Source organism: Arvicanthis niloticus, chromosome 3 (genome assembly GCF_011762505.2).
Source record: "Arvicanthis niloticus isolate mArvNil1 chromosome 3, mArvNil1.pat.X, whole genome shotgun sequence".
Taxonomy (NCBI): Eukaryota; Metazoa; Chordata; class Mammalia; order Rodentia; family Muridae; genus Arvicanthis; species Arvicanthis niloticus.
The window spans coordinates 58,423,170-58,541,311 of record NC_047660.1 but is presented as its reverse complement, the minus strand read 5'-3'; the positions used below and the strand labels follow the sequence as shown (position 1 = coordinate 58,541,311).

General features: G+C 43.6%; 1 protein-coding gene across 1 annotated transcript; it reads left to right on the top strand.

Moving 5' to 3' along the window:
* The first annotated feature begins 596 nt into the window (after positions 1 to 596).
* On the top strand, positions 597 to 100,879 carry Mipep (mitochondrial intermediate peptidase). The gene is made up of 19 exons (XM_034499146.2): positions 597 to 876; positions 3,416 to 3,589; positions 4,108 to 4,196; positions 6,486 to 6,572; positions 8,889 to 8,952; positions 14,267 to 14,449; positions 14,977 to 15,133; positions 21,101 to 21,149; positions 23,801 to 23,861; positions 27,687 to 27,739; positions 31,455 to 31,608; positions 33,099 to 33,176; positions 34,931 to 35,135; positions 37,115 to 37,224; positions 47,674 to 47,748; positions 50,629 to 50,748; positions 76,093 to 76,214; positions 79,421 to 79,494; positions 100,637 to 100,879. The coding sequence occupies exons 1-19, from the start codon at positions 694 to 696 to the stop codon at positions 100,732 to 100,734; spliced, it is 2,136 nt and encodes a 711-aa protein (XP_034355037.1). The 5' UTR covers positions 597 to 693; the 3' UTR covers positions 100,735 to 100,879.
* Positions 100,880 to 118,142: the final 17,263 nt, after the last annotated feature.

Below are 118,142 nucleotides of genomic sequence, written 5' to 3'. Positions count from 1 at the left end.
TTTAAAGCTTTCTGAGTCTCCCTTTGCAGAGAGTCTTTTTTGTGTGTGCCTGTTGCAGGAAACGCACACCTCACCAACCTTCCTTCTACTCCTAATTCTGTCCAAGATGCTTAAGATTCTCTTCTGCTACACGTTGGTCTTCTAATTTTCCTGCCTTTCAATTCTTTGACTGGCAGAAACAACGATCCCAGCCAAGAACCCTAGACCCTTAGACGGTATCAGTAATTTCCAAAGTCAAAATAGATAACGATTCTCTAATAGTTAATTCATATGGTCACACACAACCATAGCTGGTGTGCGTGCAAACATGGGGGTGACTTTTGGACCTCTTTTGGATCAGACAAGTGCCTTGGATTTCGACTGCTTGTGGTTTCTTGGTTTCTTTTGGGTCCTTCCATGTGCCGCCACTGAGTTTTCTCTGAGAAAGCATCAAGAACTCATCTTGAGTTCTCACATTCATTCCTGGCATCTGTAAAAAGTTCCAATGCCTGACCAGACTTCTCCCTGTGCCCCAGTAACACAAACATTTCTTCCTCCAGACACAAGAGGGCGCTACGGAACTTGAGCTGCTCAGCAGGCGTGGAGGGCGACGCTCTTGCTAACGAGAGTCAGCGTGCTCAAGTCCGGGTGAGCTGCTGCCTTGGAAACGCGGGGCGCGCGCTTCCTGAGCCTGACAGAGCCGGCGTCCTGAGGATGCTGCTGGCGGCCGGGACACGGTACGCCGGCCGGCTGTGCGGCCGGGCAGCCGCAGCGGCTCTGCAGGGACACCCAGGCCGGAGCTGTGCCCGGGGCGTCAGCACCAGCTGGTCCCCGGTGGGCGCCGCCTTCAATGTCAAGCCCCAGAGCCACCTATGGGACCTATTGGGAGAGCGCCGGGTGAGCGTGTGTCTGGGCAGCGCGGGTTCCGCGTCTTGCTGAAAGGGGACTGTGCCAGGATAAGCGTGCCCCGGGGATAAGCTTCCCACTCAGCCGTTCCCCTACTCAAGTTAGATTCGCCCCCACCCCTTTGGCTTCAGAGTTCACATTTGCCCTCGGCTTTGTAAAGACACTTCCGTTGAAAACTTCATCACACCTTAATTGCTCTGAAACAACCTGTTAAACCAGGCATGGTGGCTCTTGCTTGTAAGACAGTCTTGATGGGTAGAGGCAAGAGGGTACAAAGGACAGTCCTTTGGGCTCCAGACTGACTTTGAGACTAACCTGAGTTGCATAAGAACCGGCATTAAAACAGAAAGCAACGACAGAACCCTACTGAGAAAAATCAGATTTTCTGTGGTGCTTGAGTTGATTGCATAGCCTACGAAGTCACCAGACAGAATTGCTTGGCTATTTCTACTCTGCCTGTGGTGGTGTTGGACACGTGATAATGAATGAGGAAAAGGAAGGGAAGACTGAGAAGGATGGATCTCTTTACTTGCATTTTCAGAATTTGTCCTAAAACAATGGTTCTCAACCTTTCTAATGCTCTGACCCTTTAATACAGTTCCTCATGATGTGGTGACCCTTAACCATAAGGTTATTTCATTGCTATTTCATAATTAATTTTGCTACAGCTGTGAATCATAGTGTAAATATCTGACATATGAACCTCCGATGGGTCGTGACCCACAGGTTGAGAACCACTGTTCTAAAAGTTAAGGGTTATTTTTACCTTTTAGCTTTTCACTGTTGGGCAGCTTTCTAAAGATGAGTCTGGGATATAGTTTCATTGTACTTCATGGTGTATCTCATTGTTTAACTTTGTCTATTTGAAAATTCTTTCTATATAAAATTTCCTTCAAAACCCATGAGGGTGGATGATGCTGGTATTGATGGAGTTGGTGTTGAAAGTGCCTGTTAGTATTGAGCAGAAAGATAAGCTTGGTTTTGAGTGGATGAAATGGAACTGATTTCAGCCATATTTTAAACAATTGTTTAGTGTGTGTGTGTGCGTGTGCGTGTGTGTGTGTGTGTGTGTGTGTGTGTGTGTGTGTGTGTGTGAGAGAGAGAGAGAGAGAGAGAGAGAGAGAGAGAGAGAGAGAGAGAATGAATGAGTGCAGGTCTGGTAGGTGCAGGCCAGAGGACAGCCTTTCGGGATCTGTTGTCTTTCACCTTATGGAGGTGGGGTCTCTCTTGGTTTTGCTATTGGACTGAACACTCAGGTTATCTTACCTGCTCCTATTTGGTTCTTGCGCTTCTAGGCTATTTTCTTGTTTCTATCTTGAAGTGCTGGGATTACAGTTACATGCCACAAAAAAATTTGGCTTTAAAGTCTTTTTATTTTATGTGTTTTGCCCAAATGTATGTAAATTCACCACATGTATAGTGTCCATGGAAGCAAAAAGAGGGTGTTGGATCCCCTGCAACTGAACTTATAAACAGATAGTAAACTGCCATGTAAGACGCTGGGAATAGAACCCATGTCCTTTGCAAGAGCAGTAACCACTGAGCCATCTCTTTAGCCCTTCTTTCCAGATTGTTTTAAATGATGTTTTTGTTTGTTTGTATATATAGGTGCCTGTATGTTCATATGCCTGGCTTTTAGCACTTGGGGTGCATAGACGGGGGAACTGAAGTTCTAGGCTAAGTTGCAGGAAACAAAAATAATTTTAAAGCATATTTCCATATCTGTAAAAGGAGAATGTACTCCCTGTTCTAGAACTGTGTGATTTAGCCGAGAGAACATGTATAAAGTACATGGCACACTTTGGCATATATTATATTAAACATTGGCTTTCTCAGGGTGCTAGGATTCACACTTCAACTGCTTTTTAAAGATGATCATTCTCATTAGTGATTTTATTTTTCTTTATTAAAATACTGAAATGCCTTAGTTTCAGCCAGTGACTGGGTTTGGACTGTTAAGTCTCCTTGTGAGTTAGCGTCCTCTGTTTTATAGTGATGGATGGGTTGGTATGTGTGGAGACTGCGCTGCATGAGAGGTGCAGTCCTTGGCACTTCACACATGCATTCTGCTTTAGTATGTTTCCATGCTGTTAGGTACCGCCAGCCTCAGTATACCTGGTGAGAAAACTGAAGCCCAGGAGGAGTGATCAGGTGACCAAGGTTGTGACCTAATGATGGTTATTGTTAACATCTGTCTGCTGGGCACTGTTCTACATTGTGTTAAACCTTTGACTCTTCATTTAATCCCCTCAGCCATTTTCTCATGGAGCCACAGTGCTGACAACTGAACCCATACCATTTATTTATTTTTGAAAAGTAGGGAAGGCTTGAAGAAGACATAAGATTTTGAAATGTTTTTAGGTTGTTTTGTGTAGTGTGACAGAAAAACAGTAACCCATGAGTATAGGCGTGGGCTGTTGCTAGACCAAGCAAAATCAAGGCTTTGTGCAAACGTAGTTCTAGGGAGTAAAACAGACAGACGGAACTGTGCTTCTGGCTGTAAATTAGAAATGCCATTTTGTACTTTCAGGGTCTTTTTGGAGTTCCCGAGCTCAGCACCCCTGAAGGATTCCAAGTTGCCCAGGAGGAAGCCTTGAGGAGGACGGAGTGGCTGGTAGAGCGAGCATGTTCCACACCCCCAGGGCCACAGACAGTCCTCATTTTTGACGAGCTCTCGGATTGCCTGTGCAGAGTGGCCGACTTGGTGAGACTTAAAATGGAGAACAAGGATGTGCAAGGGTGCAGGAGCATGCATGCCATGAGTGTGTGTGTGTGTGTGTGTATGTGTGTGTGTATGTATGCAGGAACATGCATGCCATAGGTATGTGTGTGTGCAGGAACATGTATGTCATGGGTGTGCATGTGTGTGTGTGTAGTAGGAACATGCATGCCATGGGTGTGTGTGTGTATGCACAGAAACATGTATGCCATATGTGTGTGTGTTTGTGTGTGTGCAGGATCATGCATGCCCTGGGGGTGTGTGTGTGAGTGCAGGCATGGGGTCACGGGAGAACTCTCAGGAGCCTCTCCTTGTAGGATCCATGGGTGAAATTTAGGTCACTAGGCCTGCAAACCAGACCTCCTACCTGCTGAGCCATCTTGCCAGAAACTGGCCCAAATTTGATTGCTTGATTAATGGCATATAGAATCCAGAATAGTGATTGGTCTTAGAATCCATTATTCCATCCCAGTCCCTTGGTTTTTGTCTTTCCCCTTTATTAGGCGGACTTTGTGAAAATCGGACACCCAGAGCCTGCGTTCAGAGAGGCTGCACAAGAGGCCTGCAGAAGTATTGGCACCATGGTGGAGAAGTATGTCCCCTCCACTCCAGGTGGATTTGCGCGTCTATAGTGGGTGGGAGGAGGTGCTATGATCTAGCAGCCCAGGATGGTGGCGGGAGTGCTGGGGCAAGTCATGGCAGCTGGAGCTGCTCTCCTGGCTTCCCTCTTTTTAAAAAATTGGATAATAGAGTTGACCTTCCAGGTTGCTGTGTGTAAAATGAAACAAGGCAAACATGAGCTGCTTAGAAGGCCTTGGACACACGGGGACACACAGCAATAATTGTCCTCATTACTGTCGACACTCAATGTGCTGGTTGATTTTTGTAGGGAACCTCAACTGAGGAGTGGCCTCCATCAGATTGGCCTATAACAAGTCTGTGAGGCATTTTCTTGATTAATGATGGCTGTCAGAGGGTCCAGCTCACTGTGAACAGTGCCACCCCAGGCAGCTGGTCCTAGGGTGTAGAAGAGAACAGTCTGTGTTAGTCATGGAGTGTGAGCAGCCCTCCTCCTCGGCGTCTGCCTTTCAGTCTTTGCCTTGCCAATCCCTCGATGGCTTATGACATGGGATGTGTAAACCAAACAATCCCATGCCTCCCCAAGTTGTTCTTGGTTATGGTCTTTTCACAGCAATGGAAAGCAAACTAGGGCCCTGAGGAAAGCCTTTGGGGTATTTTTGTGGATATTTGGAGTTCCTAGATTTTGGCGTGAGTCAGTTGCATACGTGGCTGTGGGATAGAAGGCCCAAATATGTATGTATACGAAGTTCCCTGTTAGACTTCGTTGGCTTGTGATGAGGAGTATCTTAATGCTCTCTGAGGAAGCCGAGGACGGCAGTAGGTGGAGGCTCTGAGGAAACATATCATCCTAAAGTGGCGCAGGAGAGATCTGAAGTGGTTTAAAGCCATTTATGAATGCCCCGAAGAGATAGTTTAAGTCACTGTGGACAGCACTAGGTGTGAAGCACAGGTATGTGACACCAAGCCAGATAATGTTTGAGACTAAGGAGAGTGTCAGGGCGTGCCTAGCCTGGGCTTATGAGAGGAAAACAGACGCCAGGCAACACCATGAGACTTTCAGAAGTTGGAGAGGAGGTGGCTTCACTAGTTGGACAGACTTCATATCTTAGGAGTGTGGCTGTCCCCTCTCTCACATTGAGCGACATTGTCCCACTCAGGCACAGTAAATGTGACTTTTATCTTCTTTAATGTGTACTACATGGATAAAGCCAGTCCCTGCCACATTTGGACCCTTGGCCCTGTGCTGCAACAAAGACAGCAACAGGGGATTCCATGGGACAATGAGCACCTTCCATCAGGAGTAGCTCAGCAAAGGAGTCAGCGTGGCCAGGCCACCTGTCTGGGATGCTGTGAAGGTTGTGTCCTGCTGACTTTAGGGACAGCCTGTTCTAAGCCCAAGCACTCTTAGTTTTGTGGAAGCGCAGTAGAGAACCGTGATTGGTAGTGAAGCGGATAGTGCTTGACTGAAAGCTTCCCCTCTCCATGAAGAATGCTTCAGTCTGCTGAAAGTCACTCACAATGAGCTGGGCCCTCTGGCATCAGCCATTAATGGAGAAAATGGAAACCACGAAGCATTCCTTGAGACTTCAGCTTTGTACCTTAGAACTCAAGCTAGCTGTGCTTGTGTGAGTGAGAGCAAAAAGCCATGATCCAGGCACCAATATCAGCCCGACCTGCAGCATCACTGTCCTCTCTCTAGGTCTCAAGGTCCTGGCTGGCATCCTGACGGCATGGCTTGGGACCAGTCCTAGACTAGAAGCCACTGCCACCTAGTGGTTCTTGATGGAAAGACAGTATCTTTCACACCACCCCCAGTCTACTATCCTTACCCAGGGACTCAAGGATGGGCTAGTTCCCCAGGCCATTTGCATTAAAGGTCTGAAGTGGCTGGTGAACTGGAGGGTTTCTTTTGCTACCATTCTCATGGGTCCTCCCAAATGTTAAGGGGACCAAGGCAGTTACCGTCAATCAAAAGATATTCAGCAGGAACACTCCGTAGCCCCTGCTCCCTGACACAGTCCTGGGTGTTAGGGAGCTGGCCTCTGGCCATTTGAAGGACATCTGCATCATGGACCTTGCTGAAGTGAATGCACATCTCTTACAGTTTAATGCTGGAAGACCCTGTTTGAACAGTTTCCAAGTATGAATATTATAGCTAGTTCAAAAGAATATACAGAAAACTGCTTCCCAGTTTTGGGCTCTGGTATTTGTATGCAACCATCTAATTCCATTCTCTTGATGTAGAGTAAATGTTTAAAAATGGATTAGAAAATAACATTTCTGTTCATGGTCTTTCTAGGTTGAATACGAATGTGGAATTGTATCAGAGTCTGCAAAAATTACTGGATGATAAGAAGCTTATGGATTCCCTTGATGCAGAAACCAGGTACTCATCCATTCATTCCTGTTCCTATGACTGACTGTGCGGGCCAGGCTGGAGAGCCCTCTTGGCCCTCTGGGTTGGAGTGTGCCTCTCTCAGTGTCCTGTGGCTCCTGCACTTTCTTGGAGACTCTACCACACTACATCTTCTCTCTACACCATGTCCATCTGGATCCATCCTCTTACCCATGGTCACCACCAGTATCTTCTGATTTGTTGCCTTGGTGACTTGTTTCCATCTCTGTCTTATGGGTGAGTTCTACAAGGCTGCTCTCATGTTCGTTGCTGCAAGATGAATGCCCAGTGATAGCCTCTAGTTAAATTGCTGATAATCACGATGTCTTTATGCTGATAGGTCCACCGTAGCACCACTGGGAGAGAGACACCAGCAAATTGATTTGTTTGCTGGGTGGTTCTTTAGAGCTTTAGTGATTAGCTCTGGTTCATTAGATTGCAGTTATTCTCTGAGGTAAGAAGCCTGGTGCTAACTCAGTACACAGGAGTACTTGATACATGACTTGAGAAGGAACTGGATTCCTTTTCTTGCAATTTTTTATAAGGTAAATGTAAGGTAAATGTAGGATTGTATAAGATAAATGTACTAAAATGGTTCAGTACATAAAAGTATCTGCTGGTTGGTCAGTCCGATGATCTGAGTTCAGTCCCTGGGACCCATGTGGTGGAAGGAAAAAACTGAGTCCTGCAAGTCATTCTCTGACCTCCCTACGCATGCCATGGCAGGTGTGTGCTTGTGCATGTGTGTACACACACATACACACATACACGCACATGCACATGCACACACATGCACACACAGATACAGATACACATGAACATGTGCAAAATAAATAAATGAAATGCAATAATAAGGAAAGCATGGTAGGGCTTATCATTTATTTGCTCATGTATTTGTGTCATAACATAGAAAATGATTGATTTTTTTTTTTTTACCTATTTATCCTCTTTTTGTTTATGGAAGACTTATTTCCTTTGACTACTTAGTTTCTCTCTTGCTACTTCCATCTTCTTGTCTGTCTCTGTAGGTGGCTTGTCACCCCAGTTAAAGCCTTATTCCATGGGGGCCAGCTGGGAATGGAACCTTGCTTTCAGTTCAAATATGAGTTCCAGGTGGGAGCCCTGTAGGCTCGGGTGTTGGGGAGGTACCTCACCCACCAGCACGTGTACAGGAACCTGGCTTTTCTCCTTCATTGCTCCTGAAGCTCAGGGTCTGAGTGGAGCGAGCCATGTCATCTGGGTAGTTGTTTATTGTAATTTTAGGCTTGACATTATATTGTATTCCTTTGCAAAGCTAATTAAGCTTGAATGTGTGTTCACCATCCCAGATGAGTGGTCACTTGACATTAGTTTAATGTAAAAATATATAAAGTATTATCTATAGGTTATTTAGGACCTAGCTTTAATAACTAGCACTATTATGTTGTCTGTCTACAAATTTTAGTTGGCCATCATTAATAACTAGCATTATTATGTTGTCTGTGTACAAATTTTAGTTGGCTATCAGCTTATTATACACAAAGAACTTGTGGATACATTCCATGTTTATATAGATACATTCCATATTGATAGGTATTTCTAAAATGCCAATAAGAGCTTTTGAAGGACCAAATGAAACATACAATGGGAAAAATAAGCTGGGTGACAGAACAGTGGTCCAGAAAGGAGAGCTTTGCATATGGGAGAAAACTAGGGTTTGACATACTAGCAAATGAAACATTGTGATACTTGAACATCATTGGGAGTGTTGTCAGGCATCCAGAGGGTCCTGCATCTTAGACCATGCCTGTGTAAAGTATTAACCATGGCAGAAGAGAATTGTGGAGTTAATGTGTATGCTCATGTAGTTAATGTGTAAAGGAAGGAATTGGACTGCTTGCCATATATATATATATATATATATATATATATATATATATATATATATATGTAAAATTTACTGTTACAGTTACACTCCTAGCCTGGAAGAAACACACTCCACACAGGTCCTTGAGAAGCTGTCTGAGTGTGAACCAATCCTGGCTTTAGTTACTGGGTTTGGATGCAGTTGAAATAACTAGATGTTAGGTTCTCAGCTTCACCAGGTTTAAATGCTGACATGACAGGCCAGTGGAACTCTCAGTCAGCTGGGCGCTGTACCTGCTTCTGAGATACTAAATTTTGTGTTTCAGACAAAGAAACAAATTGTGGCCATGTTGAAGTAATTCTCTTTAATATGAAGTTTCAGAAATCCTGATTTGAACATAAAGACTGATTTTCGTTTGTAATTTTAATAAACTCTTGTAACTTTTGCTCACTTTATTTTAGGCGAGTAGCTGAACTATTTATGTTTGATTTTGAAATCAGTGGAATACATCTAGATGAAGAAAAGGTAAATCTTTTTTTTTTTTTTTTCCTTTTTAAAGTACGCTCTTAACTTTATTTCTCTTATGTATGTGTTGGCTTGAATGTATGTATGTATACCTCATCATGGCCTTGGAGGTGAGAGGGTAAGAGCCCTAGGTCTGCAGGTACAGATGGTTTTGAACCATCATGTAGGTGCTGGGAACCAATTCTTACTCCTCTGCCATCTCTGTCTTTTAACCATCTCTCCACCCAAATATTTTCGTTCTTCAGATAGGGTCTGTATGTCCCCAGCCGGCCTGGAACTTGCTATGTAGACTATGCTGGCCTCAAACTCACACTGCTTTCTGAGTACTGGGGTTAATGGTGTGTGACAGCACATGGGGGCACATTTATTTATCTGCCTGCCTGCCTGCCTGTCTGTCTGTCTGTCTCTTTACGTACTTATCTATCTACCTATTTGTTTAGAGAGAGGGTCTTCTGTAGCTCAGTTAGCTTTGATCTTGCTATGTAGTTGAGGATGCACTTGCCTTTCTGATCTTTGACTAGGCTCAGTGCTGGGGACTGAGCCCAGGGCATTGAACACTACAGGGCAAGCATCAGTGCTGGGGACTGAGCCCTGGGCATTGAACACTCCAGGGCAAGCATCAGTGCTGGGGACTGAGCCCAGGGCATTGAACACTCCAGGGCAAGCATTCCACCAGCTGAGCTCCGCCTTCAGCTCTTTTTATTTTTTTTGAAGACAAGGTTATATGTTAACCAAATTGGCTTTGAACTTGCTATGTAGCAGAGGCTGGCCTTGAACTCCTGACCTTGCCTTTACTTCTTACTAGTATTACAGGCATGTGCCTTGTGTATCACTTGATGGGGTATTAGTAAACTCTTAGGACTTTTTTCACTTGTCATAAAATTCTTCTGTAGGTGGTGACTAAATGTGGTGCTCCCTGGAAGCTGGGCCGTCACTCCTGATAATCCAGAAGGAAGTGACAGCTCAGCTGGAGTGTTGTAGGTGTCATGGAATGAGGCTAAGATGGAGAATAGGTGGACTGTTGACACAGGTATCTGCTCACACTCAACGTGCCTGGTGGGTCCACACACTTGCTATGGCAGCAGGAAATGTTGGTGTGACCTGGGGTGTGCTCTCCGGATGGAGGGCCTGGCACATCCTCCACACCTCTTGTTTTATAGAGGTAGAAACAAAGTAACTTGCTCAGGCTCTCAGCCTTAGTGCTCACACTGGCTGCTGTTGTGGGAGTATGATGCTCTGATGCTCTGCCAAACCAGTCCCTTGTGTAGCAGCTCAGTGTTGGGCTCAAGGAGTGACTGGATGCCATCTGGAGTGGCTCCCCATGGCCTCCTCTGCTTGCCCACAGGCCAATTATTATTATCATTTTTAAAGATGGCTCTTTCCATCCTAATAAACGTAGGGAATCCAAAGCCATTTATCTAGGAACAGAAGTTAGTTTATCGTAATCTTCTTGGGACCTCTGTGCCTTAGACTTCTCTATCTGGATCAACCAATGGCAGATCAAAAACATTCAGAAAATAATGTGTCTGCACTGAGCTGAGAGCAGACTTTTCTAATAGCTTTAGTGCTCTTACCTGGCCTTTACATTGCATTATATTTCCTGCGTGATTGAGAGATGTTCTGGAGTTGATAGGAGGAGGTGCATAGGTTCCATGCAGATGCAGAAGGACTATTCTGCTGTCCAAGGTTGGGGAGTCTTGGCACCAGTCAATACCACGGAACGTTTGTATGCCCTGTCTGATAAGTAGAAGGTCTCTATCTTTCTGTCTCTCCATTCTTGTTGTTGTTTTCTTTATTTCAACACAGTATCCACTTTGTAGCCCAGGCTGGCCTAGAACTTGTGGTAATCTTCCTGCCTTTTGCCTCCTGAGTGCTGGGATTACTTGTGTGAGCTGCTGCTCCTGGCTAATCAACCATAGTCGTTTCATTCACTCACATGTGGGCCCATCTGTCAGGACTCAGCAAGTCAAGTAACTTGGTTTGCCTCTACGTCTGGGATGTCTTCCAGTCAGACCCCTTAGGCAGGGTCTTTCTGTGTTCAGTTGCCTGAGGCATACAACTTTTCCTCTGCAGCCCATTTCTTTGATGACACATACTGCTCTTTGAGTCACCCCAGAAGGTGTGGAGTAACTACAATGCTTCTTCTCTGAAGTTCATCTCACATAACTATATGACCTGGCTGTCAGTGAGGACAGGGAACATCACCAAGCATTTGCTGGAGTAAAGCATGCTTCTCCCCACACTCGCATAGTGCCTTTGAGAGTCTGTTTCTTGATGAAAACCTGGTGACCCCAGAGGCGTGAGAAGCAGTCTGTAATCTACAGACTTGTTAGGTTTTGGTTTTCTTTGAGACATGATCTTGCTCTGTGGCCTAAGCTGATCTAGAACTCTCAGATGCTAGGATTGCATGCTTGAGCCAGCACGCCTGGCTTTTTATTCTTGATAGAAGGTCTCTCTGTATAGCTTGTGCTGACCTCAAACTCACGTTTGTTCTACTTCAGCCTCCCAAATGCTTAGGATTTTGGTACATGGAGATCACATGTCACCTTCAGTGCCAGGGGTTGAATTTAGAACCTCATGCATGCTTACTAAAGTGCTCTGCCACTGACCTGTATCGCCAGCAGATCATGTTTTTAAATGTTTGCCAGTTTGGGATTCAGTGAAATACCTCATGAGTTTGATGTCTTCTGTTTGTAAGCGATGGGGTCTCATGTGTCACAGGTTAGCGTTGAGCTTTCTGTGCAGCCAAGAATATCTTTCTGCTTTCACCTCTCAAGTGCTAGTGATGCAGACCTTCTCCGTTATGTCTGCTTGAAGAGATGCTGGAATCAAATCCTAGGCTTCCTGCATGCTAGGCTAGCACTCAACCAACTGAATGTAGTCCCACCCAAATCCTGCTTTGTTAGCTTTTGAGGTAACATTGCAGTGCATAGCTTTCGTATTGTATAGAATGTTTGTTAAAGCTGTATTTGAAACTGTGCTGACCAATGTTTATGTAGTTTTACCAGCTCAGACACAGCCGTTCTTATCCAGCGAGCACGTCCTTATAGCATACCTGCTCTTTCCCACCAAGTGACTCCCAGGGGCCATCAGCATTAAAGATGCAGGAGATAAATCAGGTGTTTTCTCTGCAGCTCCTGTGTCTGCTCTTACAGGTGCCCCCGGGACAGGGATGACATCACCTGCTTTAGAAGGGAGGTTCTGGAGGCAGCCCACCAACATAACATAATTTGTACACAGTAAAGGCTTACATTCTTTCAGGTTTGCTTTGGTTAATGTTGAGATGAGGTAGTACTGTGTCCTTAGGCTTGCTTTGACCTGATCAAGTCTGTCTGCCTTCTTTTTCCCTGAATAACTGTAGCTACAGGTGTGGGCCTCTGTGTTTGCCAGTTTTCAGTTTATTTTAAGGTCTTGTGAATATAACTTAGGAGTTTAAAATTAAGTTTATTTTCAGAGTCTCTAGTAGTTTCACAGGGTGTTTAGGGCTCTAAGGCCTGTGTGTTAGATTGTTCTGGAAAGATGGAATATCGTTATGTTTAGAAGATAGCCACAGTCAGAAAGTTAACTAGATTTTATTTTTCCAGAAGTTTTGACACTTGATAAATTTTGGGGATGATAAATTTTATTATGCTGTGTTTTACTTTTTTTTTTTTTTTTTATAAAAAAAACCTTTGGGAAGAATTTTAGATCTATAATTTTTAGATGCCATTCATCATTTTTGTTATTTCACTGATAAACCACGAGGTGGCAATACACAGCTGCAAGAGAAGTCTGGTTTAAGAAGACATTGGAGGCACTGGAAACCAGTTTTTTTTTTTTTTTTTTTTTTTCCCCAGTAGAGTTTGCATTTTCCATCTTGAAAGCTTTAGGTCATTATTCTACACTGACTTTTTTGGATACTGAAGTCTTGCTATATACCCTGGCTGGCATTTAACTTGCAGTGATTCCAGACTGCCTTTGAACGTTGAAATGCCTGGCTCCGTATTCCCCAGTATAACTGGGATTATATGTGTACCACCGTACCTGATTTATTCTAACTCATTTTATTTTTTGAGACAGGGTCTCATGTAGGACGCACTACGCTGCTGAGGTAGAGATTGATCTTCTCATTCTTCTGCTCCCGTTTCCTAGGTGCTGGATTGCACACTTCCAGTTTGTACAGTGCTGAGGACCAAGTTCAGGTCGTTGTGTATGCTAGGCAGGCGCTCAGCTGAGCTACACCACCTCAGTCCTTCTCAGCTTCTTGTCAAGTATATTTACATTTTATATGTTTGAAAAAAAAATAGTGTTGCTTAATAATTTTTTAAAGGCAGGTCACATGGCTCACCTGAAGCCCATCCTGAACCCAGTCTGAAGCCTGATTTGTTTCTTCCTGATGAATAACTGAAAGATCTGATAGAACCTGAGCACTTTTTGATTGGCCTCAGAGATTACATGGATACAGTTTATATTTCATGTTAAAATATTTGTAGTGTATGCTGGGATTAAGGCTCGGTGGGCAGAGTGCTTGCCTAGCATGCATGGGGCCCTGGGTTCAAGCCTCAACACTGCATAAACAGGGATGGTGGTGCAAGCTTATAATCCCATCATTCAGTGGAGCTGTGGTTAGAGAGAGGCGGAGGCAGGTGGAGCAGAAGTCTAAAGTCATCCTTAGCTACGGAGCCAGCCTGGGTTGCATGAGACTGTGACTCCTTTGACCATGGACCTCAGGAACTCCTTTTTCACAGAGATTGTGTTCTAGAGTGTGACTGCAAGCTAAAACTTACATGACTGTGCCAGTACCAGCCTGGCCCTTTGACTGAGGAACTGGTTCCATGCACCACACACCTGGGTCATAGTGTAGAAGATCCAGCTCTGCACCTCCAGCCTCTGCCTACCCTCTGTCTCTTCCATTTTTAAGCCAGTAATCTTCCTGCCGTAGTGAGTGCATGCCTTGTGCCCTGTGTCTATCTTGTATCTGCTTTTAAGGGCTTTATTGCTGGTGAACCAGAGCCTCTCAACTGAACCTGTTAGGCGTTCACTATTGTTCTGTGCAGATCTGTGTTTCTCATTTCCCTTCCCTCTTTGCCTGTTAGTCTAGTCTTTTAAATTTGACATCTTTCTAATCTCCTCTTCAAATACTCAATTTTTAAAAGTGCCACTGAACAGGTGTAACCAGCCCAGGTGTTGACTTACTTAAGGTTTTTGGGGACAGAGGATTACATGCAAGTGTTCTGTGTCAACAGTTCAGGTGTTCTTTTCCTGCTGCTGTAGCTTGTCTGTTTGTGAACTGCTAGTTTACGTTGCTTTTAAATGCCTTCTCTCCCACATGTAGCGCAGAAGAGCAGTGGACCTCAATGTTAAGATCTTGGATTTGAGCAATGCTTTCCTCATGGGAACCAACTTTCCCAACAAGATCCAGAAGCATCTCTTGCCACAGCACATTCAGCACCACTTTGCTCGTGACGGAAGTCATTTAGTCATTGATGGTCTACATGCAGAAGCCTCCGATGACTTGGTAGGAGCCTTCCATTGCTTTGCTCTGCTCCCATCTGAGTACCAATGGATGTGTATTACTGTGCTATCATATATACTAATGTACTATCATGGTACATTGATATCATGACCTTAAAGGTCTTGTTGCATCAATAAGATCTGAAAATTTAATTTGTAACATAGTTAATTCCACAAATGCTTTGAATAAGGACAATAGTTAAAACTCATGTCTCTCAAGGAGTTAACTTTTGGAGTACAGTCAGTAACTAGTGCGGTCAGTTTTAGTTCTTGAAGTCATTGTGTCCCCAGGAACAGCTGCTCTCTGGCACAGAGACAGATCATTGGCAAATTGTCTTCTCACAACATGTGCCACTGTGTCCTATAAAAGCACAGTAGACCTGGGGTGGCCTGTTCTTTTGCTTTGGAAGCCCTGGCCAGCGTGGTTAACGTGGGTATCGTGGGGAGCATTGGCCCTGGTGGTTGTGTAGGCTTTTAAACCATGGTGTTTAGATCTTTGACTTTCTCTTCTTTCCCCCCTTTTAACTACAGGTTCGGGAAGCTGCTTATAAAATTTTCCTTTATCCCAATGCTAATCAGTTGAAGTGTTTAGAGGAATTGCTAAGCAGCAGAGATCTTCTGGCAAACTTAGTAGGTTATTCTACATTTTCCCACAGGGCCCTCCAGGGGACCATAGCTCAGACTCCAGGTGAGCCTATTTATCCAGCTTCTAAGAACCAACAAGACTTGGAGGAAACAGAATTTCTAGTTTCTAGTTTTTCTGGAGGTTGGATAGATTGACAGAGCTTGAGAGCCACCCCAGGGAACTCTGTTTCCAGCCCAGAACTTGTGATTTAAATATCTGTAAATGAATTAGAAAACAAAAGACCAGGTAGCCCAGCCTGTCTTTGAACTCACAATCTTCTTGCCTGAGCTTCCTGAGCTATCATGTCTGACAGTGATTGTTTTTGTTTGTTGGTTTTTTTTAAATCTATTCAGAGAACTATTTATTGGTATGTTTGACCTTTATAGAACTCATCTTTAATTAGAGCAAATAATTTGATGTATGCTGTATGCATGTGCCGAGTAAGTCAACTCTAGGTTTCACTTGTTATTAATTTTAAGTGAATTTCATTCTAGCCCAGCCCAGTGTCATCAGGCTGGAATTAGAGCAAGAGGATGAGAAGCTGTGTGCTTGCTAAGCCCATGGTTGGTGAAGTCAGCCCTGAGAGGGCAGGTTCATGCTAGGTGGATGCGGGGAGTGCGATTGGGTAAACTGGCCTTGTATTGAGCTCAGGTCCTGATGGTTCAGGATGCCTGAGCTGCCCTAGTAATGAGGAATGGGAATGGATGCATGTGAGCTTCTCAGAGGCTTTCAGCATTCGACCCATGAGGCAGTGAATCAGCAGCAGGATGTTGTGGATGGTAGAGCCGCTTAGACTCTTAGCTGTACTGTGGAGATGCTGATGAGAGGGAGGAGTGGACAGAACAGTTTCAGCAGAGCACTCATGTGTGCTGTTGTGGAGGGAGGGAGCACTGGAAAGGAGCCGTTCCCAGCCTCCCTTCTCTGTCTTTGTTGCTTCCTTGTGTATTCCCTCTTTTCCCAGGATGCTCCTTTGTTCCTCAGAGTTCTGTGCATCTTTCTCACTCTTCCTTACACAACCTTCCCATGACCTGCTGCATCATGTCTTACCTAGGGTTGTGTTGTTGCTGTGAAGAGTCACCATTTCCTGGGCAACTCTTTTAAAAGAAAACATTTCATTGGAGCTGGCTTACAGTTCAGAGATTGAGTCCATTATCATCATAATGGGAAGTTCGGCAGCCTGTAGTCAGAAGGTGCTGGAGAGGTAGCTGAGAGTTCCACTTGTTGATCCGCTGGCAGCAGGAAGAGACAGTGAGTCACTAGGCCTTGCTCAAGCTTCTGAGACTTGAGATAGCACTCGCAGTGACACACTTTCTCCAACAAGGCCACACCTCCTAATAGTGCCACTCCCTATGAGCCTGTGGGGCCATTTTCATTCTTCCTGGGTTCCCTTGCTCAGATTCGCTGAGCTACAAACCCACTTCTAAAAATACTGCAATCTTTCTGCTCTCCTTCAGCTTTGTCCTTGGGCCTTTAAAGCACTTACTTTATGTTTTGTTTTTATTTATGTTTTTATGCCCAGTATGGAATCCAGGGCCTCACATATGCTAGGCATCTTCTCTGTCACCAAGCTCCGTCTCAGGCCAGCTCTTGTATAACTTAATTCCTAAATGATATTACATGAATTCTATATAATATATTATATAGTAGATGCTATTAATATATTATATAATATATATATATATATATAATTTTTGTTTTCTGCTTTTGAGACGTGTGTATTTCAGGTTGTTGAGGATGGCCTTGATCTTCCTGCCTCCCCCCCACCCCCGTACCAGATTGCAGAAGTGCGCTACAAACATCACTCAAATTACTGTTAATATCAGTAATGTTAAAATACAGTATTTTTACTTTTGTACTATATAAAATATTATTATTAGAATATTACTGAGTGTTGCTTTTAACCCCTTACCAACCCTGTAAGATAGGGATTGGTCATGAATCTAATTGTTGGGGTGTTGCTAAAACATGACACAGCAGGAATCACACACATCTCTGAAGCTCCTTGATTTTCGTAGCTGGAGCCAGAAAGTCTGAGCTGCTACTCCATCAGGTACTCACCTGGGCTCTAGAAACCAGTCAGTGTGGCCGGGGAAGACAATGGCTCCTTTGTGCAGTTGGTGTTGTTGTGGAGAGATGGCTCAGGGACAGGACATAGCGTTCAGTGTGCGGTGGTGCTACCTTTGCCAAGGAGGCTTGTGTGGAAATGGGATGGTGCACGCAGGATGCGGCAGCTTGTCAGAATGAATCTGCAGACCCTTGAGGAAAACGTGCAACCATGTGCCCAGATCTCAAGGCTGAAGTGTGCCAGATACATCAGAGGAAAAGCCAAAGCAGGTGCTTAATGAAGAGAGAGATGTTGAGGGGCTGCTAGACCTGTCCTGGGGAGAGAAGGACTTTGCAGGGTCTGGACAGAGAGGGAAAGTGTCTGACTTGGACTGTGATGACAGGTGGTGCTGGCAGGAAGACTAGATTGCCACAGCACAAGGTGAGGAAGGAAGCTGTTGTGTGGCATCTTGACCAGGATGCCAGTGCAATTGGTCTTCAGGCACTGGCTTCTAGACACATGGTGTTTTGAAGGGAGGACTTTACTCTTAGCAGCTAGAAAGACAGTAAGTCACTATAGTGGGAACCAGGAGCCTGGTTTGCTTCAAGATAAGTTAAAGATGCTGTTGTCTTGAAAGAGATCACTGTAGACACACGGCTGTGGGCTGAGGGCTCTGAGATGGAAATATGAGTTGAAATATTTACTCAAAGCATGAACTGCATGAAGTCAATACAGGGGTATACACACTGGAAGGAACAGAAGGAACCTGCTCTGGGCTGCTCTGAGGTCAGGCTGCAAGAAAGAACCACTGGTTCTCTGAGGAGTGGTGGGACAGTGATTTAGAAGAAAAGGAAGCAGAATGTGTCCTCCTAAGGGAGCACTGACTTCAATACTGTGGCAGGGCAGTGTGGAGAGGACTGGGGACTGGCTTTGGCCCCGCTGGGCTTATTAGAGTTCATGGGACTCACAGCAGCTAAAATCAGAGCCTATTATTGGTGGCAAGCAAGTTGCCCCCCTGCCAAGTGGTTGGTATGGTGACATTTTGGGAGAAACTTCTGTACAGTCACATGAGCTGTGACCTGTGTCCTCGAGGATCTAAAGTTTACAGCCAAGCAATTAGTATAGACAACAGTGCCATACCATTTTAGCAGGTGGCTGTTCGTTAGCTGATAGATGACTTGTGAGTTTCAGGACAATGGTGACACTGAAGAAATGGTGAGTTTTCACAGAGAGCAGGGCAGGATGAGAGGGACTGAGCTTACAGTGGCCATCCATTTGGTGGTAAGTCAGGGACAGCCACATAGTGAGTGAGCATCGGGTCTATTTTTAGGGAGTCTCACATTCAGTGGTGTCTATGTGTACACACACACACACACACACACACACACACACGTATATGGAGGCCTGCAGTAGATGATGGGTGTCTTCCTCAGTTGCTCTGCACCTTATTTTTTGAGACATGGTCTTTCCTTGAAGCTAGACCTCACCAGCTAGGCTGGACTCTCTGGCCAGTAAGCCCCAAGGAGCCTCATGTGTTCACCTTCCCAGTGTTGAGGTTGCAGGTGAGTGCTGCCGTGTGTGTGTGTGTGTGTGTGTGTGTGTGTGTGTGTGTGTGTGTTTCTCAGGTCCTCATGCCCACATGGCAAGCACTTTACTGACTACGTCATCTCTGTCAGTCTTTTTAATATACTGTTTCCAGACTCTTCACATATCACCAGGAAAAACCATGGGTGACTGAATAAAACATGGCTGTGTGGAAATCAAATGCATATGGGGAGGTTTATTTGGAACTGTTGTCTGTGGTAGCTGAGATGCGGGATTGCTTCGAATTCAGGCTTTTGTCTCCTTTTCAGTTTCTGACGCAGTTAACTTGGCACCCGAGAGTGAGTGTGAGACTTTCTGAAGATGACAGGGGCAAGGAACTGGCCGCGGTTTCGGTTAACCCCACTCTCTGCTTAGCCTTTCATTTGACTCAGAAAGGAGATAGCTTAAAGAGAGGGCAAGAAATTAAACCCATAGAAAAGATCATCTGGAAAATATAAAGGCTGTGTCTGTGGCTGACTGAAACACACATAAAAGCATTGTGCGGAGTTTGAGGGCAGAGGCAGCATGGGATACTTCCATGGGAGCAAAGAGGTTGTGCTGCTTGTCCTCATGGGTCCTCACTGGTGTGACTGTGGCTGAAGAGCTGCGATGGGAAGACCTTGTTTAGTTACGCTTGGTGTAGATCCTGAGTCGGTTACTTACAGTTGTCTATAAATGAAGAACAGTGACCCAGGGAAACTTGGCTTTTTAACGTTGAGTTTTTGGTGAACCATTTTTCCAAACTGTGATGATATCATTTATGTCTTTATTGGTGTATATTATGTAAGGTGATAGTTTCAGAGGCTTATTTTGTTTAAATGTCATGAACTTTGACCCTGTTCACTCCCCATTACCCTCTCCTGAGTCCCACTCTTCCTGTAAGTTCCCTTACTCTTCCCAGACATCCTCCTTTCTGTGCTCATGTGTGTCTACAGTTACTTTGCTTAATAACATGATCTGAGGACATGATGTTTTGGGGTTGGGGGGCCACGTGGGAGGAGTTGGACTGAGGGAGGTTGGCTCTGATCAAAATGCATTCTATATGTGTGTTAAATTTTCAAAGAAGAAGTTAAAAATTTTAAGTGACTGTCTTCAGTTCCATCCAGTTTCCTGAAGATGACATAAGTTAATTCTTTATGCCCGAGTAAAGTTCTCTGTCTCTCTGTTTCTCTCTCTCTCTCTCTTAGTCTCTGTTTCTGTCTTTCTCTCAGTTTCTGTCTCTGTCCCCCCTCCCCTTTATTATTTCATCTGTTGATGGGCATCTAGACTGTTCCTGTAGTTTGGCTGTTGTGAGTAGATGTACAGCATTGCTGTGGTACACTCACCGAGTTCTTTGGATAGCACACAAGACAAGTGTGCTGGACCTACTGGTGGTTCTCTTAGGTTTTGAGGAACTTCCACTGCTGATTTTTAGAGTCACACAGTTTACAGCATCTGCAGTGGTCAATAAGGGCTCCTCTCTGCCCATTCTTGCCTTGCGGTTTTGTTTTTCTGATTAGAGGAGAAGGAATTTCAGGTAGGTTTGCATTTCCCCAATGGCTAGGGGTGTTGAACTGTTTTGAGATGTGGTTTCTCTTTGGAGCTGGATTGGGCTGGCCTTGACTCCTGCATGCACTGATTTTTAGAATCAAGCCAGCATCTAGCCATCTTGAAACTTAGGAATAATTAGACATATCTGTGACACTTCTTGTTCATATATCTGGACAGGAATTTGGGGTTTGTAAGGGTCTGAAATCAATGGGGAAGCCCCCCAACTCACATAGTATGAAAAAACAAAGAGATTTTATTCTGAGAAACAAGGAGCGTGTGGGGGTCACCATTCTTTGAAATGGCAACCACAGACAAAGGCATGCAGGCCTTCTTATAGTGAACTGGGGTAACTCCCTAGAAGGATTAGGTAATCTAAAATTTCATTGGTGGGTGCTGGAGGGCCACAGGTGATCAGTGGTCTACATTCCTATGTCACGAGCATTTAATCATGTGATGAGATAAAGGGCTGTCCAGTGTAGATGGCCCCTTCTGAGATAAGATATTTCCCCTGAAATCAGGCCTGGTCCTCAAAATGGAGACAAATGGGAAACTTAAGTGGGGACAAATGGGGTTTACGTTGTCCTTTCAGGTTGTTTTCCTCTTGCCTTCTGTCAGTGCTCTTAATATTGAGTACAGTCTAAGGCTTTGGACTAGTATAGTACTCTGTGAGTTTAATTTGTTTTTCCCAGGAGATAATCAGTGTCTAGAAATAATGATCATTTTCCAATCATATGAAGACAACTCTGCCTCCCTTGAAAATGATCACTTTAGGGGACACTACATGTGTGAAAACTCTCACACTACAGTTCTAACATGTATGTTCATGTGATTTCACATAATTGAAGGCATTTTCTTTTGGATTTCATCTCTAGAGACTGTCATGCAGTTCCTTGAGAAGCTATCTGACAAACTCTCCGAAAGGTTAGTCTGCATTCTACTTAATATTTCAGTTGTTCAGTCAGCTCATGTGTGTGGTATATGTTTGTATGTTTGTGTGTATGTTTGCATGTATCTACATCCAACTATGTATGCAGGTGGAAGCTTGCAGTCGATGGTGAGTGCCCTCTATCACGCTCCACCTATACACTGAGACAGATGTTTTCACTTGAACCCAGGGCTTGTCAATTCAGGAAGTCCAGCTAGGCAGCTGACTCCAGAGGTCCCTTTTCTCCTCTTCTTAAATGACTGCCCGGCATGGTGTGCGCCTGGGTCCTCTTTACATGTATGCCCTTCTAAGATGTCTCCCCAATTTCTACAGTAAAAAATTTTAAAGAGATTTGTTTTAAAAATTAAGGAGTAATTTACTAAGAATGTAAGTTTAAGTAAGATCTGTTACAGGAGATGATCCCCCAAGGAGATGCTGAGAGCAGCCTCCCTGAGGTGCTTGGCTCAGAGCTTAGCCAGTTCTCTTCATCGACCCACTTTCTTCAACAACACCTTTCTAAAATGTTCTTTTGTTTGGTTGTTTTGGGGTTTGGTCTTTTCAAGATAGGGTTTCTCTGTAGCTCTGGCTGTCCTGGGACTCTCGATCTGTAAACCAGGCTGACCTTAAACTCACAGAGATCCCCCTGCCTCTGCCTCCTGAGTACTGGAATTAAAGGTGTGTGCCACCACCTCCCTGTCCAACTGTGGGAGCTGACAGAAGGCGGCTATCATCCTTGCAGCCATCTTGAGCCATATACCCTGACAAGAGACTTGATTACAATAGCCTACAACAGCTGAGCACACTCTAATAACATCTTGTTTTAGATACCCAGGATTTTCCCTTGGGTGTGTGAGACTTAAAGGTGTGTGACTTAAGGGCATGACTTAGAGATCAGATTTAGAGACAAGGCCTAAGGACATGACTTAAAGGCATGACCTAAAGGCGTGGCTTAGAAGTGAGACATATAAAAGGTGAGAGGCAGACAGAAGAAATTATTATTATTAGGTAGTAGGCACTTGGCAGTTGGAGAAAAAACTTGGAACTTGGAGGCACTAGGGACTAGGAACTAGGGACTAGGAACTCAAGACTTGGGACTTGGAGAGAAGAAAAGAGACTGAAGAATAAACGGGATTGAATCACACTCTGTCTGGTCTCCATTCTTTGCGTCCATTCTCGCTCTCTCTCTTGCTGAACCCTGACCCTCGGACTCGAGCAGCTTTGGGCAGTGCAAGCTCTAACAGTTTAGCCCCCAAAGCTTTTGGCAGTGCGGGTTCCAACATTGATAGAGCAGTCCCCGACATTTTGGCCCCCAAACATTGGGCAGAGTGGTTCTCAACACCCAACATGTTGAAACCATTTGTTTTTAAACTGTGCTACTAATTATAACAAACTCGTAATGCAGCATGTCTCTTGGGGATAAATACAGGAGAAGTTGGATGTAGTGGGTCTCTGGATTTGAAATTTTTGTTTTAAGGATTGTCTGCCTCAATGTTTGTAATGGCACATGGCATTCCCCTTCCTGCCCCACTGTCCTTCCCTCAGATCCTTGCCCTTAGTGGTCTCTCTTCCAGCACTTGGAGGAGGTATGGCCACCTTACCCTCTTATAGCCAGGGTTCCAAGAAGAAGTGTGCTGTGGTTTGGAAGAGGTGTGCTGTGGTTTGGAAATTCAGGCCTGTGGCCTCTTGTCTGCCTCACAAAGCTATCTTGTCTCCTTTGTCATTTTTTGACCATAGGAGCACATTGGGTATTTGCTCAGATTTTGGTTTTGAAATTTTTTAAAGGTTTATTGTATGTGTTGACTGTTTTGTCTGCATGTATGTGTTTATACTGTGTACATATCTGGTGTTTGTAGAGGTCTAAAGCGGGCATCAGATCTCCTGGGACTGGAGTTGCCGAAAGTTGTGACCCGCTGTTTGGTGCTGAACTGAACCCAGGTCCTCTGGAAGCCATAAGAGCTAACCACTGGACCATCTCTCCAGTCATATCTGTTTTGGATTTTAAACTTGTGCTTTTGAGTCCTTCCCAATTTGGTTCATATTTGTCACTTTGAAAATCTTTTAATGCCAATGAACCCCTGTCTCTATTCTAATGAAGAGGCACTGTGATTACGAAGTTTCATAGTTTTCTCACTTTTGCCTCAAGAGTTCTCTGTTTCTGTATAGCTATAGATTGCATTTTCAGCAAATGTACCTTCTAGTTTTATGTATATATGCATGTATGTGTGCATGCATGTATGTAAATTCTAAAGGATACTTCATATTGCTCAGAATTTTTCCATAGGGGAAAGTGGTGAGTATCAGCTGTAAATGTGCTCCCTGTGATGTCCTATAGAGAGGAGTATGTTAGTTCCCTGCCTTTGGGTGCTGACTAACAGTTGCTGGTGAGTCTCTATTTGTTTCTGTTTTCCCAGGCTTTAGTACTTTCAAGGCATTCACCTACATTGTGCACACAGTAGAATTTGTAATGGCCCAGTGATCTATGTCGTTTCATACAACACTTGAGTAAAAGTTGGTTTAGTCACAGTTTGCTTTTATAGTACAAGACATACCTAATTTTATTGTGACTGTCGGAAAGTTTATAAAGTTTATTCTTATTGTAAAATACTAAATTTTTTTTTTAATAAGTAATGATAGACTTGTTTTGCAGAGCTAGAAAAGATTTCGAGATGATGCAAGGAATGAAAACAAAACTAAGTCCTCAAAATTCTGTGAGTAAATACGTTGGAAATTTTCAAATAATATAAGCATGATTTCAACTGAAAGCTGTATCTCTTGATTCTAGAACTTTCTTTGCATGACTTTAAGTTTGTTCTTTACAGTTTCATACATGTGAATAGAATAATTTGATCCTATTTCCCTCCCCCATTGTTCTTTTATTCCTTCCCACCAAACCCCTTCCTTTTCCCATTTGGTCCCCATCATGTGTTTTGTGAATGTGTCTTTCACTCCATTTGACTAGGGTGCCTATATAACCAGGGGTGGTGGGTTGTTTAAGGGCAACTTACCAGTAGAATATGATCCCCCCCACCCCCAGCAACCATTAGGGAGAGGTGGGACCTTATTAGCCTCAGTTATCCCTTATCAATATGAAGGAATATTGATAGACAGGTCTTGTGTAGGAAACCACTGTTGCCGTGAGTTTATCGGTGCAGCAACCACTCATGTGCAGAAGATAGAGTTCAACCACATGCCTCCCACTACTCCAGCTTTTACCTTTTTTCTAACCAGCCCTCTTCCACAAGGTCGCAGGCCTCACAGGAGGGGTGATGTAGATGTCCTGTTTGGGGCTGAGCATTAAACAGTCCCTTATGCTCAGCACTTTGACCAGGTATGAGTTTCTGCCATACTAGTCAGCTGCTGAAAGTAGGAACTTCCAACAGAAGCGGAGAGCAGAACTAGTCTGTGGGTACAGACATAGTGTGTGGAAGGCAGTTTGATATTGTTTCTACTTAGCAAGGTAGCCATAGTAGGTTCTGCCATAGGGCCCTTGACTTTTGGAGCCATGACTTCTAATCAGGTTTACAATATATCATGCATAAGTTCCTGTGGCATGGCCTCAAATCCAATCAGAAAGCATTTCATTACTCCATAATAGTCATGCACTATTACACACGTGGGTTCATATTGTTGATTCTAGGACTTCCTTTTGATTTCCTGGAATCCTGTGTAGTCCTTTTAATGGGTGGTCTTAGTGAGTTTGGTATTGGAGTGTTTGATACATAGATCTAAATTTGAGGCTGCCTGGAAACCCAGAATTTTTATCAATTAGTTGGTGTGTGTACGTTTATAGATGTTTATTAACAGAAAATGTATTTATGAAGCACTAATTCTATTCTACAGAAAGTCAACTTCCCATTTCATGGTAGCTTTTGATGAAGCATAGTGGAGACTTGATCTAGCAAGTGACAGTTTGAACTTCAGTGTTAACCTTATGTTTATGACTCCGGTATCTGCTGGATCATATGGTCCAAGTGGTGGAGCAGCCTGCACAGTGGCGTGGATCTGTCTTAAGAGCCTTCTCCAGGCCCCACTCAAAGCTAGCAGGTTTTTGAGTCACTTGGTATATGAGCCAGAGTAACATACCCAAGTAAGGAATGCCTTATCTTCAGAATCTAAATAGGCCCGCTAAGCTTTGTGCTTCTTTCTTGGTGGTAATAGGGGCCAAGTACAATAATTTATCTTTTACTTTAAAAGGAGTATCTCTGCATGCCCCATACCCCTGGGCTCCTAAAAATTTCACTAGGTGGGAGGCCCTTGAGTTTTGTAGGATTTATTTCCCATCTTCTGATGTGCATATGCATTGGAGAGAAGTCCAAAGTGGCTGCCATATCTTGTTCAATTGTTCCTGTCAGCATAGTGTTATCAATATAGTATAGATCAATGGGACATTTTGTGAAAGAGACAGCTGACCAAGAGCAGTTTGAACCAAGTTATGACACAGGGTTGGAGAGTTAATATACCATTACTTATATGTGCTGTTTTCAATCATAAGGTCATATGATCTGACAGGATAGACCAAGTGTCATTTTGGCTAGAATGCTGCCCAGGCACTTGAGATGTTCTGAAGTGATGGGATTGCAGACATTGGGAGCTTTGTTTCCATGGGGCTCTAAGGTACCACAGGCTTTCTGGGGTTGTGTACACCATGCTTTCATAGGTGTTACTGTTAATGATTCTTGATTTGATAGCACCTTTCAGAGCTATAGGAATGGGGGAATATACAGAAAGGAGCCTTGAAGATTTGGAAACTATGCCAGTTTCCCAGACTACCCACTAAGAAGTAAATAAGATTATATATTGCTGGACTGCATAGGACTAAAGCAGCATGCCAGTCTGGGGCCTTGCTGTATCTGGCCTGGTAGCTAATGTTTGGGTGGGTACATCCATACAGGATACTAGGTAATAGATCAGAATTTAGTTGGATGGACCAAACAATTAAAAATATGTTGCAGAAAGCTAATTCAGTCAAAACTGATGTACATTGTACCTTTCCTCCCAATATGTTGTATGACTGGATACAGGCAGTCCTGCAAATGTTGGTGAAGTCCTGATCTTCCCACATAGTCTCTGTTCTGGTCAAGTTGATGCTTGTGCCTTAGGCATATAATAAATTTTGTGTGTTCTTTTGTTGTTGCTGTTGCTTAAAAAATACCCTTCCCATGGGTTGTGGTTTTGGGTGAGTTGTGGAAGGGTACATGTGCATATGTATGGAAGCCAGAGGTCACAAGTCATTTCTTATCAGCTGTTCATCTTATCTTTTGAGATAGAATCTCTTAGTAGAACCCAGAGCTCAATGGTTCAGCCTAATTGGCCATCCAGCCAGTGAGCCTTGGGCATTTTTCTGTCTTTTCTTTCCTGGTACTGGGATTACACTATAGTCTGCCACACTCAGCTTCTTACATGTGTTTGGGGATTAAATCCGGGTCCTCATTATTTCACAGCAAGAGCTTTATTGACTGAGCTGTCCTCTCACCCCCCATCATGAGCTAAGTTAATTGCTCCCTTGTTAATTCACTTGCCCTCCTAGACCATGTACTAAGGCTGCTGTCTGCTCATGTTTATGGTAGGAGCCCTACTCCACCATCACAGATGGTGCATAGTCGACAGCTAGAGGAGCTGGAAACTGGGTCCTGAGCTCCTGGAGGTGGAGGTTCCGGGATATATACCATCCCTGCCTTTCAGGTGCTTACGCCGAGAAAGACCATGAGTCTGCACTCTTACATTGCCACACGTGCTGTGCCCAGAGTGCCATGGTGCCATGTGGGAAGGGGCACCTGCTTCCTTGGGTGCTAAGCTGAAACTTGGGAGAGTAAGGGACACAGGGCAGCTGGCATGCTGAGCCCTTACTCTGAGCCAGGGATTGTGCCTGAGTGAGAGGTGCTGTTGACTTATCAGCAGGTACTCAGGGAGTGACCATCATGTATATAGTAATTTGACCTCTGGTAGGTAAACCATCAATTCAGGTGCTCAGACTTGCTTTCAGCATTCTTCACTGGCTGTCACACAACTGCTATTGCTATAATAATAATAATAATAATAATAATAATAATAATAATAATAATAATAATAATAATGATAATAATAATAATGATGATGTATATTATATAATATATGACATGATGTACTATTGCTATTATTATTATTATTATTATTATTATTATTTTGAGATAGGCTTTGGCCTTTTAGCACAGGGCCTTGAACTTGAGGTCCTGCCCCAGCCTCCAGAGTTTGTATAGTTTGTGGACTTATTATGCTCTGAGAAAACTCTTATTCTGGCTGATTTAACCCATTAATGTTAACTTTTGTTGATTACACTGTAGAATGTCATTTACCTTGGCCCCAGATTCTAGGGTTATGCCTTATTTGTACCTCTATGCACTGGCTACAGAGAAGTCAAATTGAGCCTTGCCATGGTTTAAAACATTTTTTAGATAGATATGTTTTTAAAAATTGGCTTGTACTTTATAATCTGGCCAAGTTTGTGATTAAAAAATAGTCAATATCTTTGTTGACAGTGAACCATTTCCTTTCAGAAACTAATGCCTTGGGACCCTCCGTACTACAGCGGTGTGATTCGTGCAGAGAGGTAAGCTTCTCCAGAAAGGCCCGTGAGAGGAGGACGGGAGTTGTGTGGACTGAGCATGTTGCACGTTAGTTATACAGCTGCTCAGGGGCCCACATCACACATCTCCCTTCCCTGAGACATGTCTCTCCCGGATGACAGAGCTGTGTCCTTGCATGCGCTTGTTTTAGCAGAACATCCTTTCACCTATGTCTGCTTCAGTGAAACGTTCTTCACGAGTCTGCCTTAGTCTTTCACCTGTGTCCACTTCAGGACAACACCCCTTCACATGTTTGCCCCAGCAAAACACCATGCAGCACAAATGACTCTCCAAAGAACCCTTACGTTTCCACCTTACATGGGGCTGTTTTGCTTTATGTTAAGTACTTCAGATGCTCCTAAAGAGGAAAAACAACCTGTTCAGAAGTAGTGGAGACTCAGCACGTGTTAGGCCTGCCCGGGAGTGATGTGGGGAAGACTATGGTGGGATGAAACACTGTGGCTGAATCTCAAGGAGCAGCTGCTGTTTGATTTTTCTGTTAGGTTCTTCAGAGAATGAAGTCTTTCAAGTATGTAAAATATATATGAACTACATGAAGAGATGAGAAAAATATCTGAAATAGTTTTGTTTAAAATGAGAATTTATTTTTGAATAGGCAGTACATTTGCATGGTTTAAACATTACAACAAAGGTGTTCATTAAGAAATGTTGGCCTATCCCTGCCCTGACCCTCAGGGGTCATTTTTTAGAGTTGTTTAATCTGCCCTGTCAGAGTTGGGTTTTGCTCTTCAAGCTTGGGTAGGCATCCTGTCCTTTCCTGCCAGCAGCAAGCCTCAGTGCCCTGGGTATGTGCTGGTTGTTGCTTGGTATCAAGATGTCTTCAGAAAGGACAGTTTCCGATTATTTACTCCTTGCTAAGCCTCCAAAATCTCAAAAGCTGTCACATAGTAAAATAAATGTGGTTTACACTTATTTCTGTAAATTACTATAAAATAATTCAGAAAACATGAGACTGTCACAGAAGGACTTTTATTTACTGTGTAAAATCTTATGTCTGTTGGTGGAGATGTAGTGACCTTGGTGGCTTAAAATTTTTAAAAATGAAACTTTATTATGAAATTACATTTCAAAATTCAAAATAAACACAAAAGAACACTGTAAGTATCTGTCCAACACTCAGCTCTTAAGTACAGTGAGTGTAAGTTGTGTTGGGTTTGTTTCCTGTGTTCTCATTTGATTTCTGTTTGCTGTTTTGTCCTTCCTCCCTTTCCCCACAGCATTAGCTTCACACTTGTAAATCAGACCTGGCTTGTTTCTCTTCTTACATGCTTACATCTCTGAAGACATGAACATCTTATGAACCTCAACATCATTCCCTAATGTCAGTTTGTCATCTGATACCTAGTCTACAGTAGTGTTTCCTGATAGTGTACATGTTCAGCTTTCTGTCATTTTAACAACTTATCTGAGACAGTGGACGTCTAAGGAAGAAAGGTTTGGTTTTGATCCCAGTTTTGGAGGCTTCAGTGTGTGGTCCATAGGCCTCCTTGATTTTGGAGCCTGTAGGTAAGCAGTGCAGCATGGTGCGGGGCACATGGTGAAAGGTCTGCTCACTTTACAGCAGTTGGGAGGCAGATGGAGTCAGGAGATTGCCCATCTTGATCAGTTAGGACAAAATGCCGCATTTGATGAATAATTTGGGGTTTCAGACCACCCCTTTTCTGATGGGGACTCAGTCACATGGTGGACTGCCTGTAACTCTTCTGCTCTCAGATCTGAGACAAGCAGGCATCAAGGCCCCTCAGCCCTGAGGTGCCCCCTGCTTACCTGCAACTCTGATAACTCTAAGCATGCCTCATGCTGCAAATGGGTCATAGCATTCTGTCTCTGTACAACACAAACTATCAGCAGCATTAGTCAATAGAGAGAAAGACAGTATTCAGCCGCATCTCAGCAAGTTCCAGCCCTAGAGTGGGCACTCTGTTGCTTTGGGCCCTGGTGAGGGCATTGAGTAACAGCAGCTGAACTTGATGGCTTGTGCCCTTGGGGTGACCCTCACAGTGTTCTCACACTCCCCCCCACCCCCCCTTTGCTGGGGTGGCTCTGGAGGCTGAATGATGCTCGGGTTGGGTATTTCTACATCAGTTCCAACCCTCAACTCCCTGGACTTTCCCTTAGGTTTTGGTTAAGTAGTTTCTTTTGAGGGCAGGCCATACTAAGAACAGAATGTTCTGACAATATTTCAAAATGGTTCCTTTTCTTCTACTAACTATTGGCAGGAGAGATTTTTCTCTACCTTAAGTTTGAGGATTATAGAGATCCTGGAGGTAAACTCATGCAAGTGTGGGGTACTTACTGTACATGCTGAGGGACTTGTGGCTTTCTGCCTGTCATTCCAGTTTGTGGGGAAATGTTTTGCTGTGTGACCTGGATGCTTCTGGGTCCTGCTGCTGTCCCATTTGGTCCCATTGTTCTTGCTGTTAGAGGGAGTGGTGGCTTCTGGGTCCCTTGAGTGTCTGACAGAAGCCTAGAGTTTCCTTCCTTCTTTTTCACCATGTATTCCTCCGAGTCGTGTGTTCACTCTAGGTGGTGGTAGCTCTATTTGTGCTGTCTCCCTCCACCCCTTCCTCTGAAGGTCCTGGGACCTGTCCTTGATCAGATGGTGACACCTGGTCATGTCCTCTGCAGGGACTTTCCCCCACAGCTGCAGCAACCCCCCTAGTTGGTCCTGAAGGCCTACGATCTCAAGGCTGCTCTGAAGCCACGTCTTTAAATTGTGCGTCGCTGCCCTCCCACGGCCACAGCCTTCTCTCTTCTCCAGCATCCAGGGCAAACTCTCCTGTCAGCACAGTTCTGTATACCTTAGACAGGCTGGGTCTCACTCCTTCCCCACTTCCTGTCTTTTCTAGTACCTAATTCACTGGTCATTATCCTCCATTGTTTATGAGATGAGGAGAAAAGGAAGACAACAAGAACAAAAAATTGTCCTTACATGTAGGAAATGAGTGGAATTCTGAGGGAGTGTGCACTGTTTGGCATGGGCATGGCCGTGTCACAGACCTGTGCCTCAGCCCAGTGAGCGTGGCAACGCCTTCCCCAGGTGCCGCTCAAAAGGATGACCACAGTGTGTGCAGAAAATCCCACCATAGCTTTCTCCCCTAGGATATTTATGGCCTGAACACTGCTTCCCTACAGATACTGCTCCTACTGAGATTAGCTAAACCTATCTCCTTGTTCAACTGTGTACCATAATCCTGCCTCCTTGTTTGTCTGGATGTCATAACCCCAACTCCTCAGTCAACTATATGCAATAACCCCGCCCCCGTTCACCTGTACATAGTAAACACACTGGGCTTTCAGAGTGCTATGACCTCTCCATCAGGGAGCGCATAGCCCCCAATCCCAGCTTTCCTATGTCTGTGTGTCTGTCCCTTCTTCATTCCTTCACTGCCCCAGTCAGAGTTCCAGGATCCAAGCCATGCAACGATGGGACTCAAGTTTAAAAAAATCAGTCCATACAGCAGACAGACACATCTCTACTGCCACCTACTCACATGTTTTCTGCTGCTGTTGATTGAATTGCTGGGTGTAGAACCAGAGACTACAGGCTGCCAACTGTACCCCTGCTGTGAATCCCTTTTTGTTACTCTGGTCCTAAGTATAGATGAACAGTTAACTGAATTTACTTTCTGAAAGTAACTAGAAGTCACACTGTTGACCTCTTCTTCCTTCTCTTAGGTATAATATTGAGCCCAGTTTATATTGCCCGTTTTTATCCCTTGGAGCTTGCATGGAAGGCCTGAATGTCTTATTTAACAAACTGTTGGGCATCACCTTATATGCAGAACAGCCCTTCAAAGGAGAGGTGTGGTGTAATGATGTCCGGAAGCTGGTAAGCCTCTCCCTGCTGTGGCAGCACCTAGGGCCCTGTGTCAGAGGGTCAGTGGGTCCCAGCCATTTCTCCTTTGTGCTAATTGTACTCTGACAGGGCACCCCAGCTCATTTCTCCTTCATAAAAAGTTCAAGCACCACTTCTGGTCTAGGACCTTGCACAAAGGACCTGAATATGGGGACAACATAGTTCTCCAACGCAAGTGTTGTCAGGAAACCTGATAAAATGCCGGTTTCCATTTACATTCTTCGAATGGTCATGAGTTTTAGTTGTTAGAAAGTCTGTGGTTGCTCAAACAGTGGCAATGACCTTTGTAGTTCCCACGGGTATTTCTCCCTTATCTTTCAGACTTTTTCATGTGTTTGCAGTGGTCTTTGCATCAGACATTAATTTTATTCTGTGTCTGATTTATTTGGCTTTGATGACAACTTCATACCTGAAGTTTTGCCTTTCTCCCATTAAGACCCACTTTTACTTGGGGTGTGAATATTTGAAATTTTTCCTCAGAAGGCTGTGGCTTTCTTGGCCCTATATTAATTTATCTCCAAGGTTTCTTGGGGCAATGTCATTTGTCTCTTCCTTGCATGCTTGCTGGGTTTGCTTCACCATGTACCCGGTCATGTCAGCTGCCTTGCTGCCCTTTGCCCATGCTTTGAGCATGGGATAGGTATGAAGCAGGTCAAGCTAGGAGAACACTCTCTCTGCTGCTGTTCACAAAATATCCTGTCATGTTACTAACTTCCTAAATGGTACAGGTTAAGGAAAAATCAGGATGTAGTTAAAAAAAAAAAAAAAAAAAAGACAGTTGACAGATGCAGGTGGCAGCCTCAGCCTTCTGGGACAGCACCAGGTCCATGGTGTTCATTGCCATCTCTTTGGTGCCTTGAAAAAAAAATGGCACCCAGGAGTTGCTCTGTAGGTGCTTGCTGAGGGAGGGAGATGGGTAGGAAGGGAGGGAATAAATATACTTGCTTGAAAATTGAGAATAGCAAATTGTTATCACCGAGTTCCAAAAAACAAGGCAAGATGGAGCCTAATGACTGAGTAGGGAACAGAGCTGTGCTTTATCAGTTCTGGATTCAAGGGCGTGTTTTGGTTGCATAAGACAGGGAAGGAAAATAATTTTCCACTAAAATCATCAAGCCAGCCTTTCTTCCCTGGGTTGTTTTGAGAGGAGCCTTCTGTGAAGAGCTGTGGTTGGTGTAGTTAATACAGAGGAAGGGCAGGTATGACACAGGGCCCAAGGAGAATGTCTTCTCCTGAACACAGGACTCTCAAGTCATAGGCTCCACAAGTGGAGCAAATAGGTGACTATATTGAGAAATTTAGGATTAAAAAAAGTAATTTAACTGGCTATAGCTATGGCCGTGGGTATTTATTATACAGGGTCTCATGGGGTTTTGTTTTGTTTCGGTTTAGTTTGTTTGTTTGTTTGGAGTTTTTGATGGGGTCACAGGTCACTGAGCATTAAATTTGAACTTGTATTCTAGGCTGTTGTTCATGAATCTGAAGGGCTGCTGGGGTACATTTACTGTGACTTTTTCCAGCGAGCTAACAAGCCACAGCAGGTAAGCCTTCCTTTACAAGCTGGCTTGTCTAGAAGTGGCCAGTAGTTTATCAGTATGAATGGGAACCTTACATGTCATTTTTACAGTTCCATAATATTTAAAGGCACCAAAGATTGTCTAAATATGTAAATGTGAAGATAGGAGAGAATTTGAAAATAATAAAGATTGTGAGAGGAACTTCATGGATCAATATTAACTATTCAGATTTGGAATGTGATATTAACTAAACTAATGACTGTAACATTTAACAAGCTCTTATTTTTGAAAACCAGTACATAGGTGCTTTATATATTCACACCTTTCAGCGTTTACCCCGGCCTTTTGAATTAGGCTTTAACACAGTGAGGCCAGTGAGGTTATGCACTTGCTCAGGACGCAGATAGAGGTTCTTAGCCCTTGACCCTAAACATTCTGTCTAGAGCCCTAGCTCTCAACTTCTTTCCATGATAGACAGTTGTCCTACTTAGCACTGTCAACTAGACACAGGCTAGAAGAATCTCAATTGAGTAATTGTCTTCTTTACCTGGTTCATCTGTGGACATGTCTGTGAGGGATTGTCTTGATTGCTAATTGAGCCCACTTGCAGTTGGTACTGTCCCTAGCCAGGTGGTCCTGAGGTGTATCATAAAGCATGAAAGAGTAAGTTAGCAAGCACTGTTAACTCCATAGTTTTTTTGCTTCAGTTCCTGCTTGAATTGCTGTCCTAATTTCTTTCAGTGATAGACTATGACCTGGAGGTGTACCAAAGAAACCCTTTCTCCCACAGTTGCTGGGTCCATAGACACTGTTCTGCTACCAGTTAAGCTCATGGCATGGAAAACACACAGACTGGCTTCTTCTCTTTGCTGCACACTAGATTTGCACACAGATCACCTTTAGCATTTTCATGTAGTTCAGGGTGAAGTGCCATGACTTCAAGTTAACAATTATAACAGGATAAAAATGGTGCCTGGCATTTAACAGTGATCCACAATTTCCAAAGTGAACGGAAGTGAGCATAGGACATATGCTCAGTTTGGGATTTGACAGGTAGCATTCTGTATTCTGCAGATCAGGCTTGTGGAGGTAAATTATGTTTCTTGGTGATTTGGCTAACAGGAATCAAACAGAGGACCCAAGGACAGGTCAACAAAGAGAAGCTCTGGGTCCCAGCTTCTCCCTCTTTCCTTAGTGGATGGCAGTTTAAGGATTCTCAGCCCTGGACTCTGACGCTCATCTGCGTTTGGATCTGAGAGGCAACACATCCAGCTTGGGTACAGCACTTGACATCTTCAAGGCTTAGTTTCAGTTGTCTTTTCTGAACTGAGAGACATCTGTCTCATGTCTCCTTCACTTGTGAAGGAGTGACAGTCTGTCTGTTCCAGACTCTGCTTACATAATTCAGGCCTTGTCTACTCAGGAATAAGGATGGCAGACTGGAAGACTTTTCTGCTGGTTGCCTGGCACCAGGGCCATCAGTACCTTTTCCCACTCACTGTTAAGACTTAGAGTGTGGGTTTCAGCTCTTCTTTCAGTACCTTTGTTCCCAGCCCTGTATGCATCAGGTCAATGCAAGTTTTTGGAGTAGCTGAATAAAATTCATCAATACATTTTAGTGGCTTAAAAATTAAAATTTTAGGAAAAAAGGGGAAGTAGATATAGAGGATAAAAATAGAGCTTGTTAGATGTCTGAACTCACTATATGGAGTTTTATATCTACGCTTGTTCTTTAGAGTGTCTAACACCTTTGTCTCTATATATTTCCCTCCTCAAAGGATTGCCACTTCACCATCCGAGGGGGCAGATTAAAGGAAGATGGCAGCTATCAGCTCCCAGTGGTCGTTCTCATGCTGAATCTTCCTCATGCTTCCAGGGATTTCCCTACCTTATTAACTCCTGGGATGATGGAAAATCTCTTCCATGAAATGGGCCATGCCATGCATTCAATGCTTGGACGAACTCGGTACCAACATGTCACTGGTAAGGAAGGCTTGCTTTAGGAATCTATGGATACTAGGTCCTTTCATGTTGTTCTTTGTTAAAAGGAGGAAATCTCAGGTGTCATTCTTGAATTTGTGCCCATTTATATTTTATGATGGCACAGAGAACTTACACTTGTGTGTGTGAAGAGAGTAAGTAAGTATGTGTCTCCTTAGTCCCTGGCACAACTGAGTGAAGTGTTTCTTTTTTCATTTAAAATAAAACTCCATGTATTTTGTTGCCAAACAAAATTATTTCTTAAAAGTATGATAAAGTATTTTTTATATGTACTACTTCTGCACAGTATTGTTATTATGCTTTATGAATTTTTAATGATGCCTAATTACATTCAGGATTTTATTTTTACCTTTCTTGTCTCTTAAGGTTTTTTTGTTTGGTTGGTTGTTTTTTGTTTTTTAATTTTTTTTTTTTTTTTTTTTTTTTTTGAGAGTAGACCACACTGGCTTTAAACACACTCTTATAAGTCAGGCTGACCTTGAACTCACTGTATAATGTAAAAGTAACCTTTATTTGCTAGATGTAATTATTGTCTCAGAGGCTTACTAATGAATAAACTCACTGTTTCTAGCTCTTTCTGAACACTGGCTGGCTGGTTCAACTCAGCTGTTCTGGCCCAAATGCCTGTCCAAGATGACTGATTCAATTGGGCTTCTCTTGGCTTCTGACTGAATTGCTCTGCTTGGCCTCAAACTAACTCTGGCAGTCTGTTCTAATCTTCTGATACCTCATTCTCTGGCTCATTCTGTTTTCACTTGCAACCTATTTCTGTCAAACTGTACTGATAAAACTCTCTCTCTCTCTCTCTCTCTCTCTCTCTCTCTCTCTCTCTCTCTCTTTCTCTCTCTCTCTCTCTCTCTTCCCTGTGCTGTTTTTATGAGAGTTAGTTGTATCCTATTTCTGACTCATTCAGTCAAACTTTTCTCTGATTCATTACATTGTCTGCCCCTCAATTAGATGTCACTTTCAAATATGGCTGCTTCCTTCTACAAACTAACTTTACCTTCATTGTTTGGGATTAAAGGCGTGTACTAAGGGTGTGATTATATTCCAGCCAGAGGGATTAAAGGTGTATCATTACAGCTGGATCATACAGACCTAAAATGTCTTTGGATGTGAACCTTTGCTAGAACAGCCATGTTGCTGGATTAAAATTCCTCTACAGTATTGTTCAGGCTGGACTTGAACTCACTGTATACATAAAACTGGTCTTGAACACCTGATCATCCTGCCACCACCTCCCAGGTACTGGGATCATAGGTGTGCACCACCACACCTGGCTGTACTTCATCTGAAGTCCTCAATTCACTACCATTAGTGGTTAGCATTTGGTCACTTCCTGATAATGTGTTAGCATCCATTGCTCATTAACTAATTCTGAATACACAGAACTTGGGCAAGAAAATGTTTGAAAAGAGTGTGGGCAGGCTGACTGGAACAAAAGAGCATCACCAGGAGGTTCTTAGAGATTTGTTGCCTTAAGGAACTTTGAATTTAAAATATTGATTTTTCTTACCAAAGATTGACTTTGTTACAAAGAGCAGTGTGTAGCTTAAATAAAGTCCTTTGAAAACAAATGAAGGCTAAAAGCATTTGGAAATGGAATTCAGTAAATTAAATACAAATGCCTTATTGGTTGTAAGAGGGTTTTAATTTATATTTCATGTCAAGCCAGCATAGCAGAAGACAAGCTATGTGGAGAGGGTGTGAGCTGTTGCTTGTAAGGTGTTTCAGCAGCTGTGCAAATATTTTGTTTTACTTTTAATATAAAGAAAAATATATAGGATTATAATAAACTTTTCTGCAAATATGTACAATAATTTTATAGAGTAAAATATTGGTTCAGTGAATTAAAGCTTATCATAGTTCATCAGAAGTACAAACAAGTTTTAAAGCGCACATAGTATGAAAGACAAACATGTTGATTTAACTCATACCTATTTTTTTCCTCTTCTTTTTAGGGACCAGGTGCCCTACTGACTTTGCTGAAGTTCCATCTATTCTGATGGAATACTTTTCAAATGATTACCGGGTAGTCAGCCAGTTTGCCAAGCATTATCAGACTGGTCAGGTAGGAGCAACTAATGTAGGCTAATCATCCCTAATCCTGAAATTTAAAATTCAAAACTTTAAACACTGACATGGTGCCACAAGTAGAAAATCACAGACCGGACCTCACGTGACAGGTCATAGTCTACAGCTATATGTATAACTTAGCAGATCTGTGAACGAGTGAATTTCCGTTAAGAGTTGGGTCTTATTCCTATGCTGTGCTAGCTGTGTATGTGCAGATATTCCCAGGCCTGAAATAAAAACCCTCAACATCTGAAATAGTTCTAGCCACAGGCAATTTGAGTAAGGGGTTCTTACCTCTGGTGCTGTATTGTGTGTTGGGCTGCCATGATTGGCTCTACTTATGGCCTACTGAATACCTTTGAACTTTTTGTGTTTATTTCTTTTGTTTTCTTAGACACTACCTCTCAAGCAAGCTGTCAAATCATATTTTCCATCCATGGTTATATGCAGAAAAACAGCTGCTTTGTATCTGATGCCAAATAATCTCTTCTGCCTAGTACAGGGTAGGGGCAGAAGAGTGAAACATAAAGATTTGAAGTGAAAGTATTAATCAAATTAGGAGAGAACATTAACCAAATGAGGACTGAACCCCATCTTTACTTCCATCTCTTTCTGACTATCCCCAGATGTGTAATGTGATTTTGTTGTCATTTGGGGGTTTGATTCTATTTTCATCAACTCTAGAATAGTAGATGTGTTTCAAGGTGCTCTTGAATCTGAGTGAGTCTGCATTATAGTGTTTAAAATGGCCAAATTAAATTAACTATTGTGAAGAGTTGTTGGGGGGATTATGGAGGCATAGTCAATGGTCTGGCCACACATAACCCTACAAAAAGTCCTGCAACCATTCATGACTTCATGTTGGGGGTTGGCAGTGATAGGAGTTTGGTAATTACTTCCCGTATGAGCCTATGGAGTAGAGCCAGATGCCCCGTACCCAAGATAGCAGGGAAAGTCCAAGTCAGGCTGAAGAGGGTAGTGAATACACAAGGTCTTGGAAGAGGGTATGCGAAGGGATCTCTCGGCCAGCTCTCAGTAGCCCTATCTGTTTTCCTAAAACATCCTAATAATTGTTGAGGGCATCATAAGGAGGTGAAGCCCTCAGCCATAAAGCTCCTACTGAGTCTATGCTTCATGCCAGTCTCCACATCTCAGTCACAAGTAAAAGTCAGACATTGTCCCAAGGCTCTTGTCTTTAGTTCCTGAGGCCAAGACAATTAAGCCATTTGGGCTAGAAGGAAAAGCCTCCAAGAGACCTGGAAAGTCCTGGAAAGCCCAGAATACCTCCCTAGGAAGTGATGTGTGCTCAGAGTCTTTCTTTTCTTTGCCTTACTGCCCTTGGTTACTGATTTCTAAGTGGCAGGGCACTCTGTCGCAGCTCTGGGATTATGATATTTTCACATCAGGCCCATTTTTAAATGAGCCCAAGAGTAGGGTAGTGGTTAGGGCTAGGGTTTCTTTTGTTCTAAGGTGCTGTCTCTACTCCACTTTTTCAGAATAGATTTTTATTCAGAGTTTTAATTCTAACTGAATTAAAGTAGCCAAACTCCTGGGTAGATGAGATAGCTTCTGTACACGCTTCTCATGTCCTATAGTAACCTCCTTTATCTCCAGTTTTTTAGTTTGTAGCTTATATTAGTATTGGTACTCAAATAGTCTTACTTGGGGAATAGATTCCCCTTCCTCCAATGTCCTGTCACTTGAGGGACAGTCAGTGCATTGCACTCTGTCTTACCTGTAAGTTGTGGTAACCGTTCCACGCGGTCTCTGCTATTGTAGCTTTATAATAAGCCTAACACCAGGGCACCAGTCCTCTTAAATTTGCTTCTCAAAGATTTTGTCTATTTTTGGGTACTTGTGTGCTTTCCTAGCCATAATAAACTCAAATTACTTATTTTTTAAATTATAAGAATTCTGTATTTTTATGTGTACAGCAGCATATATGTGTATATGCTATATCTGCGCCATATACCAGTGTGAAGATTAAGTCTTCAGATTCATCAGTAGGGCATAGCTCACCATTTATCAGGTTTTTAAAAAGTCTTGGAATCAAGTTTTAGTGTTTCTTTCTAAGGCCTTGATCCACATTTGCCAGACTTATTTCTAAAAGCTTCACCTTTCATTCTGCTGTGAATACCCTCAGCGACCTTGGGCAAGGCGTTGGTTCCAGGAACCTGCCTGTAGACTTGGAATGGCATCCGCGTCATTATTTCTGCTGAGAGTGCTTTGCTCTCTTTCCAGTCCACATAGCTTTTGTTTGTTTCTTTTTCTTGTCTCATTGCACCCTCTGAGTAGGAGCTGCGTATGAACGTGATGTGCCTTGATCCTGATTGAATCTGCGTATGAACGTGATGTGCCTTGATCCTGATTGATGCTTTTGTTTGCTTGTTTTTGTTCAGGCTGGTTTTTAAAGAAATGTTTCTACTGTTTTATCATGAAGGAAGATGCTTATTATGGGTTTGGTAGAGATGCCAGGAAAAGCAAATTTCTTCTAATTTTTAGCTTACAAAGTTTTGTTTATTATTATTATTATATTTTAATCATTAATGATTGCCATATTCTACCAGATATTTTACCACATCTCTCGAGGAATTAGATAATGAGTATAAGTGTTAAGAACTAGCAGTAAGACACCTTTATATTCTAGGACTAAACAACTTTGATCTTGAATTTGTATTTTTTTTTTTTTTAACACAGAGCTGACTTCTTGGTCCTTTGTGAACAGAGGAAACTGGGGTTTGTGAAAGATACTGGCTAATGACTTTGATTTCACTGGTACTGAGTAGAGGGCATTTTATAAAGTAAGCTGTTGAGTTGCTGTGTGTTCCTTTGTTTTCTGTTCTCTACAGTGCTTTTTTGTTTTTAAGTAAAACTATAGTCATCTGTTTCATAGAGCTTTGTCCAAGTTCATCTCTAAAGCCGTTTATGATTTACTTTCTCTGTAGGAAGATTTTTAGTGAGTGGTTTTTTGTAGTCGTTGGACTCCTTGACTGGACTTTCTTCTTAATAAGTTTTGCTAAGTTGTAATTTTCTAGAAATTTAACCCAAGTTCTTAAATTTATTGGCATAGTTATTTATAGTATTCTTTTATCTTTCATTTTCAGCTTCATCTATAATTATATTCCTTTCCACTCAGTATTGTTTTTCTCATTTTTTCCTTTACTAATCTGTTTTATTAGGATTTTCAAAGAGCAAATACCAAGTCTTCTGTTTGACTTTAGTTCACTGATCTTTTTTGCTTTGTTATTATTCATTTCTTCTTGTTCCATCCAATTCCCTGGTTTCTTTTTCATCATTATCTTCCTCTTCTCCTCCTCTTCCTCCTCTTCCTTCTTCTTTCCCTTTTTTCAAAAAATAAGGTCTCATTACATAGCCTTCATTGGCCTTTGAACTCACTAGGTACATCAGGATGACCTGGAACTCATTGAGATCCATCTGCCTCTGTCTCCCAAGTGCTGGTATTAAAAGCTTTCCTGATTTCTTTGGTGACATGTATCTAATTGTTTAAACTTATGTAATATACATATTTAGATTTGAATGCTGTCTGCTTAAAATTTCATGATGTATTGCCTCAACTAGTTTCTATAGTTTTAGAATAAAATAGCTATAACATTGTTAATTTCCTTTGTGATTTTGCTTTTGGCCCAGGACCTATTAGAAATGTAGCTGAATTTTGCTTTGTTTTCTTTTGTTTGTTTGAATCACAGTCTCCTGGAAGTCAACATTTAGTCCAGCCAGCCTCCTGGGTATTAGCACACTGGTATGCACCATCAGGCCGAGCTGATTTAGTGGGCTGTCTGGTGTTAGCACACAGATGTGCACCGCTAGGCCTAGCTGGTTTAGAAGGCTGTCTGGTGTAGATTCTTCATAGTTTGTTGGATTCATTTTGGCGATGGTCCATCTGTGCTGTAGCAGATTGTGAGTTTTATAAGCATCGTATCTGGGATTTTGTCCACCTCTGTTGACTTTGCCTTTTAATTCTATTGTTTAGATCTTTAATAGACAGCTAACTTCTTTCCTAACAAAAATTGAGGTTTAAGTTTTGCATGGGAGTGTGGGTGGGCTGCATGCCCTGGGTTCTGTGTACTTTTGTGTCTGTATTGGTGCATAAAAACACCATTCACCAAAGTTATCATGCTCATTAAAAACCAACCAAACATGTAGAAATTGAAAAATAATGCATCCAAACCTTCAAATATCATGCTAGTCAAATTTAATAATGTATGCACACTGTAAAGCCTGGAGATAATGTATTACACTTTAGAAAATACAAAGGATCCTGTTACATATGAACACATGGACTTGTGTTATTATTATTTACTATTTCTAGGTAGGGAAGTGTGGAACAGGATCAAGTTCTTTCCGCAGAATGCTGTCATGCTGCTGGGCTTTACTTTCATTGGGCTTCATAAAGTTGGATAATTATCATCTTTATGGTTCATATTTAGACTAAAGCCTTTAATGCTGCCCAGTAAACCAGAGTCCATTCATGACATGAAAGGGAAGTAGGTAAGTTCTACAGTTTTCCCCTTTTGGGCTGTACTTATGTCTGACATTGAAGAGGGAAATCACGAGTGCTGGGAGCCGGAGCTACCTAACAAAGCTCGGCTTTGGGTACAGAGAGGGTGCCCTGCACTGCAGGAGGCTGGGGGGAGCTGGCAGGGCCTCAGAGATTGAGGATGCAGAAATTTAACCTAAAGCCATCAGGCACATGTGTAGTTATAGGATGGATACGTTAATTAAATATTAGAACAGGCCTTCCTGTTGAATGTCTGGCAAAACCATGGGCGTTTGGGCTGGATAGTCAAGCACCAGTTCCCAAGTCAGCTTCAGTGTTTCTTATCATTGAATCATCGAAAACCAGGCCTCAGGGTTTTCTTCTTTGTTTGTTTGTGGTTTTTGTCTATTTCAAAGCTGATCTTTAAATTTGAAATTTCACTCATACAGCGCTGCAAGAGGCATTGTTTGAAGTGGGGTGCTGGCCTTCTGCAGGCACCGCACATGGTTACTGTCGCTTATGTGCTTCCCTGTGCACTTTCCTGTGCTTTTCTCTTGCCTGGGGAAGGTCACAGGCATTCATTGCTGTCTGTCTCCATGACTTGGGGGGCTGCCTCGGACAGTGTGGTTAAGTGCAGGTGAGGGCAGACCTTGGAGTCTCTCTGATGTGTCTTTCTTTGCTCAACCTTTTCTCTCTTCTCTTAAGGAACGATCTCCAGTCACCCAACTTAAGGGCAACCTACCAGGGACAAGGACAACATCAGGTCTGGGGAGTTCCAGAAAGAGGACTTGCAGGCTTTTCCTAATAGAAACTCTGAAGGATAAAGTTACCCAATAAATATTGTTTTGGAAGAAATTTACACACATATTCTGAAATTACATTCAGGGTAGTATGTCAGGAATGACATACGGAAAAAAATTCTTTCTGAAACTGTAAGCTGCTTCAGTAAGCGTTCAGCTAGAGTGACTGTTGTGTCTAAATGAAACACTCCCAGCAGAAGAATACTGATACTAAATGTTACCTGAAACTCATATAGGCCTGGTGGTGTTACTCTGCAGGCTGGCGGGCATGGTGTGGATGCAGTGCTGAAGAGGCATGTGGAGGGAGCTGTGGATGCCTGTGGTATGACAAGAGGCAAGGGACATGCTGAGCTCCCTCAGCAGACATCAGTCAGAAATGAGGACCTTAGAGTGTCTCACAGGGGACGGAGCCATGCTGGTTTGGGAGAGACTAGTTCCAAAATGGGTCTAAGGGGCTGATGGGGGTTCTGAAGAAAGTAAGTGTACACGCAGAATACAGTAGTGTGCAGGTTAGGAGGGTGCTACCTTGTGCACATGCCATTTTTTCCTTAAGGAGTTTTATATATTAGAGTATCTTCTTTTCTTGGTAGAAGTGTACATCTAATCAATTTATTTCCAAATCAGTGCTTTGAAGCACTTGTATTTTAAAGATGTGAGTAGGATTGAAGGAAAGAAGCTCAAAAACTGTCTTAGTTAGGGTTTTACTGCTGTGAAGAGACACCATGACCAAGGCAAGTCTTATAAGGACAACATTTAATTGGGGTTGGCTTACAGGTTCAGAAGATCAGTCCATTATCATCATGGCGGGAAGCAAGGCCGAGTGCAGCAGACAGTGCTGGAGAGGAGCTGAGAGTTCTGCATCTTCAACAAAGAGACTTCGTTCCATACTGGGGATATCTTAAGCATAGGAGACCTCAAGTCCATACCCACAGTGACATACTTACTCCAATAAGGCTACACCTACTCCAATGAGGCCACACCTCCTAATAGTGCCACTCTCTATGAGCCAATCATTCAAGCATATGAGTCTATAGGGGCCAAACCTATTCAAACCACCACAAATACTCTGAGAATAGACATAGCCCTGCAGCAGGTCTTTCTCCCGAAGCCAGGATGACTGGGAATCTCCAGCAAAAGAACAAGAGTGAATGTTCTAATGACCTGCTATGGCTGCCTTTTCTTCCACCCTGGAGGCTGTGGCCACTCAGAAGCTTGGGAGAGGTCAGTGGTCAAGGCTAGGCCAGAAAGCTTTCTGGAATCTACCACTATACAATTGAAAGGGTGGATGAAAGGTTAGGTTGCTAACCTGTGACCTAACCCATTTAAAAATATTTGTATTAAGGTTTCGAGAATTTTCTACATGCATGTAGTGCATTTAAATCATACTCACACCCTTTGCTCCCAACTCCCCCATCTAACCTACTTTTTCAAGCAACATATAACACAACGTACTGTTCATGGAACATTTAAAATAGAAACTTTCGTCACATTTTTAAGATTAGATGTGTGTGTACGTGCTTATACAGGGGTTGGGGGCAGCCTGCAGGAGTCAGGTCTCTTTCCCCTGTAGTCCGGTGTCAAGGTCAGGTTTTCAGATTTGGCAGCAGGTACTTCTGTCTCCGTAGCTGTCTTCCTGATCACGAGGATTTAACGTTTTACTATTTTTGTCTTTTCTTTTGGTTTTCTGAAAGAAGTGGTAAATGCTCTCACACTCTTTATCTCAGATAAAATATGTGCCAAGTAGAAATTTATAGTTGTTGACTTGGAATGTTGGAATTACATGTTTTGAAGATCAGAATTTTCCAGGTGGTTAGAAATTAAAATGCTTTAAATACTGTAGATTTTTAGTTTTAAAACAAACGTAAAGAGTTCTGGCCAAATGCGCTTTAAACACATTCCATTTCTGTTTCTGCACGTTCCCGAAGCAGGATGAGTATTTCAAGAAGATAAACCACGTCACAGCACCCACTCTCTCCAGGCCAGGCTCTGCTATCAGGCCTGCTTGTCTCACATGGTGAGGAGCTCCAGCCTTCAGGCCTTGCTGGGGTCTCCAGGAAGGCATCTGGTCTTCTCGTGGGGCTCCTGTGAGCTTCCCTCTTTCTAGCCTGCTGGATTGCTTAGAGATAATTGCTGTGAAAACTGTAGGGGCTGGGAGAAACATGTTTTTATGTGCCTACCTACCTTCAGTTCTGGACTCATCTCATTTCCTTCTGACATTTTCCCACATGCTCGTCTTGCCAACCATTAATTCTATGCTAATTGTGTATTTGAATACATAATTATAATCATTGTGTTTTATATCACCACTACTAACAGCTTTGGGGAGAACTTGTTGTTTATCTGATATTTTAAAGAGAAAAGGTATAATTCTATAAAAAGACCCAGTAAGACAACATTTCTTCAGCGGGACCAGTGGCAGTAGAATTTTACAGTAGGGGAAAGATTCTGCTCATGTCACCTCCAAGTACAGGAGGACACAGACTTGTTGTGGCACAGCACCAAGTTGGGGAGTTTGGTGGATAAAATATTGATAAGCAGGAAATATTAGGGAATATCCTAGCTAATCAGACCTACAGAATATTTGGTGGCCTTGGTGGCCGGGCACCACTTGGGTTACTGAGGATGAGGGGATCTTGAGGATCCAGTCTTGAGTATGGTGGATTCTGGCTAAATTATCTGCTGTGATTTGGAAATGGATCCTGTCCCAGATGTTTGGTTGCTGGAAGTTTGGTCCCCACTGTAACAGTGCCAGGGTTATGGAATCTTCATAGCACTACCCTAGAAGAAATGACTGTGGTTCCCAAGGGACCCTGATTAATGCCTACGGCTGGTTGGGTAGGTTGTTATCAGAGAGTAGGCCATGCCCTCTCTCTCCACGTGACCTCTTCTGCTCATCTCACCATGATCTCTTCTGCCCATCTCTCTATAAATATTCCCACCTAGTCTTAGACTGCTGGTTTCCAAAAGTGTGATCCTAATACATTTGCTTTCTTTATAAAACATCCAGCCTCAGAGACTTTTTTGAAGCAGAAGAAAATAGTAAGCATGCTGATTAATCAGGATTCTTCTAAAAGTAGACAATATGTAAATTAACATGGAAACCTAAATTCAGACAGCTTGAGCTGAGAAAGAGAAACTTGTCCTGTCCTAGCTCACCACAGCAGTGACTTACAATAGCAGTTTACGGAGTGAATGAGGGGTTGGCTGGTATCTTTAGCATACCTCCTGTTTTATTTGCATTTTATCATTTTCTTCGAAGTATTTAAAGTAATTGACATCTAATGCTCACTCATTTATAGCACGATGGCTATTAATAGAACTAAGGTGCAGCAGTTGATAAATGAGCTGAAAGGCGTGACGTTTGTGTGTCAGTGTCGATGTGGTTAGTACAGCTGAATACTTAAAGGCCAGATGCTTACATTGTACAGGAAATTGGGGGTAAGCCCTGTGCTTGATCCTTGAACCTGGGGGAACTGATAGAATAAAAACTGTCTGTTTGGTTTTTCAATAGTATTTTTTAAAATACCAAGATAGGATAGAGTATAAGTTCCTAGAGAGCTGAGATTTCTGTCTGTTTTCTTCTTGACCAATGACTGTAGCAGTCAGAAGAAGGGCAAGCTGTCTGCAGATACGTGTCCAGTGAACTATCCCTTAGCTATAAAGCCACAGAGTCTGGCTTGTGGTACTGATGCACACTGTCTTGTCATACACACTGAAGTGTGTTGCAGGAGGCTTCATGCACTCCTGATCCTTTCTCAAGTGTTGCTGCCTTCCTGTCAGGAATGCTTTACTTTTGAGACACTGATCTGTTGGGTGTGTCCCACCCTCCAACCATGTAGAAAGCTTGGGAGGTTGCTGCCAGCATCACTGCAGGAAGAGGCAGCTAATGTCTGAGCTCTTCCTGTGCCCCAGAAACTTGTAGTGTCTGAGTCTGAGAATGGAGACCAGCCCTCCATGACAGTGCACAGGTGACAGTATCGACTGCTTCAGCAGGCAAGAAAAGCCAAGTAACATCAGATCAGGGAAGACATGGCAGCAGGAGCAGGAAGCCGGTTGGTTGCATTATTTCTGCACTCAGGAAGCAGAGAATGATGGACAACAAGTGGGGCTGGGATATAAAGGCTGAAGCCTTGCTTGCCCCAGTGATCCACTGAGACTTCACCCACCTCCAAAAAGTTTCACAACCTTCGTGTACAATGCCGCAAGCTGGAGGCCAAATGTTCAAGCACGTAAGGGCACGAGGGACTTTCACATTCTGCATCCCCTGTCTTTCTTCATATCTGTCTTTGTGAATTCCCCCCAACTATCTCTTTCTTCATTAGGAATCACATCACCAGGTCACAGGAAAGGATCACCTCACCAGCAAAGCCTTTCAGAGCCCTGTGGCAGACTCTGCTCTGGGGTTGGGGATAGCAGCAGCCCACACTCCAGTAGCTAAACTCTCACTCACCTGCCTCTGGTTTCTTAGATAACGTGTTTCTCTGTAGAATTGATTTTAGCTTTCTTCAGTAAAGAATTTCCTCATTCAACTACATTAGTCAGTTTTTTCCCAAGAGTATACGAATCATAGGATTTGGTCAAGTAAGTTCCATAGAGAAGAAAGCTTTAACTAACACAGACATCACACCAAGCGCAAGCTCTGTAATTCTTCCAGGTTGGAAAAGTAGGAACCTGAAGTTTATCATCAGGCTGATTCTGGGAGTATCAGTCTAGTTTAACCCTGTCTGGCACTGTGGATTAGCATTTATCTCGACATTTTAATCTTTTAGGCTCTTTGTCAGTTATTATGTGCACTTGAAAGTTAAGAGAGCACTTGAACACACTTGCTGGAAACAAAGGAACACAAGTATTCCCTTTAGGGTTTAAATAGATTTGAAAGATCAGTGCCAATACCATCACTCCCTCTAATCCTTTTTTTTTCTTGTGCAAACCCTTATTTGACAGTCTTTCTTAAAATTAAATGGAATGCCTTCAGTCATGTTATCTTGTCAACTAAAGTATGCAAAGGTTATTTTTACACTATAATGAGATCTGCCATTCATTTCCCCCACGTGATGTTATTTTTAAATTCCTGACCCTGATGTATACTTGTTGCAGTGACTTATGAAGCAGTTTACTGATGTGTATATTGTTTTGTTTTATGAAGTCACTGCCGAAAGCTATGGTGTCTCGTCTCTGTGAATCTAAGAAGGTTTGTGCAGGCGCAGAAATGCAGCTTCAGGTATGTGTGTGTGTCTCATGCTAATGTTTTCCAGATATTATCCCATATATATACACAACTTTACATTCTTGCCAGTGCTACACATTTATTACAATAATTATGCTTCTGAACACCTTTCATCTCAGTACAAAGAACTTGGCCAGAATTGACTCATAAAATTCTCATACTATCTGTATGAGATGCACGTGAAATATGAAATATGGTCATTTCCCATTTTTTATCAAGGAAATCAAAGCCTAGCAGAACTATACAGCCAAGTTAGGGCTCAGACCCAACCACTTGTATTGTTACTTACTTTCTGTTTTTTAAAAACAAATTATGGTCCTTTATGTGAAGTTTAAGCAGTAATTATTAGTTTTAGGTTAGTATTTATATATAGTTTCCTGGGTTGGGAGATGAATACAAGGACAATTTGATGAGCCATCTGGATGCCAGGTCTGTTACCAGATGTTCAGATATTTGTACTTACTGAGATTGTTTGTGGGAGTGTCTTGTCCTTATGTCTTCACAGTAATGAGCAGTTCCTGCACACTTACCTTTGACCTCAGCAGCACCCAATCATGATCTAGTTAACTCTTTCAGATGGAAACTGTTCTCCAGTTGCTTTAGGTTTTTAAAAATTCTCTATCCAAAACCCAAAAACCAAATCCAATCCCTAGAAAGCAACACATGAGCTCTGTTTTGTTGTATCTTGATATGTATTCTACCTAGGGGTATAGTGTATATCCATAGCGTGCAATAGGCCCTGGCTTCAGTCCCTGACTTCTTTAGTGAGGAGAATGGTTATATAGCCATAACCATGGATTTTCACTTGATTTGCGTTATTCAGTGGCCATGCATGTGAATTCAATTAAAAATTAATTTAAAAATTTTAATAATATATCACTCAGAGAAAGGCAACTTATAACTTTGTTCTGATTTAGATATCAAGGCCCAGGTTGGCCTTGAATGGGATCCTCCTGCCTCAGCCTTTCGGTGCTGGATCGCATGCATGTACACCCCTGGCACTGAAACTTTTTGATTTGCTTTTAAAAGTCTCATGGAGCTTTCTCTTTGAACAACTGTTCCGACGATTTCATTTTAAACCAGGAACCAACTGTTCTTTCCTGCCCATCCAAAAGAATAAGCCTGAAAGGGGGGGAGCCATTCCTGATGATACAGGTGCTATACCCTGCTTCTGAGCTGATACCGCACAGATGAGCAGGTAGAAAGGTTCCGAGGTGGTCTAGACAGTATGGTAGAGACGCCAGAACTCCTTTTGTCATGTGCTGTCTAACAAACAGGCTGAGTACCTTTGTATGGTGGTAAGGCTTGGTCCAGGAGTGCAGCTGCGCGATGAACAGTGCATCATCCACTGCTCTGTTTCTGTGATACCACATCAGGATCAAAGCTAGCTTAAGGAACAGAGTAGTTTGGCTTACAGTTGCAGAGTAATCACAGGAGGAGGAGCAGCAGGCAGGAGCAGGCCTGGAGGCAGGGGCAGGCAGCTGAGAGCAAGCAGCCTACACTTCAAGCACAAAGCAGAAAGAATGAACTAGAAATGACATGGAGTCTTTAATTCCCAAAGCTCTCTTCAGGGACATACTTCTTCCAACAAGGCCACACCTAAACCTCTCCAAACAGTGCCACCAACTAGGACCCAAGTGTTCTCAAAAGTCCACATTCACATCATTTAAAAGGTATAATGGGAGAAACAAAGCTCTTGAATTCTAGCTTGTTTGTAGAGGAGGACAAAAAGTGTGCCTCCTCAGTTCAGGGTAGGATTAAGATTCAGCTCATAACCATTTACTCTGACAGCTCTGCTTTCTTGGGTTATCATTATCCATTGTTACTACTCACGCAGAGCTGAGAGAGCTGTGTTTAGATAACCAGCTAGAGGAACACAATGTTTATATTCAGAAAATGTCTGTACTTTTCCAGGGAAGGCTTAACTTAGCTTTATAATTCACAAGCATAATTCTATATGTAGGTGAAGGCAGGGGCCAGAGGTCATTTACATGTTTCCTTTTATCCAAACTAATCCTCACTTCTTTCAAGTCAGCAGCTGCGCATTCTCTGCAGATTCCATTTCTAAGCCAGAAAGACTCACCGTAGCAGTGTAATTGCATGCCAGACCGTCTCTTTGAATAAAACATTGCAGCTTTCTTATGAGGTACATTCACATCATGTTACCACTCCAGCACTCAGGTCAAATGTCCAGATTTTATGTTCAAATCTCCTTTAGTGCTTTCCTCTATTCCATGGCCACTTTTCTCTACTCTGGTGAGAGGTCCTCCTCCCCTGCCCCCTCTCCCCCACTGCAGCTGCTTCCTTTGTTCTTTCCCATATAGATCTGACATCTGCTGTGGCCCTTGCTCCAAACCCTACAGCAGCTGCATCAGGGTCTGCCCCTTCTGTACTCTACACACTAGGTGCCTTCTACATCTTTTTCGGTACTGCTGTATCACTCAGTGTTCCTTCCGTTCTGGATACAAAGCTAGGACTCTGACCACCTCACGCTTCTCACTGATGATGACCAGGATCCAGGAAGAAACCAAGCAAGATTTGTTAGATACAGGGACCACAAGCTATAGTTCTGATTTTTTAAAACATATTTATAACTGCATAATTCCAGTTTTGTGGCCACAGATTTAGTGATGGATAAGGTTCAAAACTGAAGAGCAACCTTGGTGATGGAGAGCTTGGGGGTGCCCCTTTAAGCCCTTGACTGGTTATGGATGTGCTTCAGAGTATGTCTCACATAACACATATTTATGTTTGTGAGTCTTTTCAGCTGTGGTTTATAATTGCCATTCTGGTGCACTTACGACATCTTTGACTGACCACATCTTAAATACAGGATGGATTACCAAAGCTAAACAGAGGTTTCTGTCTGCCTAGGTCTTTTATGCCGCCCTGGATCAAATCTACCATGGCCAGCATCCCCTGAAGAAGTCAACCACAGACATCCTCATGGAAACACAAGAGCAGTTTTATGGCTTGCCCTATGTTCCTGACACTGTAAGTCTGCATTTTAATCTATCATTCTGTGAATATCATGCTCTGCTCATTTCTCAAGGTCACCGTCAATACCTCCCGGAGGACTTGAGATCCCTGCATTTGTGTTGAAGTTTTCCAGGGGCAGATGTGAGGAGCCTCCTGCTCCGTGCGTTTTCTCTTTTCTCTCAGTGCTTCTCACATGCCTAAGTTTGTTTTTAATTACATATATATATTGAGACATTCCTAGTATTCATTGCAAAGAGATCTAACATTTATTGAGTACCTTATATTGTACCAGGAGTTGTACTCTATTCTTTATAACCTCTTATTTACTGCCCTGCTGAGCTAGAGGTCAGGACACTAGTTGGCATTTCCAAGTCCTAGGTGCCTGACTTCACCTCACTGCTTTGGAAAATAAACTCTTAATTTCCCTCTTAAACCAGCCTAGTCTTGTAAGTACTCTCCTCTCATTGGGGCTCCTGTTGAGGTCCTTCCCAGGATTACATAGTGACATATTGGTATCGAAAGACATTGTAGACTTTCTCTGGTTAGTTCCAGGTTCCTTTGGAAAGAGGATCAACTGATTGGCTCAGCAGTGTGGACTCACTCCTCTTGGTTTCCCAGTTGTAGGTGATAAGAACCCAAGGAAACTCTGGAATGCTTTCTGAGCATTTAAGCAGAGAGGGTATTAGTTGAGTCCCATAACTGGATAGGTGCAGATGTATCTGGTTCTAGCTAAACTGAATCTAGGTCTTCTATAACATCACTACAAATGTGTCTCTTCTCTGTTCTCAGCTCTGTTGTTCTCTGGATTTGTTTTATCTCCCCTATCTAGGAGGTGAGCTGGCTACAAATGGCTTGAGATTGTATCCTTCTAACCTCATCAGTCCAATAAGGAATTAATGCTAAGAGAATTCCATGAACTATGGGAAGACAAAGTCAGTGCCAAGTTAAAGGATTGGACATCAGATGATGTTCAAAGACTAAGTTGATCATTAAATTGTAACTAGCCCCCAGGCCACTGTCTCCTCACTAGTAAATATGTTCAGAAATAATGTATATGCCATTTGAGAGTGCATTTGACCTTTACAGTACTCCATGTCATTAGAGTCTTATAATCCCAGAAGCTGAATGTTCTAAAAGTACAGAACTATGGCTCTCATTGCCTATTTTTGATCTTCTTCCATTTACTGTCATCTGTGATCTATTGAGCTCTTCAGTATACATGCTAGGGAACATTGGTAGGGCTGAAAACAACCTCTTAACTATGGAAGACAGAATAGTAACAGTTTCCCAGGTTTTAATAGCTGTTACCGAATTTGTGGACTTTGTGGGGCTTGTGTGGGGTGTTTTTGTCTTGTTTTGTTTCGGGTTTTGTTGTTGTTGTTCTCACCAAATATTCCACTTAGCTTTCTAAAAAATAATAATGTAAGTTGGGGCTAAAGAGATGTCTCAGTGGTTAAGAGCACTTGCTGCTCTTTCGGAGGACCCAGGTTCAATCTTCAGTGCATACATGGAGGCTCTGAGGAGTGAGCCTCATAAATAAATGTAGATGGGGAGAAGACCAGATGCTCTCCAAACCTACAGAACTGAGTGTGGCCAAGGAACATGTCTGCTACCATTCCTTATCCCATGTCTTAATTACTTTTCCATTGCTGTGATAAAGCAGGAAGGCCAAGGCAACTTACAAAAGAAAGCATTGAATTGAGCTTTCAGTTTCAGAAGGCTAAAGTCCATGATGGCAGAGAGAAGAAACAGCTGAGGGCTCCCATCTGAGCCACAGCCACAAGGCAGAGAGAGGGAGCACACTGCAATGGCATGGTGCTTTTAAAACCTGAAAGCCAACCCCTAGTGATACACTTCTTTCAAAAAGTCCACACCTCCTAATCCTTTCCAAACAGTTCCACCAAGGACCAAGTAGTCAAATAAATGAGCCTGTGGAGGCCATTCTTATTCAAACCACCATATTCTACTTCATGGGCTGGTGGCCATGCCAAAATGCAAAATGCATTTAATCCAACTTCAAAAGCCCCCATAGTTTTTCAGTCTCAACATTCCCTTCTGGGACTCAAGGAAATCTCTTAACCGCAACCCCTGTAAAATGTAAAAGCAAATTCTGTACTTCCAACGTAGAGTGGTACAGACTATACATCATACCAAAGGGCAAAAAGGGCATGGTAAGGAAACCTCTCTCTCTCAGGCTGGTCCCATCTTTGTATGCAGCTCTTGGCAGTTACCAAATGGCTCTGGCACTTCTAACATCTTGGAAGCACCAATGTAATCTAGGCTTTACTCTCCAGCTTCATGCAGTGACCTCTTAGGGCCCCATGCAGAGTCCCCTGCCACACACCCAGACTCATTGGCTCTCCTTAACCATGGAGGAAGATTCTATAACCCCTTTCCTCATGTATCCTTCATGACTCTAATGCCAGAACCACATGGATGCCACTGTCAAGTCTGAGCGCCATTCAGCCCTGACATTTCTATGCTTCTCACAGATCCTCAGATTGCTTGCCGGCAGGCTTCTCCTGTGTGTGCTTGTTTATGTGCAAGGAATCAAATAGCAAGTCAGTGCTCAGCCTCTACATCGTTTGCTTTCATGGAAGATGAGGAGGCATCTGTTTTTTTAAAAATTCGTCTCTTCCTCCAGGTTATCTCTCCATTCATGTTAGTCCTCACAGTGCTGCAGGGAGGCGAGCGGCAGTCATGGTGGTGTATGCTCAGCCCTCCTCTTGCCTTGTTTCTTGAGCCAAGATGTCCAGGCTGATCTTGAATTCATCCTGTATCCCAGACTGTATCCTTGATCTTGCAGTCTGCCTGTCTCTACCTCCTGAGTAGCTGGAATGCCAGCTAAGGCTTGCCTTCTATGTTTTTGTTGTTTAATGTCTGTGGGCTTACTTAGATTTGCACAAATACACTTTTACTACTTAGAAACATGTATTTCTTAATCTGTCAGTTTATTCATTAAGCCTGTAAAAGTATTTTCATAAAAGCGAAGAATAAGGAAGACTAAGTGTGCCCCGGAATTCTTACATGCAGCACCCATTAGGGAGAAGTTCTGGAAAGAAGAAACAGGACTCACTATTTGCAGATGATCCACTTGCTGCAGTTCAAAAGCATCCATAGGACATTGTTAAAATTAGTAAGAGGGCTCACACCCAGTGTGTTGATATTAATTCCATCTCTAGTTATGACCAGCTGAAAAAAATTTTAATTCTTCATTAGATAGCAAAAATAATGTAAAATATAGATTAAAGATATTTTTAATGCCTGTGCTATCTTTCTACAGAGAATGATAAAAGCTGACTTGTAATATTTAACAAGATATGGATTTAGTCAGCATTCCTTGGTCAATATGAGGGTCATTTCATGTGGTTTACTACATGCCTGTGTCTTATGTCCTTTTCAAGTGTTTTAAAAATACCTCTACATAAAGTTTACTATCAACAAGATATCACTTGTTCTCTACGTTATCTAAATGTCTCATGTGGCATCATCCTAAGATAATGCTATGTGCTTGCATACTTGAGTCTAACAGTCTAATTACACACATTTGTAAGGATGAGCGGTGGTCCAGGAATAGTCAGGAAGTTTAGTTTTTAAACATACATTTATTCATTGCATATGTAGATACGTTAGGTGTGTGTATGCACATGTGGCTGTGGTGTGCATATGGTAGTTGGAGGGCAGCTTGTAGGAATTGGTTGTCCTTTCACCATGGTCCTGGAATGTGGGTTGTCAGCAAGCATCTTTATCTGCTGAGCCATCTCACTAGCTGCAGACTTTAACTTGTCCCCTCAGGATTGAGGTGAGGCTCTGGGACAGGGGCTGAAGCTGAGGGTAGAGCACTGTTTACTCTGCACAAGGCACAGTGTGCGATCTGCAGCACCACAGAGCAACAATAAGCAACAACTGTGGGAATAACAAATAACCAGACAAATAGCCCTGCTTGGGAGGATGGAGGTATGACCATGGAACACAGCAGGAACCCTAAAAGGAACTCCACATATCTGGATTCTGGTCAGCATAGATAGAAAAACCATTAAGTCCATGGTTTATAAGACAACACCCATACCGCATGTGAAAGGTCCGCAATCAGACCTCTGTTGCACATTGTACATAAAGCATAAAGCAAGTTGGAGTCCACATGTAGGCAGCAGCGAATGCAAACCATGTTGTCTCACAAACACTAAATGTAAGACAGAAAACTGACAAATGTAACTACACTTAGATTGAAAGATAAAATAGTAAGTTTAATATACTGTAAGCCAGTCTACTCTTATAAAAATGGAAAACTAAGAAATAGAAGTAGATATTCCATGCACCTGTTTTCTTTTTTCTTCCTTCTTCTTTCCCTCCTTCCTTTTTTTATTTTTAATTGTATTAAGAAGCATAAAATTTGACATGGTAGAAAAGATGTAACTTTAAAACACTTTGAAAGGACTTAAGACACAGGCATGTAGTAAACCACATGAAACAACCCCCATTATTGACCAAGGAATGCAGACTAAAACCATATCCCATTACTGTTTTTTCCGTCAGTTTCGGTATGCTAGTTGAAAATACTGGGAAGGCCATGGCATCACAGGACTGTGACACTAGGGGCAGGAGTGCAGAGTGGTTCCCCCATTTTGGAGAGAGTTTTGGAATTCTCCACTAACACTGGGTGTGGTCACTCCTGTGGCCAGCATTCATCTCCTGCATTCAGGGTAGAGAACGTGCCAAGGTAGCTGTACTCTCTGTTCCAGGAACGACAAATAGGACAGTTTATAGCAGGCCGTGGATGTTTTTGAAGAGGAGTGGAGTGGAGAAGGTTCTATGAAAAGCCCAGGTTACTGTCAGCAAGAAAATAAAAAGCACTATACAGAAGGAGAAACTTAGGGTCAGTTACTGAATCCAGCAGGCATTAGCTGCAATCAGGTAAGTCAAGCTAACTTTCATGCAAAGTCACAGGCATGTAAAACTGAGCATCACAGAAGAGCACACAGTCAGGAAAACTGTAAAGGAAAGTCTCAGGGTTCTACTGCTGTAAGGAGACAGCAAGACCAAGGCAACTCATATAAAGGAAAACATTTCACTGGAGCTGACTTATGGTTGCAGAGGTTCAGTCCATTATCATCTTGGTGAGAAGCATGGCAGCCTGTGGCAGACATGGTGCTGGAGAAGGAGCTGAAAGTTCCACATCTTGAACAAAGAGACTTTGTTCCACACTGGGGATAGCTTGAGCTAGGAGACCTCAAGTCCGGCCCCACAGTGACACACATCATCCAACAAGGCCACACCTACTCCAGCAAGACCATATCTCCTATTAGTGCCACTTCCTACAGGCCAGGCACTCAAACACATGAGTCTGTGAGGGTCATTCCTATTCAAACCACCACCAAAAGCAAGGGAGTCACACAGTGCAGCTCGTACACTACCCTGGCTCTGGAAGGGAACTGTGTATAATATAGCAGGATTTATGGCTTACATCAGTGAGTGGCTATGTGGCTGGTGAGTTGATCATTCCACTGTATTAATCAAAATGTATTTTTGCTAGTCAGAAAATCTTTGAAATTACTGAAAGGTGATTTTAGTTCTACTGTATGGGGTAAAAGTAAAGAGTATGTGTCCTATGCCATAGCAGAACTGATGGTGGCCTGAACCAGGACAGTGGTTGCCATGTACAGGATGGTGCAGAAGCAGAGGTGAGCTCTGGGGCTGGGCCAGATGTACAGGTCAGGAGCTGAGCAAAGCAAAAGAGACAGAGTACATGGGTGGTAGCAGCCATGTTGGCTAGAAGACAGTGTCATCATGACTTCATAGTACTCCCCAGCTTATTTCCAGGAGTTGGTTGTCTCAAATAGTTTCATACCATAAAAAAATAAAAGAATAAAAATTGAATGATAACCTAGAGAGTATTTCTAGGGCTGACAGAATCTATACAAAGTATCTGGATGCTTCCATTGAGGTCTCAGCCATTAGGCAATGGTTACAGATGTATTTTAGGAACATTCTTTATGTGTGCTAGTTACTCTTCTTGGGAGTAAAGTCTCAGTCATATTTGGGAGATGTGGTGAGAGATCACTAGTTTCAAAGCCCAAGTCTCTCCCACAAGACCTCCAGAAGCTACAGTGCACAGAAAAACAGGTCCACTAGCCAGGGAGGATTTCACAGGTTGTTGTCCAGCTAACTGTCTCTTGGTGTGACATGCTTTGGAAACTGAACTCATATTACAGTAACTGTTTACATTACTGTAACTGTCTTTGTTTCCTGTGAAATATGGGTACTGACTCTGTGAGTAAGTAGCCTTGTTGCACCAGCATTTCATTAATATTTATGTTGAGTGCTAAGCTGCTTTGTAAAATAGAGAAAGTCAATTTGCACTTGACTTGTTTCTCCATAGCAGTAGTTTGATGCTGGGAATCCAAAGTCTTGTTCAGCTGGTTATAGGGTGATGTTACATCAGGCTGATTTTCCGTTTCATCCCATCTCTTTATGGATGGAGTCCTACTGCTTTTTTAAAAATATATTTTTATTTGAATATTGTATGTGTATGTGTGGTGATACACGTGTGTGTAACGAACGGTTCCTTCAGGATCTGGAAGGGGTTTCAGATTCCCTGGAGCTGGAGTAAGGAGTAGGTATCAAAGGCATGCAGAGACTAGAGCTCCAGCATTACAAGGGCAGTGCACACTCCTAACTCCCAGCGATCTCTCCAGTCCTTGTTGCTTATTTTTAATGCCTTATTCCTCTCCTAAGGATCTTTTCTTTCAAAGTGAGTGCACATTTCTTCCATTTTAACCCAGATTGTATACAGTGTTATAATTTTGCTGCTCTGGTATTCTAGACTTGTATCTTTGTTGCTGTTGGGTTTTGAGACAAGGTCCTTATACTGTCCAGGCTCTCCTGGAGCCCACCTACTCCTGCCTCAGCCATTGAAGCACTAAGACTACTTGGTGTGTGCCAACCACCACACTGACTAGGTTTGTGTTTTTGCATTCTCACTCACTCTGAAGTTGATGAGGGATATCAAATCTGGGAAAGATTGGAAGAGCTCATGTACTCTTTGTCCCTCTCAGTCGGCCTAGTGAGTGAGTTCTGGTGCAGACCGTGAAGAGATGACTCTCATATGGGAAGATATGTTGGTGTTATTGGTGCCTTAAAGTGCTTTGTTGAATTGTAGGTGGTAAAGCATGGTTTCTGGCACAGCTCTTCTTGGGCCAGTAGTATTTCTTTAAAAAAAAAAAAAAAAAGGTAACTTTCTGGTTTGCAAGAGGTAATTGTAGGCTTCCACATCTTTGTCCAAGCAAGAGTGGCCCAGGCTCTCCCTGCTGTGCCAGCAAGTGACCCTGAGTCGAACTGAAATGAAACAACAGGAAAAAGAAGGCTGGTAGAAGAGGAGAACATCCCCAGGGCCTGGCTCAGCTATCACCAGCCTGGAGGACTGGTAAACCTGGCCCGGAAGATGCTGGTGGAAGGTAAAGTGACACCACTCTAGCACCCTGCACCAGCAATCAAGGACATGTCATCCATGAGGAAGGACTACTTGGTAGAGGATAGAAATGTGGTGTGATATCACATGACTGTAGCCTGTCTAGGTGTGTGTATCCCAGGACATAGGTCAAGACATGAGCTCTGTGGATTGGGGAGTTACTACCTAGAGATCTTGGAGAATCTGTGGGCAATTGTGCTGGGGAGATGACTGCAGAGGATAGAGTGATGACACCTCTGGTGTGCAGGAGTGGTCATCAGAGGAGCACTAGCCCAGCCTGCATGATTGGACATGACCTTTTCATGGGGACAGCCATTTCTCAATATCAGCAAAACCCCCAACTTTAAACATACTATTTTCTTTTCTACTTCTGCTCCTACAATTCCCAACAGTGTAATGTTCTGCTCTTTATTATGTTAGGGTTACATTGGCTAGATGGTGGCTCAAATGTTGTTTACAAAGAGCTTGCTTTGAATGTGGTCTCTGCTTCCCAAGGAGAGCATAGTAAATGAAGGCTCACCATACGGTTTTGTACGATCTGAAGGCTTCCCACGTTGGAATTGCTTGATTTGGAAAGCAAATTCCCAAACTGACATTTCTGTGGCCACGATTGTGTGTTCAAGGGAAAGTAGCTGCTCACTCGCCAGTTGGGAGGCGGCATGCCAGCGTGCTGAAGGGAGCTGTGCAGCTGCTGTGGAGATTCCAGATGCGGATGCCCCAGAGTCTCATCCCACAGCCTTCCTGAGCCTAAAGTGTGAAGGCTTGTGAGATGGTTTGCTATGTAGCCTAGGCTGGCCTGGGACACATAGTCTTGCCTTATCTTTCCCAGTGTGGGACTTAATAGACACCACAATATCTCACTATGAGATCTCTTTTTCCTGTTCACTTGATAGTTTTTAAGAGCTTTTTGTTGAATTACTTGTGTATGGGAATAATCTCCCTTGATAATATATTACAGAGAGAACTACATGCAAATGGGTATTTTCATATTAAAGCATACTAAAATTGTCTTCATTTTTTAGTTCTAAATATATAAAGCTTTTCACAGGGAATCCCACAAATGAATGAATTAATTTGATGGTGCTGGGGAGAGAACCCAGGACATCCACATGACAGGTGAGCACTCTTTCCTAAACCCTACCTGAGCCTCGCTGTCACTGTTTAGTTCCAATATAATTATGGACTGGCATCGCTGCTTATTGCACTGGGCAATGATGAGCTTCTTTTGTTGTTGTTGTTGTTTTAATTTTTAAATTATGGATGAAGGCTGAGCACACAGGTCTTTCTGGAGTTGTCTGACGCCTACTATCCACTCTGCTGCTCTCATCTCATGCTCAGAGATTGTTAAGAAGACTTATTGGGACTCTTAGATATGTGTGGTGCCTCACACCTGTAAGCCTAGCATTTGGACTGCTGAGGCAGGAGCATTGCTAAGATTATGAATCCAACTTGGGCTCAGAATGACTCTCTTTCTCCTCCTCTGTCTGTCTCTGCATATATGTGTGTGCATGTATTTATGTGCACACACATATACAAATACAGACACAGACAGAGAGACAGACAGACCGACACACACACACACACACACACACACACACACACACACACAGAGGCAACTAAGAGAGAAGTGCCCCAGAGAAGTTAAATATTTACTCTTCTCTTGGGAGTAGTCAGTCTAAATTCTGTGGTAAAACGTTTTCTTGGGACAGTTGAGACCCCTCCCATCCCTTTGTTCTTGCTCCCTTCCAAATGGCAAATCTCAGTGAGGTGAAGGTCTTGCTTTGGTAGAACTACCTTTCAATATTTAATGTTGCTAAGCAAATGGTAGATTAAAGAAAACCATGCTCACTTATCTTTGCTTTCATTTATCTTCAATATAGAGCCGTCTGGTGTATATCTAGAGACACCTAAGTGGTTAATGGTGTGTTAAATTCCTTTCCTCTTTGGCTACATAAACAACTGAGAACTTGTTTACCTTGCCTGACATGCTAGATTTACTATGGCTTCGTAACTAAAACACACACGTGTTGTAAACTGGAACACTAATCTCATGATTGACTCATTTTCTAAAAACCTCTATGGCTTCAGCTTCTGGGAGAACTGAACTCTAGCCTTCGCCCATTTGAAACACGCCGTTGTCTGGGTTGTTTTTATAACAGTCTTTTGAGCCAAGTCACCAGCATTTATTTTATTCTTGGTTTCTGTGCTAGTGTTGCCCACCCTTTGGCCTGTAATTTGCTGCATCTTGGATATAATGAAGTGTCCCCAGAATATTGGAACCTTTGTGCTTTGAGCAATGCTCATGTGTTTCTATTTTTAGCATCCTTTATTCCAGTGACTCCAAGGTCAATCACAGTATCAGCCACAGGGTACATACACAGAACACAGGGAGGGCCTCTAGTGCTCATGGGTAGATGGGCATGCAGAAGGGCTCCTGGAAATACTTAAGACCTCCCGACCTTCCTCAGGACCTCTGAGCTGCCTGCCTGGAATTTTAAGAAGGTGAGTGCACTACTGAGTGCACTGAGTGGACATTTTAATGGCATTTTGGTAAGATAAGATGTGCACTTGATTAAGCGTTCATAAGTGTATAAAGCTCCACAGCGTGAAGAGTTTTTCTTCAGATCCTTACTGTTCTACCCAGGAGCAGCCTGCCTGAGAGTGGCAATTATGTATGTCCAATACAAAGTCCTCAACCCTGCAGCCAACCCTGTGGCTCCTTCCCACTGCTCTTCCTACTTTTCTCCCATGGACAATGCACTGGCTGCCCCAGTGAGCAGGTGCACACACAGCAGCAGGCACCTCCCCTTACAGACCTCCTCTGCATGCTCCTCCTAAGCTGGAGTTTCTGCATAGTTGATCTGCTTACCCAGGCTTCATGCAGCAGGACACAATAACTAATGAAATACTTAGGTGTTTCTCAGTAATAAAATAATCTTCTAAAATGTGGCATGCCGGAAATGGTGTGTGATAGAGCAATGAGCAGGTTCTTATGAATACTTTCTTATGTCTTCTGGTGTGCATAAGCATTTGTTTCTGTTAGCTGTTGGCCAGCATTTTTGCAAAGTGATTATGCTGAGTTCCTTGCCTCCAGCAATGCTGAGACGTGCATTTGTTCTGCATCCTCCACAGTACTCAGTATTGCCAGCTCTTCTGATTCCAGCCTTTCTAGAGGCTGAGCATCAACTCACTGTGGTTTGTATTTGATAGTTCTCTGAATGTTTGTGGGCCACTTGATTGTCTATCATCCGACAGACTCAAAAAGACTGCAAGCTGAGTGGGGACATGAAAGAAAGGGACCACTTGAGAGTAGTAATGAGGGATGAATGGTTGTGTTGAGGTAGAGAGAGGACTCTGGAGAGTATTGAGAACACAAGCTCATGGGCGATCAGGGGTCAGGGGAGCTGATAATGAGCTGAGATGCTTGTTGACAGGAGTAACAGCAGCGCAGAACATTGTGGTCCACTGTCCACTGGGGGGTGGTCCAAGGAGCAAAGCAGGGTGGTCTGGAACACAAAGGCCATTCCTCCAGACCTGTGACAGGTAGGGCTTAGGAGAAGGAAGCCATCATTAGAAAGGTTGTCGTATTTTCAGTGGACTTGGGTGACAGGAATAGTTAAAGATGACCGGTGAAAATAAATGTGGTTTTGCCAGTGGCTGGATTTTAGAGAGCTTGGCAGAAAACAGGGAAATAGAGAAGAGGTTGGAAAGTGGGATGCTCGCCACTCAGAGACCAGCCAAGTGGACGGCTTGTCTTGGTAACACTGGGAGGAATGGCTCAGGATGGTGGATGGCCCCTAGTTGAGTGCCTACCTGATGTTGGAGGAATGGCCGAAGGAGAGATGGAATGGAATGGGATGAGCCTAGCCTGGGACCTCCCATTCTGTAGACACTGGGGGTCAGAAAGGGAGCATAGAAATGATGGGTTTTCATAGTTTGCAAAGGGCAGCTCAGAAGCCATGTATGTGCTGAATGTCCCAAACTGAAGCTGTGTTACAGGGACCCACAAAGTGAGCATTGAATAGCTGGCCCGAGGTGTCACAGACAGTGTTGGTCCACAAATATGCAGTAGTACTGGACTGGGGTTCTCTTATTTGTACTGATTTACTTTTCAGGAACAATGACACTAGAACAAATACATCTCTCATAAGATAGTGGACAAAGCATAGGCCAGTAATGAAAGACAGATCTGTATCATTTATTACTAAGTTGGTTGTATATATTTTGTACATAATATACAGCTATATAATTGTTATTCAAACATGTGAAAATTGTTCAATTTTTCTAGCACTCAGAATGAACATAGAACAACATGGAATGCTACGTTGGTGTATCAGATAGTAGCCACTTTGTGCAGTAACACTGAATGCCAGCTTTGATACACTGGGCTAGATGCTTCTTCATAAATGTATATACAGGCTTGGCAGGAAGGATCAACAACCCAAAGAGCTTATAAACCTATCCAACCCAGTAGTTACTTGGGGGGATTCATGCTAAACAAATATAAATAAAAATAAAACTGTAGACTCTCATATGTGCACTGGAGCCACCATGGCCACCCATAGGCTTGCCCAGTAACAGTGCTACTTGCCTCTCTCCTGCATGGGGTACAGTTTGCTTCTTATCCCTGGAAACGGGGGTCATGTGACTGTTGTAGTCATGATGTGTGAACAGCAGTGACATAGACTGTCACCTTGGCAGTGTCTCTGAGAGCTACCATCTTGCCCATCGGTGCTCCCCTTTGTCACTTTTGCTAGTGTGAGAACAGCAGCTATCCTCAGATAGGCTGTGTGCCCATGGAGCAAATCGAGTCTATGGTTTATGTCATTGGGTCCTGATTTGACGTAGCCTGACTAGCAGCCCATGTGATGAAATGAGGTGCCACTGTCAGTGTTCACAGACTGTTCCTGAGTCTAATGGAAATAGGAATTTATAGATGTGGTTTTGGATTTTGAAAAAAAATAGGGCTAAGGAGAACATTAATTTATTGTTTTCACCCATTGTAAACTAAGAATGAGTTTTGTTTTTTTTTGTGTGTATATGCAGGTGTCAGTTCATGTGTGTGGAGGCCAGAGGTTAGCATCAGTGTCTTCCTTTATCACTCTCTACCTTATTGTGTGTTATGATATATATATATATGTATATATATACATATATATACATATACATACATACATATATATAGTATATGCACAAGCACATGTGTAGGTGTGTGCTCCACTTCAAGTAAGTGGAGACCAGAAGGAATTTTGGGTGCACTGCTCTGTCACTCTCTATATTATTTCTTTGAGACAGGGTCTCTCACTGAACTAGACTGGCAGCCAGCAAGCCCCCAATCCCCTGTAATCTTGTCAGCACCCTCCTCCCAACAGTGTTAAGGTTACACCCATTCCCAGCTTTTACTGTGGATGCTGTGAATTTGAACTTGAATTCTTATGCTTTTACAACACACTCCTAACTGCCGAGCCACTTCCTCCATCCATCCCCACCTTATTTTTAAGACAGAGTCTTTTACTAACACCCCATGTTCACCAGTCACCTAAACTTGACAGGCTGACAAGCCCCAGGGATCCTCTTTTCTCTGACTCCTGGCTCTGTACTGGGTTTATAGTATGTGCCACTGCACCTGGCTTTCCCTGGGATCTGAGGGTCTGAATTTAGGTCCTCATGTCTACATAATAAACCTATTATTAACTGAGCCATCTCTTTAGCCCCTTGCTTTGTTTTTGTTTTTGTTTTTAACTATAATATCCCATTTTTTTTTCAGTAATGAGCATATTTTTATCATAAACTCAGAAAGAGAACACTTTCCCCAGTTGCTCCATTTCCTGTGCCATTAGAGGGAGACAGCTCTTTGAAGTGACATTTGTTGCAAAGATTCAGCTTGTTTTAGTTCGTGATGTAGCATGCACAGCCCTGGAGCTGGGCGGAAAGACTTTTCCCCTTCTTAAACGAGCTTGCAAGTTCTGCCACAGAAAAGCCTTGTCCTGCACAAGTCTTCTCTGAGGCAATAAGCACATATTGCCAGCTACTGTGCAGAAGTGCTGTGGTGTAGGAAGTATTAAAAACAGGTATTTGGTTTGGATAAAACATACATGCATTAATAGATGAGAATGACTGAAGCCCTGGCCACAGTAGGATGGTGTTGGGAGGGGAGGTCTTGGGGCCTGTCTCCTTAGGACATGAGCTGGAGTGCTTTGAAGGCCTGAGTGTCTTAAGAAATGTTTGAGCTTCCTATCATTGTCTGCAGTTACCTTCATCCATCAACCAGCATCAGTTACCCGTCAACCAGGTGCAGGTCCTCATGGACACCTGTCAGTAACTGAACCTGGTCTCCCGGCTCCTAACAGCTAAGGCTGCCCAATTCGTCTGTTTGCTGCAGCAGCCAGTCAGCTAAGACTTGAGGTTCAGATTGGTCTTTCAGCTAGTTTTGTGGAACTTTACACTGTGTGTCAGGCCCACTGTGTCACTGTTTTGTATGGAGTGGAGTGACAGGTTGACACTTACCTGCTCGCCAAGGCGTGACTTCCTCATCCCCACTGTGGTTTCCCAGGCCCTGCCTTCCCGTGGGGTTAGTGCTTTACTTCAGCCCAAAGCCTGCCCCAGAACTCCATTCTCTTGGCCCTAACTCACTTTTAAATTCTAGAGGACCTGCAGATGACCCTGTGGCACAGATGTCTTTGTGCATGTAACCACTTTAACTAACACTCTTAAGAGCAGACAGCCGGGTAAAGGTGCACACAGCTTGTCCACATTGTGCAGTTTGCCTGCAAGGGTTTTCTTTCCCTGGATGGCCCTGACAGTACTGTAACTTACAGCCTTTGCCTGCCACCTTTTATTCCTAGTCAAATTGACACCTTTCCTGGTGGTCTTTCCCTGTCTTTATATAGGGAATGGTGAGGACAGTCTGTCTGTTCTCAGTTTCCCATGTTTATGTTGATCGTTTTGTTCCTACTGATTTTTATAGGAACATTAATATTTTATCCTTTCCTACATATTTTTTACATTTATTGACTCAGCTTCTTTCATAATTCTCTTAATATTATTCAAAAAGCTTTATTTTGTTGGATTGAATTTTTTTCTGTCTTCTTAGTTCTAATAAGAACTATCAGAGTTTTCTTATGGTTCTTTATCATGCTTGAAAAATACTTCTTAGCATTTTATGACCCTGTCTGAAAAACAAAAACAAGACTTTTCTTCAGTTACTATTATTGTTTATGTGTATATGGGTGTGTATGTGTGTGTGTGAGTGTGTGAGTGTGTGTGCCTGCCCCATGAGTACAGTGCTTACAGAGGCCAGAAAGAGGATGATTGATTGATTCCTGGAGCTAGAGACACAGGCAGTTGTAAGCAGCCTAATGTGGGTGCTGAGAATCACACTTGGTCTGATGGAAGCACAGTAAGTGCTCTTAACTGCTGAGCCACTTCTCAGCCCAAAGACTTCTTAATACAAACTATTTGCCTATATTTTGTTTTGATGCTCTTATGATTTGTCCACTCTCAAATCTTGATTCGAATAGCTGTTGGTGTAAGATAGGAGATTTGGGACCAACCTCATCTCTCCCATATGCAAAAGTCTTCTTTGTTAGAACTTTGCAGAGTTTTTGTGTGTGTACAGCAAGGTTTATTTTGTTTCTGGTCTTGCTTGGCTGTATAACCATATGTGTAATTTGTGTTTGTCCTTGATTTTCTAGTATGGCTACCTGCTCCTCCCACACTGCAGTGATTTGTAATGTTCTTCTTAGACATCTTTCTTGTTATCTATTTATGTGTTTGATTTTTCATCTGTTTACTCTTTCTCTCCTTGAGTTAGGTCTTGTTAAGTAATATTTTTGCTGTCTTTTCTAATGTTTGCATGTTTCCATTTGTCCTAGACTGGTGCAAATTGCTTGAACTTTGAAAATAAGGCTTAAATAATAATGAACAAAGGTGATCATCATTGATATGTTTATGGTTTCAATGGGATGTTTCTTGTTTGACCCACAATTTAGAAGGAGACTAATGGCTAGATCTGAGGGAAGAGAACATTCCAAGTGTAGGGTGGCGTGTTCTAATGTTGAAAACAAGACTGAAGAAGTAGTGTGTGGGCACAGTGTCATCCAGAGCCGCCACAACAGATGTAGAGGGGACTGCTCTGAGCCCGAGTGGAATTAGGCATGATGTAATACAGGGGTCATGTGGAGTGGAGAAAGCTAGTGTCCCATGGTCTGGGTCAAGTTGTGTGTATCAGTGTATCAGATCTTCATCTGTATTCGAGGATCATATGCAGGTGGTTGGTATTGCCAGTGTGACAGGACCTAGGAAATAAACCTCTGGACATATCAGGAGAGAGTCTCTAGAGTGGGTGAGTTTAGGAGGACAGAGCCACCCTAAGTGTAGGTAGTACCATCCTAAGGAATTAGGTCCTGGACTGAATACAAAGACCTGAACACCAGAGTTCACCTCCTACTTCCTGACTGTGATGATGGCCAGCCCTTCATGTTTCTGCTGCCATGGCCTCCCCACCATGACTACACCCTCAGACTGGGAGTCAGAATAAACCTTTTCTTCCTTAAGTTGTTTTTGTTGAGTGTATTGTTGCAACTGATAAATGTGAAATCATGGTGACACTGACGTGATCTAAGCAGCACAGCTGATAGGCAGTGTCACTGTGGACAGTGGAATAACTGAGGTACAACCTGAGAGGGGGATCTAAATGATAAAACAGTGTGAGGGAAATGGATGAATCAGTTGCTCGTAGAATGGCTCAGGACAGGAGATGACAGTAGACTCACTCCAGCGGGGGTCTCCTTGTGTTCAGCCTCTTGTCCTTGGAGATTTGATAGCTGTCTCTACTTTTTAAGAAGAGCCGCTTGCCAGGCTTCTAGAGGTCCCCATTGTAACACCCAGCTAATTGTTTAAGTGGCCATATGGCAGGTCTGTGTCCTTCTAATGGCTTGTATGACCAAATGTTTAAGTAATTTGCCTCCGACACATCTTACTTGTAATATGTGCGGTGACTAGATGCTGGCATGGCCGCTTTCTTTAACACACTGTCTTCAGTTCCTGACTTAGCACTGATGCAATCTTTCTTTTCACATGTGTATGTTTTTCTGTGTCTCCAGGAAGCTTTGAAATAGTCTCTGATTTATGGGGAGTGAAAAGTGAACCGAATTTTCTCAGATCATGTAGAAAAACTCAGACACTTAAAAGCCAGAAAGAAAGAGCACTGGAAATGATTTATGCAATCGCAGCACAGACCTTTTTCCACTTACTGGAAGTACAGTCTAAATACTTTCACCTCACTGAGTCCTTTAAATGGAAGCAAGGGGTGTCTATAAAACAAGCAAAGTTTACATTCTCAGAACCACTTCTTCTGGCTCGTTTTCCCTCTTGAAACCTAGTTTATCCTTCAAACAGCCGAACCAGTCGTGTATTAAATTAAAAGCAAAGACAGAAACACAAAAAAGATTGTGGAGAACAAAATGCAGCTCCAGCTGCAGTTGAGAGGATTACAGCATTGAAAACAAGTGCACAGCACTGGATGCTGCTGAGGCAGCTCTACTGCAGCAAGGACATTCAGCTGAGAGAGAGCATCATCAGACTTCGAGCAGCTGGCAGCCATGGTAGCTCAGTGATGTCAAAGTGGCCTTTCTCATGGGTCCTCGGAGTCCTGATGCTTGACCTAGACTATCTTTTAGTAACTTCTCACTTGAAATTACTTAATAGCCCCATGTTCCTCTCCCTCAGCTCCTCACAGCCATGAGCTGTCAGAGGAAGACAACCAGCCTGCCTGTGATATTGCTGCCTCAGGAGTCTGAATTAGTCTATCATGACACCTTAGGAAATGCACCGTTCTTATTTCTAGGGTGTACAGCTGAGAGTGGTTAGCCAAAACTAACTTAAAAGTGAATGTGATTGTGTTCTCTTTAGGTGAGAGTCAAATTACATGCAGCTAGGAGCAATAGACGGGGGTGGGTAGGGATTTGGGATGCCGTGGACCAGTCGGATGCTAGGAAAGCTTTTGTGTTTAATTGTGCTGGCAGCAGAGCCATGGAGGACATGGCATGTCCTGTGAGGTCACCATTTTAAGTTTTCTGTTTCCTGATGGTCTTTTTGCATTCTTTTTCTCTCTTCTTTGGTAGCGTTGCTTTTTGTATTTAAGCATTTTGACCTAATGCTGAAACAAAATGTCACAGATCAAAAGTTGCCCTGACTGTGTACTCTGCTAATTTCCCTGTTTTTGTTTTTTGTTTTTTTGTTTTGTTTTGTTTTGTTTTTTTTCAGAGGTAGGCATGGCCTCCTGTAGTTTCCACAGACCACTAATGTATAATGACCCACAGTTTAAAAAATGAGTATTAACTGCCTTGGCCCATGATATTTTTTTTTCCCTCTAATAAGTCATAAAATGTTTTTCAGACAGACCAGTTTTAGGCCTAAATTATTTAGAAGAATCTCACCACAGCTCATACTTAGTCTCCGAATTCCTATTTCCCTCACATGTTTTATGTCCTTTGACAGACATTGCCCAGGACACATGACTGGAAACACATGGTGATAGGATGAGGTGGTGGAACTCTGACATGGCAGGGAAGTGTTTGTGCTCACGGGGTCAGACATGGCATTCCATCTGGGCATAGTTATTTCAAATTTGAACGTTACCCTGTGTTAACCATGGTGCATAGGTTATACCTGCAGAGAGGCTTGTGCAGTCCTGGAGGCCATGGGCCCCTTAGAAGGTTTGAGGTTGGTGAGCAGAGCCCTTTAGCAGCAGCGATGAGATGTGAGGAGACAGCTATGGCTCCAACATGGAGGGTGATGGAGTGGTGTGTGAGTTTGTTGCTCAGTTTGTTGATTAAAAACTGCCAAGACGCTGAGCAGTGGTGGCGCACACCTTTAATCCCAGCACTTGGGAGGCAGAGGCAAGTAGATTTCTGAGTTCGAGGCCAGCCTGGTCTACAGAGTGAGTTCCAGGACAGCCAGGGCTACACAGAGAAACCCTGTCTCAAAAAACAAAAAACAACAAAACAAAACAACACAACAACAACAAAAAAGACTGCCAAGACAACCCACTGGGAAGATAATTGTCTTTTAAAAGATTGGTGATGGCTCAGCTGATGTCCACAGTGAAGGTGAGATTGAATCCACCCAAAACAGAGTAGGGAGCCAAACTAAATCAGGAAGACATGGGTCCACATAGTCTTCTAGTCTTCACCTTGGATTAGACAACCATAGTTTCTAGATTTGACACCAGTAAGCAAGCAGAGACCACAGATAATCAGGACTCATTAATCCTTTACAAAATTGTATTCAAAAGGTATTACCATGGAGGTGACCTGACACTACACAGAGTGGGTAGAACATGTGTCTGATGAATGTTTAATCTCCAAAATGTGTAAAGAACTCTGACAACAATAACAGGAAAATAACCCACTTTTTAAAATAAGCAAAGGATTTCAATAGCTGATTATCCAAGAAAGATAATAGAAGGTCAATAAATATATAACATTCAATGTCATTAGTTATGAAAATTCAAATCAGAGACCCAACAGGGGCAGGGAGGTACCCTTTCTCTGCCAGTTAGCCAGCCTATAATAGTTGTCACTAGAACACCTAATACAACTTAAAAAGAAAGGTTTGCTTTACCTCAGTGTTGGAAAGGGCTGCTGTCTAAGACTGGCTGGCTCCATTGTTTTTAGACTGTGGTGAGGTTGAACATTATAGTATAGAAGACTTGCAGAGAAAAGCAGCTTACCTCAGGACAGACAGACAGGGATTGGAGACAAGCTCCATCTTTACAGGGTACACTGCCAGTGACCTGCTTTCTCCAGCCTGGTCCCACATCCCGTACTTCTTGTCACCTCCTGTGATGTCATCCTGTTGGGAGCCCACTAATGGCTTAATTGTTGACATCAGTAAGCAGCCAGAGCCCACAGATAAGTAGGACTCATTAATCCTTTCGGAAGTACAGTTGTATGTGTGTACTGATTCTAAATAGTGGGGTCGGCTCTCCTCATCTCTCTTTAAAACTCTAGTGACATGCTGTTTGTCATTAGTCAGGCGCTCCTTATGTTTCAGCCACAATTATGACAGTTTCTACTTTTGTGGGAAAAGGGTTGTCCAAGCCATTACTTAAGGAATTTTGGACATTCTTCAGAGGAGACAGTCAGGGAGGATTGATGACATGGTGATAGAGAACAGGCGACCCTCGTCATTTCAGCGGCTCGGTCGTGTGTTTCATTTCTGGCAGCCCTGCCATGCAGGATGCAGGTAGTAACAGGATCTGCAGATGACAGGCTGTTGCTGCCCTGGGCGATACTTGAGAATGAGCAGTTAATAAACTTGTGGAATGCCTTTTCAGGATGACAGGTGGGTGGGAGGGTGGTTTTACCATCCAGTGAACTCAGTTCTCGGAGAACCATGCTTCTGGTTGCATGTGGCTAGCTTGGTCCTCATCAGCAGTGTGTAATGGATATTTATGGGGAGATGAATTGGAGGTTCTTTCTCCAGGATAATTAGAAAGGAATTCTAGAAAGCTGTGGGTGCCCCAGCTGGGGACTGTGAGCAGCATTTAAAGCTGAGGTGATGAAGGTTGAGAGGTAAATGTGGGAAAGCAAAGGCATGGCTGGAGTCTCACACAGTGTGACCGTCCTGCACCTTTCAGAGCCACACGTGTACCTCAGGCTGGTCCGTGAGAAGGTCAATAAAACTGATAGTGGCATTGTCTTCATTCTGATTTGTCACTTCAGAAATTCAGAGGTGGGCTATGGGGTATGTGGTAAGTTATGTCCCTTATTTCCTGAAATCCTTGTAACTTTGATTGTGGAAGGTTAGAGACAGGAATTGGACTGATACATATGAAATATGCATGAAGAACAGTTATTTGTGTCTGCTTCTTTATGGTGTCTAGCATCCTCTGGATGGATACTTACTGCAGAAACTGCTAGTCACAGGATTCCAAGAAGTGCCCGTGCTGTCTGCCAGCAGCAGGCTTGCTGTTGACATCTCCATGTGAGCCTCTTATTTTTTTCCCTGAAAGCCACAGGAGAGCCCCATGAGGCAACGTGATGCTGTCACAAATGCAAAGGAAGGTTTAGGGAGGACATCCCATGTAACAGAGTCATCACTGTGACATCCAGTACCATTGCCATATTCTATGGGTTGAAACAAGGAATAAATTCTATTCACAAAGGGTTGGCAGGATAGATGGAACCATCTGTGATTGTGCCCAGTGTGACTGTTTTATGTATTCACTGCATCGTATTGCAATGTGAAACTCTTCATTTCAGGCACTATTGTATCCTGGATTTTGGTAAAATGTCAAAAATCATTAAATATTGTGTGTTTGTGTGTGTGTTTGTGTGTGTGTGTGTGTGTGTGTGTGTGTTTGTATAGGCACGTGTATGTCACAGCACACATATAGAGGTTCAAGAACAACTTGCAGGAGTCGGCTCTTTGTACTACAAGGTCCCATAGATTGAAAATAAGGTTGTCAGACTTGATACCAAATGTCTTTACTCACTAAGCCATCTTGCCAGCTCCAATCTTATTATTTTTAATTTTTAAAAATTTTTTGAGACAAGATCTTTCTTATTCAGAGTTCTAAACCACCCTGTGCTATTTAGAAGAGCCTCTCTCAATAAAACAAAGCCAAGGAAAAAGAGTTTTACATCTAACAAATAATATAATCAGAGAAGTATTTTCAAGAAACCAAATAGCCTAAGATCCATTTTTTTTTTCCACCATGGCATCCTCTTGTCTGCAGTATGTATTTAATAGTTCCAGGGTTGCTCATCTGGGTCACACTGCCAATGTAGAAGCCCATAGTGTCTAGCCAACCACCATCGAACTCCTGTCATGTTCCTGCAGGATTGTATGAGTACAAACCTAGACCCAGCAAGTGCTCCTGGTTGAGTGACACCCACTAGAGGCAAAGAACCCCGTGCTCTCATGCAGTCTGTGATGCTTTATAGACAGGTTATCCTATAGTGAATTTTAGGTAACACATTTATACATATCACTGGAAATGAAATGATTCGTGCTATATTTGATAGAAAAATCAAGAGACCTGACATGTTCCATTATTCAACACAATCACATGGTTAGAGAGTGCTGAATGCACAAGTCCCTCATCCAAGTTCAAAGGGGACAATAGTAAACAACCACACTGCCCCGTGTTCCTAGAAAGCCATGGAGCCACAAAGAACAGTGAGAGCCCTGTAGCCTCCACTCTGAGTTCTCTGGCAGGTCCAGTGTCACAGTGTCCCTGCCTTCACTGCACTGCTTCACCAGAGATGGGCTCCTGAGCATCTGACCCACCCACAGCAACAGTGAGAGCCAGCCTGGGCCAGTGTGAGTAGTCACAGCAACAGTGAGAGCCAGCCTGGGCTAGTGTGAGCAGTCACAGCAACAGTGAGAGCCAGCCTGGGCCAGTGTGAGCAGTCACAAGTCTATGTCACTGGCTCTACAATGCATTTCATGCTGTGTGTCTTGCAATGGAGAAGTCCTTGGTCCTGTGAAGGCTCGATTCTCCAGTGTAGGGGAATGCCAAGGCGGTGAGGTAGGAGTGGATGGGTGGTGGAGCACCCTCGTAGAAGCAGGGTTGGGGGATAGGATAGAGGGTTTCTGGAAGGGAAATCAGGAAAGGGAATAACATTTGAAATGTAAATAAATAAAATATCAAAAAAAAAAAAAAAAAAAAAAAAAAAAAAAAAAAAAAAAAAAAAAAACCTCCAAGCAAAGGTGAGAACTATGCTCTTCAATAAATACCTTAAGATTTAAAGGAGAAATGATGCCTCATTCCAGAGCCCTGCAGCCTCACTCCAGAGGGAATAATGCCGAAAGAGAAATGGAACCGAGCCTGGTATGAGGTTGAATTAGCAGGAATCTGGTAATTGTGTTCAAACAGCAGTGTAATTGCAGAGCTTCCCATGAGCTTATGGACCTCAGATGAAAGGTGGCAGGCAGGCAGGATTTCTTATTGTGCCTTGAGGTAAAGAAAGGGCTTAGAACCAAACCCAAGGCTGTAATTAGACAGCTAGAGGCAGTAAGGCTACACTCCACGCTGCAAGGCTATCCTCTTACACCTGATGTCTTTTCTGTTCTGAAAGGTCTCGCTTTCATTGAGCTGTTTTTATGGACTCACCTGTGAGTTGAAACTAAGGAACCTAGGCATTCCTCAGCTCAGTCAGGCTGCTGTTGAAGTGCCTGCTCTCTGAGCTAGAAAACAAATAGTACTCAGCAGGAATCTACACTGTGCACCTGCCCCCCACCCCCCTGACCCCAGCCACGACTGTGAAGCTAGTTTTGCAGGTCACCAGGAAGACAAAAGACAAAGCCCTTCGCTCAGCCCCTGTGCTGCTAGTTCTGTGAGATGCTGAAATGGATGTTCTGATGAGTCTCCTCACTGAAGCAGCAAGCCACATTCTGCCAAGTCTCATCAGACCACAGCCAAGTTACTCTCCGAGAAAATTCCAGGTGTAGATTAAGATTCTAGCACACCATAAAAGAATGCAAACCCCCACCCACACCCCCAAATACGGCAGCCTAGGCAGAGCTATATGTAGGTTTAAATGAATTCCAGAGGATCACCCTTTGACTAAAAATGTAGCTAGTCAGAGTTGTACTGAAATTTGACCACAGGTGGTCCTGGGCTACTTAGCTTTCTTTTAAAAACCGCTGTGGGGGGCTGGGAAGATGGCATGTCAGTAAAGTACTTGCTGCATGAGTGTATGAACTCACACTGCGTGAGAAGCTTGCTCAGCAGTGCATGCCTGTTACCCATTGGTGGGGCGGTAAAGACAGGAGGCTCCAGTAGTCTGTCTAGCCTACTTGGTGAGCTCTAGGGAAGCGAGAGACCCCGTCTCAAAAACTAAGGTGACAAGCAACTGCAGAAGACACCTGATGTTGACTTCTGGACTCTTCATGCGTGTACATGCACACGCATGCACACACTCACACACACCCTACTTTGTCTAAACAAGGCCTGTAGTCAGGTTTACCCCCATCTGCCTCCCTGCCACAAGGGGCTTAGGTGGCAAGAGGTTGAGGGGCTGAGCTTCTTGGGCCCTTCCCAGCAGCAGTGTAGCCTTCCATCGGCCTCTGGCAGCCTGGCTTCATGAACTACACCTGTGCCTGGAGGAACACGTGTCTTGTGCTAGGTAGAGAGCAAGCCTGGTCACTGACAGGACCCAGGATGGCCCCAAGCGCACATGTGTAGTTTGAGTGCTGGTCTGGAGGCATCAGAGTCTTGTTCTGACTGGCTTTGTGCCTTATGGTGGGGGTGTTGCTCTCACAGCTGGTTCCACAGGACAAGACCCTCTCCCACACAGTGTCTACCTTATTTCTAATCTTATCTTTTTGTAAAAAGAAGAATGGACATTGAAAGTTATTGCATGTCTTTGCCAAGGTGGCCCAGTGGCCCAAGATGGATGGCTCTGCATGCCTGCCTGTGACAGCACCTTGTCCACTCCAGGCAGAGTAGTTACCTCAAAAGATGTGTGTAATAGTGTAACTAGTAAATGACCTTGGCTTTAAAATTGTGAGTTACGAATGGGGTTCAGAGTGTCCTCAGACTTACCATAGCTCTGCGATGAAGGGACCATCCTTTCTGACAGCTTGATTTCTTTATGCATTAACTAGAATTTGCTTATCTAGTTCATAGCATGCTACAAAGTTGCACGAATTACAGCTTATTTACACTTTATTTCTCAGGGAATAGAAGACTTGTTAAAGAATTATTCTACAAGAAAAAAAAAGGCTTTTTTATTTAAAAAATGTATTTTAGATCAGGTAAAAGATATGCTTGAAGAAAGTGTAAAATTGTGTGAGAAAGCCAGGTGTTAGTGGTGTACACCTTTAAACCTAGCACTGGGGAAGCAGAAGCAGGTGAATCTTTTGAGTTTGAGGTCAGCCTGGTCTACAGAGTGAGTTCCAGGACATCCAGGGATACACAGAGAAACCCTGTCTCAAAACACACAAACACACAAACAAACAAACAATATGGTATCAGAAAACTGAAACCCTAAGTGTCCTCTGGGACAAGGTCAGAAATGCTGTCCAGGGAGCTTATGCTCCCCCCTGCCCTGCCCTGACAGTGGGCATGCTTTCCGTGGTACTGGTAGGAAAAGAAGTCTCCAGTGGGTTCGCTGTTCTTTTCTTAAGGTAACTTCTCATCTGTCCTCAGCGCAGACGCCCACAGGAACTCCCTTCAGATGCCCATGACTGGGCTGGCCCTGTGCCTCTGGTGCTGCTCCTGTTTCTCCTGTCTAGTCGTCCCCTCCATCCTTCTGCCATGTTCATCCTACAGAGACAAACATGTTCTCTTGAGAACCCAGATTTAATCTCAGTACCTACATGGTGGTTCATAACCTTCTGTAACACCAATTCCAGAGGCTCCAGCAGCCTCTTTTAACCTCTGTGGGCACCAGGCAAGAATGTGGTGCAGGTACATGCAGGCCAAACATCCACACATAGAACTAAATATAGCCACATCGTGAGGTTTTGACTTATAATGTCAGTTCATTCAGACACAATTAAGGGGACCCAAGTGAGCCCACAGTAGTCTACAGATATGTCAATCTTTTTTTTTTTTTTGTTTTGTTTTGTTTTGTTTTGTTTTTTGAGACAGGGTTTCTCTGTGTAGTCCTGGCTGTCCTGGCTGTCCTGGAACTCACTCTGTAGACCAGGCTGGCCTCGAACTCAGAAATCCGCCTGCCTCTGCCTCCCAAGTGCTGGGATTAAAGGCGTGCGCCACCACTGCCCAGCCAGATATGTCAATCTTAATGTTGTGAGTGACATGACTCTTTGAGGTGGGATTTAAATTGAGGCATTTGAGCTTTGTGTATCCATCTGCAGCACTGTGTCCTCTTGGATGCTGTTCTTAGCTCCTGTGCTGGTTTCTGTTTTGGCAGGCCTGGCAGCTGAGGTTCAGCCACCTCGTGGGATATGGTGCCAAGTATTACTCATACCTGATGTCCAGGGCTGTGGCATCCATGATCTGGAAGGAGTGCTTCCTACAGGATCCTTTTAACAGGTAACAAGGGTGGGATGGGGTAGATTCATGAAACATCCCTTTCTCAATCCACAAGATACAACACACACAGGCACACACAGACACAGACACACACACACACACACACACACAAACACACACACAGAGACATACATACACAGCATCCAATGTCAGTTGCCTAGAACTTTGTGGTTCTGGCGGGGTTGGGGTGGGGTGGGGGGGGGAGACACTATGATCAATCTTTTACTAGGCCTCTCCTAAAAATGAGACCTTCTGCCTCCTGGTGTGCTCTGAAGTCTTCTGTGGGACTTCCCTGGTATCCTCAGGTGTAGAGGAACCCCTGCACAGAGCAGTCCTGGACTGTCTTCTGTTCAGCCCCTGTGGTTCCGGGTGCTTTCCCAAGGCTTTCTTGCAGAAGCCTCAGCAGCTGGAGTTCCTGGCCTAAGGACACCCTTGCTCCTCTCTCCTGCCCACCATAGGACTTGTTTGTTTGTTTCTTTCCCTCACCGGCAGCATTGGTCTGTTGCCATTAACACCAAGCTTGTTTCTGGAAATGGACCTTATTCCTGCTTGAATGCCTTATTTCTCTGGGGAAGTTGTCCGTACAGAAATGGGCAGTCCTGAGGAAGGGTGCTGTTCTTCCGTTCACCTTGACTTAGACCCTTCCCTGATAGCCGTGCACTGCCCCTTGAGCAGCACAGGCGGCTGCACTATGCCACCCCACACCACTCCCTGATGTCTGGTGTCTGCTGGGCCCCATAAAGCCTTGCCCCATGTGTCCTTCATCAGGATGACCAGTGGTTTAGACCAGCATTGACTGTGTTGATAGAATGTCATGACTTTCTGTACCACTCTCAGGAGCCACAGTGTCAGTAGATTAGCAGCAAATGCGCCCTTGTAAGAATATCAAGTCCACTCCTGCTGAGAACATGGCCAGACCTGGCCATAGAGCATACAGGTGAGAGGTAGTGGCTTGTCTTCTGGCCATAGGTAAAAAAGAATGGGTGGAGCGTTTTCTGCTTTGTCTCAGTTTGAGTCCCTCCTGGGTGTCCTCGCAGGACCTTGTAGCAGTAGGATCTGTGCCTCTGGCTTTAGCATTCCTTAGAAGGAGCTTCCTTTGAAAGCAAACCAGTAATTACAACCTGATGTCATAGCCGCTTAGAGCACTTTATCTCCTCACCACCCAAGTGAGATATCCCTGACAGCTCTCAGGCATCCAGGAGATGTTATCCTCTGAGACTTTACCTGTTAACACATACAGCCTCTTGGCTACAGGTAGCCTTCCAGCAGCTGGCAGAGCTGGAGGATTAGGGAGCGGTGACAGCAGATGGAAAAGAGAATTCTCTGGGCCCCCCACTACACCCCCTTGTCCCCGAACACTCCATCTACAACCCTCTGCCTTTCCTACTTTCACAGACCCAGATAACCTCAGAAGTTAATAATTGCATTCAAGTCCAGAATCTTTTCAGCTTGGATCTCACGTCATAGGACTTTTACTGTTTTTCACAGCTTGGTACCCACATTTTATTTTGTCTCCTGCCCTTTGCATCCTGCAGACACTTGGTCTGCTTTACAGACTAATAATTTCCAAAGGGTCTACAGCCAAACTTGACTACAGTAAATCAGCTTCAGGGATGGCAGCTCTTTACTGAAGATTTCTATAAAATGGACAAAATATCATCTCGTTTGAAAGAACTATACTTTACTAGAAAACCACATGCTAATAAAAACATATCTCCAAATATTTCTCTGTTAGTTATATGTGAATTCTTGCCTAGACACGTAGCTGCTGTACTTTTATGATCATGTAAAGTTAGCTTGTAAAAGTACTCTCTGGACTAGGAGATTCCTAAACTCTGTCAAAGAAACCTCTTTTCTTTCTCTTGTTGTGTTTGGTTTGGTACAGGCTGCCTTGGAACTCATGACGCTCCCTCCTCAGCCTCCAGAGTTAGGATTATAGGTCTTCACTAAAGCATTTTTCTGAGAGCCAGTCTCTGGCACTCAAGACTTCAGAAGAGAGGCATTCCAGGGGATAGGGGAGGCCACAGGGGAGGGCTTTGATTTAGGGGAAGGGTGCTACATCCCATGACCAGAAGGAGGGACACACCTCCTCTTTCTCACACCCAGGCCATAGATTGGCCAAAGCTTCTTTACACCTTGTTCTGAGAATGCCCTGTCTCTGTGTGAGTTTCCTGCTTTGCCTTAGTGTTCATGACACTCAGGAGACAGAGACAAGCAGATCTTTTTGAGTTCGAGTTTAGCCTAGTCTACAGAGTGAGTTCCAGGACAGACAGGACAGACAGGGCTACACAGAGAAACCTTGTCTCAAAAAAAAAAAAAAAAAAAAAAAAAAAAAAACCAAACCAATGTAGCTGGGCAGTGGTGGCACATGCCTTTAATCCCAGCACTTGAGAGGCAGAGGCAGGTGGATTTCTGAGTTCAAGGCTAGCCTGGTCTACAGAGTAAGTTCCAGGACAGCCAGGACTACACAGAGAAACCTTGTCTTGAAAAACCAAAAAAAAAAAAACAATATAATTTATTTTATATATAATACTTACTTTATCTTATTATATTATACATAAAAAGCTGTTGAAGTCTAGGTCCCCAGCACCCAGGAAAAAAGTCAGAGGCAGTGTCATAAACCTGCAGTCCCAATACCAGGAAGGTGTATATGGGTACCTCCCTAGAGCTCACTAGCCATGCAGCCTAGCTGAATCTGGGAGCACTAGAGTTAGTGAGAAAGGCTCCTAAAGTAAGCTGAAGAGCAGTTGAGGAAGTTGCCTGATGCTGACATCTGATCCCCACGTGCATGCACACGTATTTTCATATCCACCTACATGCACATGTACCTCATGAACACACACTCACACACAAGAGTCCAATTAGAGACAGAATTACCTGTTACACATACCAAAAAATATTCGAGAGTTAGTGGAATGAAAATAACATCAAAATGTATTCAATTCAGGGTTGAATGTGCAGCTCAGTGGTAGAACACTTAACCTAGCAATGTTCAAAGCTCTGGGTTCAGTTGCCAGCATCACACCAAAAACTACCTAATCTCATTAAAGTGTGTAGTTGGTTGTCCTATGTTTTACATAAAATATAAAAATATAAAAACACTAAATGCCTTGGTTTTTAGTGTAAGATATCCCCAGAGTTTAAGACATATAGATGGAGCCACATAGACCGTTTGAGCAGTGTGGATAACAGATTCTCTTCTCCAGGGCCGCCGGAGAACGCTACCGCAGAGAGATGTTAGCCCACGGTGGGGGCAAGGAGCCCATGCTCATGATTCAAGGTAAAGTATAGCCCCTGCTGACACCTCTTCTGGGACTTGAGGGTTTGTTTTTCATTTTTATGGGTTATGTGGTATGGTGTTAGCCTTCAGAATGTTGGTAACACTCTTAACAGACAAGAGCTTACCAGAAGTCCTAGGAAATGTGCCTTTAAGCTCTAAACAGGTCACAGTGGAAGGTTTGTTTTTATTTGGGTTTTCCTGTTGTTTTAGCCTAAAGAATTCATACATTTATTCTCTTTTTTTTTGTTGTTCTGAGAAATTCAAAGCTTTAGGTTAGAGAGTTGGTCTGGTGAATAATTAGAATCTAATTAAAGCATCTTTTTATAGTATCAATTTTTTTTTTTTTTTTTTTTTTTTTTTTTTTTTTGCTTTCCTGTATACTTGACAAATGTTAATTTATGGAAATCCTAATTGTAGACAGAAGTAACTGTCATGGATTTTCATGGAATGTTCTCACAAATATTTATAGGAAGATGTGCTTCTTAATAAATACTCATAAGATATTGATAATTATAATTATAGCTAACTAAACCTTTTGATTGTTAAATGAAATTGCCCTAGGAAATTATTCCCAGAATTGGGGATATACTGTTTCATTGTGGCAATCGAGTGAGTTCTGGTAGTTCTAAAGTGTCTTCTCTCCTTGTTCTGTTGAACGTAAGGCAGATCCTTGCTTTTGACTCTTCCTGTGTTCAGCAGCTGTGTCAGTAATGAGTGCCTGGCCTGCTTGTGAGCTCCCGGGCAGAGGAGTTACAGGTGCTAAGGCAGACCCTGCTCCTATGCGTTTGCATTCATTTGATCAGCCTGTCTGGGTCGGTTGGATAGTTGAGGTGCTCGTCTAGGCTCCCTTTGCTTGATGCCTTATGGCATTATGGTATTGTGCATCAGTGAACAACTCCAGATTTCCTGCTTTTAATGAGGAACTTATGCTAATCTTGCCTCAGTGTCCTCCTTGCTCCTCCTTGGGAGCAAGTGCCCTTCTTGGTCTTTGTTACATCTGGAATTGTTTCTGTTGACTTTTCCCTCACAATAGGGCTTGCCTATGTTGCCCTGACTGGCCTGACTTTTAAACCGAAGCAGGCCCGTCCTTCAGCTTTCCGGACAGCTGGTACTGTAGGCATGCACCACCACATGCCTGGCTAAAACTGTTTTAAAGGGTTCTTACATGGTAGTTAATTTAACCTCCTTAGTAATCTTTTGAGGCAGGAACTGGTGTCTGTGTTTTATAGATGAGAAAGGAGGCCATGTCCCTGCTCCTATTGGGGGCAGTGAATAAGAGTCAGAATTCAAACCTGGAACTTGAGCAAAGACCAAACTTTTCAGGAGCCTGAGAAACAGGCTGCAGGCAGAAGGGAAATGAATTGACTCTGATGTTAGACAACAGGTTACATACTGGTAGCATATGGTCCTGTGCAGACAGCCTAGTTCAGTGGAGAAGCTGCTGGCTCAGGGTGATAGATTGTGTTACTTGGGATATCTGTGCTTTCCTGGGCTTTAAATGCTGTCCTCATTTCACGCTGTTCAACAGAAGTCAAAATTTCCTTCTGTTCATGGTTCTCTTGACAGCTCTGATTTTTCAATCTACCTCTAACCATACTACATCTTCCTTGTACAAATTCTGTGCTTTATCTGAAATCTAAAAAAATCATTATTTTTTTGCACTGAAATTCCTATTCTCTTAAAAGGAAAAAAAAGTCCACAGCATGGGCTACAGCTACATTTGCTTGTATAGTATTTTAAATATTTCTCTTCATGTTTTTCCTTCAGATACTACTATTGATTCACGAGATTTATTGTATGAATATGTGGTCTGCAGAGAGAGAGAGGTCACAATATTTAAGACAAGACCCACAATGGCATCTTACTTTCTTTTATGCTCCCAGGCTGCACCTAAAACCAGGATGTCATGTCCTGGACTTAACTGGTAGAACTGCTGAGCTCTGTGATATACAAGCAAAGCACTTTGCAGAGGCCATCTTCTTTCTCCCACCCAGCTCTTGTCCCACCCTCCTTGAAGAATGCAGTGGGCAGAGCACCAGAGTCCAAGTGGGAGGTGCTTTAATATCAGTTCAGGATTGACAGACAAGCTTTGCGTGGGACAAGACTGTAAAGCAGATAGATAGGTGGGGGTTTAAATGAAACTGGTTTGAACTCTCAGTAGCAGGGTTATGCTGCCCAAGATCAGCTCACATAAGTGTTAAAACTCAAAAGCTTTTGGGGGCAGGTATAGGGTGGGGGTGGGGTGGAGTTTCTGGGTACCAGCAGAGTCTGAGTACTTTTGCCTGAGATAAAACATGAAGATACTATATTTTCTTTCACAGTGATAGTCTTTAAGATCCATACTGAAATTTTGCTTAAGTTGTGCTATGCTAGGAATGAACCAGAGTCCACTTTTTTTTCTTTTTCTTCTTTGTTTTTGTTTTGTTTTGTTTTTTGTTTTTTGTTTTTTGTTTTTTGTTTTTAATGTGTATGGTTTTCAAAAAAGATATAGTTTTCTAAAAAGCTAAAGCATCCTGAGCTGGTGAGTACCTGGCCAGTGGTATTTTGTCCTTCCTGGTAAACCCAACAGTTTCCTAGCAGCAAGAGGAGTAATCATGAGTGTTAGAGGTAGGGACTGTATCCCAGCAGTCTGGGTGACAGAGGAGCCCTCATGCAGGGCGTTCCTCCCTAAGAGTTTGTCCTGGGCTTGTGTTCTCTGAGCCCTTAATGAGTTTTTAGGTTTAGATACTATTTCATTTTCCATAGTTTTTACTCATTACTAAAAAGTCATCATGCCAGGAGCTTGTTGCTGTCTCACCTCCCTTAGTTCCCTGTAGCAAGGGGTCTCTGTTTGTATAAATAAAGAACCATAGCCAACCAAGGTCCACACCCTTCCACGATGCCTGTCTTGCAGGAATTCTGACCCAAGATTGATCTGTAGATCACGGGGTGTGACACGAGCCTGGAGGGCTCCTGTTTCCCCAAGTCTGTTTGTCTGTTTTTCTTGTGTTGCAACCAGAGCATTCCCATTGCCATTCAGAGACCCATCTGGCATTCATCTGCTGCCTCATCTGAGCACCTTATGCTCTGTGGCAGTCTCCCACTTCCTCACCACGCAGAGCAGCAGTGAGTAACCACAGCTACCCTAGTAGAAGGACTTTGGCCAGAGCCCTTGGTTCCTTCACACCTGGGCTCTGACCATGGCCCCTTCTACAGACAAGCTCAGCTTTATTTTGATGTCTCCATGGCCAGGAGCAGTATGCAAAGTGATAGCTGACAGTTCTAAAGATCAGATAAGAAGAAAAATAAGAGATAAATGAGTCAATTCTCCGGAAACAAACTCCCTTCCTAAGTGACTCACAGAAAAGGTCTAGAAAGCCCTCAAGGCCTGACCTTAAAAGATTAAGATCATTAACTACTTAGCATTTTGGCAAATATTTATAGGGGCAAAATGCATTCACCTTGCCATAATTATTCTGAATCATCTCTTATAGCTCTTTAGATATTATTTATGTTCACAAAAACAAACCAAAGGATTATGGCTTATACTCCCAAAGGTCACCCCAAGGAGATTAATAAAAGCAATCAACTCAGGTATTTGCTCTTCTTTAAAAGCCTTCTTATGAGAAGGCATGGAAGACTCCTAGCACCCAGACACTGGGTCACACCATCTACCTAAACATAGATTCACATCATTCACACCATCTGTGTAGAGGTCACACCATCTACCCAGAGTTGGGTTCAGCCATACACAGGTTTACACCATCCATGCAGACATGGGTTTACACAATCCTCCTTAAAATGGAAACAGGACCCTTGAGGGAAATGACTGGCTGATTCTAGGCCCACAGCAGGGAAGACTTTGGAAATGATCCAGGAGTATCTTTTGGTGCCACAAAATGAGTGTGACCAAAAGCACACAGAGGAATGGCCAGTGTGTCACTGAGGAATGGCAAGTGTGTCACTGGCAGTGAGCATGCTGACAGAGCTCCCAGCTGTCAGTGGCTAAAACCAGGAATCTGAGCACTTTGATCAGTAGCACCATGCTGAGATGAAATCTGGAGCCTCAAATATGGATCTGTGTGTCCACAGTAGTCAAAAACCAGCTCAACATCCAGGTAAACTAAGAAAGATAGCAAGGTATGGCATCCGAAACCAGGGTCAGTGCTGATAGCAGATGGCCAATACTGATAGTGCTGGTGAGAGCAAAACTTAATTATCTGGGATCCACAGTGCCTGGCAAGAAGCTGGCCGGTGAGAAAACAAAAAGGATAGAGAGGAAGTCACTCACACACACACACACACACACACACACACACACACACACACACACTCACACACACTCAGTGGGCCCAACCACCAGTTTCATTCATTTTCACAAGTGCATATCCACACTTATGTATGTACACATATACCTACATACATATGTACAGACAGACACATATATAAACATTTGGTGGGTGAAGCAAAGCCTGAACAGCCATACTTTATTTTTAGTTTCAGCCTTTTTATACCTTCTTAGACAAAGTTCTTTATAAAATTACCTCACAGATAAAATGTTACACAAAAGGGAGTTACAGATAGTAAGTTCAAAGCAGACTTTTATTCTATAAGATCATTATAAGTTCAAAGCAACAGTTTTACATGGCCTCACTTTATCATAGTATACACCTGTGGCTTCATCCTTGGACCTGACCTAGAATGAATGTTTTTCCTTGATCACAAATCTGCCTCAAGTCTATTTCTCTTCTTAGTGTAACTTATGAAGACTCATTGTATTCCGTATAATGCAGCCTTTGCTTACTATTCTATGAGGAGGAGGCACGTTCTATTCCTGATTCTAACTTTATTATATCTTTGTGGCAAAACAACTAAAACCATTTCCTTAAACTTTTTTCCTAAAATTATTTGAATCAAATCAGGAGTTCTGTAAAGTCATCAATTCATCTAAACGGCATTATTATATGAAAGTACATCTTCATATAATAACCTGCAGGAAATAATCTGCAGGAAACCTGCCCAGTAGTGTGGGCTGCTGCTTAGGAACCATTAGGCTATGTAACAGTGGCAGGAAAGGCATATCAGCTGCAAGAAGCAATTCTGGGATGAAGTCTCTGGGGTCCTTGTCTCACAGAGCATACCCATGGCAGCCATGGAAACCAGTGGGCCGTCTCCAGAAAACCTTCTTGCTTGCCATAGTCTTTCTTACATGGCTTATGCCACATACTCATCAGACATTGAAAGCAGTGAGTGAACAGAGCAGATAGATTTCCTTCCCATGGAGAAGAATTCTCATCAAGTATGTAGCTTCTCTCTCAGTAAATGCTATCCACCCCTCCTCTAGCTTTGGTCTGTGTGATGTGAACCCACTCATGTCCCCACCCCTCAAAAAATACTGTGGAAGAGAAGCAGGTAGAACCTTTCATAGAAGCTTGGCAGATGGCATCTCATCCAGCTGGTGAGGAATGGCTGGCAGTGACAAGTTGTAAGGCTCCTATGTCCCTGTGAGGAGAGGTGCACTGCCCCTATGATCTTCTGTCCTCAAATCACATCCTCAATCCAATCATCAGTAGACCAGATAACTGAAACTGAAATCATTTTTACCTCATGTCTTAGCAGCACTCTCAAAGCTGTTAAGGTTTGGATAAAGAGGGAGAGAGGAGCCTGCAGAGACAAGGCCAGTGCAGGGTACTCTGGGTGGGACTCAGGACAGAAAAGGGCACTAGATTATAAACTGAGGTCTGAAGTGATGGGAACAAGGCACACATTTCATCAGCCACACTGTATTGGCTGTTTAGCTGTAACAAATATGTCATCACAGGACAGGATGCTGACCACCAGGGAACTGGCTAGCCCTGGACCACATGGGGACTGTGCACATTACACTGATGGCCTGCTTGTAATTACACTGAGGCTATGATATGGGGCCACATTTTTGCTTCCTGGCAGCCATTCCTGCTGTGACATTGTCTTAGTTAGGGTTTTACTGCTGTGAACAGACACCATGACCAAGGCAATTCTTATAAGGATGACATTTAATTGGGGCTGGCTTACAGGTTCAGAGGTTCAGTCCATTATCATCAAAGTGGGAGCATGGCAGTGACCAGGCAGCCATGGTACAGGAGGTGTTCTACATCTTCATCTGAAGACAGCTAGGAGAAGACTGGCTTCCAGGCAGCTAGGATGAGAGTCTTAAAGCCCACAGTGACACACTTTCTCCTAATAGTGTCACTCCCTGAGCCAAGCATATTGAAACCATCACAGACTGTAGAGGGAGGGAGATGTAAAGGGGGAGGGGGAGGAGATGTAAAGGCACATAGGTACGATTACAGTAATGTGATACAAGTGCAGTTAGGAAGAGGAGACACCAGGTTGTCCAGGGCTCTGCAGACTCTGCAGGGACCTCAGGCATTTGTTTGAGGACTCTGAGGAACCATAGACAGTGTTGAAGTCCAACTTCTGTTAGGTTCCCTTGCTGTCAAAGACAGATGCCTAAGCAGAGGGCCATGGTAAAGGTTAAGTTAAACAACCCTTTGGCTGTTGTCACACTTATGGGTGCCAGGAGAATAGGCATTTGGAGGGCAAGAAACATACTGAAAAATATTCATGAAATGTTCTCAACGTGTCCTGGGATTTGGCATTGTGTGGCTTTGCTGCTGGTGTAGTTTATACAAGACAAACATGACAACAGCCAAGGAGCAATAGGGCCTGCCTGTCACAGAGGTCAGCTGATGTCTAAGGTGAGAAAGCCAAGTAAACAGCCATTATCAACAGCAGCTTGATTGATTTTCCCTGTTGTCAAAATAGAGGTGTGGATATTTAGGGAACACATTTTATATGTTCTTTAACATGGAAAATTAGTAGTTATTATTTCCAGTTTTTAAAACATGCAGTTAACTTTTAATCATGCAGCCGGATAAATCCCCAAATATTGGCATTGTGGCAGGAAGCTGGCAGGCTCAGTAGGCACATGCTGCCTTTGCATGGCTAGTATTCTGAAGTTTATTTTTTAATGTCTGTTTGCTTTTTAATTTTTTAATCAAGTGGAATTTTCAAGAAGAGATAAGCATTAGCATATGACAAGTTCTGCCTGTCTGAGCCAGCATCTGTGCCCCTGGGGATGGAGGCAGATGCCAGAACATGCTCAGAGGCCCAGTGCCTGGGCTCCTGAGTACCTGCCCTGGAGTGTAAGCGACTTAGGAAACCCCCTCACACAGGCAGGTTAAACATGAAGAGGTAAGATGTTTAGTGACAGTGGGTTTGTTTCTTACCTAGGTTTTAATATGCAGTCTAACTTGGCCTGGAGGTTAGTCCTTCTACCTCCTGAGTACTGGGAATGCAGGTGTTCTGTTGCCATGCCTGGCTAGGATAAGGTGCTTTTTAAAAATTCTATCATGTCAAGCAAAACTGATATTAGATACAAATCATTCTGATGGCTTGCGTTGTTCAGAAATTTATGTAGCCCCTCTTGCACTTCTTTCTGTAGTGAGAGAGGTCTCTCCTATCTCTGAACCACCTTTTTACAGGAGTAAACCACTTGTTTACTCTGACTTGATGTTAGTGTGTATCAGTTCACCAGATTGGTTTATCACCCTCAGTAAAGTCTGAGTGCTAAACTGACATCATGCTCCTGATCGTATCTACAGCCCTATCCTGTGGTTCAGTGAGCTCATCGCCTCCAGTAGAGTTTTGGTAAATATATGACTTTAAGGTTGAAATATGAAATGTCCCCCACAGGCTTCTGTTTGTATGCTTTGTCCCTGATTGGTGGTGCTGTTTCAGGAGCTGCAGGAAGCAGGCTGGTTCCTTGGGAGGATAGCACAGACCCTGGCTTGTTTGTTCCTGTTTTCTGGTACCATGTAGTAAACAACTCGCCACCACCCTCTCCTGCCATTGTGATGTCCTGCCAAAGTACAAGGGGCTAAGCAATCACAAACTGAACCTTGGAAACTGACACCAATGAGGGGGAGCCATCTTTCCCTGGTGTGTGTGTGTGTGGAAGTGTCCTACTAAGGTGTTAGCATCTGTTTGAAGTTGCTGTAGGTGTTAACAAATGCTGTTCTTGTTTGTTTTGTAAGTGCCCCTTCTGATGTTTGTTCTCTGTAAACAAGAAAGATCTGTTGGGGCCATTTGACTCTCTTAAGTAGCAGGTGTTGGATTCTCCTCAGCTCTGCCCTGCTACGTAAAGCAAAAAAAAAAAAAAAAAACCCTATCAGTCAAACTGCCAGCCAGTCTGCCCTGATGTGAGCAACAGCCATGAACAGTTCACAGACACCTTGAGAAAACTTTGCAGAAGATCACAGCCAGATGCCCTAGCTTTGAAGACAGGCTGGTTTTTTAATTTACTTTTTATTGGATATTTTATTTACATTTCAGATGCCACCCTTTCCCCATTTCCCCTCCCTAGAAAACCCCTATCCCATCTCCCCTCCTCCTTTTTGCTTTTATACATTTTTAAATGTTAATCAAGGGCTTTATAAGTTTGGTAATGCTCAATATCAAGATGCCCATACAATCAGAGGTGTAACCCAATACCCAACCTAGATATATCAACTATCTTTGACTGGCAGAGACACTTGAACATCTCTCTCTCTCTCTCTCTCTCTCTCTCTCTCTCTCTCTCTCATCTCCTACTTCCTTCTCTCCTTACCCTTCCTCTTCCTCTCCTTACTCCTTCCACCTTAGCTCCTCCTACATATCAGCCTTCCTGTTAAAACTTTTCTCTCAAAATACAATTAGAGCATAACTATACCAATTTGGGTCAGTAAGGTACAAGATACACCTAATACCTAGTCCATCATTTTGTTGACTAACCAGAACTTCTGTCATCTCTCCTAATTAAAAGACTTAGTTCTGAACCTGGCTTTTTTTTTTCTTGGCTTTAGAATGAATGTCAGCTGAAAACCATCCTCTCAAATCTTTTCTCTCAAAGTAAATAGCTGGGATTGGCTATGAGACTATAAGTCTTCAACCCTGTCAGAAATCCAGAATGACTGAGTTAACTGAAATTATGGGAAGCACAAAGCATAGCTTCTAAAACTTAGCCAATTTATAGAGACCGCTGAACACCTGGACAGTCCCTACAAAACGTTGGAGCATCCGATCTTTAGCCTTCTGGCCCAGGATCATCAGACAGAATTAATGATGTAGAATTACTAAGGGCTGATTACTCTGTATTGGCAGATATAATCAGTCGACTATTCTGCAAGTGTGTCCTTTTTTTTTTTTTTTTTTTTTTGGTTTTTTGAGACAGGGTTTCTCTGTGTAGTTCTGGAAGTGTGTCCTTTTCTGGACAGTAATTTGTCTGTAGATGAAAAGAGGCAATTCTTGCCTAGTAACTGGAAGACAGGCTGTTTTAAAAGATTGTTCTAGCTATCCATGTTGCTGTCATGGATCTAGATAACCTTTTTCCACCTAGGCTAGAGGAGGAGCTCCTCAGAAACAACTAAGTATTCCACCTTCCTCACATCTCCCATGTTAGTTGTTAGAAGTCCGACCACAGTTCAGAACAGACCACTCCAGACCACACGGTTCCAAGGGGGAGGAGGTTTATTCAGGAGATAGGGCAAAGGTGGGGAGAAGAAGGTTGAAGGGTAAGAGAGAAGAGAAGTAGAGGCCGGCCATGACCACGTGGAGAGAGAGGAAGGGGGGAGGAGACAGAGAGGCAAGAGGATAAGAGAGGGCAAGAGAGTAAGAGATTAAGAGAGTGAGGAGGGAGCAAGCAGCCCCTTTTATAGTGGACCAGGCCTACCTGGCGGTTGCCAGGTAATTGTAAGGAGGAGCATACCTGGCTGTTGCCAGGTAACTGTGGAGGTGGAGTTTAGACAGAATACTAACACCCAAAATATGTGCTAGCATGAGGCTTACTGCTTTCAAGTTTTCTGAACTCTGGCTGGCTGATTCAACTCAGCTGTTCTGGCTCAAATGCCTCTCCAAGCTGACCGACTGATTCACTCTGGCTTCTCTCTTGACCTCTGACTGAATTGCTCTGCTTGGCCTCCTACCAACTTTGGCAGTGCATTCTAATCTTCTGGCTTCTTCTCATTCTCTAGCTTATTCTGTCTTCACCTGCATCTAGCTTGTTCTCTCTCTCTCTGAAACCAGTCTCTCTATAACTGTCCTGGTAAAACTGCCCCCTCCCCCATCCTCTCTTAAATAGCCTGTTTTTCCTATCCTCAAGAGACTTGGGAATATTCTATTCTGTCAAATCTTTTGTCTGCCGCTCAGTTAGGCATCATTTTCAAACATCAGTGCTTCCTTCTACGAACTAACTTTACCTTCATTGTTTGAGATTAAAGGTGTGTACTAAGGGCCTGTCTGTATTCCAGCCAGAGGGATTAAACATATGTGCTAAGGCTGGGCCATACAACTGGAAACAGGATGTTCTAGTAAACAACACAATCTCAAGGTTCGCAGCATGATCAAATATCCTGCAACAACATACAATTAGTGACACTTGGTTTGCCTTGACTTCAAGAAGGCACCTTTCTACTGCCTTCTTGAAGTGACACCCTCATTCCTGTCTTCGTCAGCTCATTTGTCACTTCTGATTTTTAGTAGTTTCTGCTTCCTTTGATAGTTCTTCTGATTTATAGTAAGCTGTCATATTCTATTTGATATATAAATTTGCTCAAGCCCTTCTCTTTGTGTAATGTTTCAGAAGAGTGTCTGGAGTTTAGCTTCATTTCAGAACTGAGATATCCCCAGTTAAGTTAAATACCTTCTGGTAAGCAGATTCTACCAGAAAAGTATACCAATGCTCTATTTTCCCCGTTATGTCCTCTGTAAAGAATGTAAGTGCTAGACATTACACATCTTATAATCCCTGTACTCAAGAGGCTAAGACAGAAGTATTGCAGAGTCAAGGCCAGCCTGGGCTACATACTGAAATTCTCTCTCAGAAATTTATGGGTAGGGTTGGTTAGATGGCTCAAGTGGGTAAAGACATTTGCCATGTAGACCTGTTTGACCTGAGTTCAAAACCTTGAGCCCACGTAAAGGTAGAAGGAAAGAACCAACTTCACACAGTTATACTCTGACCTCAAAGTGTGTGCCATGGTGTGCCCTCAGACACACACAATAAAAGTACACATAGTGCTTAAAACATGTTTAAATGTGTGTATGCATTTTCAAAATAGCACATAGATAATATATTTCCATGGTTTGATTACTTAATGGGAATATCATAAAACGTTAACAATAGTTTACACATATGTTCTTTGTATGTATATGCATGTATATATACATGTTTGTGAGTATGTAAAAGTATGTAAGGATATGCATGGGAGAAGGCTTTCAGAGGTCATTGTCAGATGTCTTGCTTGGTCACATTGTCATCTTACTTTTTGAGACAGGGCTCTCCACAGAACCAGCTTAAGTGGCTGGCTGCCAAGCCTCAGGGACCATCTTGTGCCCATCTGTCAACTGCTGGAGTTACAAGCCCATGCCCCTACACCCAGGTTTCACATACCCCAAGGTCCTGGGTATTAATCTTAGGTCTTTGTGCTTTTTGGCAAACATTTTGCCAACTAGGACATCTCTCTAGACTCCAGATAGTATTGTTTTCAGGGGGTGGGGTTGAGATAGGGTCTCTTTTTCTCACACAGAGATCCACTTGCCTCTCCTTCCCAAATATGGGGATTAAAGTTGTTCACCACTGTGCAGAGCTCCAGTTGTCATTCTTTATTTTTTTTTAATTTTTTAAAAGGTGTATTTTTTATTTTATGTATATGAGAACACTGTCACTGTATTCAGACACACCAGAAGAGGGCATCAGATTGCATTATAGATGGCTGTGAGCTCTTAACCACTGAGTCATCTCTCCAGCCCCCATTGTCATTCTTAACATGAGGTTGGGGCTATGCATGTGGACAGTAGCCATAAAACACATTAGAAAAGCAGGTGTCACTTGCCTGGAGCTCTGATTGGAGTCCCAGTTTTCTTGCCCAATACTCTTGAGGCCTTGAACTTCTAAGTGGACTGGTGCTGGGGATTCACCAGCAGAACACTGGGGACACTCACCTACAACCAAGTTAGCAGTTAGAGTAGATGCTAGCCAAAAAAGTGGGACTGAGCGTCTGGAGATAAGAGCAAGTCCTTTCCTTGCAGAGAACCTAAATGTGACTCCCAGCGCTCATGACACATAGCCCAGAACTGCCTGTAACTCCAGCACAGGGAGTCTAACACCTCTGGCCTCCCCGGACACCTGAACTCATACTCATACACATACACACAGATCCACATACATACACACAATTAAAAGTAAAAGAATTCTTTAAACAATAATTGAAGCTACAATTTGCTAGCCATCTCCTGTTGGAAATGTTTCCAGAGAGCATGAAAATGGGAAAATGTCTTTTAGCAATCAGCACAGTCTTCTGTATATGAGTCTCTCAAGAGTCTAAAAGGAAACTGTTCTGGAGTAACATTGATGATAATGAATTTAGATTTCGAAATTGGCATGATGCACACACATTTCACACTAACATGAAATTTCCATAAAATAATACATACTCTTGTATATTGATTTTTTTCCAAGCATTAATGCTTTCTGTTGGCTCTTAGCAAATGATCTGACTTTATGTTTTAGAGTTTAATGTATAGGAGAGAGTTACAAATATAGCAAGGGTGATGAGAACGGTAGCAGTAACTACAGCTGAAAGCTTGTGTTCAGGGTCTCTGACTTGTCAAGTGCTGCGTGAGTTGCATTCATTGTTTAATCCTTTGAGCAGTCCAGGGTGCTTAGTAACTCACTTGCGTGAGGTCACCTGGTAGCAAAGACAGAACTTGAATTTCAGCTGCAGCACTGACTCTCTCGTGGGCTGATAATTCCTTAAGCGTCTTTTCCAGGCTCTACCAGGCAGTCCTTGCTTGGAAGTCATTGCCTGCATGTTCTGCTGTATTTTTTCCCTCGTTTCTTTGTAATTTTTGGTGATTGAATCACATCATCAGAAATACACTGATGCTAAAGAAGTTGGTGCTGCTGAGCTTTCCGAGTCTCTCGGAGAGACCAGTCTGCGCAGTGGTACACCAGCTACAAAAGATACAGCCCTCTTGCCTTTCCAACAGGGAAGTGGCCTTACAGTAAAATCAGATCTGCCAAGCATGAACTCGAGACGCAGTTCTTAAACATGTTCACTGGCAGGAACCTCCTTTTCTTGAACAGCTTTAACCAGGAGTAAGTGAAGACATGTGTCAGGACACCAGATCTAGAACTGGGAACACTAGGATTATGACATAGTTTCAGCAATAAAGGTAGATGGCCTGTAAAGTAAACAGAACCCTTCATTTTTCCTTATTCAGATATTCCCCCAACATCGCCTCAGAAATAGCCGAGGGCTGTGTGGGAGGAAGGAATGAAAGGAGCACCTGCATTCTCAAGGCTGAGGCCTCATTTTTTTGTCACGGGTGCTGAGTTTTTTAAGAGGGTGTGGTGTGTCTTTATTTAATGTGTGGGCATGTTGGCCTCGGGAAGACATTGAGCTACAAAAGGCAGAATGTTTTGTAACCCAGAAGTGTAATTGTGAGTTGAATTATTCTATCTGATGATGAAATGAGACCCAACTAGTGTGCACAGAGCACACTCGGGGGGCTGTGCTTGCTGGCCTGCTTAAGCCAGTTCAGAGGCTGACTCCACTTGAGCACAGTTGGGAGATGCAGCCTGTTTGAACAGCCACAGATGCTAATACAGCTTAGGGAGCAGCGAGCCTTCAGTTCCAAGGAAGGGAGGAACTTGACTTGCTGGCAGTTTACTTGCCAGAGACGTCTGGTTTCCTCAGGAGCTGATGGGAGATAGTGGGATCCACCCCCAGCCATGGGTGTGGGTAGCCACTGCCTTGTAGCAAGGAAGAACTTCAAAGTGGGGTAGGTGAGCCACACAGTTGCCTGGGGCTTGGGAGAGACAGACTTGGAATGGGAATTCCAATCTCATAAAAGTCGCTAAACATCTTTCAGGCGTCAGGCAGCCTTTGTAGCTATGGCTCCCAATTGGTCTGAACTGAGTTTGGCACATATAATTATTTTGGCATAAAAAAAAATAGCCATTAACTATTACAGAGGATTTTTAGAATTAGTCATGGTGTTGAGGATGGGTTTTAGACCTCCTGGTTAAGTCCTGAGTCTCTTTAAGGTAATCTGCGTCTCTGTAGATGCCGGTTAGCATTTAACGAAGACCACCGCATCCGATGACCCACATGCCTCACTGTAGCGCTTTTGATCTCCTCTGTCAGCTGTGGTCGAGTAAACACAATATAAAATCCGCTGTGTGTGATTTTGTGGGGTGGGGTGCACACTTGATCAGGAGTCAGAGGCCATTATTAGCAATCTTCCTCACTCTCATTGTTTGAGACAGGGTCTCTCGACAAACCTGAAACTCAGCAATTTGAAAGGGAGTCACTGTCTCTGCTCCAGGCTTTGCTGTTCGTGCTAAGGATATGAACTTGTGTCCTCATGCTTGTGCCACCTGAGCCATCTGTGACCTACTGTTCGAGACAGTTCAGTATTCTGTTCAAAAGGATTTGCGTTTACAAGATTGTTTAATTGTCCCCAGGGTCTGTTTACAGAATTTTTCATCGATCCAGTAATGTGTTTTTAGGAAACCTTAATATAGCTGTATCGGGTCAGCAATTAGGGTGATTTCAGTAACACCCTCGTTTGTTTGCTCGCTTTATTAAGCATTAGCTATCTAATTTTTTTAAAGCAGACAGCAAGAAGCAGAAAAAAGTAAAATACGCAATGATTCATGAGCTGGATAATTAGCTTGTGATCGTAAGGTTTGCGGTAATAACCTAAATACTTAATCACAGAGCAGTGTCCTGAAATTCAGCTTGTGCAAAAATAATAAGCAGCCTCGTCTATCAACTTCTGAACTGGGAAGCAGGTTTTCAGACCCCTGAGGCTGAGGGTTACTGTCACCAGTTACTAAGCATTTGCCTGCACTAAACACAATCTTATTTAATCTGTGTAACAGTCTATCAAGGTAGGTGACCATAAGCCAGTTTCACAAACATTGAGGCTCTTAAACTCCAGTACCTCTGCCTTTCCTCAGGTTGCTCCTAAGAGGATGGAGGCTTAGGGACATCAGGTGCCTGGTCCAGAGACCTCATCCAGTTCATCATCCAAGGCTTTCTTGGTGTTCACTCTATTGTTAGAATACATTGCTTAGAGACCTCCAAAGTCTATTTAGGAAAGGAAGAATTTTTCTCTCTCTCTGCTCTCCTCTTCCATATGCTTCAAAAGAAAATATCTAAGTCAGAAGGGGAGAATCAGACTGACATCCTAAGTTACAGAATGCCACGTGAGCCGGAGAAGTCCTGTTCAAGCCCACATTCACATCTGCACAGCACTCTGTAGTTACACAGTAGCTCCTGTGTCGAGTGTTTGGCCTGCTGGCCTGGGAGTGGAACTGGTCTTTTCCTTTTGGAGCTTGAGGCTCCTGTCAGTTTCCCAGATTGTCCCTAACAGTTCATGTAGGAACTGGTCTGATGGAATTTAATCAGCTGAGACCGAAGTGCCTCTTCAGCTATGAGTTGTAAGGGTGCAGTGGGCTATTTGTCCTGGAGGACTTGTCCTGGACACTGGCTCTCCTGATTTATCAGGCCATCTTCTGCCTGTCTTCCAGATATAGAGCTCCAGGGCTTTCTGTCTCCTGGGAATCCACACCCATGCACCCCCACAAACACTCCAGCTCCTACAAAGCCCACAAACAGAAAATGTCCCTGCCCTGGCTTTATATGCAAAGAACCAGTTTTAAGAGGACCCATGTCTATGGAGACAACCTCACCCCATGTTTTCCTGAACAAAGCCTGGCCATCTCCCACTATTCTCTGGCCACTATCTCTCTGCCTTCCCAGATTGATACCAGTGAAATTGGTCTCAATTTTTTAAACCCACTATTTCAATGAGACAGAATCTCAGAATTTTTATATATAATGTCTTCCTAATAAATTATAGGTGATTTATTTGTTAGTCTTTAGTTCACACTGGGTTCTCTGGCATAGATATCAAAAATGAATGAACAAGTGTATGGAAAACCCCTTACAAAGTTTCTCTTTGTAGTTTCTTCATTGATCTTCCTTTGTCTTTCACTGAACTTTTATCAAACGCAACCACACATTTATTTTATTGGACATCTTTGTTTGGTGTTGAACAATCTATGAACTAGATTCAAAGGGGAGATGTAACTCTTTAACTTCTCTTTCAAGGCTTAAACAAATTCTAATGTTTTTAATTGCTGGTAACCCCCTGCATTCTCTAACCCATACACAAACCATTTCACCCCGGGCACTTAGTAAAGGAGCCAGACAAGGTTCTGTCTCTGCAGGGCTGGCTGGTTCAGAAGCATACACATGCCAGCTGCCAGGCAGCTGCTTTCAGCCATGTTTGCAAGTAGCATCATTAGCTGTGCACCCAGAAGGACGCTCTAGGGCCTAAAGAGTACAGGCACAAGCGGGTTGGTGTTGTAAAGATCTGGCTAGATCTTACTCGACATGTTTGCTCTTCAGTACAGTCAAGGGCATGCGCTTGTGTTTGGACGTACACTCTCTACCTTGTCCTGGAGGGAATGAGGACTTTTCTCAGTGAGGTGTGAGTGCATGTATAAATAGCTTCCATGGCAAGGAGGCCACCCAGAAAATACCCAGACGTTCAGAACAATTAGTTGTTTTTCCTCCCTGAGTACATAGAACACAGTCACAGTCACAAACTAGCATTCACCACGTACCCTGATGGGAAGAGAGGCCTTGGGTCGAGGACTGAGTGTCTGTTCCAGTCTCCCGAGTGTCCCAGTCACACACTGCCTGGACAGAACCATTTGGACCATTACAGGCTGCTCCTCAGCCAACACAAACTAGTTTTTTCTGACTCTGTCTCCTTTGAAATAGTCATAGTTGACTGCTCCTAATATGCTCTTGGAGCAGCAGTGGGGTTGCCCAGACCTCCTGGGCATTCTGGCTGGGAACAATGGGTTTGTTGGTATGTGCAACATCAAGAAGGTATAAGCGTCCAGGATTTCTCCACACATTTAGGTTTTATCACATAAAGGATGCTGATAATGTAAACACGGCTCTCTTAGGATGGATATTATATCACAAAATCAAAGAACATGAAAACTGTATCCTAGTGCCTAAAGAACATATGTTATAAAATCAGACTCCCAGGGTTCAAGAAAACTGGCATGAGAACTGGATGGTCCCTTCGGTTGAGAGATCCATCTCTGTGGTAATTCTTGAAACCATACACACAGTAAAAGCAGACTCAGCAAGTCTTATTAATACATATTTGTGCATAAAAATATGCATGTATGTGAATAACAAGTGAAATCAAAGCAAAAGAGGCTAACTTAAGAGTTGGGGAGGGGGACAAGGGAGAGGTTTAACGGAGGGTAACTGATAGGAGTTAGGGGGAGGAAAAAAGGGAGGGCCACACTGCAATTCCATTTCGATTAAAAACATTAAAAATAAAATACGAAGGGCTGGAGGGATGGCTCAGCGGTTAAGAGCACTGATTGCTCTTTCAGAGGTTATGATTTCAATTCCCAGCAATGGCATAGTGGCTTACAACCATCTGTAATGGGATCCAGTGCCCTCTTCTGGTGTGTCTGAAGACAACTATAATGTACTCATATACAGAAAATAAATAATTCTTTAAAAAAAATAAGCAATAAAATACATTTTTTAAAAAACGAGCCGGGAGGTTACTGTTCTTACCACCATGCTTGGCACTCAGTGCACACTTTATTTTGAATGGCCGTTCCGTAGCCATCCCATTGGTCCCAGTCTGCATGAGCTGGGTCTGTACCCCTGTGAGCCATCTCTGCCTCCACTCTTTGCAGCCCAGTGTCAGCAGTCACTTAGAGAGAAGCACATGGTGCTCTTTGGAAACCTGCCTGCATCAGCAGTCAGTTCTAGAATCCATGTTATAAATCATTTAGTTAGACCCAGAATAATTGTCCTGTGTTTCAAGGTTGTTAAGTGAGGTCCTAGAAGTACTCCAGCGAGGCTGCAGGTGTTCTGCCTTATTACTGTCTTTTTTGTTGGCCAGTTTGCCTCTCAAGTAAAATGAGAAAAGTAAGTTAAAATGTTCTTGCTTGATGGCTCCTTGGCTATTTCTTGACCCTTGAAGTTAGGCAGGTTCACGAGACTTAAAGTCCCAGTTTTCTTTTGTAAACTGGTAGGCACAGCGTGTGTCTGAATGCACTTTGACCTTAATTTTTTGCCATTGGCATTTTCTTTTTCTCACCTGTGAACACAGAACAGTCCTCACTTGTTTGCATCCGTATCCCCTATGGTGATTTCCACAGAGACTTATGTCGGGTCTCCCAAGAAACTACAGAGATAAACTAGGACTTGAAGATGAAGGGAACATTTTAGACAACAGTTTTTTTCAAACCCAAATGTTCTTTGAGTTTTTAGGTAGATCAGTCAATAGGTACTGTTTTAGTTTGCTTTCCCTTGCGATGATGAAACACTGAACAAAAACAGCATGGGGAAGAAGGTTTATTCCCCCTCGGCCTGCAGTCCTTCATGAAGGGAAGTCAGGGCAGAAACGTCAGGCAGGAACCCAGAAGCAGGACCTGAAGCAGAGACTGTAGAGGAAAGGAACTTACCGATCTGTTGGTCCTCTGGTTCCTGTTCATCTAGTTTTCTTATACTTTCCAGGAGTGACGTGGGAACACCCATAGTGGTCTGGGCTTTCCCACATCAATCATTAATTTAAGAAAGTACTTCCCCTACACACACACACACACACACACACACACACACACAGATAAAGAATCTCCTACAGGCCTGTCTGATGGTGGAATTTTTAACAGCTAAAGTTTTTCTCTTCTCAGATGGCTCTTGCTTGTGTTGACTAAAAACTAACCAGGACCGATAAATATAAGAGCCAACTTTGGTTTTTCTCATTTGTGAAACTGTCTAAAACACTGGGTTTGTCTTTAATTCTATATGTAGAATCAGGTCATGTTGATACTTGGAAAACACTTCAGTTGTTCTCTTTGGTCTTTGATTGGCACTGCTGTGTACCCAGAGGCTACTCTTCCTGATCCTCCAAGTCCCAGGTTCTTCCTTCCTGCGCTTTCATCTTCAACAATCACATGACAGACAAAATCACCAAACCATTTAGCTCTCACAAGATTTTTGGAGGAAAACACAAGAGGTTTGTATTTCTTTCTAGTTGCCACAGTCACCGTTTAAGGCACAGGGTTGGTGTGGGACAGGCAATTGGCACAGGGCGTGTACTGAGGATCTCTGTTCGAGGATGAGGCCAGGTCACACTTATGCTGGCACGTTATTGAGTTGAAGTGAACCACTTCAAAGACACAGGATGGTCACACTCACCTGTGTAGGTTGGCTCTGAATAAATAGTTTCACCCTCTGATGGTTACAGTCGTTTAATTAAAAACTAGCAGCCATATAATTATAGAAATGTTTCGGATATTAAAAGAAAATTGTGTAATAATTGATTGAAAACCATGCTTAACGATTTTCTAACAAACGGGCCCTGCATCAAGAAACCTGGAACCCAGGGAAGGCTCTGCCCTGCTGTCCAATCAGATGGAATCTGCTTGTGGTACCACCTGCATCTGTACAGTACAGAAGATGCTATTGGAGTGGAGACCAGGATGCCCGCACTAACAGCACAGATGCATAAGCAGGGCACCTGCTTTCATCTGTGCAAGTTATTTTACTATAAAGAAGAAAGTGGTGCTTTAAGTTGTACAAGAAAAGGCATCACAGTGCAATTTTCTGTCCCTGTTTTCTCAAGGTGGGGCTACTAAAATCTGAACTGGAAAGAGTAGAAACACTTTATTTAATCTCAAAATGAAAGTACCATCATTGTTCTCAGCCTCACCAGCTAGTTAGTAGACTCCATGTAGTGGGAGCAGTTTTTACCTAATTGTGTCTCGTGCCATGCACAGCGCATGTGGGTAACTGCATTCCTGTCTATAGACCTTGAACCATCCCTGCGATGCCAGGTCTCTTCTCACTGCTGACTACAGCCAGATGTCACTGTGTGACTGTTCTCTGCTGTTCACATCTGCCCATGGTTGTTTACACGGTCTTGTTCCTCCTGTGCCCAGTTGGCTTCAGAGCCTCAGATTGTCCTCCTGAGACCTCTTCCAGCCTCACCCTGTATCCTGGACAAATTAATGGACAACAGACCCTTTCGTAGGTTTCCAGTATTGTGCTTCTCCTCTAAAAGGCACAAGTTTGGAGCTAAATGTTCCTTTGGTAATTTTTTAATTGTTTCTTTTTATTTTTTGAGATTATAATATAATTACATCATTCTTCCACCCCTCCCTTTTCTCCCTCCAAACCTTCCCATATACTCTCCTTGCTTTGTTTCAAATCCATGGCCTCTCCATGGCCTCTTTTTTCTACTGTTGTTACATACATATATGCATATGTATATGCATATATTTCTAAATATAACCTGTTCAATCTGTGTAATGTTTCTTGTATGTATGTTTTCAAGGCTGAACATTTGGTATTGGGTAATGGTAAAAATTTTTAGCCATCTATTGGGTTCTATTCAATTAATTTAACACTAGTATAACTTGAATTGTTATCCAGTTGGAGAATAAATCCATCACTCTAGAATGTTCCCTTACACTCTGTTCCAAAGGCTATGGCTACAGCACCTGTGCGACTTTCTCTCCAGACCCATTCTGAGTTTCACATAAACAGAATCCATCAGTGTGTCTTATTTGTGGGGCATCTTTTTGGGGTGACCTCTTGGGGCCATCAGAATTTCTATGGATCTGAGTTGTCTTCCTTTCTGCTGCTGTTGGAAGTCTGGAAGGACTCAGATACAAGACTTCTACAAAAGAATTAACACCTCATTGGAGTTGAAATGTATATAACGTGCTTAAAACTCAACTTATTTAATGTTTAAATTACCCTGGTCAATAATAATTCAAAAATTCAATCTGGTAATTCCAAGTGGACAGTGATATCTACAGAAACAGAAGTCTTGGGAAATGCATGTGGGCCTAAGCTTCAGGTCACATGCTTCCTGTGACTTTGTCCTCTCGTAGTAGGACTGTAGAGCCAACCTCTGGTTTTAGAAGTCACAATGTCCCCCAGTGTGAATGTGACCCTTTGTCCTGCCCTGGGTATCTCGGGGTGCTAACAGGAGTGTCTTGGTGCTCTGGTTGCAGGCATGCTGCAGAAGTGTCCTTCCATTGATGACTTCGTGGACGCCCTTGTGTCTGACATGAATCTGGACTTTGAAACTTTCTTCATGGATTCTAAATAGCAGCAGCACGGCTCACGCGGATAAGAAACTTGTCACCAGATCCTACAGCTATGAAAGCCCGCTCCAGCTTCAGTGTTCGCTGAGGCAACATTTTCTGACAAGCCTTAAATTGACAGAACTCGGAATAAATAGTATGTTTTAATTATACCGTGTCTCACCTGCTTGGCAGAGTTTTAAGGATTTTCAGTGTGTCTGTGACCCACAGAAGTTTCTGATTATAGAGTACCACCGCTCCCTGTGTGGTGGCTGTAGCCAGACTGCAGCCTTTCTGTTGATCTCTTAATTGAATACATTAGAAACTCTGAGGAATGCTAAACTGTTGCAAGTTAGGACAATCTGAAGAGTTTTCAGAAAGATCACATCTATTTTTTAAAGGAACACTAGCATTTCTTAGGACCTCTTTCCTAGTGTCTTGAATAGTCAGCTACAGTAACTGAGAAGCCAAACCCAAGTATTGCTACCAATATAAACAGTCTTTCCAGGTGTTTAGTTTCTACACAGATGGGTTCAGAACCCATTTGAGTTCCATTTGAACTCAGGCTTTGCCATCTTGACTGCAAAGATAACATTAGTGAGGCATACAAGGGTCAAGACATGAATTCATAAGGAAACCGGTTCAAGCCTGTCTGTCATTTCCCAGAAGCCCACTGCTTTCCATTGGTAGCTACTGAGCTGCTGCGTGTTGTTAACATGAGGAAAGGATTCATTTCATGGACTTAGGTGGTTTTCTCACCATTAAAGTCAAGAATTACAGCTTCTCTCTCTAAAATGGTATCTGATAATACCCTCCTCCTGCTTCTCGCTAAGTGACCAGTGACAGCAGAGAGGAGAGTCTCCCAGCTGGGACACACTGTATTCATACTCTAGGAGTGTCCTACAAGCTCATCAAGCCCAGAGATCTCCTCAGTGACCTGCTGTGCTGGGCCCCTTCGTGAACTGCTGACCCTTCTCACCCACCCACGTGTGCACATCCAACTCTGGATTCATGAGGAAGAGTGGTTGGCCCACTGAGGTGGTCTTCCCACAGCCAGGATGGTGCAGTGTTGCCTTTCTGAGCCTCCCTCCCACTCCAAGGTCCTCTCCACATCAACCCTAGGAAGCACCTGGGCGCATGTTTAGAGTCTGCCAAGAGCAATCAAAGCAGGAGGATTAGGGTTGGGTGTTGCTGGTGACAGAACGGGCTCCAATGCCATCGCCCGGCAGAAGTGGAGCCACATCCCACCCTGTTTGTTCTCCTTATCTGATTGGATAACAGAAGATCAGATCCTTGTAGGCTTGTACTCACACATGCCAGCTCTGTTCTGGGAAATGTCCTGGGCGTCATCAACCTGCGAGCCACTGCAGGGCCATCTGAAGAGGTGCTGTAACAGGCTCTGTGGTGTCCCCAGGGTGCCAAGTATCCCTGTCTTTATCAGTCTTAGTTTTACCAGAAACATGTGGGATGGTCAGGGAAATTTAGGCAGATTGAGGAGATCAAGGATGAATCCCTTTAAGGGGGCTGCTTCTGGTTTCTGGAGAACTTTGCAACTGTTGCAGCTGGTAACTAACCATAGGAAGAAAGAGCCTGCCCAAGGAAGGATGCTGGGAGGACCAATGAGAGGGAAGGGAAGGGACTTAGGAAAAGGGAGGATCCTGGGATCCTATAAAATGCCCCATCCCCCAGTCCACTTGGTTCTCGGGACCTGTCATTTTACTTTCTTGGTACTTTGGTCTTTGCAGTTTCCAGAACTGTTCATCCCACAGACCATACATTGGTACCCTCAGAAAATCATCCCTCACCCCATAGGATTTGAAGACTACCATCCCCACACCAGGATTTGAAGACCTGCCCAAAGTTGCTATAACTGACTACAGATTGTGATGGAGGACTCCAGATGGATGACGCAGCAACCCATGGAGTGAGATGATCCCGGGCTGTGATGAGCACGACCAAGTCTCCCAGCAGCCCTGTTATTTTTCTTTGGGAATTCGTAAAAGTAGGGAGCCTGATCTTTGGCGGACTGATGGCTTTACACTCATACAGCTAAACAGAGCTGCCCTACTTCCCAGTAACTGGAGGAACTAGGGTAGAGTCTATACTGCCCTTCCCAAACTAAGAGATATTGCCCACCCTCCTAGAGAAAACAGGCACACTGCTGGGGAGCTCTCATCCTCACCCTCAAATATCCAGTTGATCTTTTGGTTTATAAGGCTTGGACAACTTTCTTTATGGAAGCCTGGTCACGATCTATGAAAGATTAATACCTCTTACCTTATATTGAAATTTTTTTTATTAGATATTTTATTTACACTTCAGATGGCATCCCCTTTCCCCATTCCCCCCCCTTAGAAAACCCCTATCCCATGCCCCCTTTTCCTTTTTGCATTTATACATTTTTTTAAAATAATGTTAATCATAAGCGTTATAAGTTTGGAATTGTTCAATCAGAGGTGTAACCCACTGACCAACCTAGATATAACAACTATCTTTGACTGGTGAAGATACATGAATATCTGCCTCCCTGTCTCCCCCCTCTTTTTCTCTTTCATCACCTACCTTCTCCTATCCTTCTTCTCCTCCTCTTCTTACTACTTTTCTTCCTCTCAGTACTCCTCCTACCTTAGCTCCTCCTACACATCACCCTTCCTGTTAAAATGAAACTTTTCTCTCAAAATACAATTAGAGCATAATTATGCCAATTTGTACCAGTGAGGTGCAAGATAGTCCTAATACCCAGTCCATCATTTTGTTGACTAACCAGCACCTCTGTCATCTATCCTAACTAAAACATTTAGTTCTGAACCTGGCTTTAGGATGAATGTCAGCTGACGACCATCCACTCAAATCTTTTCTCTTACGGTAAATAGCTATAAGTTTTCAACCCCGTCAGAAATCCAGAATGACTGAGTTAACTATAATTGTGGGAAGCACAAAGCATAGCTTCTAAAACTTAGCCAATTTATAGAGACCTCTGAACACCTGAAAAGCCCCTATACTACCGAACGTTGGAGCATCAAATCTTCAGCCTTCTGGCCCAGAATCATCTGACAGACCTTGGTGATGCAGGATTATTAAGGACTGATTACTCTGTCTAGGCAGATATAATCAGTCGACTATTTGCATGTGTGTCCTTTTCTGGACAGTAATTTGTCTGTAGATGGAGAGAGGCAATTCTTGCCTAGTGGTTGTTACCACACAACTGGAGTAACTCCAAGGATGCTCAATTTCTTCTTAGAATCCACGACAGGAAGCTGTCAGGAGAGACAGGTCTCTAATCAATATGAACATTAATATATAAATATTTGTAGCATCAGTTCTATGGACTTCTGATGTTTTAAAAACCAACTATCCATGTAAGGTAACCTGGACTATTTTCCGTTAACTCCTCTCAGCTATTTCTAAGTAAAATATGGAAAACACCCTAACAATAAACTCAAAAATATGAATTTGCTATAGTCCCTTAACTCATAGGTTAACCGTCCCAAATCAGTTAAAAAAGTTAAAAAAGGGCTGGGTCTAGGCATTGTATTCCTAAATGTGTTATACAGGCACAATGCCCATGAGTGTATCAATATTCATCTCATTTTTATATAAATAAGAGGCTCGTACCAATGAAAACCTTAAATTTGAGATCAAAGTAAATTTTGTACCATTTAAGAAATTATAACTTCATCTTTATTATAATTATACAGATTTCTACCAGTAGGTTATGGCTATGCAGTAAGTCCTAGCTAATCCCCCCTGTTCCAACAAAACCACTACTTGTCCCTAGAAAGACAGACCATTATTAACCACATTAGTCCCCAAGCCCAGGGAATAGGGGCGCTGACTCTTCTTTAACTTCTTCAAGCTGATTAAGGGCGTTGAGATTTTAGAAGAGGGGTTGGGGGGAGAGTAAGTTGATAAGCCTCTGATGCTGTGTCTTCACTGAATCCAGATGGAATTCCAGGACATCAGAGGTTTGGGCAGGTCTGCTCAGTATGCTTGATGAGTAGATACACCAAGGCTGTATATTCTGCAATATACAATTCTCAGAACAAGTTTTAGTATCAAGAAAAAAAAAAAATTTCCCACCCCCAGGGGGCTGACATTTTTTTTTAAAGATGATGGTTCTGAAGACTTTTTTTTTCCCGCTTGTTAAAATTGGTTGTAGTATTTACGTTTCAGATTTTATCCCCTTAGCCTACTTCCTCCCACCACCCAGAAACCTATCCCATCCCCCTCCTCATGCTTCTATGAGGCAGTGACCACACCTACCCCCCTCACTATCCCCTCCCCGCCCTCACATCCCCCCCCCCACACTGTGTGTTCATTCATTTTTCATTCATTTTTTTTATGGGACAGGGCCATCCTCCCCTACATATACCTCTGGAGTCTTGGGTCCCTCCCTATGTGTTCCCAGGCTGGTGGTTTAGACCCTGGGGGGCTCTGGTTGTTTGGTATTGTTGCTTTCCACCTGGGGTCAATAACAGATTAGGTGGCTGTACATGGGGTGAATACCCAGGTGGAAAGGTCTCCTGATGGCTCCTCCTTCAGTTTCTGTTCCATGTTTTGTTTCCCTATTTGCTCCCTTGAGCATTTTTATTTCTCGTTCTAAGTAGAACTGAGGCATCCCCTCTTGGTCGTCCTTCTTCATGAGCTTCATGTGGTCTGTGGGTTGAGTCTTCGCTAATCCAAGCTTTTGGGCTAACATCCGTGGAGATATGTTTGTGTAACTATCTTCTTTTGGGGTTTTTGGAAGATTACTTTCTTGCTTTTTCTAGGTTGTAGTTTCCCTCCTTGTGTTGGAGTTTTCCACCAATTATTCTTTGAAGTGCTGGATTTGTGTTGAGATACTGTGTAAATTTGGATTTGTCATGGAATATTTTGGTTTCTCCATCAATAATGATTGACAGTTTTGCTGGGCTGGCATTTGTATTCTCTTAGGGTCTGTATGATATCGGTCCAGGATCTTCTGGCTTTTATGGTCTCTGGTGAGAAGTCTGGTGTAATTCTTATAGGTCTGCCTTTATATGTTACTTTGCCTTTTTCCCTTACTGCTTTTAGTATTTTTTCTTTGTTTTGTACATTTGATGTTTTGACTATTATATGGCGGGAAGTATTTCTTTTCTGGTCTAAACTATTTGGAGTTCTGTAAGCTTCTTGTATATTTATGGACATCTCTTTCTTTAGGTTAGGGAAGTTTTCCTCTATAATTTTGTTGAGGATATTTACTGGTCCTTTTAGTTGGGAGTCTTCCCTCTCATCTATACCTATTATCCTTAGGTTTGGCCTTCTCATTGTGTCTTGGATTTCTTGTATATTTTGGGTTAGTAGCTTTTTGTATTTTGCATTTTCTTTGACAGTTGTGTCAATGTTTTCCATGGTATCTTCTGCACATGAGATTCTCTCTTCCATCTCTTGTATTCTGTTGGTGATACTTGTGTCTATGACTCCTGATCTTTTTTTTTAGGTTTTCTATCTCCAGGGTATTGTCCCTTTGTGATTTCTTTATTGTTTCTACTTCCATTTTTAGATCCTGCATGGTTCTGTTTAATTCCTTTTCCCGTTTGATTGCATTTTCTTGCAATTCCTTAAGGGATTTTTGTGTTTCCTCTTTAAGGGTTTCTATCTGTCTACCAGTGCTCTCCTTAAGTTCTTTGAGAGTGTTATTTATGTCTTTCTTAAAGCCCTCTATCATCATCATGAGAAGTGATTTTAATTCTGATTCCTGCTTTTCTGGTGTGATGGGGTGTTCAGGGCTTGCTCTGATGGGGGAGCTGGGTTCTGATGATGCCATGTAACTTTGGTTTCTGTTGCTTACATTCTTGCTCTTGCCTTTTGCCATCTGGTTAACTCTAGTGCTGCCTGTACTTGCTGTTTCTGACTGAAGCCTGTCTTTCTAGTTATCTAGCTTGTGTCTGATCTCCTAGGGGTCCAGATGTCTCTGTGATCATTTCCAGCTGCACTGATTACAGTGGTACCTCTAGGATGCCTCAGGATATGGTGCCTCCAAGGTAGTAGTCCAACTAGGTGTCTGCTGTTCTGGGTGCAGTGTCTCCTCTAGAATATCTCAGGATATGTTGTCTGAAGCTCTGAGTTCATTTGTTCCTCTGTGGATCTGGATTGAGTGGACCTTCCAGTATGTCTCAGGTGGAATCCAGGGTCCACACAACAGCAGACCTGGCAGAAGTCTGATCTAGGCCTCAGATCTGAGAACTAGTTTCTAAGACACTGTCCAAGTTAGAGCGCCTGGATTCCCTGCCTCCTCTGGGTTCTTGGAGGTTGGGGGCAGAGTTGCCACCCAAGATCTGCTCAGTGCTCTGGCCCAGACTGGAAGGAACCAGTGTTCCGGGACGGGAGTGACTTCCTGGGTCCTTTTGGTTCCCAGTTACTCCCTGTTTAGGGCGGGCCCTGCTGTCTGCTTACCTAGGATACTGCCTGAGTTCGAGTGCCTGGGATCCCTGCTTCCTCTGGGTTCTTGGATGTTGGGGGCAGAGCTGCCACCCAAGATCGGCTCAGTGCTCTGGCCCAGACCGGAAGGACTTATATTGAAATTTAAGTTGAGCATCTACCTTATCCAGGCCCTCCCGACTGCCCCTTATGCAGTCTCCTTTCTTGTGGTTTTGTCCTCACCACAGTCATGACCTACTTCTTTTCAACAGTACCAAAGAAATTACAGGGTGGCGATGGTATTGGTATAGTAGCTAATAGGCCTGACAGATACTCACCAGATGGGGGCATGTGGTGTAAGAACCTCTGAATATGGGTATTTCTTCCCACAACTGGACACCCCAGAGGCCTGAGGAGACTTGTTTCAATCCTCCAAACTTAGTGTTAATCAGCTTCTTTACCTCTTAGACCCCTTTCTTCAAGAAATAAGATGGTACATCTTTTGTTTCAGTGATAGTGCTATTAAAGATATTTGAGCTACAATGGGAACTGTGGAAAACCAGGGCCCAGGGGCCTCACGGGAAAGAAGGAGGGAAGCAGGGAGATGGTGGGAACTGAGCTGTGCAGAATTTCAGCTTGGCATCGCATTTCATGCTGTTTAGAAGAATGCTATACCTTAAAGGTGAGCATTCCTAATGATGGGTGATGTGGTGCCCATGGACGCTAGCGAACAAGTCAGCTAACTGATCGGGATGCCTTCAGGTGTACGGGTGTGGACAATCATTTTTTATTAGAAAAAAAAAATAAAGCCAAAGGGAAATGTATATTTTAATGACCTAGGGGGTTGATTTTCTTGAAAGTCACATAGCAAAGACTAGGAAAATCAGCAACCCCCTAGAATGTGATTTTAATATCTTTTTCCTCTGTGTGGGATGTGTTTTAGTTTAGTTTTCTTTTTGTTTTAATTTGGACATGTTGAGGAATGACTGTCATTGTTTTATTCTGGAGGGAAGTCCCTGATAGTGTCCCTCTACACACACACACACACACACACACACACACACACACACACAATGACTTAGGTATTAAAATACGGTTTTAAGAGTTTTAAAAATGAATTAGTAGTGATTCAATTAACATTAGAGAGGAAGAACTACAAATATTCGAGAGGCCTCTTGGTGACCCCAGGCCCTGTTAGTGACAGTGGGTAGTGACTGTTTCTCTGGAGGTAGATGAACTGTGGGAGAGCGACTCCAGAAAGAACAGAACAGCTAGAGGTGGAGATCACATGCTTCCGTTAGCAGCTTGTCTGGTGTGCTGTGGTCACCTAGGCCTCACTGATAATTAAGACTCTCTGCCTGACAGAGCTCTCCTCTGAGTTTTCTTCCTCACTCTAAGACACTTGTTTTCCCCTGCTTCTTGGGGTGACAGGCATGAAAAGGTAATGTTTGGTGATGGGTGGTATTTCTGTGTGTTCATCCAATTGATGAAGCATTTTCTACAGCTGGCTGGGACCCACAGTTTCTGCCAGCGTCGAAAGCAGGTTGGATGGATCACGTCTAGTTTGAGAAAGGATTCGAACATAGAATCTCAATCAGTTTCAAAGTCATGTATGAGGAGGCATCATGAAGTTAAACCATCTTAAGATGACCTGCTTTTAAGCTGGGGCCATCCACACTTAAATCTTGACTCAGCTTTGCTTATCTGGAGAGAATTTAAAGAAGACTCTCTTCTCAAGTGTTCATTTCTTCTCAGCTGATTTAAAGTCTGGGAAGCGGAGCAGAAGGTGTGCAGGAGACCTTGTGAGACTGGTCCTGCCCTCTGAGAATGGATCAGAAGGGAGCCTTCAGAGTCTGCAGTCTCTGTCTTCCCTTCAGCAGCCTCCATGGTCACCAGTAGAAGCTTCAGTTCAAGGAGCCAACTGGATTTTCTCCACGGGGATGAGTAGATGGGACACTGAAGAGGGCAGGCAGGACTGGAAGCTGGAGGGGGGAGCCTCTGGGCCACATTCTTACTGAATAGGAAGCAAAGAAGGCAAACTGTAGCTTCAGTGTCCCACTCCTGAATGTTCATCGTGTCTTTCCAAAACACAAGCCAGAGTGGAGACTGAATCCATCGCTAAGCTTGGAAGTCAGGCCAAGAGGACCAGACATTTTCAAGTGGAGATCAAATTCGAAAGTTTCCAGCTGTGGTAAGGCCAGGGTATTATAGCACAGCATTGTGTGGTCTGTGCCAAATCCGGCTCTTGTGTCACTATTCCTGGGGCCCATCCAATTTGTCACATTTTATCACTTCTTAAATGTTGTTGTTAGTGGCTTATTTCTGGGTCCCATCTAATTTGGACATGTTTAGTTTTTAAGTAGCTCATAAATCAACAAATAAAAAGAAAACTGCTTACCCACACACAGCAGAGGCAGCTCTGCAGCAGAATGTGTCTCTGCCCTATTTAGCCAAACTCCGTATAGGGGGCGTGACAATGGCCTGGAGCAGCCAGGAGGATAGGAGAAAAAGCAGGATTGGTCTTAAGCTCCTTCCTGCCTAGACTCTCTAAAACTTGACCTCCCAGTTACATGGCAGGCATTTCTGAAACTCTGAAATCATCAGAACTATTTGAGGTCAGATAGATGATTTCCCCAAACAATACAGACTCCATAGGTCACTGGCTGGTGGCATTCAATTGCTGTCAAATCTAGGAAAAGAGTGAAGCCAGACCCCAATCTAAACTGTGACTTGAGGCTCCAGCACAGCCTCTTAAGGTCTCACTGCTCCTTCTGTCCCCACAGGTCTCCCTGTCACAATCCTTCAGACAGAGTTGCTCAAACCCCAGTCCCTCTAGATCCCAACATCCCCATTGTAAGCTAAAATAGCTTCAGCAGAAATGGCATTTAGTGTACACAGCCTACCCAGCACCCCCGCTTAGCTTGGTCCACCTTAAATGCTCTCAGGAGACTTCATCATCATCTAACGGAGAACCTATTTTATAATATGGTCTTGAACGTCTCAGGTAATTTAAAGACGACAGCACTGAAAGTGAAGACAGATGGGTGTCCTTTCACTCCATGGGGAGCTGAACTACAGTCACACCATGGTAGGTGGGAGAATGATGTCCCCACATTGTCACTCAGTCCTAAGAGCCAGTTCTCTTTATAGCACTCAAGTTGGTTTTAAGAGCTGATCCTGTCTCATCTGCAGTAAAGTCCAGTTGTGGTGTTTGTTAACATGCTGAGGGGCTTCTAGAGGAATTTACCCAAGACTTCTCATGTGCTAGCCCTCAGCTCCCAAGCCTGCTTTCCAGTAGCATCAGGGACAGGGAACAATTGTGGGGGAGGGAGACCAGTAGTCCCAAATGGTTAGTGGGAATGTGTGGGGCGGAGTGCCACTGCTGAAATCTTGGGTGAAATTTCCTGACCCCAGATCACTTATTAACTCTTTTTAGGGAAAGCTGGAGCCCTTCTTGCTTCCTTACCTTCTTCCTGTAAGGACTGAGGCCTATAGACTATTCCTGGGAGATTGCCTTCCTGGTAATTGGGCATTCTAAGAACCCTGGCCCTGCTGGGATGCCTTATTCCTCAACACCCCCTGACACAGTGACTTCTCTTTGGGGAAACCTGCATGGAGTGAGGGGCAGTTACAGGAGATGACTGAGGGAAGTCACATGGCAGGTATCTTGACAGAGGCCAGGAGTCACGGAGATGATCTTTCTTCCTCATGAACCTAGAACTCAGGTGTGGGGCAAGAGCTCCTGTGGCTGCCGGGAGCTGCAGTTCCCCGGGGCCTTGACAGCATCCACTTGAGCCCAAAGCACGTGTCCACCCTCCTCACAACCACTGCTCATCCACAGTGACAGCAGCCAAGCTTCCAGGTTACAGAGCACCCAGGAAGTGTCCTTGGAGATCACAACAGAGGTTTCTGGGGCTTTCTGAAAAGTAGTTGATTCATTCTGGCAGCCCCAAGTAAGGAGTACATCAGGCCCAATGAGTGTGATATATGCCTGGCTGTGGTGGTATCCTGTTCTGTGGACATTGGTTTGTCCCTCTGTGGTTGTCAGTGACAAAGGAGTAATAGGGCTGCAGGGATGAGCTGTCATCAAGGACCCAGGGGACTCAGGCCTATAGGTTTTGATGGTACAAGAAGCTGTTATGGCCAGGAACACAGCACACCCAGATCCTACCCAAACCCAGAAGTCTCCATGTAGAGGGTCCAGAAGGGACACAGTCATCCCCAGATGCTATGACGTTATTGGCTGGGCTACCGCACACCCTGAAACCAGGTGGAAGCATGCAGTCGGAGCGTGGGACTGGGGAGAGCCTCATTTTGAAGTTCTCCCCTTAATCTTCTGCCAGCTGGCTGAAAGCAAGAAGAAAGCTTTTATGATGAGCACACACACACACACACACACACACACACAGAGAGAGAAAGAGAGAGAGAGAGAGAGAGAGAGAGAGAGAGAGAGAGAGAGAGAGAGAGCCTGCCAGGTCCCCTGGGAGCCACCACTGAGATGTGGAGAATACAGGCCTGTGAGCACACGAGCCCTGTCCACCAGGACTCCTGACCAAATTCTAGCTGATATCCTGTCTCTGATGGACTGTGTCCCTACCCCTCAGGGACCCACCTAGGATACTCTTAGTTACACAATGTGAAGTGCTTAAGAAGGGAGTGTGCATGCACATGCAAGCACACACACACTCGTGCACACTAACATTCACATACATATATGTAATTTTTTTTGAGACAGGATTCTAGTCTGCTTTCTGTTGCTGTGATAAACACCATGACCAAACATACTTGGGGTGAAGGTGTTTCATCTTACAAACTTCCAATCACAATCCACCTCTGAGGGAGGTCATGGCAAGAACCCAAGGCAGGAGCCTGGAGGCAGAAACCGTGGAAGAATGCCACTTGTTCGCTTACTCACTGGCTTGTCCCAGCTAGCTTTCTTATGTAGCCCAGGTCCACCTGCCGTGGGATAGTACCACTCAGTGGGCTAGGCCCTCCTAAATCAATCAATCAAGACAACAGTCATAGAGAAGGCCACAGGCAAGTCTGATCCAGGCAGTTCTTCGGTTCCCTCTTCCCATATCACCATAGGTTGTGTCAAGTTGTCAATCAAAACTTACCAACCCAAGTGGTCCTACGTATCCCAGGCTGACTTCAAACTCCCTATGTAGCCAAGGACAGACAACCTTGAACTTCTAACTCTCCTGACTCCACTAGTCAGTGCTGGGGTTTCAAGCATGAGCCGCCACATCTGTTTCGATGTGGTGCTGGGGATCGCACTCAGGGCTTCATGCATGCTAGTCAAGCTCCACTTGCAAGCTGAGCCACGCCCCAGCAAGGTTGGCATGTTTTTGAGAAGCACGAGAACATACACACTAAACTAAAACCAGTAGCTTCTGGCTTCTTATTGAATGGTCTTGAGCTTCAGCTTAGGAAGAAGGGCCTTGGAAGCAGACAGTAACTGACGGCCGCACATTAGGGAAGTGTTTAGCAGCCTTGAGCTGTTCACATGACACTGGGTACGGCTATAATATGTGGACTTTGCTGTAAGAAAACAACTAGGCCATCAGTTGTGGCTGGAGTGCAGCTTAGTGCAGACAGCGTGCTAGACACACTGGACTCTGGGTTAGGGGTTTCTTCCTTATGGAAGAAAGAGACCTGCTGAGACCTTGTGGCCATAGTGCAGGGGTGGCATTCTTGTTTGTCCCATGTGTTGTGACCTCCAGGACTAGAACCTAAAAAAATGGCTGAAGGCTACATTGAGTTCTGTGGCAGACTTCTTGAGTCTTCCGGTGTCAGCTGTAAGTGACCAGGGTCTGACTTAGGGACAGCTGTGCAGGGCTGGGTTCCCTCCCCAGCACCACAAACAATAATGCATCCACCCAGTTTGCTTTGATGGCTAATTTTACCATCTTGTGGTGACATATTTCTGTAGAACTCATTTTTTTCCTTTGTCCTCAGCTGTCATAGTATTGTGCATTTTGTGAGCCAAATAATTAAGCTGGCATTTGTTTTTTGTTTGTTCTTTTGGCCACAAGTAAACATAGTTGAGCAAGAGCTTCCTTCTGCTATTGAGTTATACAATCTAAAAATACCAGAGGGCTTTAATTTTAGTTTTGCAGACTATGTAATTGTAAAATACTTCCACATACAATGAAGAAAAGCAATAGAATGTTAAGTGGGGAAACAAGATGGAGAGAACTGTTTCTCACTCTACCCTCCTTGTGTCCTCAGCTGGCCTCCTGCCTCCTGGTCCCACTGAAGTCAAAGGGAATCCCTCCAGGTGCACTGCACACAGGACAGAAAGGACAACCAACCCCTGGAGTTGGCTCTAGGCATCAAGAAAGACCATCACAGGTTCCAAGTGCTTGAGGTCTTCTCATAAAATGGAGCAGGGTCCACCTAGAAGCTAACGTGAAGTGCGGTCTCCTGTATGTGCAGATGACAGCCAGCACGATGCAGATGTGATACAGAGGCTCACTGTGGTGCATGTGCACCCATGCAGTGCAGAAACAGTTCTTTATGAATACTTCCTATCTTCAGCTGGTTGGGCCTAGGAATGTGAAACTCCCGTTGCCAAGAGACTGTACCTTTGCATGCTGTACCAGATTAACACAAACCCCGTAACCATCCTGGGAGGCAGGCACTGTTTAAGGGATTTGATCTGTTTTTTATTTATATGCTTGTTACCACAAGAGACCAGAAAAGGGTACGAGATCCCTTGGGACTATAGTTACAGACAGTTATGAGACACCATGTGGTGCTGGGAACAGAACCTGGGTTATTTGGAAGAGCAGTCAGTGCTCTTAACCTCTGAGCCATCTCTCCAGCTCGGATTACTACTTTTAACCCTATTTTGTGAATGAGGAAGTTGGAACCCAGAAAAGTCAGGCATCTTTCAACGGAGAACGGAGGACGGGCACTGTTTTGAAATCAGGATGAGTCCCACACCTGTGGCTTTCAGCCTTGCGTTGGATTTCATTCTGGCGCAGTGGCTTATGTGCTGGCCTGCAGAGGGCGAGCCGGCGCCCTTTGCTCTCTCTCTCTCTCTCTCTCTCTCTCTCTCTCTCTCTCTCTCTCTCTCTCTCTCTCTCTCTCGCTCTCTCCAGATTCTAATCCTGCTTTCCCCATGTGACTCTGCCCGAGTCTCATTGGCAGGGGAAAAAAAAAAAAAAAGAAATGTTCTGCCCTGGGCCACCAGCTCCTGCCATCTGTTAACTCTCTGTTAACTCTACATCCGTACCAGATTGGTTGCACTTCTTGTTTCCTTCTGGGATCAGAGACCTGGAATCATCTCTCATTCCCATCACTGTCCCCGTGGCTCACTGAGGTCAGTACTTAGCACAAGGTGCTTACAAAGAGGCAACAGGGAATCCATCAGGACCCACCTGTTGCTGAAGGCCACCTGGTGCCTTCTGTCTTGGATGGTGAGGGCTTGTTCAAATGGTCCAGATTCTGCTTGCTGAGGCCAGTGGAAGAACTCAGATGTATGACCTTGGGCCAGACTATTTATTGTTTTCTCTTTCTCTGCAAGCCGCTTGTAGCTGCTGCCTGGGGCTGTCGTAGGCACACCAGGCTTCAGCCTGCCTCCGGGCGGTGACCTTGGAGACAGATAGGACTTACAGGCTACTTTCTCCATCCCTTCAGACCTACATGTGCCACTCTCCTCTGTGACCCTCCAACTTGCCCTTCTGCCTTCTGTTGCATCTTGTTCATCCTTCTGTCACTGGTGGAACCCTGGGCAAGAGATACATCTCAGGAAGTCGTAGGAAGATCAGGTGAACCAAGAGCATTGGCCTGTCCTCATGGCCCCTGATCAAAAAGTGTCTCCCAGAGGCAGGATCTTGGCGAGTCAGGCTGGGAAGAGAACTGGGGCCTTTGCATTCCCATACAGTGTCATAACAGTGACAGAATGAAGACTTGCCCCTTTCCCATAGAGCATACCCTGGATTCTTCCTGGATTGTGGAAGAGACATCGTTGTCACGGTCTCCTTTGCTCAAGCTCGACCTCCCCAGCCATCAGGCTTTGTGAGCTATGTCAGAAGCCAGGTGCCCATGCTGACCCCTCTGTGGTCACTTCCTCTAGTTCTTGCTAACTCACCTGGGTTCTGTTCTTTGTGAGGGCCATGGCTGAGGTCCCTGGGGGCTCATGGGGATCACTCCAGCTGTCTCAGGCCATGGCTTGCTATTTCAGCTACACAATTCAGAATGCTTTGTGTCTCGTGTGGCTGCTCCAGCATGTGTCTAGTCTAGATGTCCCTTATGAGAGAAAACACGCAGTATTGGTTTGGGGGTGTTTGGGAGGTTGTTTGTTTATTTGTTTGTTTTTGTAGGTTTTTGTTTGGTTTGGTTCTGTTTGTTTTGTTGTTGTTGTTTGGTTTGGTTTGGTGTTTTGTTTTTTGAGCCTGGCTTACTTTGCCTACCACGATTTGCCCAGTTTCATTCTTCTGCAATGGGCATCCCTTCATTCCCTAGGGCTAAATAAACTTTGCAGTGTGTACGAGCCACATGGACTTGTTTTTTCCCTAACCAGGACCCTAAGAGAACTATATTGTTAGTCTCATGGGCTAATTACCTCCCACTTAGCCCCGCCTCTTAAAGGCTCCCCAACTTCCCAGCACTGCTGCGGCATTGGAAGTCAGGTTTCCAGAACGTGGACATTTGAGGAGAAAAGTGCAGTGAATCCATAGTAAAGGTTACACTGAGATTTCAGGAAAAGCCCCTGAAAAATAATAGAGGCATGGGACCAAGACAAGGAAAGGCTTCTTGGCATTCAGATGGGGGGCAGGGAGGGTCTCATTAAAAGAATTAAAAATAAAGCAGAGATGACTATTCAGAAGCGAGCAAGTTTACCTCGAGAAACTGGGATACTCAATAGTCAGCTTTCAACCTTGCCTGGCGCTCATTCTCACCCCGAAGGCATTCCCTACTGATGTATACTAGCCATTTATCTTAAGATCTTGAGTTACTTTGATTCAGGTGCAGATGGGCTTGTATGTTCACTTCTGGTTCAGGAGCTGCCTTTGATCTCCAGCACCTCATCTCTGACTTTGAAGGTGGTTTGTAAGTGTCTCTATCTCGGGATCTCATCTCCCAGTGAACTGACTTCACTATGGCTCATCCCTGGGTGCAGACGCTCTAGGAAGACATCACCTCTACAGGACAGACAGTTGTGACTGAACCCCTACAGAGATGGCCATTCTAACCACACCCGGAAGCTCCGCCTCTCTGATGGTTCTTGAGAAAGTGGGTCACAGGGTCAATGAACCCCCAGTAGTTCATGGTGATGGTCCTGTAAAAATGGCTGATTCCTTTCCAGGTCTGTCTTATTCCATATTTACATTCAGTAATTAATTATGATAAGGTTCTTTCTGACCTAGATGTATTCTGGAAATCTAAGATGGTGGCATTTGATACCTCTTCATCTTTCTTCAGAATTGAGTGGGTTTTCAAAAAGTTCTCAAATTGGATGTATTTTGAGCATCTGTAACCTGGAAACCAAAATCTTCAAAAGCTCCAAAATCCAAACCTTTTAAAATTCTGCCGTAAGACCCCACTGGAAACTCCATGCCTCACCTCAATTGCACTTCATACCCGAACGCTGCATAAAGTCACCCCCAGACTGTGTGCACATGTCACATATAAAACATAAACATCATATTTAAGTTTGAGCTCCCCAGATCTCTTATTATACTTATACAAACATTCCAAAATCTAAATAAAACAAACAACAACAACAAACAAAACAACAACAACAAAGTCCCAATCCCTTCTGGGCTTGAGCACTTCAGATTTGCATCACTCTGCCAGGCCTTTCCCTAAGTACTCCCAGCACTGATGGATTTGAAGATGGATGATCTGAAGCCTCATAAGGTGCAACAAAGACAAGATTCTGAGTGTCCCTTGACCAATCTGTGGAAGTCCCCTGTTTTCTACATTCCTCTAATGTCTTCTCCTGCTGCAGCCCTGGCCTCTTCTGTCCTCAGGACATCTTGTTGTTTGTAAGGAAGAGGAAGTAATGAACTAGAGCCAAGATGATCAAAGATTCATGGGTAACTGGAGACAGACTCTGTCCTGGGACCTAGCTACAGTCACACCATGAAGTTCTTCTGATCCAGGCACTTGTCAGCATCCCTACGGCTGTTTCCTGCGGCTTTTGACAAACTAGGAACTGAGTTCCTCCGATTAAGCAATGTCTATATAACTGAAAGGCAGGGTTCCTCCTTATTTTTGGAGTAATGGTGATTTAACTCTGTGAAACCAGAGGGAGTCTGTCTCCTAAGCAGAAGAGCACTTGAGCTCATGGGGACAGTCTGTCCTATGCCTTACTCTAGTAACAGGAGAGTGCAGGAGAGACCAGGAGGCAAGAGGGAGATAGTGTGTGGGTACTCCATCAATAAGTGGCCTATAAAATGTATGTCAGACGTTACCAGGGGACATGCTGTACCTCACCACCCATGAGGTCCTTCACTTTCCCCTTATCCTGGTGTGCTGACTGATTTTATGTCAACTTGGCACAGCTAGAGTCACTTGTGAAGAGCAACTGTCAATTGAGATGATGCCTGCAGAAGTTCCATACATAGACAAACCTGCAGAAAGCAGGCTGAGCAAGCCACGAGGAGCAAGCCCGTAAGCAGCACTCCTCCATGACCTCTGATTCAGTTTCTGCATCCAGGTGCCTGCCCTTACTTCACTGACTGACTGTTATCTGGAAGTGTAAGATTAAATATATCCTTTCCTCCTCAAGTTGTTTTTGGTCATGGTATTTTATCACAGGATTAGGAACTCTAACTAAGACACTTGGCACTCACCCAATCTTGAGTTTTTAAAAACTGTGTATGCCCAGGGATCGTCGTAAAAGAGAATCGGAGAAGCCGAAGGAACAGGGAATTTGCTCTGAGACTGTGTCTCCTAGGGATGTGAGAAGCTTACACTCATAAAGTCTCACTAACATGGCTTCTAAAACATGAGCTGAACAAGGACAACAATATGACATGCTAAGGCAGAAGGGGGAAGGCGCGGGAAAGGCACTCCAGGGCTGAAGCCTGTACAGGGAACT

Excerpts from the sequence above, each read along its gene's own strand:
- Mipep (XM_034499146.2), top strand. The coding sequence starts at position 694 with ATGCTGCTGGCGGCCGGGACACGGTACGCCGGCCGGCTGTGCGGCCGG. Across the intron at positions 877-3,415 it reads ACCTATTGGGAGAGCGCCGG|GGTCTTTTTGGAGTTCCCGA; the intron begins GTGAGCGTGTGT and ends TTGTACTTTCAG. Across the intron at positions 76,215-79,420 it reads CTACAGGATCCTTTTAACAG|GGCCGCCGGAGAACGCTACC; the intron begins GTAACAAGGGTG and ends TCTCTTCTCCAG.